At 39.4% G+C, this 142,333-nt stretch overlaps 11 protein-coding genes and 1 long non-coding RNA gene across 21 annotated transcripts; 5 read left to right on the top strand and 7 right to left on the bottom strand.

Annotated features, from left to right (window-relative positions):
* Positions 1-3,411: 3,411 nt before the first annotated feature.
* LOC103712160 lies at positions 3,412-5,144 on the bottom strand. Its single transcript, XM_008798606.4, has one exon. It carries the CDS (start codon positions 4,652-4,654, stop codon positions 3,812-3,814), a length of 843 nt encoding a protein of 280 aa, XP_008796828.2. The 5' UTR covers positions 4,655-5,144; the 3' UTR covers positions 3,412-3,811.
* Positions 5,145-11,060: 5,916 nt separating this feature from the next.
* On the top strand, positions 11,061-20,450 carry LOC103712159 (probable lipid phosphate phosphatase beta). 3 transcript variants are annotated; one of them, XM_039126571.1, is made up of 2 exons: positions 11,061-11,694; positions 20,113-20,450. In XM_039126571.1, the coding sequence occupies exons 1-2, from the start codon at positions 11,136-11,138 to the stop codon at positions 20,178-20,180; spliced, it is 627 nt and encodes a 208-aa protein (XP_038982499.1). In that variant the 5' UTR covers positions 11,061-11,135; the 3' UTR covers positions 20,181-20,450. The 3 variants fall into 3 exon arrangements, with proteins under 3 accessions (XP_038982499.1, XP_008796826.1, XP_026662409.1); XM_008798604.3 differs by lacking the exon at positions 20,113-20,450 and adding an exon at positions 17,807-18,212; XM_026806608.2 differs by lacking the exon at positions 20,113-20,450 and adding an exon at positions 17,764-18,212.
* A 4,982-nt stretch (positions 20,451-25,432) lies between these two features.
* On the top strand, positions 25,433-51,066 carry LOC103712157 (oxysterol-binding protein-related protein 2A-like). 4 transcript variants are annotated; one of them, XR_005511934.1, is made up of 12 exons: positions 25,435-25,948; positions 30,002-30,355; positions 35,520-35,616; positions 37,372-37,820; positions 44,097-44,252; positions 48,536-48,703; positions 48,887-49,027; positions 49,103-49,330; positions 49,435-49,548; positions 50,212-50,407; positions 50,499-50,530; positions 50,806-51,066. XR_005511934.1 is itself a non-coding variant. In XM_008798602.4 (11 exons), exons 1-10 carry the CDS (start codon positions 25,568-25,570, stop codon positions 50,386-50,388), a joined length of 2,265 nt encoding a protein of 754 aa, XP_008796824.2. In that variant the 5' UTR covers positions 25,436-25,567; the 3' UTR covers positions 50,389-50,407; positions 50,499-50,706. The 4 variants fall into 4 exon arrangements, 2 of the variants coding, with proteins under 2 accessions (XP_008796824.2, XP_038982498.1); XM_008798602.4 differs by lacking the exon at positions 50,806-51,066 and having other exon boundaries at positions 25,436-25,948; positions 50,499-50,706; XM_039126570.1 differs by lacking the exons at positions 25,435-25,948; positions 50,806-51,066 and adding an exon at positions 26,506-26,768 and having other exon boundaries at positions 50,499-50,706.
* Positions 51,067-54,566: 3,500 nt separating this feature from the next.
* LOC103712156 (protein NRT1/ PTR FAMILY 6.3-like) lies at positions 54,567-59,426 on the bottom strand. The gene is made up of 5 exons (XM_008798600.4): positions 59,198-59,426; positions 58,924-59,101; positions 58,769-58,808; positions 58,100-58,674; positions 54,567-55,734 (listed from the first exon to the last, which is right to left on the bottom strand). The coding sequence occupies exons 1-5, from the start codon at positions 59,316-59,318 to the stop codon at positions 54,846-54,848; spliced, it is 1,803 nt and encodes a 600-aa protein (XP_008796822.2). The 5' UTR covers positions 59,319-59,426; the 3' UTR covers positions 54,567-54,845.
* A 10,094-nt stretch (positions 59,427-69,520) lies between these two features.
* Positions 69,521-74,151, bottom strand: LOC103712155 (flavin-containing monooxygenase FMO GS-OX5-like). 2 transcript variants are annotated; one of them, XM_039126569.1, is made up of 7 exons: positions 73,463-74,151; positions 71,764-71,834; positions 71,000-71,149; positions 70,666-70,748; positions 70,380-70,515; positions 69,955-70,128; positions 69,521-69,861 (listed from the first exon to the last, which is right to left on the bottom strand). In XM_039126569.1, exons 1-7 carry the CDS (start codon positions 73,995-73,997, stop codon positions 69,715-69,717), a joined length of 1,296 nt encoding a protein of 431 aa, XP_038982497.1. In that variant the 5' UTR covers positions 73,998-74,151; the 3' UTR covers positions 69,521-69,714. The 2 variants fall into 2 exon arrangements, with proteins under 2 accessions (XP_038982497.1, XP_038982496.1); XM_039126568.1 differs by lacking the exon at positions 71,764-71,834 and having other exon boundaries at positions 73,473-74,151.
* Positions 74,152-77,326: 3,175 nt separating this feature from the next.
* Positions 77,327-78,080, top strand: LOC103712154 (14 kDa proline-rich protein DC2.15-like). The gene has a single exon (XM_008798598.3). The coding sequence runs from the start codon at positions 77,429-77,431 to the stop codon at positions 77,801-77,803; it is 375 nt and encodes a 124-aa protein (XP_008796820.1). The 5' UTR covers positions 77,327-77,428; the 3' UTR covers positions 77,804-78,080.
* A 4,825-nt stretch (positions 78,081-82,905) lies between these two features.
* On the top strand, positions 82,906-83,847 carry LOC103712153 (lipid transfer protein EARLI 1-like). Its single transcript, XM_008798597.4, has one exon. The coding sequence runs from the start codon at positions 83,010-83,012 to the stop codon at positions 83,385-83,387; it is 378 nt and encodes a 125-aa protein (XP_008796819.2). The 5' UTR covers positions 82,906-83,009; the 3' UTR covers positions 83,388-83,847.
* A 5,415-nt stretch (positions 83,848-89,262) lies between these two features.
* LOC103712152 (36.4 kDa proline-rich protein-like) lies at positions 89,263-90,177 on the bottom strand. Its single transcript, XM_008798596.3, has one exon. The coding sequence runs from the start codon at positions 89,961-89,963 to the stop codon at positions 89,505-89,507; it is 459 nt and encodes a 152-aa protein (XP_008796818.2). The 5' UTR covers positions 89,964-90,177; the 3' UTR covers positions 89,263-89,504.
* Positions 90,178-99,328: 9,151 nt separating this feature from the next.
* LOC103712151 (NADH dehydrogenase [ubiquinone] 1 beta subcomplex subunit 8, mitochondrial-like) lies at positions 99,329-104,100 on the bottom strand. 2 transcript variants are annotated; one of them, XM_008798595.4, is made up of 4 exons: positions 103,809-104,099; positions 103,589-103,675; positions 103,376-103,471; positions 99,329-99,720 (listed from the first exon to the last, which is right to left on the bottom strand). In XM_008798595.4, exons 1-4 carry the CDS (start codon positions 103,944-103,946, stop codon positions 99,664-99,666), a joined length of 378 nt encoding a protein of 125 aa, XP_008796817.2. In that variant the 5' UTR covers positions 103,947-104,099; the 3' UTR covers positions 99,329-99,663. The 2 variants fall into 2 exon arrangements, with proteins under 2 accessions (XP_008796817.2, XP_008796813.2); XM_008798591.4 differs by having other exon boundaries at positions 99,427-99,720; positions 103,368-103,471; positions 103,809-104,100.
* A 7,464-nt stretch (positions 104,101-111,564) lies between these two features.
* LOC120110738 lies at positions 111,565-112,270 on the bottom strand. The gene is made up of 2 exons (XM_039126294.1): positions 112,031-112,270; positions 111,565-111,945 (listed from the first exon to the last, which is right to left on the bottom strand). The coding sequence occupies exons 1-2, from the start codon at positions 112,223-112,225 to the stop codon at positions 111,679-111,681; spliced, it is 462 nt and encodes a 153-aa protein (XP_038982222.1). The 5' UTR covers positions 112,226-112,270; the 3' UTR covers positions 111,565-111,678.
* Positions 112,271-115,013: 2,743 nt separating this feature from the next.
* On the top strand, positions 115,014-116,094 carry LOC113463047. The gene is made up of 2 exons (XR_003386630.2): positions 115,014-115,690; positions 115,813-116,094. It is a non-coding gene; the product is annotated as an uncharacterized LOC113463047 (long non-coding RNA).
* Positions 116,095-119,009: 2,915 nt separating this feature from the next.
* On the bottom strand, positions 119,010-138,670 carry LOC103712148 (E3 ubiquitin protein ligase RIN2-like). Of its 3 annotated transcripts, none has more exons than XM_008798587.4 (13): positions 138,252-138,670; positions 137,831-138,173; positions 135,917-135,994; positions 133,912-133,998; positions 133,697-133,818; positions 131,446-131,542; positions 130,481-130,586; positions 128,887-129,044; positions 128,645-128,782; positions 128,487-128,554; positions 123,671-123,898; positions 119,419-119,788; positions 119,010-119,342 (listed from the first exon to the last, which is right to left on the bottom strand). In XM_008798587.4, exons 2-13 carry the CDS (start codon positions 138,068-138,070, stop codon positions 119,283-119,285), a joined length of 1,752 nt encoding a protein of 583 aa, XP_008796809.2. In that variant the 5' UTR covers positions 138,071-138,173; positions 138,252-138,670; the 3' UTR covers positions 119,010-119,282. The 3 variants fall into 3 exon arrangements, with proteins under 3 accessions (XP_008796809.2, XP_008796807.2, XP_008796808.2); XM_008798585.3 differs by having other exon boundaries at positions 138,335-138,495; XM_008798586.4 differs by having other exon boundaries at positions 138,266-138,477.
* Positions 138,671-142,333: the final 3,663 nt, after the last annotated feature.

The raw sequence follows: 142,333 nt of genomic DNA, 5'->3' as shown, positions 1-142,333 counted from the left end.
TCCCTAAACAAACAAATGTAGCTAAAAATTATATTCGGGTGACCGAGCATAAGATTTGCATCAAGCCGGGGCATTTATACTGTTTTTACAAGTGCAACGGATTGTACCCATATAGAGCTTGCATGGATTTGGACTGTCTACTGTCTACCTTCTGATACAACAATTAAACTCATCGAAATTGTGAATTTTTCTGATTTGAAGATTGCGGGGTGAGGTGTTGTCTGAGGAAGCAGAGGAGATTGTGTTGTGGACTCAAGTCCAGAGTTGTTCTGTACGCTAAGGGTGAAGAACCATCAGGCAATTACATCAGAGACTCATAATAGAGAACTAGCTGAATAATATTTAACTGGTATTAAATGTCTAATCACTCGGTACACGAGTTGGTCGTGCATTTCCTAGATAATGTTTTGGATGAAAGATCCTTCTGACTCTTTAGTCGACTTACTTCATGCTGATCTTGTTATATTGGATCTCTGCTAGCTTAATATTCAATTTATTGCCTCTTTGTTGTGAAAAAGAAAGGGTGTATCCAAAGTCTGAAAGATAAAGGAGTGAGATATTCGAAAAGGCCTTGAGATTAAAATGAGAAGTGCTCTGTCGAGAATAGCACTGGATCAAATAATCGGAAGAACCTTCGATTGGAGAAAAAGCATAGACTTTCTGGAAATCTCAGGATCAACTCTAGCCAATGTTCATTCTCACATTAAAATTTTGATGGCCTTATGACAATGACAAGTAGAAGGGCTTAACTTTGGTCCAAGGACTCTTTCAAACTATTTTGTCGCCATAAATAATCTGGAGGATGCAAATTTAACTGATGCTACTATGACAATGGCAAATGCTCGTCCTCTCATGAGCAGAGGGGCTTGACTTGGGTCTGAAGGGCTTAGCAAATGCTCAATCTCATATGAAACATTTGATGGTATTATGACAATGGAAAGCAGATTTTAGCCTTTTAGGAAATTTTGGCCAGTCTTTTTTGATGAGCAAAATGGTGGAAAATTTAAGCTAACCCTCGAGCGTAGCTTTAAATGGACGCAAAATAAATGGCGCAGGACTGCATTCAGGAATAAATGATATCAATCTTGGCAGTTCGATTAGTGAGCAAAATTGGGTTGGTGGGACCATATGCTTAGCCATTAAATAGCCTGAACAGGTCATTTAATTCGTAACATTATGTGTCAGAGACTAGCATTAAATAAAAAGAGTAAAGAGACCTTTCCAAGTCCGAACTCATCATTCCTATGGCAGAAATGGGAGACGGTAGAAAATTTGTCTGCGTATCTACCAATGTAGACATTGTGCTGAACATGTACTATAGATTCAACTGCCACCATGTCAAACCAACCAGAGAAAAAGGATGATGGTTAAACTTCTATTACGTGGTTGATGATCAGAATCTCTATGTAGATAAACGGTAGTAACTGCAGGTGTATGTCTGTAACTTAATTGGGTGCCCTGATTTCCTTCTGATTTATTAAATAAACCTTTGCATGGCCTGATCTATCTTCTCATGTTAGTGGCTAGGAGACTAGAAGAAGCAAGTAGTTTGTCCAGTGTGTAAGGATTGCAGATTCAGTCAAATGAAGTTATATAAAGACTTAGCTAGTTGGGCATGCAAGCTTTCAGTATATTTGTGTGGGAGACCATTGGGTTGACATGGACAACAGGTTAATTCTTTGTATTTCTGATCCATTGTTCAGAGAGACTGTCCATTTTTAATAGTACTCGAAGCTCTGGCCTTTCCTGGTGGCCTTAAAAATGTCCTGCCATCTGTGAAGTGGAAGCGAGGGCACATGGTGCCTGAGACGTCACCATGGGAAATTTTGGCTGCTAATTGAATTTTTGTGTGCTGTTAAGCTTGTCCGCGCCTTTAGAACTTTTCTTGGCAGCATTCGTTTTTGAATGTTGGAGACAAGGATATTAGGTTTATCATTTGTATCACATTCCCCAACCTGGATCCCTTCTTTCCTCGCTATCTCAAGGCACTGTCCTGGATGCAATTTGGAGAACACAAGACCCTGTTTCTTTCACAGCTCAGTTTGGTTGTAAGAGCTGGATTCAGGACAAGTTAGGCTGGATCATTGACCTCATATCAGGAAAAGTATCAAACTTCCTTCCTCAATTATAATAAAAATATAAATAATTAAAGAAGCTAAAATGTAGCTCAGCCCAGAATTCAATAGTTCTAAATCACTGAAAACTTTGCCCCCGCTTCTTTAAGAGGTGCTGAAATTGAAGTGTCTGTAAGCACAACTTCCGAGGTCCGTAAGATCAGAATATATATATAAATATATGTCTCTGCAATCTTCAGATGAATTTTAAGTTAAAATGACCTAGACTAGTATCTGCATGTGCAAAGCACATGAGATTATTTATGAATGGTGGGAGAGGGGGTTGGAGACTCTATTGAGGGTGGGAGAGGGGGATGGAGTGCTTGGCCGACTCACCAGAAGAGTCCGAGTCTTCTGCGCAAGTGAATTCAAATTTACAGTTGTTATAGCAGCTGCGAATTTTTGGGACTGGACTTTTTCTTCACTTGCGCAGAAGACTCGGACTCTTCTAGTGAGTCTATTCCAATAGGCCGGAATGTAGGAGAGAGGGGCAGAGCGCCCGGCAGAAGGTGGAAGAGGGGGCAAACCGGCTAGGGTTTCTTTCTCTACGGGAGAGAGGACGCTGGGCCAAAAGCTTTCATCATTTTTTTTCTTACACTAGGGCGACCAGCTAATTCATGTGGCAAAAAATAACTGGCCTGCACTGCTGTGTTGGTACACCAGACGTAGGGCGTAATTTCTCCTTCTAGCTAGAACGCAAAGTTAGTCCTCGGTCCTTATTCACCTATATAGGTTAACATGCTCCAAACACACCAGACAAATAGACCAAAAAGAACAATAGTTAGCAACAAAGAAATACCTGTCACACCACGTCACACAAACAACCAACCTAGAACAACAGGGGGCTCTTATACTGACAAGATTGACTCAAAAAAAGAAAAAGACCTAAACTAGATGTGTCAAGCACTTTAGTGAATAAGCTAAGTTTATACTTAGAGAATAATTCCATTGTTAGCAAACTAGACCTCAACACATATCATGCATGTGGTTCATTCAATAAGACTTGGATCCCATCAATCACAGATTAGAAGACCAGATATATATGAAAAAGATCAGAAAAGAATATAAGGAGCTTATTTATTAGAAGAAGATGGCATTTATAACCCTAGATACATTGCTCAGGGCAAACTCGTGGTTCATCGTATAAAGAACGTGTGGCCTGAATTTTCCTCGAGCTAAACGTATGCATTTGTGACCATATCGCTGCTTCATGTACCTCTATCACAACTCACAAAGCACGACACAAGATTCTAGTTGCTTATAAATGGAGCAAATCATACAAGTTAAAGTCCAATAGGAAAGAATCATGCAAGTTACAACAGTAACTTCTATAACCAGAGAACCTATGAATTACACCTCATCGATCATCCTAAAAAGACGACAAGATAGGCTAAAATGCTTTAGCCCATAACAGGAGAATACGAACCAAAACCAAACAATCGCTTGCACCAAACATCGTGAAACCACCGTCCTACCTCATTGCACAAACAAACAACTTCAAGCCATAATAATAACAGAAGGCAATTGGATTTCTGTATCCATAAAATTGAAAACTTTTTCACCATCATACCAAGTCAACCCCATAGCTTTCTACACCCCCCCCACCCACCACAACAAACCCAAACCAGGTCAGTAGATCGCAGCTAAGAAAGAGATTATTAATTCCGTTGTTAATTGAGGCCTAATCCTGGGTTAGATTAGACCCTGTAGATAATTAGGAAGCAAGGAAGCACCGCCCGAGAATCGAACACAACGAGCTCCCCTTTCCCAAGGGACACCGACTCGCCGGCCGACTCGGGGTCCGACGCAGCCCGGACCCGGCCCGCGATGACCCGGCAAACCAGCATTGCCCTCCGCCCGGCCCTGCCGCCGCCGCTCTCGTGGGCCTGGCCACTCCCGGCGAAGGTCCGGACTCCCTCCGCCTTCCCCCCCGGCGACCACACCTCGCAGCACGCCACCCCGCCGTCGAAGATCGCGTCGCCGGAGGCAGACGAGTTGGGGGCGCAGTGGAAGCGCATCATCTCGTTGCCGTCGGCGGCGCAGCGGGCGTCCTCGGAATGGGCGGCGGCGCAGCGGGCGCGCACCGCGGCCCGGTACTCCTCGAACCGGGCGACGGTCCGGGGCGGATTGTGGACCCGGAAGAGCATCTCGATCGTGCCCGGGAACGCCGTGCCCCGGGCGGACCAGCTCGAGCTGAAGATGATCTCCACCACCCGCCGGGACGAGTGGCCGGCCGGCAGCTCGGTCAGGGTCGGGAACTGGTGTGAGTGCGCCGGACCCGCCCCCCCCGGCGAGGGCGGGCCCGGCGGGGGCTTGGGTTTGGGTCTGGGTTTGGTTTGGGGTGGCGGTGTGGTCTTTGGAGAGGGCTTTTTAGGAACAGAGGAGGGGTGTTTAGGGAAGAGAAAGACGACGTCTTTGAGGGCGTGGGAGGAGCTGCCGCAGGAGAGCGGAAGGATGGGCTTCTTTGACGGCGTCAGGGAATAGACGTCTCTCCGGGCGTTGGATTTGCACTGGAGGGATTTAACCCAGCCCGTCGCCATTAACGGCGGCGAGGAACAAAGGGAACCAGAACAAGTAAGACAAAGAGTGAGCGAGAGAAAGGGATTAAGGCCTAAGGGAAGAAAGAGGCAATGTTTGGGCGTGCGGTTTTGAGGTTGGAGAAGGTGTGGGGTTTTGAGGAGGAGTCGGAGGAGGAGGAGGACGTGGTGGCGGTGGCGGTGGAGGTGGAGGTGGGTATTTGGCTGTTTGCTTTGGCGGTGCTTTTATGCGCTGGATCCGGGGATGATTTCTTTTTTCATTCATTGCTGCAATGTTTTACAGCTTCGGGTAGGTGTACAGTGCAATGGCAAAGCAAGTGGGCGCACTTTGGTGTAAATGTCCTCTTGCTTGCGCTTGGACCGAGCTAAGTCCTCTTGGCTGTGCTTGGCCCGAGCTAAGTCCTCTTGTCCGTGCTTGGACCGAGCTAACATTTGGCATGTTACCGGGTTCGGAAATGAGGCCCATTTAGTGGTCCAGGGTTCAGTTTGCGTTGGAGGCATATCTGTTGTTACCTGTATGGTTTTGACTTGGGTGATCATGCATGCATAACTTCTAAGGTCGAGTATGTTGTATATATTTACCTATATCATACTTGATTGCATCAATTATCATGGCACTGATTACAACATTCTTTGGTAGAGTAAATAGTACATGGTTAGCCGATGAGCACCTACTTATCCCATATGGTTTTGTTACACAACATGGCTGATTACTTTTTATATATCATATTTTTTATTTCATTATATACAAGTTATTCATAAAATTTTATTGGTATTAGTACTACTGCAGTAACTTGATTATTATTATTACTATTATTTTTTTTTGTTGTTGTTATAATGGGTGAAACACCCTTATAATCGAAGGAAGGATACCCTTATAGCAGCGGCTTGAAGAAGATGCACTAGATTTTGGTGGAAACCTTCGATCCAAAAGGACTCAACCTGACTCAAACAAGCATTGTTTGGTAGGTAATTTGCCACCTAGCTGGCTTCACCGAAGATATCGAGTCGCTCTCCAGAATTATATCATCCTCCTGTATAAGTGTACAACCATCACCCGAGTGATAGCAGAATTGATTCATGCCAGCTAAAGTCACAAGATATGCCAACATGATTACCATTTTTGGTGCATTTCACTGTATGAGTGCTATAACTATCTTCGGAGTGATAGTAGATTTGATTCATGCCAACTAAAATCACAAGATATGCCAATATGATTACCATTTCTGGTGCATTTCAAATTAAAATGCACCATAAATGGTAATCATGCCAGCATACCTCATGATTACGTGAATCAAGTCTGTTATTAATAGCTGATATTTGAAATTCAAATTCAAAATTGAAATGCACCGGAAATAGTAATTATATTGACATATCTTGTGATTGTAGCTGGCATGAATCAAACCTACAATCGTTGAGTCCAAGCCAAGCCGTCGTACCCTTCAAGCCAAGCCGTCGTACCCTTCACCTATGGCACCGAGTTCATGTAAACTGGAGTAAAAGCTGTGAGCACCGCCATCCCTCCTCGTTTCTAATCACAAAATCCAGCACCAGCATTGTTGGGCGAACCAATTCATCAAAATTAGCTTCAGTGTGACCTGGTTGTGGGGGGCTTCCAAGCAACGAGTATGTGTTGAGGAGGTGCCGCTGTGTTGCAGCTCCAGATTCCAGCACCCAACAACTTTGATTGATCCATGGATCGATACCACTCAGTGGCTAAAAAGACTAGCTTTAGAAATTACCTCTCGATGATCCATGACGCAGTTCTGTCCTCCTGTAATAAGATTTTCGTTGAATCCTCTATCATCCACTGTTCTAAGCGCCGGAGCCTTCCATTGCTAGATTCAAAAATGAGGTGGCGATGGAGGAGAGAACAATCCTGATTTCAGCCATAAGAGTTACTTCAACCTCTCAGATATTAGTATGACTCAAATGGCATTTCAAATTGCTCAAATGGCTTTCCTGCTGTCTTAAATCAACTTGATCTTGGAATTAACTTGTAAATTGCAGCTACCTACGCTCAAAGCAAATTGGACTGCATTGCCCAAACAAATTGCTAGGTTGCTTGCCCGAGCCAGTTTATTAGTTTAGGAGGGAACACATGATGTCAAAAAGATGACGGCTTAAAGCCCATCCCTCAGAATTTTTTTTTTTTTATAAGGTTCGATTGGACAAGGTAAAAACGAAGTACATGAAAAGTAGCCCATGGAAATGGCACGGGAATAGATTAATGTCATGGGGGGGTTGCTTTGAAGTCATTCTCTTTGTTTTATAGGAGCTCGAAATGGGCAAACTGTTTCTATATTCCCCACTCCTGATCTGCGACAACTTTCCAAAGAAGAAAATGCTTTCCATGTTCCCTCGCACTTGTACGTGGGTCAGAAGAGGACTTGAGACATAAGAAAGATGGCGTGGATTTGTGGAAGTTAAGAAGCTCCATCAGAGGCTTGCTCTCAATATGAGAACCCTTACCCTTTCAAGTTTCCATTGATAACATTATTGCATGGATAAGAAATGAACTTATTAATAAGGAGAGATACTTTTGGGTGCATGACAAGGGTGCAAATGGGCTAGCAATAGCTATTGTTCCAATCAGAGAGATGGAACGGAATTTGAGGTTAAGTCTGACAGAAAAAAGGGGAAAAAAAATCCAACCTCCACCCTTGCTGCAATCATAACCATTCAAGATGGGATTTTGTATTTGATTTGGTGTGCTTTACTGCTGCTATGAAAATGATGTACTTAAGGGAAATCTCTTTCTTTGAGTAGGGTACCTGAATGAAATTTTAAAAAGACTCAACCGGCATTGGGCACAACTTTTACGAAGTTAAGGAGTAAGGAAGCACTCTTGCCAAAATCAATTCGTTCAGCTGTCCACCAGGTACTCATAAGGCTATTGTTCTGTGCTTTTGCCTATAAACCAAGAAAGAACTTGATTTCTATTCTCCAATTGCTCCCACATGAATTGTCCCAGTCTAGGTCGTTGGGTCATGTGTAGGCTTTTTGGTCATTCCCTGAAGGAAGGGAAGTTTTATAGAGAAGAAAAAAACATAAAAGTGGAAGAGGAATGGAACGGTGAAGAAGTCACTGATCAGAAAGTTTGAGCCAGAAAGAAGGAAGAGAGTCTCTTTTTTTTCCCTCTCCCACTCCCTTCAAACTATTTGCGGAGTTCAGTGGCAGAAGCACCTGGGGGACAAGGCCACAAGAAAGACGACAGCTTTGAGATTTTTGGTATGATGAAAGGTTAGGCTGGAAGGATTTGAAAGGGGATGGGGAGGAATTCCGAAAAAGCTCGAAACGAGGTGGGAGACATGGGGTTAATACGGCCAGCCTTTGTTTGCTCACGCCTAACCGAGATCAGAATGGAATCCCCTTTGGGAGCCCTGGGAAACGCGCCGTTTGCGCCCGCGTGCGCCTCGGACGACTCGGTGGACCCGGTAGTGAGTCAATTATCGCGAGTCGGGACCAGTTTGCCGGCCGAAAGATGCCTTTTTTTTTTTAATTTTTCAATTTTATTCTATTATTATTATTATTATTATTATTATTATTATTATTATTGTGTTCGAGCATAGTCTCGCACGCAGTTTTGGTTTATTGTGCAATAGACCCATAAAAAGCATAGGCTAAGTTTAGTGTTGTTGCTGCTGAGGACCGACTTGACCCAGGTGCCAAACAGAAGAGATTGCTGAACGACTTGGCAGTGAGCTGCTTGGGTTACACGAAGCTGCAATTCGTCCGGAGCCGATTCAAGGAACAATAGTTGCATCCGGAATTTTAGTCCGTGATCGGACTCTCATATGAAACAACAAAAATAAAGAATTTCTCATCGAAGAATATCCAGCAGAGATCTATCGATGCCTAAATTGAGACGAGATTAAGAGAACAAAGGAGGTTTGTCGGAGTGACAGCGCAATAGTCTATCAGGTGCAAACAAGTTCTTAATGGGCCCATTCTTTCACGATTATCTATGATACATTAATCTCAAAGCCTAGTGTGACCCAAATCTCGCTCCATCGGAAACTCAAGCATTCATTGCATAGCGAATCTAAACTGCACATTTAGATAGTTTTTGTTAAAGAGATTGTAATTGTTATGGTGAACAGTTCAATGCCATTTCTATCATTGCTATGACGATGATGATGATGATGATGTGTGTAAGTTGTTTTGTATATTATAACATAACATGTGTCTTGAAATTGTTATAGTGAACACTTCAATGCCATTTCTCTGAAAAATAGGAGTTATAATACGATAGTGGTCTCTAATCCTTTTTTTCCCCTTCCGAATTGCATTTTTTTGAAGCTTGAAGGCTAGCTACTCAGTGAGCTTTGAAGTGCCACCACCTTCGATCAGTTGCCTGATGTTGTATTGATTCCTCTATTATTTGGGTCAGGTTTCAAGGTTGTTATTTAAGCAGGAGGAATACCATGGAGATGCTCTAAGGTTTAACATGAGACCCATGGGAGGATATTATTATCACATCGCTCTCTTGAGTGAACGAATGAATGCCAGTTTTGGTTCTCCTTAATAAAGAAGTGCAGTCAAACGAATCCTGGAAGGCAAAAGAAATAATGCATTCTTCCCCACTTCCATACTCTCCTCTAAAGCATCAAGAACATGATTGCTCGAAGCATGATTAACAAGAAAGAATGTGTCGTTGAGACCCCATTATGTTTAAAATCACATGATAGACTTCTTTAATTCTTGCATCTTTGAACCTTCCTGCTCTCCTTTCATGGTTTAACCCTGACTTTGGGAACTCTGCTCTAGCTATTGGGACTTCCAAGGCTCAAATTAGCTGGAGTATTGGTAGCCTTAAACTTGATGATTCCTAGGCATAGATGGCATATATGCAATTAAGTTCTGATTCTTCATGAAATCCGGGATGTGTAAGCCATCATGAGCTTTAGGGAAGGCATGCTTGGGGGAATAGTGAAAAAAAGGACTGTTTCTACTGCTAAAGTGGCTAAGGCTAAGGTATTAAGTAATTCGAGGGAACTGTAGGTAAAGCACACAAAATTCAAGCATTTGTTATTGGATCATTAGCAACATTCTGCTTGAGTTTGAGGCTTTGGCCATTTGTATGGTTTGAAAACATACGGTGAAGGATAGGATTCTCTTGGCAAATTAAAATTGTATTGTATGTTATCCAAGAGCTGAGTTTGAGTTTCAAGATAAATTTATCCCTAATAATTACTATACGGTCAATAATCGGCTATATCACCATGGCTTTGTGATCAATAATGTGGCATAAACTTGACGTAAGAGATTTCCGATGACATCAAAGTACCCTTTTGAGAGTTAACGAACAATAATCTAATATAAAACATCAAGTTATAAATTGCCTTCAAATCTCATATTAAAAAATTGAAAAAAAAAATAATTCAAAGATGTCTTCCCTTGCAAAGTTAGATAGATTTAGAGATTTGCAAGTGGTAACATATTTATTTGAAAATAAGGCAGCCCTCCTCATTGTTGTGGAGGAGGCGCGTTGTACTCCAAATATACGATCCCAATCACAGTAGACATGGTTAACGTTAATCGCATGATTAGATTTACTTTGACCACGATTCTCCACACTAATGCGATTGAAACGTAGTTTGGGACAAGACATACTTTATGTGAGTAGTCTATGGGCACAACATTTATAGCAGATCCAACACACCGTATCCAAAAAGAAAAAGAAAAAGAAAAAAAAAAGAAAAAAATTGGAAACAGGGAGGAAGAAAAGCACCATATCAACACATATTACTCCTACTCCCAACAATTATACAACAATTATCTCCTTCATGCTTGTTCAAGTGCCACATCCATTAGGCCAAGCCTATTTGACATAGAGTCTTTTTTCCAGAGGCCCATTCTCCTACATTTCATCAAACTCACGTAGGGCTGTTGATGGGTCGATACAGAGACAAGCATATAGCAATTTGGGCCCGCCGGAGCCAACACTGCCACTACGGTGGCAAATAGGCCCGGGCCGACTTCGGGTCGGGCTATTGGCTTGGCCCAAAAAATTTTGGACCTGATTTGGGTTTAAATAGCGTTTTTGGGCGGATTTGATATATCATTGGCCCAGTTTACCGCCCAAATGGCCAAAATTGGATCCGGCTCGATCGAACTGGGTTCGGGCTCGGGATGGGCTCGGATCGGGATTTTTCAAAAAGTGCGGCCTAAATCCGACAATATTTTGGGCCGAGATCGGGTCACGGCATAATCCAGCCCATCTACGCCCGTTGTCAGTTTAACCATGATGCAAAGTGAACCAGGCCAGGCTTTTGATGCCAAGTCCCGTATATGAAAATTTGGGGCTGCCTCAGCCAACACTATGAATCTATGGCCTGAAGTAAGCCAGGTCAGGCTTGGAGGCCCATGAACCTTAATTTTGTCCAAAAGAACAAAGAACCCAATGCTCCGGCATCTAATCTAATGTAATATAATCTAATAAAGTCGGGGCGCGACCCGGACGACGGAAGCCGCTACTCCCATGTCTCCCGCCGCCGCGGCCACCACCACAACGGCGGCGTCGCCGCCCGGCTCCTCCCTCCTCCACCGTCTTATCGCACTGGACACGGCCTTATCCCTCCGCATCCACTCGCTCTGCCGTCCCGTCCCCCGCTCCCTCCTCAAAGCCCTCGAGATCTCCGGCGACGGCCGTTTCTGGTTCCCCATCCCCCTCGCCCTCCTCCCCTTCTCCTCCTCCGCCTCCTCCGACGCTTTCCATCTCCTCCTCGCCCTCCTCCTCGGCTCCCTTCTCGACCTCCTCCTCGTCGGCCTCGCGAAGCACCTCGTGCGCCGCCCTCGCCCCGTCTACAACAAGGGCATGAGCCTCGCCTTTGCCGTCGACCACTGGTCCTTCCCCAGCGGTCACTCCTCCCGCGTCTTCTTCATTGCCTCCTTCCTCCGACTCTCCGACGCCTCCCTCCGCAGCCTCCTCGCCGGCCGCGGCTGGATCGGCGTCTACTACGGTGGCGACCCCGCCGAGCTCCTGGTGCGCCTCGTCTTGGTCTGGTCTGCCGCCACCTCCGGCTCTCGGGTCCTCCTCGGTAGGCATTTTCTTCTCGATGTCGTCGCCGGCTCTTGCTTGGGTGTCTTGGAAGCTTTCATTGTGTTCTATTTCTTCAACTTTTATAGGTTTTAATATTGTTTTCTTGGGGGATGGTTTGTTCGAATCTGCTTTCTTCGACCAATTGTGATCTTACTTTTACGAAATTATGCAATTTTTCTTGTCTTCATTGTTTATAGGCTTTTTGTTATTTGATCAGAATTATATAAAAGAATTTAAGATCATTATCGAATATGTTAGTGATCCAACGCCTAATTTTGGCTCTGAGGTCTATTCCATCAGTAAAATTACTTTTCCCCCTTTTTTGGGTGTGTAAACTTGTAATTTTGTTTCGTTCATCTGATTGAATCTAATTGTTCTAGTACAGTTTCCAAGTTCCTAGTTTAATGGGGGTAATTGATGGATTGTGGACATATCAACGAAAAGCTTTTTACTTTTTAATCAAAAAAATACATTTTTCTAAATTTCTTTTAACACAGCTCTAATGCCATATCATAATTTTCCTTTAGTACCTATCCCCATTTTAGTTATATAATTTTACAGGTGGTAGATGTGCACCCTCCTCTATCTGTTGTCTTCCTCCTTTGTTTTATAATTTTATTTTAAAAGATACGTATTCCTATAGTAAAGTCTTTGCTCGCTAATTTGTAAAATCAACAATTTCTTTCTCTAGATGTCTCCTTGGGTTGATTTTTGTCCTTAAAGATTTCGTTGAAAATCAAACCCTGTGAGAAAGTAGTTTGCAATTAGTAGTAGCTCGTGGCTCCATTTTTTGGACCGATTGCTGTCAAACTATTGCAACACTAGTAACAAAACCTTTGGAGGCAAAAGATAATAGGATTTAGGTACACTCTTAAACACTTATCTTTCATTACTACCTATTTTTCTGTCTTATGCTCCAGCATTCTTAGCTTCAGTCCCCTTCATCTGTTTGTCGAAGTAATGCTTCAGATGCGGTATTAACCTGTAAGAAGAAAAACTTTGGTCTATGATTATGATATACGATAACCAAAAGCAGGTACAGTTGGTTCAACTGGTAAACCAACAGCAGGTGTTTATGTCGATTAGAGACACCATCTATAGGTAACTCTAGGATATTGCATTATTATTTCAGTTTTTGGATATTGAATTGTTCAAGAATTCTGAATATCAGTTAGATTAAGGGCATTGCCATTTACAACAATACAAATAAACTCATAATGAACATCTGAGTGGTTTTATAAAGGTACTATACCTTCAAAGGTTTATTGTTCCCAAGAGGAAAAGTAATTAAGGGAGACGAAGGGACACTAAATTGAAGGAAGATTTTAAAACCTAAGGCTTATAGCGAGCAGCTGAATTGTAGCTAGAAGCTTGAGAAGGGGCAACACTGCTAAACATGAAAAGAATTATTGTAGCTCAGGGCATAATGTTCCAAGAAAGGGCATTGTCAGAAGGTTAATTTACAGTTGTACACTGTCCTTAGTTTTTCCTCTACGCATAGTCTAAAAGATGGTGACTTAGCACTACACTTGCTAGAGCATTAAAGTTAAGAAGTGATATGAGAGTACAGGCCTCTGGGAGTACCATAGGATAAGTCCATTCTCTTGGAAGAAGAATGGACTTACTGGAAACTTAATCATGGTTAGTGACTGAACTGCCAAACTTTTGTATAAAAGATATAAGAACAGTAAGGGCAGGGATGGATTGACAACCAAATATCCTAATGTATTAGTCTCTCCTCCCAAGTAAACGAAAATATTGAGTGGCAATGAGGATTATCCTCATTTGATATTCTAAACCAAATTTGGGAGAATTATGTTTTAAAATGAATATTCTTTGCTAAACCTTAGACTTCTGAAATTCTAGAAGATGAATTCTAGTTAGTAAAAAGTATGAATTAGTAGAGAGAGGGAAATTATTATTTATCTGTCAGATATATCTTTGCCCAATATTTTTTTTAAAGATCTGATATATTATGGGCATCTAGTGTCGTTCAAATTTTTTTGGGCTGAACGCTAGATACCATCAATTTAGAGATTTTAGAGAAGCTTTCGTGCTTGGTAGAGGTCAATCCTGTCATTTCAAAGGAAGATCTAGACTTCTTTGACTACCCTTTTTATCCTTTAATGATCTATAGGCATAATAATAACCATAATGATCAGGCCTTGTCCTTGCTATTTGGAGTAAGCTTTACGAATCCTCATTCACCAAGTATTCCCATTGAAAGTTGCCTTTGGTGTTAGGGAATTTGACAAGATGATCCTTTATTTTGCTTTGAGTACCAGAATAATACCTTTTTTCTGAATAATACAACTTAACCCTTGTTGTTCGTTGTAATGGACAGATAAGCCTAGTTCATTGTAATGGACAGACAAGCCTAGTTCATTGTAATGGACAGATAAGCCCAAAACCAACTTATAAGAGTGCAACTACAGCTTCATAAATACCGGTTATGCCCTTAATTTTTTAATGAATATGGTGCCTTTCCTCATCATATCGTAGATTCCCTCCTCACATTGCTGCACCCCTTTGATGAATGATATGGTAAATATTAAGAACTAGAGCTTGAATGAAAGACTCCTACCAGGGTATATTGTTTTCAAACCTACATAAAAAAAGTTGAAATTTCAAGGAGCACCAATCTATAGCAGACCTTCAAGATGGATGGAAGGGAGGATCAGAGGTGGTGGTACTTATTCATGTTAGGTGCCCTGATTGGATGGCTTGGGGGTGAGGACAGATGAGAGAGAGGTAAGATATGGGAAGAGACGAGAAAATTTTTAGAATTTGGAGAATTATTTTGGAGGAAGGCAAGTTCATTAGGGTTTATTAATTACAAGGATATGATAGTCATGTTGGAAGAAAAACAGTGGGGTTAAATGAATGGAAATCTTAAATTAAACAATATGCATTAATTTGTCCTGTTCGATAAACAATAGGAGTTTGTTGTCTTTATTTAAAAGAAGAGGACCATCTTGGATTTGGGCTACAAATAGGGACTAATTTGTCAAAATCCCTTTATGTTATTGCAAGCATTTCTATATCCTCTTTTATAGCTTTCATACATGTCACCATGGGTCTTCCTCTTTTTCTCCTACATCCTTCAACAAAGAATAAAATACCCTTCTTTTCTGGAACCCCCTCGGATACTCATTGTACATGCCTACACCATCTACACTGTAAGGCTGTAAGCCATTAGCTCAAAGAGAAAATATACAGCTCTCTACTACTGTTGATGGGAAAAGAATGGAAAGGATCTGGTGAGAACCAAAAAACAAAGATAACAAACTGAGATGATTTTCCTGTTTGAGAATGTGGATCTCATTGCCTTTTTATGTTAAACCTTCTTTTCTTCATTTGCTTCATGCCTGAGAGTGACCATGATAACTGCGCACTGATATAAAAGATTGCGCCTATTTGAAAGGATGCTTGCCTCGGGAGATATGGCTAACTGTGTGCATACTTATGTAACAGGAGATAATTCTGCATGTTTATTATTTGATTTAGTTCTGTAATTACAGAATACATGGAATCCATGATGTGATACCGTGATATAAGATTGGAGGATCCACTGGTTCTATCTGCCTGTATCTTTGAGCCTTAAGGTTCGATAATTGGTACAACTGATCTTTGAATATGAATACTACTGCAAAATATAGTGATAATAACATGATCAAACTATACTTTTGATGCATTCAGTCTGGGAAGGTCTTAACTGCAAGGAATTATTTAAGAACAATAGCTTAAGTGAGAATGAGATAAGAGAAACAGCTAGACTTGCAGATCTTTAGAAGTAAGAATTTGTTCAAAATATAGTGAGCATTGTAATATAACAAAGTGCTTGCAATAAGCTTGATACACTTTATTGATGTAGTTAGAGGGGACGCATACCTTAAGTGGAAGAAACATTTGAAAAGCAGGTTGAAGAAACAATAAGATGAATCAGAAACAAGCTCAGATGAGATTAAGCTAGCAAAAGGGCTTTATCATTATGAATATGAATTCTAAATGTTTTACCACCGCATTGGAAGGGCAATTCACCAAAAGGGTGGAGTGGGCAAAGATAGCAGATTTTTCACCTTTCCAAAACTGAGGAATGGAAAATCAAGGAAGTGCTTAGAAATGCCTATGTTGATTGAATGTCATGACATATAAATTCTGAAACCATGATATCAAATAATATAAAACAAGATCCTGAAAATAATAGAGGAAACTGATAGCTGAACTCACATTCATTGGTTTTAGTCCTTGCGCTTGAGAAATCCTGGATCTGCCAGAGAGTTTCAACATGTGTATGGAATGTAGAGAAACAAACAAACAAAAAAAAACCATGAAAACTATGATTCTTACTCCTTTGGGTAGTGACATACTTCATATTGGCCACATGTCTTGTATCCTATTAAACCTAGACTTTAGTTTCTGGGTTTAGCACTTATCTATCTTTTCATAATGGCTTAGGTAAAAATCTGTGACTCAAGAAAATAAGAAAAGATAAAACATGTGTGCCCCTGCTTTTGCAATAACTTTGAAAATAAGAAAAGCATGTTTGTTTCTCCCACATGTATGCAATATGCATTTAACCAAAAATCAAGTATCACACATGGACACTTGAATCTCAAGCTATACTCTTTAGAGCTGTGGGTTATGATTAAATATAAATGTTATTCAAGATTAAAAATGTAAAACTATAGTCACCTTTAATTCTAATTGCATCAAATTGCTTTTGGTACATGGATTTCATCCTAAAATCATCTTGAGAAAATCTTTTTTTCCTTTGCACTGTTAATTCTTTACAATTTGATGAAGGAGACCAAAACTAAGGGACCAGTAGGTTACTGTTTGAGCAATTCTTGATCACCGATCTTGAGACACCTGATTTATCATTCTATGAAGTTAAGCATGGGATTCTTTGCAATTTGCATCATGGTTAAGTGATTCATAGGAAATCTTCTACCAGGGTACAGAAGGTAGTCTTAATTATTGATGGGATATGATGATGGGTGCCTTTTTATTAAAGATCAGCAACAATCAGATACTCCATTGGTTTTTCAACCATAGGAGCATCTACTGTTGGATCTTCATCAGATCTTTGATGATCAGACTTTCAATCATCAGATTTCTTGAATTCAGTTTGTCAATTGGAATTTGGGCAAGAACTATCAATCCCTTCTCAAGCTCTCAGGATTGGCAGATCTTACTCATGCAACTTCCCAAGTTATGTATTAAATCAAAAGCTAAGATATTATCAGGCTAAGTCTAATACTTGTGTTACGTGAAAGAAAGTGTGAGAAGTGTCTAATGGAAGATAAATGTCTCTTCTTTTGGGAGAGATCGTCTTAAGAATAAGAAGAATCATCATGCCAACTTGAGCAATATATAGACCGCTCCCAAGAGTGGTGATATCCTATTATATTGTTGAGGCTTGTTGCTAGTTGGAATCATTGAGAAATCATCTTACAGTAGGTAGTAGTATAGGATGTAACTTGCAAGATGTAACGACGAATCTACTTAATTTCCTGGTGCCAAGCTTTCTTCTTTTATCATGGGAATTTCCAAAACTTAAATTATTTAAGGTGGTCATAATAACTTTAATGAGGAAATACGTGAAGAAAACAGGAGGCTTGAGGACATCATCTGAATGGTGACCAACAAAAGTTAGAAGAGAAAGACTAATCATTCATGATTAAAGTTCACTCTTCTTAGGAATCTGATTTAGATTCATGAGCTGACCTTTCAGCTTTAGGAAATCAAAACCAGATTCATGAGTTTGTTACTCCAGCTAGAAGATTATCTCTATTAGCATTATCTCCTAAGCTCAAGTTAGACTGAACAAGGTTGAAAGATAAAATAATGGACGATGTGCAAGTTTTGAAGTAAATCAGATAGCATATAAATTGGATCACTGTTATGGCCTTGTCGCATCGATGATATCATTTTTGCTTCTCACATGTGCTATGAAGTTTGCAGTCGGTACTGAAAGTTGATATAGAATACAGTGTTAGCTCTGAGCTTAGAAAACATCTTTTGTTACATCTGTCATGTAATGGCTACCGTCCAATTTGGTCAGAGGTTGCAGGAAGCTAACATGTCGCTGCTTAACCACGATGCAGCATACTGAACATGCACGTCAAATGGCTGATGTGGAGTGTCAGAAAATGATTGTTAGCCTACAGAGAGTTGCTTCCATTGATTGCTGAACTAGTTCGACTGGAAGCTGCCTGCCAGAGATTAACTCTCATATTGGCAAAACCTAAATATAGCAGAAACAAGCAGCAAGATTGTGTTGGCATCCAAGAGCACCTCACATTAATACATAATGCTGGGTGTTTGTTGGTGATCTAAAGCTGGTGTTTGCTGCAGGGTGCCCTTTCTTTGGGAGGCCCGACATGTGAAGTTCACATAGTTGAATGCTTTTGGGAATCCAATGCTGATATTTAGAAATTGGAATTTGAGGTTCCTGTGCCAGTGTACCCATTCTTGTGCTGCACTATTTTTGACAAACTATCATATTAAGGATATCGGTCTCTCTGAGCAGAAGCTTTCTATTACTGGTTAATTGCTGGCATTTTTCAGCTGTAGAACTTGTTCATGGCATCAATGGCAGAACGGTACGCAATCACTTTCAGAAACAAGACATTCACATCACATCATGCTTCCTTTAGTAGTCCCACAAGCCATGGTTTCAAACAGAGATTTGCTCTTCACTAGGACAATACCCATTTGAATTTCTTTTTGCATCCTCTGACACCAATGTGAATGCTCAGGCAAGGGAAGCTGCTTTGGTTCTTCTTTTTTTTTTTTTATCACTATTCTGGTCCTTGAACTGCATTATTTAATAACAAAGTCACCGAATGGTCCGGAATGCCTTTGTTGCGGCAACCACTGTTTGTAAAAGAGTACTCTAAAGGCTTCACAGGTCGGTAAAGCTCCTGAAACTACAACTGAGCAACGTGTGGAAGGCAAGAAGTTGGAATACGAGGGGCTAAAAATTTTCCAGGTTACATTGTATGATTGAGTTCTGAAGCCTGTTGCAAGCAATATATTTGGAATAAAACAGGACCTGTTTACAAGCTGCTGCGTTTGAACAAAACTTCAACACAAGCTGCTGACTGAAAAATGAAGTTAGATTTATTTGACACTTTATGCAATGTGTCCACTCCAAGATTCGCCATTTCAGTATCGGGCTCCACACCGGTGCCTTGCTAGCGTAGTATCGGTACGGTACAGTATGGTATAGATTTTTTTTGGCGTATCGAGCGTCGGTATATTATTCGTACTAGATATCGATACCGAATCGGTATAGAATGGTACATTCCGTACCATCAGGTTTGCGTTGATACGACATATTATGGTCCACTCATTTTGGAGGCTTTGACACCTTTGATAACACTGAATGGGTAACTGAGATCCTAGTATTCTAGAATTTAGAGTTCTCTTGAAATAATGTTGTTAGGCTGGGGCTATTCTGCCATTCTCTGGGCATGCGTCTGCTTTCTGAGAAAGCTCCTCTCATGTCTGAAACAAGTTGATAGGCACTGTGGAGGAATGCTACAGTTCTGTTTAGCCATAGACCTAATTATAAAAATTGTGATTTCCTCTGGATGCTATTAGACACTCATGGTGATTGCGACTGGTGCTATCCACTGTCCACCCATGATTGGGTGGTAAAAGGACACGAGGTAGCTAGATGGTCCACTTTGTTTGCACACAGTCCATAGACCTGGTGAAATGATATGAATAGGATACCGCACTACTTACAAGAAGAAAGACTTATAAAAGAAACAGGGATAATGTTGTAAAGACAAACACTAGTTGAGCATTTATAAACATCATCACCACCTGATTCTATTAGGGACATCTAAGTTACCTGTCATATCTGTTTAGCCTGTTATAACTATGAAGATTTCATTTCATTGTAATGGTTAGCTGTTGATTCAAATTTTTGTACTTGCCCTGACCAAGTTTTGTTGAATCACTTCAAATTGGCCAAGGATATGAAGGATGAGCTCATAAAAGAATGAAATTTAAACACTCCAGTTACTAGAAGTATGATATGATTTACTTTTCAGTTCCATCGTATTTTTTCCTTCTTATGGTATACTACTTAAATTTGCAACTATATGATGAATTCTATGAAGTAATTTGGATAATGACTGTGTCACTTACAATGGTAGCCTATACAACATCAATCTGAGGAGCACTAGGAAAATGACACATGAATAACCACTTCTAGAAAATGGCTCAGGATAATCTCTCTCACATACACAGCCACTCAACCTGATGTTCCAACAAAAGAGTAGGGTTATTAAGACAAAAGAATGATTAAGCCTTAATGCAATCCAATGTTGTGAGGTTTTGTTGTAGTCCTAGGGGTAAGCATCATAATTGGCTGGAGTATTTCTTTGCAGCTAGCCAGCTTGGGATGGACCGTCCAATGTTTGGTTGCGAAGTCAGAAGGAATTGAGCTCAGAGATCCAATATTGAAGTCTGAAAAACAAAGGAAATTGGAGGAGCCTCTCATGGACTGCATGATAAAATCAAACGGGATTCTCTGTCCGCTAGGATATCTTTTCATGCACAACTCCACTTTCACTAGGGATTTTTAGACTAAGCCATTCCACAATGAGCACAGAGCTTTGAATCCCTTTGAAGTGTTCCTTTTTTTTGATGCCTGCAAATGACTTACATAAAAAAAGCAGCTCCATGAGGCTCTCACCGATGCAGGGTCTAGAACAGGTTAAATGTACAAAGCTTTAGCCCCGTGCGTGAATAAGTATGTTTTAAATAATAGATTTCAATATTGTCATCAGTCCTTTTGGAACTAAATATTCTCTTATTTGGATTTATAATTCCTAGAAACATGACTAATTCTAGATAATTAATAACCTTATCTGCATTTATGATGCCTAGGACTGCATGATATTCTCTTTGATGTATTCGTTTTCTGTAAAGAAAACAGTGCTGTCCCGGGCTTGCCATGCAGGGGTTAGTATTTGTTTTGGATCAGATGTATAAGATCTGGACCCGATCAATCAACCATTAAGAATGGTATAAGCCCTGAATTGAGACCAAACAATCAGGTTGGTTTACTTATTAGATTTGGATTTTGCTCCCTAAAGTTCAAGCATACAAATTTAACTCCCTAAAGTTAGAGCTGACCTGAACTTGAAATAATCAACCCGAAAAGAAACTTGACGATTAATCTGAAAGTTGACAATCCAATCATCCAGGTGGATGTGTTAGCTTTCAATCTAAGTTTTAGACTTGAAGCCAGTCTGGGTCATTATGAACCTGGACCTAAAGTATTGCAGCTCCGACGAGGGTAAGTCTCCAGCTCATTTGGCTCGCACTCCATTACCTGTGTTCTTTTAGTATTCTTTTGTTCAATTTGAAACAATGATTCCATGGCTCAAGTCTTATACTCATTAGTTTGATTAGAACATGCAAGTAAGTCTTCCAGCATTCAAAACAGATCAAGTATCAATTATCTCTTATTATGGCCTTCATTTGAGTTTCTGCAAGACGGTAATCCCTTAAAAAGATATTTATGGGTATTCATATGGACGACGAGCATACTAATATAGGCTTTCTTTTTGAAAAAAAAAAAAGTAGTAGCGATCATATGACATATTTCTGAATGATTGGGTGAATCAAGTAACTATAAAGATTTTGATGTCTAAAAATGTCTTCAAGAAAAAAAAAAATCAGAAATTTTGATTGAAAAGCAAGTATCAGATTGGGCTAATGAGACTTCAACAGTAATTCTAGTAAAAAATAATTGAATACAAGGTGGGATTTCTATGGAGTGTTTTTCATAGCTCTCAGAGAATATCATTCTTGTCATCTCAAGTATAATCATATCACCAGTTGGCCGGTATATCCTCCAATAAGTAAGTGCAAACATTTAGCACCATTTATTCTTTGATTATTATTGCACCGAGAGGAATGAATGCAAGTGTATTGCTTGATATTGATATCTAATTGACCTTAAAAATTTAAGATGAGAGGAAAAGGATCGACAACGTATGCCGGGCCTAATACTCCACCTCAAATACGACCTAGACAAGATAATAACTAATAAATACAATAACTGGAATGCGTAAAAATAATAACCGATAAGTAAATAAATAATTAGAAACCATAATGAGTCAAAATAATAAACACAATAATTGGAATGAGTCGAGATAGATAAAAACTAGATTAATTAAAATAATAATTAGCAAGCACAATGAATCAAAATAATGAAAACAATAATTTGAATATGCCTAGATGGATAACAACCGGCTTAACTAAATAAATATTGGGCAACCATAATTAGTCGAAATAATAAACAAAATGACGAGAGCGAGCCAAGATAATAGCCAAATCAATTAAATACATAATTAGTATAAAGGGGGTTTGAAACTCATATTCTTATGCAAACCTAAGCTCCAATACCATATTAACTAACCAAATAAGCTCGAAAGCTTAAGCTAATAGAGAATGGGTTAACGATGAACATTAACTTGACAATAAGAGGAATATTTGATGGTAAATGTTGTCTCCATCGACGACCTTCTACCTCTACTTCTAGCTTTTTATTAACAATTAAAGTATCTTTCCAGTGCTTGTTAAAATTGAAGCTTGCAAGGAAGAGAAAGAAAAGAGAACCCAAACCGATAGGCATGTTCAAAACTCATGTGCGGTCCATCTCCTTACATTATTTCTCATCATTTGGGTAACCACCAGCTGGAAAATAAAACTAATCTTATATATTAAAGAGAGTGTTTTAGCCGAACAAGCATATAAAAGTCATATGCCCATAAGTTACGTGGTCCTTGGGAGATGGATTAGATGCTGTCTCTAATAATTTAAAGTTTTAGATAAAGAAACGGGCTTCCCTCACGTACTTTTGAGTTGGATTTTTGTCATTTTAAACCACAAAGTGCGACCAGTGGCTTCCAACAAAGTTCATGTGGGAGATCTGGGAGTAGGTGATCCTTTCCCTTTGTACCACGGCCTGTCACCCTCAGCTCTAACATATGGTCTCGTAATCTACCCTCGTTTCCACGTCCATGCCCCGTAACAGGGACAGGTCGGTGGTTCTCCGTAATGGTGGAACCAGGGAGGGTACAGGGGGTATGATCACAGCATTGCATTTACCTTGACCTCCTGAAGGGGAAGAATCCTAGCTACCTGCTCCCAAGTTCTCCATGGCCCCCTTTAGTGGTGGGGTGTGGAAATGGTCACAGCAAGGGAAGGCTTGCATGTGACATAGCATGGGGTTGGCGGGCCAATGCGGTTCACGGGAGTCGATCCAATGGTAGTTAAGCCACCCATCTTCGAGTTTTCTTAAGATTAATTTTGATGGATCCGTCTCCAATGAAGATATGAGGGGAGGCGTGGATTTTGTTATTAGAAACTCGGACGTTAGGATGGTGGCAGCAGGCGGCTGTCAGATATTCGACATTTCCGTGCTCGGTGCGGAATTGAGGGCTACCTAGTCAGGCCTTCGACATGCCCCATTTGAGTTATGAGCCAGCTCAATCATTCTAGAGGATGACTCGGCCACGGGCATCGATTGGATCTAGAAGGATCCGAGGAGTGTCGGCAGCTATTCATTGCCTCGAGACATCTGAGTATGTATTTCGTGAAACCAATGGAGCTACGGATTGGACGGCCGTCTATGTGGACAATCATGCGGGTAGCACTCTATGGGCTGGGGATAGGAAGTTGCCCCGAACACTCTGAGATATGTTATTTTTTATTTTTATTGGGTGCATTTGTACTCGTCAGGTTTCGTTCCAGCCAAAAAATAAAAATAAAAAAGTGGTTAAGCCAGTGACAAAATAAAAGACATGGGTGGGTGTGGTTGCTCCGGAGCAGGACGCTCGTGTCTTTGGTATTGTGGTTAGGGGACTTGAGTGGCTCAAGGTGGCAATCTGTTGCTTTGACATCTAATCATTGTTCCTGTCGCCATTGGGCATAAATCATGGATTAGATTCAGTTTGTTCACTAAAGGGTACGGGTGACACTCTCTGGACTCTCCTTTGATGTAGTGAACAAAAATTTTGTCGTCTGATGACAATATCATCTCATTGATTGGTCAGAATACCCAAAAATAAAAAAAAAATCTTTGCTCCTTGTAAACAATGTCCATGCGATCGACGCCGGAGGTGAATAGATTGGATGAGATCCATTTCGTCCAACTGCTAGTTTAGTTTCTTGTCGGTTTTCAGAAGAATATTCTTGGGACACTTAAGTAATATGGGATGCATGCTTCCAAGAATGTCTGCCTATTGGACATTGATTACAAGAGCACTTGCAGGCATATAGTATGTGAGCCTGGAGGACCCATTGTGCCAGTTAATGTAAACAGATGAGATGCCATTACCTTTCATATTAGATAACTTATCAGATGTATGAGCATGTGTCCTCTCTAATGATGGCATGCTAATGTAAGCAACTTGGATGTTTCTTCATTTTTGTACCTGTTGAACCACAATAACACTCTTTTGTTGCATTACTTCATGTTTGAGAAGAAGGGTCATGTTTCCGAAGACAAATGAACTCATAACCCTAAAGTTAAATGGCTCTAATGATATCACAATCATCAAATATATCATGGGGGATTATATAAGATGTCCCTTTTTTTCATTAAAACGATTATAGGATGCAACTTGCTGAAAACAATGAAATTAGATTTTTTGGGAACCGGCACAGTATTATGGTCAGGTAGCAAAATAAGGTGAGAAGTCAAAGAAAAGGATTCATATTCTCATGGAAAAATTAATAAAATCCATTGTTCATCGAAAATTGCCGGCCGCTTATTGAGAAGTTGGTGGCAAGGATCATCATCTTTGCTTAAATTGCTGATTGTGGATTATTGAGAAGAAAAAAACTCTGTAGTATTTCTAAACAGAGATCTATTAAAGTTCCTTAAAAGAAATCATAAAATAATTTAAACTATTTGTAAGTTCATGATTTGTTGCTTGCATACGAGGCCAAATGACTTGTTTGTACAAATACATTTCCTCGGTACCACCTTTCATGGTACCTCCCTCTCTCCAAGGATAGATGACTAATACATTAATCAAAGCTTAAGAAATGCCTACAAGTTACAGATATAATTTAAAAAATCCCAGACCATTTATTTACATTAAAAATACTAAATAACAATTTAAACTAAATATAATCAAACATTCTTTTCCTTTAAATCAATCACATGCATTGCACATTTCAGAAGGTACATATACAATTTATATATATATATGGTGATGCAAATGATGAAACCAAAATCCACAACGTACATTAATACACAATGTCAGAAGGTAACATGGCATTGCAATTTGCACCTATACACCAAAGTATAATCCTAGAATAATGGCACTAAATGAATAGAAACTTAGATACATATGTTATAACAGCTTGAATAATCTCAGCGCCTCTAGGAAAATTATCCTGCTCTGGCCTGATACAATTTGATGGTGATTTCAGATCATCAACTAATGAATCTTGCTTCAAACTCATGTCATTATTCTAAGGAGCATTTAATCAAGCAACACTAAATTAATGATCAAACTTAGAACATAAAACTGCTAAATATCCCATCCATCGCCATCTCCCAACCTCTAACTGTCCGACATCACATCACCAATGTATAAAAGCTGACTAAGCAGCGCGCAGAACCGCAGCTCCCGGTATCGGATCTTCCCCTCCTCCTCCCTTCAATATATTCTTAATTAATCTGGAAACCGCCTTCTCTCTCTCTCTCTCTCTCTCTCTCTCTTTTTCTCTTTCTCTCTCTCGGATTGACCAAGCCGTAATTAAATGAGTCTTCTTCTAATGGAGTCCTCGGACTTCGAATCCTCGTGAGATCGAGTGCTCACGCGATGCGAGCGAGGGAGATGCATCCGCTCTGCTGCATTTCGATCGACGGCCCCCGGGTCGGCGACCGCTCGCCGGAGCTGGCGGAACCGGAACCGGAGCCGGAGCTCTACGGCATCGTCGAGGGCGAGGCCTCGTCGTCAGCGGTCGCCGTTGCCGGGGTGCTCTACAAGTGGATCAACTTCGGGAAGGGGTGGCGATCCCGGTGGTTCTCTCTCCGGAACGGTGTCCTCTGCTACTCCAAGATCCCCCGAGGGGAGGAGGTCTCCTTCTCCGAGGGCGACCGCGTCCGCCTCATCGGCACCGCCGCCTCCCGGCTTTCCCGGGCCAACGCCAGTGGCGGCCGACGGAACCCTCCGAAGCCGGTCGGCGTCGTTTATCTCAAGGTGAGCGAATTCCGGAAAATGGTAAAGATCGAATTCTTTCGTTTCTTCTTGATGTGATTTAGTATCAAGAATTGGTTCGTTCTTGATTTCTCTCAAGATGTTTACCAAAATCGGAGACGATTAGATCCAAGAGATCCAAAAGCGCTTCCAATTTGGTCGCTTCTCTGATCGATTCTTGCGGCTTGCGAGACCAAGCTAAAACCCGTTTGGTTTTCGGGTCCCTTCTCTTTCTTTCTCTTCCATCTAAAGTAAAGCTGTTTACTATTTCCGAGCATTTCTTTTCTTTTCTTTTCTCTCTTTCGCTTAATTTTTCTTTTCTCTGGGTACGGACCCAAAAGAATCATCTGATCCTGCACCCTAAATACCTTTCTATAATAAAAATCGTAATTTTAAACCCTTCGCGCGTTGGCGAGTACGGGTGGGATTGGGAGCGAGGTGGGGACGGGAGGTTGCGGGTCACATCACTGCGTGTGGGGTTGGGGCCGGGGAAGCGGTACAAACAAAGCCATGGGGCGTTGCAGTGCATTACGCCGTTGTGAGATGCTTTGCGTCTTGGCCTCTCTCTCTCTCTCTCTCTCTTTTTGGTGCCATTTTCTTGTAGGGGAGAGGATGAACAGAGGGCGTCTTGTTTAGTTATGTTGATGCGGATGTGGGCTTCGTTTGCGTCTCGTGTTTCTGTGGACTTTGGGGGTGCCTTGGAGGGTTGTTTAAGGTGTTGTTTGGAAGGGCGGGGCGTCCCCACACCCACAGGGCTCGTGTCCTTGTTGTAGGGTCCTCTCGTGCTAAGATCTTTAGCGCTGCCATTGGTGAGAAAAAACAGGTACAGTTGAGGTATACATTTATGTTTCTTTCCCCAGTTCTTTTCTTTGCTTGTGCTTTCTGGATTGGAGTTCAAATGTGGTTCGTTAAACTTCTCCTTTTTTAGGTTTCTCTTTTGGCATCAAAGTAAGTTCAAGATTATGGCTGGTCAAAAATCGATCTTTATGCCTCCTGAATATTTGATTCTCTTTTTCTATTTTTTTAGCTTCTTTTCTTCCTTTTTTTATAATTGATATTTGGTCTAATCTTTTTTTTAAAAAAAATTTACAGACAATTTAATGAGAACTTAACTCTCCCTCATAAATTGTGTTCGTTGCTGTTTGTTTCGTAGTGTTGATTTTTTGGATATTGCCAGCAGCAGAGAAAGTATGGTGGCACCAGCTATCCAGGCCCACAGTTTGACGCCTACATTTTGAATGGATTGGATTCCTTCTCTGGGTGTCTGTAGAATGACGCTCTGCCTGGAAATGACAGGCTCCTGATGGTGTAGATGGGTAGTTCTAAATAAAAGGCAGTAATAGGAGGTCTACCAGCATGGTGGTTGTTATTGTTTGTCCATATGTAGCATATGACCTTACCTCTTATTAGTATTGACAAGAGTTAGGTATGTAGGCTGTTGACAAAAAGCAGTGGTTTTTATGAATTTATTTGCACCTCAACATGATTGAAATTATGCAGGTTTAATCTATGGTTGCATAGCTTTTAATATTTAAAATAATATTTCTCATTTTTCTTAACATATATTATACTGTTGTTTTTTACTAAATAAAAATTATAGTAGTATGGAAATGTGGGTGGGTGCAAGTGGGTTGGGTTAGACTTGGTTTAGCTTGCCCAGATTCAACCTGAATTTGCTTTAGATGTATAATTTAGACTCAGATTTCATTTATGGGTCGATTTGGATTTGGCCTTCTTTTGTGTCAGAGTTTCTATCATGCTAGGCCTTCATTTTTGAACAAATTTTTTGATGTGTTATTCTTAGTTCCCTGAATTTGAAGTAATATGAGTGCGGGGTAGCAGAGCCCTGAAACAACTATAGGATATGGAGCATCATAGGAAGTATTTTAGTTGAAAAATGTAAATATATTTAATTAATAATATTTTTCATATTTAGTTATAATTTTAAAAGGATGGATGATACAGTGATAACAGAATATGTTGATATTTATAAAGTTAGAAAGAAGAGGTACATAATTTAACATGAGGTGGACCCACATGCATCATTATTTTTGAGGAAAAAGGAATCCACTTGCATCCTTGTACAGAAGTGGAAAAAATTATATGGTCTTCACACACTAAATATAATTAAGTAGCAAAAAATTCAAGTGCTAGTACAAGATTTAAAATTTGAAAAAGCCAATCATGGTTGGTGTCTAGAGTTTGACATGTTTCAGGGAGAAACAACATAAAAATCTGGTTTCAATATGTACTTATCAGTAGCAAACTTAGCAATGTTACTGTGCTCGGTAGCAGTGAGGCTGCTAACCAGTGATTTCTTATCCAAAGTGTCTGTTAATGCATGGTTTGGTGATTTGAGCCTTAGTGCTATTTGTGGAGTCTTCATGTGTCCATCTTGATATTTCTACATTCTTGTTTCTGTAGTCTTAACACCACCATAATCTATCCATTGCACCATTATTTGTAGTCTATCTAGTGCTCTAATTATTTAGGTAGGCATTGGCTTTTAAAAATGCATTTTGAAACTTTTTTCCCATAACATAAAATATGAATTTTGAATATCCCGAGCTTGATATTTCCCTAAGCTCACAACTCGATGAAAGTTAGCCTATTAAGGTTTGGAAATTCTGAATAGCAAGCTTAAAACTTATGTTTTTTTTATGAGTTTTCCTAGATTATTTAGTATAAATATGGAGCAGAATATTAGGTTAAGAGTGAGTTGTATTTGGAAAATTTTATGTTGTTTAAGTATTTAAAATAGCTAGGGGTGAGACCATTCTTATCAACCGGGGTTGCGTATATATTAGTTAATTCTCATGTTTATTAAGAATTGACTCTTCTTTATTGCTGACTCATCTTGTATACTAGTCATCCTTGCAGCAAATATGGCTTCTTATTGCAGATTGTCTTTTCTTATGCTGCAGTATATAAAGATAACAGTGCTATTAACTGGAGAAAAAACACAAGATACAATACACATGCACATATTATATATGATCATAATGCTGGGCAATACATGTGCAAGTTTTGGTAGACATGTAACAATCCAGGACCTCATACAAAAAGGCTAACCAAAATATATTATTTGAATTCCTTAATCCTGTATAAGTTTCCAAGACTCGTGCGTGTGTGTGTTTAGTCTTATATCGATTATTTGACAGGGAGATCTTGGGTACTATATATGACTAAGGAATTCAAATAATATCTTATGACTAGTCTTTTTGGTTGAGGTCCTCAATTGCTACAAATGGTATCAGAACGGACCTGACCTATGGTCTATGTATATTGGGGGACACTGCAACACAGGTTTAGATTGGATACATAGTACTTATGATTGGATTTGGACCCTTAGTCTGGCGAGAATGTCGGGGCTTAAATGGAGCAAATATGTGAGGATCCGTGCGGGCATGTGTTTAGTCCCGCATCAGCTATATAGTGGGTAGATTCTGGATATTTATATAGGACCACAAAATCCAAATAACACCTTCTGGCCAGTCTTTTTGGATGAGGTCTCGGGTTGTTACAAAACGAGCATATTAAGACACGATTCTAGATATTTCATATGCATATCCATAAATCAATAAGATGTCTTATACATGTAGGGTTTGAAAACTTGGTCTCAATCAAGCTCATTGAGTTTCAATTTCTACAATTTCGGCAATTTTGATAGTTTCAGTCCAACTTCTAGAGTTTCAGTCAAAAGAATAAGAAAGTTTTTAAAAGAAAAATAATAAATGTATTTGATAGTTCAGCTAGTTTTGTTGGATATAAGTTCATATCTGCAGGTGTGAGTTTTCTTAACTTGGCAGCATCAAAATATAAATATTAAAAATATAACAGCTTTGATTGTTTATTCTCTGATCGACAAAATTTTGCATTGGATGATAGTATAATTGTAATAGCTTATGGATGATAAAGTCGGCAAAGTTAGTGACAGCCTATCATGCTATACCATTAAATAGCAAACTTTTTGTAGAAAAATTTCTCATCCATTTGCTTTATTCATTATACATTCCTTTAATTCAATGTTAATTAACTTTTCTGAATTTTTGCTAGGTCTCATCATTTCGTGTAAGTAAGACAGATCAAAGACGTTTCTATATATTTTCTCCTACGAAGACACTTCAATTGAGAACTGATTCAAAGAAAGATCGTGTTGCCTGGATTGAGGCTTTGATCTCAGCAAGAAATAAATTTTTTGTTGATAGAAGGATATCTTTTATCCAGAATGATATACCTATTTCAACCAAAAGGCTAAGAGATCGCATGCATGTGGAGGGATTAGATGAGGCACTTATCAAGGATTGTGAGCAGATCATGCTGTCAGAATTTTCAGAGTTTCAGAGACAGTTGAAGCTTCGTTATGAAGAACATTTAAGCTTTCTTTGCACATTTCAACAGCAGCTTGAGGTATTGAGGCAATTAGTAAATGTGCACATTGCTTTTTCACATTGGCAAATGGAGATGTCCTTTATGATTTCTTATATAGGACAAATGTACTCTGTATTTTTAATATTATATAATTTCTCTATTATGTTTGAAGAAATAAGTTTTATTTACTAAAATTTCCAATAAATAAGTAGCATGCATGGCAAGATTATTTTTTGAAGTTGTAGCTTTGCACCATGGCTTCTCTCTATTTTGATAGTCCTCCAAGATAATTTAGTATGGTGTATTTTCTATAACTACATTATACACTTGCCCTTTCTCCTTTTTGTTTTAATTAAGAAAACCTTGCATATTATTTACACTTACCAGGGTACTGAATTCTTGATTGGAACTTTTTAGGTTTTGGGAATTTTTTATAAACTCTAACTAGTTAATTTTGTTGCATGCCTATGTAAATTGCATAATAGTTGTTCGTGTAAAGTATTGAGGATTTGGATGAGCATGACTTGGTCATTGTTATAGATGGTCTAATTTGATGGCCAACTATTTATAAACAAGCTCTTGTAATCAAGATTATGGGTTTGTTAACACATCAATGTAAACTAGGACAAAAGAGTACAATCCTCTACAAAAAGTCTTTGGTATATATGATTGGAAATTCCTTTTCCTTTTGATCCTAAGTATTTGATAATGACATCTCGAGTCTCAACTTCCTTCTCTTATATCTCATTACTAGGAAGCATTGATACTTCAAATCCAAGGTCGGTGGTACATCCCCTATCCACCCGGTTTGGGGCATACCAAGCCATACCAGATGCCGAATGGGATGGTTTCGACCTTCAGATCGAGAAACAATGGAGGGAGAGAGGAAGAAGGAAAGAGAGGAAGAAGGAAAGAGAGGAAGAGAGAGAGAGAGAGAGAGAGAGAGAGAGGGTGAGGGAGGGAGACGAGAGCGACAGAGATGGGGAAAGGGGGGGTCAAAGCAGATCCGATTTTCTAGGAGAATAGATTCGCTCCTAGATCAAACTGAACCTTCTGCAACTATAACTTTAGTTATGGATGGATTTTGAGGGAATTGGATAACTAACCACTTCCTTGTGTGTTATATAAAAATAGTCTTCACTATACTACTATTTTGGAAGATGGATGTGCGTGGTGCATGAGCTGCCCATGGTGCGGGAAGATGCTCAAGGAGAAGATGAAGGTTGATGGTGCTTCAGTAGATTATGGAAGTTGGTGATGCTATAGGAGATATCAAAAATAATTATGGTGGGCTCTCTCTCTGTAGCGAACTCCATGGCTAAGTGGAATTTTAGATCTAAATCACTTCTTACATTTAGTTATCATAAATTTTGATATTTTATTTGCAATTAATTTATTGCAATGTTATATTTATAAATGAACAACTTTCGGAAAAGGTTAGATTTTTAAATTATTTTTGTACTTAATTCTAGGGCTATTTATGCAGTGAAGTTCTCAACCTAGTGACTTAGACCGACCTGCTGTGGTGGCCAAGTTACAGGTTCCTGGTTCGACTATAGGTTAATCGTGGTTGGATCAGACCACAGATATTTTAATATGTTTATGAGCATTCTCCTTCCCCTTTCCAAAGTCAAATAGCTTGTATATCCTTTGAACCTATCTTCCTCTCCCTCATTTCCTGGTACATCACCCAGCTTCCTATCCTAGGATGGTTGGATTTGGGTCCTCTCCTCCTCTCCCCTGCTTCTTGTGCCACCAATCTGGTCTTGTCCAAGAAGATGAAAAAGATTAGCAAAGGAAGATGAATAGTTTGGATCTAACATGTTTGAGACAAAGAAGAGAGGGGAGAATTAGATCTAGCCACTCCATGCAGATTTCCATTGCATTTCGCTGTGGCACCTCTATTTTTGCCAGATCTGGCCTCAATTGCTTCAATCCCACTGGATTTGGCTGGTGTTGCAATGGTGAACAACTTCCTTCTCCTCGATTGCAACAATGGTGATGTGCTCGAATAGGATAAAGAATTACCAGATTGTTCTATGAGAGGATCATTACCCTTTATTTTTATTTTTTATTAATTTATAAACTATTTTCCCTATATTCCACCTGAATGAGTCGACTCTGGATTGACTCAAATGTTTCGAGTGGTTGGGCTGTTTGTATTTCATGGTCAAACGAGTTTTTTTAGATACTTGGGTCTTTGTTCGATGTAACTCATGATGGGCGTTGGGTGATGGGTTGGGCAAGTCGACCCAGCCGACCTGCTCAAGCCTCTAAGCATTAATGTAGTGAGCTTTTGAGTCCTAATTTGAGTAAGATTTATGTATATAGGTTCTACATTAGGTCTGCATTAGGTTAGAAAAAGGTTTTTAGTCATTAGGATTGTGGTGGCTTGACTTTGATGTCTTTGTAGCTTGGGTTTATAGAGATTTAAAACTTGCTAATTTTAGAAAGCTTGTTTGGGAGTATCACATTTCGGACAAAGCCTAAAGGCATCCTAGTTAATTATGTAATCTTATTTAATAAATCTGTTATGCCTTTAGCTTTAAAAGAAAAGGAGACAATATCAAATTAGGTTTCGTGATGAATGAAAAAAAAATACATTTCCTTCTATCCTCTCCCCTCGTCTTCTTGTCCTCTTTCTTTGAGCTTGAGGATTCACCCATAAATTTTGGAAATGTTTGCTCCGTAGAGCATAGTTTATTCCCTGTGCAGGTTCTTTGTATAGAGATCTAAGCATAGTTCAATTTTATTTTTTTGTTTCAGGTTTCAAAACTATACTGCATATCCCCATCTATTGTGGGTTTGATCTTCTGGAGAAGATCTACATCACTAGGGCCAAAGTTACTTGTGGTTCCACGCCTCTCTTCCCACTGTAGCTTCTCTTCCATTCTTCAAAAGCCCCCGGCTTTACCTCTCAATACCACTCTTCCTTTTAATTAACACCTTTGCCAACTCTTGTCCTCCATTGCCTACCCTCCTTGTCCCTCCCACTTAATCCAGCTTTGTCCACCCCCCTCCTCTAGGATTAAAAAAAGAGAGAAAGGGGGGAAAAGCTCTCTTGCTGACTTTGGCATTTACTTTTTTTCCCTTGTTATCTAAATTTGCCCTTGATCTTTAGTGTCCATGTCCAGTTTCATAAAATGGTTGAAATGAGACTCCTTAGAGAGGAGGTCTATGGCAGCCCACTGGAATGAGGAGTGGGGTGTAAACCTAGGCAACAACTAAGAGAGGGGATAGAGAGAGAGAGCATAGAGGCCAGGGGAGTATAGAGAGGGAGAAGAGTGAAGCAAAGGCTAGTTGAGAACATATAGTTTGAAGAACTGAGTGGAGGCCAGGGGTGGTGTCATCAAATGGCAACTTGGAACAAAACTCGATGCTGGATTGGTAATTAATTTAGCTTTAGGCATGTTCTATCTTTTCAAATCAGAGATCTTGGAGTCAGATCCTCGAGTAGTGTTAGTGGTAGTTGTGCTGAAACAAATGAATAACTAGTCATGACTTGCCTACTCTGATGGTTGGATGAACACTGCATCTCTTTACATATTTTATAGAAATATAGTGTGGTGAAATAAAATAGGTATGTTTCCATCTTCACAAGTCAGACAAATATGAAATTTTGAGTAAGTCTCAGAAGGTCATCAGAAATAAAACCTGGCATGTAGAATGCTATAATATTTAAGGTAGAAGTGAAATTAAGTCTCCTATTAGCGGCTTAAAGCTAACTGGTTGTTATAGTTTTTGGCATCTTAAAAGTAATGGAGAAATAAATGAATGCATAATTTTAACTGAGCTGTATAAATAAAAAGAGCAGGTGTTCATTGGGCATTTTGTGAATGAAACATGCGTTCGAGGTTTAAAGGTTTTTACAAAACCATAACAAAGACTGGAACATTGTTGCTTCCAAATGGCAGTCCAAGCAAGCTTGCAAAAGTACAATGTAGACGAGAATGTTAAGTGGACATATGGAAAAATCATGATGATATTATAATAGTTAGTACCTGAGCAAGACTAGGAATTGCACTGGCATAGAACTAAGTGGCATAGAATCTATTGAGATGGTAGGATCATGTGTGATGAAGGTAAAGGATATCTTGGAGGGGCTTAGATTTGTGTTGAAGGATAAGGATGTAAGAGGGGGATACCAAAGCTAACATTGATGGAAGTTGTTAAAAACAGTACTGGAAAATAGATAGGGGACATAAGATGCAACCCCTATATAGGAAAAGCAAGAACGATTAAGAAAGCTTACCCTGTATGGTATGAAAATGGTTTCTTGCTCAATATTAATGGTTATAGTTCATTTGTCAGATAATTAACTCGTTATAAAATTTACTTATTCTAGGATTATTTGAACCCTGTTTGTACTTGTCTTTCTTAGTCTAACATACTGTAACGGGCATCTGATGTTATTCCCACAGATATGTCCTGTGGTGTATAGGTGCTATACTTATAAGTTTAATTTTTTTCTCTGTAATCTTACAAACACTGCTACCTATGATTTAGATGTTACACATGAAATCCTGATTTGGTGGTTGCAAGTGCCATTTTAAATAATATAGATGCTGTTGTGAGAAGGTAAATGCCTCGAAGTAATTAATTTTATTAGGTGTTTTGTGGAACTACTGCTTCGATTTCTGTTCTTGGAAAATGCCTTCTCACTTGATAACTTGTTGATAGTTTTGTGCATAAAATTACTTAAGGTATGAGCTTTCCTTTGTCTGGTATCCTAAAGCATTAACTGGAATTTATTAGCTTTGCTGGTATTAACAGCATGATTTGTGAATTAGTTATGTGATGCAAAATTTGCACACATGGATTATTCTAGCTTTAAAGAGAATGAACAAGTTTGTTGCAATTTCCTGTGTGTAGGGTAGTTGCAATTGCTGTACTTTAGATGACGTTGTTCATTGTGGGCTGTATTGATTTATGTATCTATATGGCTTTGAGGAACTGAAGGCTTTTGAATTTTTGGTGACGTTGGTCATTGTACTGAGCTAGCTTTTTTCCCAACACTTGCATATGCTTGTATAGAAGAAGGGTTTAGTTACTTTTGTCTTGAAAAGCAGAACACCCTGTGAAATTAATTATGGTCTCATAAATGATCAACAAGATTACTTTTCTTAATAGAGATAACATTCTTTAGGTCATATAGTTGATTTGTTTGTTGACTTTTTTGAGAGTGACATATCTGTTTGTTCAGGATATTAATGCTGACGAAGTGACCACAACAATCCATGAAGGTCAATTGCAGTTGCTGAAGCATGCATATGCTTGCTCTGGGCATGGAAAATACAGTGGTATTCCATATTTCTGCTTCAATTTAAATCTTGTTATAATGAATGATTTTATTTCTGGACTCCAACAGTTTAGTTATTTTAGTGCCTATTTTGTTGCATATTCTTTCAAAATCTTCACTGTGCTAGAAATCAATTTTTTGTCATGTAATAACTCCTCTCAGAATAGTTGATTTTTTATTTTTGAAGATTGATATTCAAAATTACCAAAAAATATTGACTGATTATGGTGAAATTTCGGATAGGTTTTTTTTGTGTGCATATCCTTCTAAATATTGAAATTTGCATGAATATCCTTTCAAAATTGATATTTGCATGTACATCCTTATAAAACACTTGTTTTGTGTATATACCTTTCTTTTTCTTTTTTCTTGCATATGTGCCCACACTATCTAACGCCGTTAACAAATTAGTGATTTAAAATTAAAAATGACTAAAATATCCTTAATGGGTAGATATACAAAAAGAAATATTTGTAAGAACATACAAGCAAATCACAACTTTGCGAGGGTATTCATGCAATTTCACGTATTTAGGAGGGTTTATATGCAAAAAATTTAAATTTTATTTTTGTCTATTTCAACTTGCTTTAACACTTGGATTAGTCTAATGTCTGCTCCTCAATATTTTTTGTAAAAATATTGCTAAAAAAAGATAGATTCAATAATTAGATAACAAAAAGGGTTATGGAAGTTCTTTCACTAATCATGAAATTATTCTACTTTATTCTTCTCCATTTATAACAATCATTATATCTTATTGCCTTGAAAACTAGCTTGTAATATTTATTGTTATAGATGCATATATGAGGGCATATATCAGAATATAGAAAGAGATTAGAATCTCTTAAAGGCACACAATAGATTGCAATAAACAACCTTTCTTGCTACTATTGTGCTTATGGCCTATCTTGTCACAACAATTTTAAATCTGCCACTAGTGTGCACAAAAAAATTTTCAGCTCTAAAAGATATTAGAAAGGGAATGATTTGATTCCGGACGGATATGTGAAAAAGAGGTATTGAGAGAAATCAAAAAATTTCTCAGAGGGGGTAAAGATATAAGAGGTAAAAAGATAATTTTATAATTTTAATTAATTTTTAATTTAAATAAATATGACTTTGGCTAATCATGTTAGTTGAATCGCTACGTCAAAAGTTTTCATACAAAAATAGTGTTTTGTGAGGGCATGCATACAAATATCAATTTGGCAGAATATTCATGCAAATCCTAATATTTAAGAAAGTATTTATGAAAAAATTGAAGTATTTTTTTTGCATACCCTCCTAAATATATGAAATTGCATTAATACCCTCGCAAAATTGTTATTTGCATATATACCCTTATAAATGTTTCTTTTTGCATGTTTATCCGTTAAGGATATTTCAATCATTTCAATCTTAAACCGCTAACTTCTTAATGGCATTAGATGGCATGAGTACAAATGCAAAAAAAAAAGAAAAAAGAAGAAAAGTATCACACAAAACAAGTGTTTTATGAGGGCATACATGCAAATATTAATTTTGGGAGGATATTCATACAAATTCCAATATTTAGAGGGCGTGTATGCAAAAAACCTTTTTAGATATACATTTTACATTTATTTGAGAAGCTGTATTCAATTCTGAAATTTTAACAATGGCATATAGAGCTTTTTGATATCTGTTGCACATATTATAAGCATAACTAATGTTGTTTTGCTGTTTTTAGTGATTAAAAGTTTTTTCTTCTCTTCACAAAATTGTTTGTTTTGGTCAGAATATAGTACCACAGAGTCATCCGATGATGTTGAAAAGCAAGAGCTAGATGAGTTGTCAGATGAAGGCGAGCCTTACTTCTTTGACACGAAGGAGAGTTTTTGTGATTCTACTGTTGTCTGTGCCTCTAAAATAAGAGACTTAGACCATGCCGATAAAAGTTGTGGCACTGGAAATTGCTCAGACACTGTGGAGATGATGGATCTTGAAACAGAGCCAAATGATCATAATACATTTCCATATATCAGGAGGCGTTCAAAATTGCCTGATCCTATTGAGAAGGAAAAAGGTGTTAGCCTTTGGTCAATGATCAAAGATAATGTTGGAAAGGATCTTACACGAGTTTGCCTTCCCGTTTACTTTAATGAACCACTATCAACACTTCAGAAGTGCTTTGAGGACTTGGAATACTCTTATTTGTTGGATCAAGCATATGAGTATGGGAAAATGGTAAGGATCAGTTTTTGGGATGGCCTTTATATTTGAAATTTAAAAAATCTTGTATCTTTATGTACTCATAGAAGAATACCTAACCTGTGCACAAATTTTTCTTTTTAACATTTTGCCTGCTATCAAAGATAAAAATTAGATATACTTTTCATTGTTTAATAATTCATAGCATATCTAAAATCTTTGGAAAGATCATGTTTCTTAAACTTCATAAAAGTTTTCCTTCCCATCCATAGATTATCTTAAAATAATGATTTCTGGAAAACCGATGAGTCATAAGCTGAAGTTAGGTACCTCTACATATTATTCCTTTACCAAAATTTTCACTAAGACCATCATCCATTGAGCTCATTGATATCAATTTTGGAACAACATAGTTGGGTATGAGAATATTTTCAACTCCAAGGTTATCGATTTAGCCCTGCTTAATCCTCTAAAGAAACCAATTCTTTGTATTTGTGGCACATGGAATTTTCCTCCTTTCTTATGACCTTAATAATAGCCACAATTCATTGGTTGAGGTTTCGTGACTGTAAAATCCTAGTTTCAAGAAAATGATCATTTGTAGGATTGTGGGGAGCATGATATAAAGGGTACTTTGCTTGTCAAAAACCCCAAAGAGCTAGATGGCATGCCTTTAGGAAAGTAGTACAACTTGATTGTTAAATGGATGTTTCGGAAATAAGGAAAACAAGATTTAAAAGCTAATTACTTGGCTTTCCTTTCAAGGTAATGGTGGATTTACTAATAAGACAATTATATAAACTAGGTTAATGGTCAAAACTCTTTTAGCAAAAAAAGCAAAATAATCAAGACTTAAAAGCCCAATAATCTGTCTTTAAATCCAAGGTAATGATTTATAAATAGACAAAACTGGATTGCAAGTTGGAATTATACAATATGAAGAAAGAAACATTATTGTATTTTAAGTAAGAAAGAGACATTGTTTAAAACCAAGAATGCCTAATGAAAACAAAAGAAGGATCAAGTCCATGATTACATAACTTATTTTGGTCTCTTTAATTTGTTGAAGTTTTGGCCATATAGTTCGATCGCATTTTTTCCATGGTTGATGGTAATTTGTACTCATATTGTTGTATTGCCTACAGTTCTCGAGTGCCTGTACTAATTATTTTTGTAAAGAACAAATATATCTCCAATTCTCCATTATTGCTTTATTAACTGTTTTTTATCAATAGTGATGAGGTATTCACTGGAAGGATATAATCATCAAGGAGGCAGGCTAACTCTACAACTTGTATAAGTCCTCTCAATTTTACAAGGTTCATGAGATAAGCAAGTTGAAGTAAATGAGCATAAGCAACAAGTTGACTTATAGACAAAAAGATAGGGACACAGAATACATATATAAAACATATTAAAAAGTTAAGTGACTACTAAAGTTGGATATTAGAGAAACAACTTAGATAATTAAGACTTATTTGTAGTGTGAATTTGGGCAATGGAACACACAAAATCATGATGAGTAAGTATAGCCCTAAAGTCCAAAATTTGTTAAGACTGAGTAATACTAGACGTAACAAAGATGGAAGTTAAGCTTAAAGCTTTTAATAAGTCACTAAAAAGTTTGATAGAGCTATAATTACTAAACCTACATCTACTAATGTTGGTGAACTAGTGATTGGGCTGAAATCGGATTGGATATTAGTATATCCATATCTATATTTGTTTTATTTGACGAATACAGATACGGATACGAATATTAGTTGGATGTAAAAATTTATATCCATATTTGTTTAAACGGATACTAATAAAAACCAGATACCGAAAGTATGGATATAAATACGGATATAAATTGGATAATTAAACTTTATAACTATAAAATCAAAAATATTACTAAGTGGATGATAAATCAAGTTAATAGCATGTTAATGCGGTCATTTATTTTTTTTAAAGTTCATGAGTGCTATATAAAATTAAATAGGGTTACAAATGGAATCATATATTCGGATATGGATCGGATAGTTGTCTATCCATATCCATATCCATTTTTCTTTGACGGATATGGATATAGATTTGGATATTAGTCAGATTCTCAAATTTCTATTCATATCCAAATAGTTTCGGATACCAAAATGGTTTTAGATGGATATTATCCAATCCACTTTCACCCCTAACTGGTGATTGAAAGATAAGCATTGTGAAGTTGGAAGAAATCTTCTTTAAGATTAGGCATGGCAATTTAAGGCTTTAAAGTACGAGTAAGTGATGATGTGGGAGTCTTTAGTCTTGCTTCTTCAAGATCATGCTTGTTTTAGACGACTTGTGCATTTATAGTAAATGCACCATTAAGAACTAGGGCAATCGAATAGTAGAAGTTGTTGAGATGCAATAGCTAGCAAAATTTTGAACCTTGAGTTAGGTGGAGTTTGATAATAATCATAAGATGTAGTTTTGGGTACCAACCTAGTCTGGTCGGCTTTAGGCTGTGCAAAAGTACTGTATCAAGAGATGTGCTTTCATAATTTAGGCCTAGCCTAGCCTGAAGCCTAATTATTTTAGCTCAAGCCCCACCTATTAGATAAATCCTAGGCTCACGACCAACTTGGCCCAAGCTTAGTGAACCTAGGGCTTGGTCATGTGTTGATCACTTCGACAACTATTGCTATGTAGAGACGAGGGGGAGTGGGAGGGATGGAGTGGTCTTGCATGCTAGTGGTAAGGAGCCAACGACTATTATCATGGTTGAGAGAGGGATGGAAGGGAGTGGTCTTAGGTGGTGATAGTAGCAGATCTAATGATAGTGGGTAGTACAAGGTATGTATGGTGAAGATCCTTGGCAACAAGGAAGAGTAGGGGGTGGGGTGGGTTGCGCCTTACCTTTCAGAAATGTCAGTTGTGGTGGTAGGCCAGCTTTTTATTGATGTTTAGGAGGGAAGGGGGAGAGAGGCAAATGGAAATAAGTGGAGGTGATGCAAGTGATGGAGAAGAGGAGAATGGGCAAAAAAGAAGGGATTGGGTAAATAGTTTTATTCATATACAATTTTTAATTTTTTGGGGTAATGTCATGGTAGGCATGTTATATTTAGTCTGCTTGAGTGTAGACCAAAAATTGATTGGGTAATATTATATGCACCTAGCTGAGTCAAGGATTGAAAATGCATATTCAGGCCCGCTATATTTCAAGCATGATCAGTCAAGCTAGTTTTGCCCAAACCTGACAAGATGTTAGAATACATGCTTAGCAATGGTTAAGGGATGGTGAAGAATAACCACATGTAGCGCATGTCAATGATGAGGCTCAAACTCGGGGCAAAGGTGCATTTGAAAGATAAATTGCAATTTGGAAAATTTGCAAGTACGTCTTGGAATAGAGGAAGAAATGATTGATTCCATTACTCGTAGCTCACATCAATATCTGGATATAAAACAGAGAATGTCCAGGATCATTTGTCAATGTTCTATGCAGGTTGTCTGCCAAAGAATACCAACTATTATTCAGAATTAATCATTTATACAAATATCTCAATCTTCCAAGCTCTGCAAATCTTAGCAATCTGACGATAGAGAAACAATTCAACCGACATCATCAAATGGGAGTAAATCTTCTGATCAATTTAATGCAACCAAGCTGAAGATGCTAAAGTGAGTCGAGATCTATTGATGTCATGCCTTAAGTTGCAGAGTTTAAAGCCACCAATAGCCTACAACTCATGAACTATGGATATTGGCACATAAAATGAAGGAAAACCATAGGAACATCCCTCCTTTTTCTAGATCTCAGAGGCAAAGTTAGAAAAGAGAAGGAGATACAATTGATTGGATCAAGCTGTCTCGAGAATGTCCAATTAGATCATTCCCTGCTGAAGAAGAATTAGGCTCCTAGGTTGATTGAAAGTGAGGAAGATCCATTGGAAACCTGCCCATAATGCTTAAGCATGAAGTGGAGATCACATCAGCAGAAAGGATTGCTAACAAGATGCACTCATATTATTCTTTGGTTAAAAGATGTGTTTTAAATCTCCTAGGATGCTAAACCAACATGTTCAACATCACCAGAAGAATGACCATGATTATTCCAACCCATATTCTCAGGAGTAAGAGCAAGTGGAGACTTGAGATTGTTGGTGATTATTGATTGGATGGTACAGCTAAGATTCCAGTGATTGGTGTTGGTGGAAAAGAAAGAAGGGTATTTATTATTTGATGCAATGGATCAATCAATTATGCAGATTGCTTTGAAGGTAGTCTCCCTCAAAATGGGCTCAAAGAAAAGATGTAAGTTTTTATCTTCGTTAATTCTAAGGAGTGAAGGTTGGATACAAGGTTTAAAATAAGGTCCGCCGTACCGGTATCGGTCGGCGTACCGGTGGCGGCCCGGACCGGTACGAATCGGTCCCATACTGGTCCCGTACCGGTCCGAACCGGTCCCGTACCGGTCCGAACCGGTCACGTACCGGTCCGAACCGGTCACGTACCGGTCCGTACCAGTCCGAACCGGTCCCGTACCGGTTCTCCAACAATAAACCACCGGTACCGGATTCCACGCTGGTCCGGTACCGGTCCCAGGCCGGACCGGTACGTACCGGCTGGTACGGACTGGTACGGCAGACCATGGTTTAAAATGTTTGTACCTTGTGCTAGTTGTCTTAGATCAGGCAAACCTTCTTATCCTAAATGAGTATTTGACTGAAAATTGATATGTTTTTGAGCCAATGATGGGTGTATTTTGTCAATACTGATACCGGATGGTTTCCGGCATCGAAGAGGCCGGATTGTTGTGAGGGCAGGCTAGATCTGCTCTCCTTCCCTCCTTTCTCTTCTTCCTCTCCCTCATCCTCTCTCTTCCTCTTTGTTCCTTGATCTCCCTTCGATGCCAGATTGTTGCGAGGGCAAGCTAGATCTGCTTTCCTTCCCTCCTTTCTCCTCTTCTTTCCTTTCCTCACCATCTCTCTTCCTCTTTGTTCCTCGATCTCTACTCACATTTCCCCTTGTGATTAAGCCAAAGAGAGAGTATTGCCTCCTATTGCTGTTTTTCTCTTATGGTCAGATTGGACCTAGTAATGGATGAACAAACCAGTGTCTTGCTGGTGTCTCAGTCTCAATTTTCTATCGGAACGGTACAATACCAACGGTATCATCCCATTCCAGCAAGACATAAATCCTTGGTTTGGCAGTTTGCATGGTACTGGAATTAATTGAGACTGGAAAATCCACTATACATTGAGTCATACACTTGCAATGCCTTCATATATCTATTACGTGAAGGTAATAAAAGGGAAACTTTGGATAGTCTATCCTTATATCTTGAAAAGTATCACCAACATAAACTTTCTATCTGGAAAATTATTTTAATTATAAACCTTTAACATTCTTTATTTGAATCTTGAGGTTTTGAATAATAGCAAGCCTCTCTACATGTTGTGTAAATTGTCCTAAAGGTCACTCTCACCATTAGGTTTCATGCTTCCTTTTGCACATTTTTAGCATCCTACATGCTCAATATGAGGTTGTTATTTAGACTAGGTTGTTTCCCTTGCCTTTCTCCTTTCCTTGTATTAAGGTATTCTCATGGCTCTTTTTGATGAGGCAATGTGTGGCATTAATTGGAAGTTCTAATAGACCTCCTGTCATGTGTGGCTTGCCCAATTATGCTGTTCATCTCTAGTGAAAAATCAGTTTAAAATCTGATGCACTAAGATGCTGCCACAGTGCCACTGTGACATGCCAACCAGCAAAACACCCACATAATGTGATTTTTGGTCCTGTGTCAGCAAGCATTACCCTCTCGCACTATATCTTGGTCTGTGTCTAGATGATTTTATGGTTGTTCTGCTGCAATATATTTCTTCTGATATGATGATTTATTTATTGGTGTTACAGTCTGTTGACTTTTGTTGAAACAAATTGGATATTTTGAAGCCTGTAAGATTATATAGCTATGGTGTCTATTTTTATCCTTTGGCTTCTCAAATTTATTGAAGGTGGTACCTATCTGTGTTAATTGGCTCATGGTACAGTAGCTGATGTGCATTATATAAATGACTAAATTGAACTTTGTTAAGCTTGTTTTTCTCGTTCTTAATTGAGTTCAAGATTTGAATTAATATTTATTCTGACAATTGAAGTTCTCCCTGCTAGGTCTAGTAGATAAGGCTTTTATCAGCATTCCTAATTCAAATCCCAACATGTTATGTGATTACTATACTTCAGCCGTTGCTGTTATGTAAAAGAATATCACCTGGATCATATAGTCTGTGTGTTGACCTCTAGCATTTTTTTGCTTACATTGAAGTTTTATGTGCTTGTATCTAGGGGAACAGTCTCATGAGAATTCTGCATGTAGCTGCCTTTGCAGTCTCTGGATATGCTTCTTCTGATGGGCGCCACTGCAAACCATTCAATCCTTTGCTAGGGGAGACTTATGAAGCTGACTTCCCTGAAAAAGGAATTCGCTTCTTCTCTGAAAAGGTATGGTTTTGAATGCTCATGTATTTATAACATAGAATATGTATCTCAGAGTATTATTTTCTTCCTCACTCCATTAACTGAAGATTTATGTCAAACTACAAGAGTCACGGTTGGAAAACAAGGTATTTGGTACTATATTTTTGGCCATAAGAATTTAGCCTTTTTTCCAGCCTAAAGTTCTCAATTGATCTGATCTGTATAATGAGATGCATGAAGATCACTAGTGGATTTGCAGTGATCATCTGAGTCTCCCCATGAAGGAAACATCCTTAAAAGAAAAAAATAATCAACTTTTACCTCTAATCCTTTGTTACTCAGCAAGACTTTATGCTGTTATATTCTGGGTATTGACTCAAGTGGAATGAGTGGTATTGTAAAGATGCTTGATTGCCTTGACATTACATTCGTTAATTATTAATTGTCTCCCTGCTATAAATATGAAAAATATTCCTTTCTTGTTTTCATTTGTGCACCTCAGGGTTCATATGAGATAGATGAAAATGTATCTCTAAACTGCCTCTGTTAAATTAGTGACTCAATTTCACCAGACATGAGAATAGCAACTTCAGATTTATGGGCACTGAATTTTATGAATGCCACTTTTAAAGTGAACAATTCACTCGAAGAAATTAAAGATAGCCTGATTATATTTTGGTGTACTGGAAGCTAGCACAAGACCCAAAGGATTAACCTTCGTAGGGATTTTCTTGATTTTGTAATCATTATCGGATAAGCCACCGTTCAGACTCAAGTTAAAAATTAACCTTTTCCATCCATTGTGAAGGGTAAGTTTGGTTAAATCCCAAAACCTGTAGATTCAGCAAATATAGTCGGGCACCGCAATCTAGGAGTTTCAGAAGTTTGATTATTGCTGGCAGTCATCACATCTCACTGGAGCACATGAGAATAGCTGTTTCAGATTTATGGGGCTCTGTATTTTATAAAGGCCACCAAGTGATTGATTCACTCAAACATATGAACTTGTACCAGAAATTAGTGTCCGCCCTTTTGCTTGAGTATTGACATAGGGATTATCTTGAGCTTATAACTGGAATCAGATGAGTCATGGTCCAGACTCAATGTTAAACTTCTAATCTTTTCCCCCTCCATTTCAAAGGTTAAGTTGGGTTCATTCCCACAACCTCTAGAGTTATCAAAAATATAGTTGGGTGCCTCTGTGCAGGAATCTCGGAAATTTGATGGTAGCTGGCAGTCATTACCTCTCCCTGCAGAGATGCATGCATATTACTATTTTTCACTCAGCTATAGGAATATAATATTTCATTCCTTTGCTTACAGTTTGGTTTATCTTAATACATACTTAAATTTAGCTTATCTTTAGAAAGTCTGGTTATCATGATAAAGACTACTTTGAGACATTAAGCTACATACTTTTTAAGTTTTTATTGTTGGTTTTTTACCATATGCAAGCTGTGGAATGGGCTTCCAAAACCTTAAAAAAGCTAAAAAGGATTAAAGAAGCGTTTTAAATCATCTTGAATGGAAGAAAAGTTGTTCAGGGTTATAAGGCATGGGTTTGAAATGTAAAAACAACGTACAAGTTTGTATAACTATTTACTGGTCGGTCTCAACATGTATCATGCATCGGTGCTAGCTGATTCATATAGATAAAACTGGTAAGGATGGAGTAGATGTTTGCTATCCTTTATCATTCTGATAGCCTGCTAGTATGATATATATTGTAGATAAGCATTTTAATAATTGCCCTGAAATTGTTAGCTTTCAAACTTTGATTCAAGCTTGGAAGGTTCAATATTTAAGCACCAGCTTACAGGAAGTGTTGAAGAACCATATTTGTTTAAAATGACACATTTGTAGGTTGTTGTTGATAGGTTTTATATTTTTGGGCGCTAACTATTGAAGGGTATTCTGGTCTTTCAGCTACCTAGATAGTTTTAAAAGAGAATGAGAGGAAATGAGGATACTGGTCAAGTACCTTCTTCTTGTCCTCGTTTCATCGGTCTCTTATTCTTGTTATATTCTTCTTTCTTGCTCTCTTTATTTTCTTTTTTATTTAATCTCTCTCTGTCTCTATATATATATATGTATATAATATGTGGGCGCCCCCACAACATCCCAAATAAAGTTAGTCCTAGGTAGATGATTGGGGCCCAACACTAAAGATCCAAGCTGTTGGATGCAATATACTATCTCTAAAATGCTTATTGTAAAAAAATTATGTGGAATCCCTAGCATATGCATCACTAAAGCATCTAATGGTCAAAAATGGATAGTTTTGACCACTGAATGCATAGGCTAGGGATGTTCAAATCATATGATTTTTTGATAATAAGCAATTTAGAGATAATAGATTACATCCAATGGCTTGAATCATCAGCGCCACACCCTTGGTCATTCGGTTTGGACCGACGTTATTTGGCTATTGTGTGGGCACCTACATATTAGCTCTATTCTCTCTCTCTCTCTATATATATTTATATATGTGATTGTGCTCTATTATTTGATCAATTAAGAGGGAATATTTTGGATTGATTAGCTTTAAAACTTCTCTAATCTAAGATGTTCACAAAAGGAGGCGATAAGATCATTGTGTTGATAATCTGACCCAAAATGTTTAGGGTAGGCTTGTTGGTTATGGTTGTCATTTCTTTAATGTGAAAGTTGTAACAAGTTTTGCATAAAACTGTCATACCAAGGAGCATCTGATTTTCTAAATGGTTAGCCATGAATTTTTGATATTAGGATTTAAGCAAGTGGCCAACTTGTCAAACATAATAATTTTTGGTGCCAAAATTAGCTCATAGATTTGCAAATAAGATCACTTTCAGATTTTCTGTGACTTGGAATCAACAAGTAATCACCATCTACCATTTCTCCCATGTTCACCAAACCTCATGTTTGCAGCATTATTATGAACTGCAACAACTCCCTTTTTAAGAGACAAAAATATTTTCTTTCAAAAAGTTATTACTTTGATTATGAATATAAGGAGTATATACACACAAATGAATGGATATATGTAAGTTCATGTGTTTGTGTATATTTATATATGTATATATAATGGTCTTATGTATTTGTGTACATTTCTGTTTTTGCAATGCATTTCTATTTTTGCAAATGTATTTTATCTATAAGACATGTTTCTTTTATGAACCACAATAGTTTATTTTGGTGTAATCAGCAATAGGTGCTGATTGGGTTTTATGTCATATGTTTTGACTAGAATTTTCTTGCAACAAGCTTTTTGACACTAACTTTACTTCCAATATGAATTCAAAGTGTGCACGTGTGCTTGTGTGTATAAACAAACATGTCTACATAGATGTATATATGTTGTCTAGAAGCTAGAAATACTAAAAATGCCTAGAGACCAAGAATCATATGGTGTGCAGGTTCCTAACCTATTCCTCAAGTGGCTGCATGAGGATTTTTTTAATCAATGCCCTACATTGTATTTTAGAAACACTAGAGTTTGCTGCATTCCATTTTTCACTCACTTGATGCTGCATAAGTAGGACATAGAAGACCTTGATATATGGTTTTTGGTCTCTGGGTATTTTAACTGTCATAGGCCATGATTATCAGTGCAGATCTTCAATTTGGATTGTGCATCATTGATTTTTGAACCATTAATGTGTTACTAAAGATTTAGATCATTTGATGTACAATTTGTGGTCTAGCTCCGCATGCACACATGTCAAATTCAAAGTTAGGTAGCTAAATTGTTTAATCCTTTATCTGGGTATTTGGTAAACCTATCACTCAGTAATAATGTTGCATAACGGCACCAAGACATGTATCCAAGCAAAATAGCTTGATTATAATAACATCCATAGCTCAAATAAAGGAGATAAAGAAGTTACATTGTTTTCTATATTGATTGAACTCTTGGGACGCATTATTTTTGTAATCTTGAAAAATCTTTTTGTTAATTGTAACCTCTCCAGCATGATTTGCTTCTCTTATTATCCTGGTGAAAGTAGTTTGATTGCCACAATCGATGTACTGGAATCATTACATTGCAGCAGTTTTTATATTATCCTATGATAGTATCCTCTTTGACCATTTAATAAATGGGTTCCCGTAATAGTGTTTATTTGTCCATTTATGTAAACCATCTGAAATGGCTGATATGCATTCACCTTTTAAAGTTTTGACTTGTGCATTCTTTTGCCTTTCTTCAAAACACCAGTCAGCATGCATCTTGCTTTTTTTTAAACTCTGCATATGAATCTTGCAAAATTTTGTTGCATGAGAGGTCTCCTTCCTGGATATGAGCCTTTCACTGTTTCACATAATAGGTTAGCCACCACCCGACACTCATTGCCTGCCACTCTGAAGGTAAAGGTTGGAAATTCTGGGGTGACAGCAATCTCAAAAGTAAATTTTGGGGGCAAACTATTCAAATAGACCCTGTTGGTGTATTGACACTGGAATTTGATGATGGTGAAATTTTTCAATGGAGGAAGGTATGCAGTGTTAATATATGCATACATAAACTAATCTGCATTTATCTCCAATAAAATCTATCTTTCTGCCATGTCGCCACGAACATGGACACACACGGGAGGGGGGGTGGTGTTGAGATATCTATCTTTCTGCATCAACAATCTTTGCTCGTGCCAAATTGATCATTTTGTTTCCTATCTTAGGTCACAACAACTATTTATAACCTCATATTTGGTAAAGTATACTGTAACCACCATGGAACAATGAGTATACTGGGCAACCAGCAATATTCATGCAAACTGAAGTTCAAAGAGCAGTCTCTTCTCGAACGCAACCCTCGCCAGGTAAGGAATAGATACTCACCACTTTGTCTGATTTTGACTTGTTTACGAAGTCTGAGGCCTAGTTGTTCCATACAGGTGCAAGGTTTTATTGTGGATGTCAATGGAACTAAAGTTGCTACTTTGATGGGAAAATGGGATGACAGCATGTACTACACCATAGATGATATCTCCAAGACCAAGGGTTGTATTTCAACACAAGATGCTACCTTATTGTGGAAAAGGAGTAAGCCTCCTGCTAATCCCACTCGGTACAACTTGTCATCATTTGCAATTACACTGAATGAGCTAGCACCAGAATTACAGGTATATAGACATGAAATCAACTTATTACCTTCTACTTCTTTTACTCTTATTCATTTTTATTTTCTGTTATAGTTCTGATTCCAAATATTTGATCACGGATTAAGGAGAAACTTCCACCTACGGATTCAAGACTTCGACCAGATCAAAGATATTTAGAGAATGGGGAATATGAGAAGGCAAATGCAGAGAAGCAGCGATTGGAGAGAAGGCAGCGAATGGTATTACTGCAATCTCTCTTTGCATGATTTGTTGGGGTGTAGAACCCAAGTTTCCATGCACATGTATGCGCACTGGATTTTTCCTGTTCTAAATCATTGAAGAGAGATGGTCCTCAAATCTTTGCAGAAAAGGATGAATAGTTTTAATAATATTTTGTTCTATAGTTTAATGTAGTAGTTTCTGAGAGCTAAGCTCAAATATCTGGTGCAAGGCTTAATGGTTATGATATTGTAATTTCTGAGATCGAAGTTCTATTAATTGAAGAGTTGAAATTCTGTTGCCTTTTTTTTTCATTAAGGGAAATCTGTAGCATTTTGCCTTGCCTTTGGGCAGTTCTTTCACTATAAGGTTTCCATGGATTAATGCTGACCTGACCAGACCATAACTGTACCCAAATTATCACATCCTGTGACTTCAATATTGGTTGAGTCATTGTGGAGAACATTCATTGTTGTATACAAGGTGACCATTAAGCCATGTACGAAGTAAGTAATATTGGTAGAGCTATATCGCTCAAACTATGTTGAAGTTGGGTAACAATCAGTTCTGAGAATCTGCAGTACCTTTATGTCCATGTTTCTTTCTTTTTTTTTAAATGGTTAACTAATTCATATCTGTGCCTTGCATCTCAATGCTGGCACTTGGTTCTGTTTTCTGTGCAGTCAAGAAAATTGCAGGAGAATGGCTGGAAGCCAAGATGGTTTTGGAAGGATAGTGATGATGGCACATTTCGCTATATAGGTGGCTACTGGGAAGCAAGAGAACAGAGGAAATGGGATAATTGCCCAGATATATTTGGTGAATTTTCTGAAGATCAGAATGTTCCTCCCAGTAATTAAAGAGAAACCAAGTGATCAGGTTTGTATTTCAAAGTATTTAATTGGATTACCATAGCTAAAATACATCTTTGTGGTAAAGCTATTTGCTTACACATGCAATGAAATTGCAGATACCTTGTAGTCCAATGAAATTGCTGATCGTGTGAGTATATATAATTCGCCAGTTATTCTTTTATTATTTTTCCTTGTTATTCATCAAACGGACATGGTATTTTGCTGGTAATTTTATAGCTTGTGCCAGCAATCAATGACAATCATGATAAAATAGTTGTTTCAGTTTTTCCTGTAATTGATTACAATTTTTTGCCATTGCTTGTATTCAGTGTTTTGTTGTCATAGATATGTGAATGACTTATTACAGTGTTTCCCACCGAGTTAGATGGTCCATTAAAAACTTGTCGATTTGAATCTCAACAGAATCGGATATAATGTGGTTCGGTCTTGAGTGGCTCCAGTCCTGCCCAAGGCTCCCTTTCTCTTGATGAAATCAATGTCTCCCTAAAGAGTTGTACATCAGTTTCATATTTCCCCTTTATGTTTCTTCTTACTGTCTTTGGGATCAGATCAAACTAATTGTCAAGAGTACAAAGCATTAGTACTGTGGATTCTGATTTTTCTTTTTTTGAAGAAACATTCTATAGACTATGATCAAAGCTGTAGATTATTTGTGGACAGGCATTTACCGTTATCAACAATAAAAGCTTAAGAGCCAATTGTGCGTGGTATCAAAGCATCACTTGGATTAGATGATTACACGCGTGACATCATAGTCCATCTAAAGCATGTGATGAATGGCTAATGACCTCTTGCTTCTTACATGGGAGCATGATCGAAAAATTATTTTGGTTAATAAAATGCTACTTGGAGACTCAATTGGATGTTTTCTATCTGCTGTTATGCTGGATCTGGGATTGTAAGCGGCATAGGCCTCTCAAAATCCAACCCTCGGATTCAAAATTCCCATGTAAGTTCATGCCTTCACCGATTCATGATTCTCCTCCCTTGCGAGATTGGAACGACTTCGTGATTACTAGTAATCGGTGCTCCAATTCGATCTTCCTCCCAAAGAACCCAGCTTTTTCTGTTGATCTTGTTGTAGTTGCGGTTTTAGGTTGTGGAATTGGGAAATTGGCAATCACTAAGTATGAACTAAGACAAATTACACCAGCAGTCTGGTATGGGGTAGGTGCCCCATCTGTGTCTATCTGCTTCCCAGCATGGAGTGCCTCAAGGGGAAAAAGAGGGACAACGGAGAGGTTTATGTGTGGGTCGATTCATGGCATCAAAGAAGAGGAAACGGCCTTCTCATTACTGAACTTTGTGATTAAATTCATTTGTTGTATTTTGACTTTAAATCTCAGTCATGATTCTAAATTCCAAACATATCATGTATGGAAACATGAACCACAATCTCTGTTCAAAACAATTGCCTTAAAAGAGATTTGAATATTTGATCAAACTATTTTCAGATACATTTTTTTTTCGTGTATTTGAAATTTAGCGATCCCTGTGTTAGAAGAAATATTCCTTTTCCCGAATGATATTAATTGATTTAAAGATGATTTCCCAAATGATATTAATTCATTTAAAAATGATACTAGATAATAAAAATCTAACAAAAATGCCAAAAATCTGTCTTTGAACTCCAAGGCAATGAATCTTTATCAGTTCCCTCCATCTGCACCCCACCCTTCCCATTCGAGAAAAAGGAAACAAAATCAGAAAGGCAAAAAAGATTGAGCACGAAGTCTTTCATCAGGTTGCCACAAGAAAAACTCTCTTCTCCGCCATATTAAATTTAGTTGCCAACCCTATCACCATTACAACAACTTATTCCGCTGTTGCATCTATAACCATCGAGGAAGACAGTGAGGGGTTCCCTCGGAGGGGAACGCTTATTGATTCTATGGAGGGTCGGGTCATGGATTATAACTGCAATCTTTGGTCCGAAAGGCGCGGCGTTTGAGTTGATATAAACCTCGTGCGCGGTCTTTCGACTTAAAATCACTGTAGGAATGGGAAAAGTAGACGACCTTGCGATGTATCCATCTTTGTACTTTTCGATTTCTACATGGTAATCATGTCTTATCCGATTCCTTTATATTTGGGAGGGGAGAGGGAAAATGACAGACCCCTCGTTCTTGTCTTAAGCAAAAAAATAATAATAATAATTATATTATTATTTAAAAATAATTACCATCTTAAGCAAAAAAATAATAATAATAATTACCATTATTTATCTTGTTATTGACAGATTTTTAACACTAATTTTGCATAATTACATGCTCTAAATTTTTAAACCATGAGATGATGCACTCAGAATCTAAAAAATACATGATTTACAGGCTTCCTAATTTCGAGCAAATCAAAAACAATCAACAAGATAACGCGCATAACTCAAACTTCAGATTGGAGGCAAGGAAGGTGAAAACACCTCAAACCATCAAGATCCTGGCTGCATCACCTGTCGACAGCCTTTTTATTGATGGGAATGAAGAGAGAACACCAAACAGGAGAGAAAAACTCATACATCGAGAGAAAAGGGGCCTCTCCCTATTTATAGGTGTCCATGGCAGTGGAGTGGGAGAATAGATATCCTTATCCCCCATGGAAGGTGGCGGTAGAGGATAGGTGGTGGAGGAGCAGCGGGTGCTCCTCCGCCGGTCGGGAAGGAGAGCAAGGGAAAGAGTCGAGCTCTTGAAGTAATGGAGCCACTGTAGGCATGTTGTTTTAGCTGGTTCGAGGATCTTTGAAGCTAATTCAGTTCGAGTTACGTGCAAGCTCACCATTACTTCCAACACCTTACGGTACCAAAAAAATTCTACTCGAAGGAGATTCGGCTATAGTGATCACTTGGATCAATGATCTCCCTCGTACAGTATTTTCTATGCCATTGCTTTATATTATCGAGTTCGCTATCTCATCCCTCGGTTATTTCTAGGCTGATCGTGTTTAGAGGGATTCAAATTCTGTGGCGGATTGGTTAGCCGGCAGAGGTTGCAATTGTGATTACAATATGGATTTGGCTCTTCCTCCTGAACTTGCTGCTGCTGCAGAATGATGCTTTGGGCTTCAGCTATCTCATTTCTCGTTACTCGGTTGTTTATGTTTCATTTTGCTACTGTTTCTTTATCTTGTGTCCAAGTTTACAAAAAAAAAAAAAGGGAAGCATGCAACGGCGACCGACTCTTTTCCTCTTCCTATTAGTTGAGCTCGAGGCTGAACATAATTTCAGTGGTTCTCCCGAGTAATACCAAATAATGGCATATTAACATATATGCATTATTTTACATAAAAATAATGTGTTTTTAAAATAGCAGTGAAAGCCCTCTTGTTATTTCTTTGAGAGCTGCTTGCCATGCCTCTAACTTCATGAAGGCTAGATCATCAAAGAAGCCGGTCAGAAAAATTTAGGGTTCCATCTGCTGACATGGCATCCCATGTAATTTACTTTACTTGGAAATCCTTACCTCTTAATTATTTGAAGATCAACTTTGATGGTAGCATAAAGAATAGGGGACAAGTTGGTGGAATTGGTTTTGTGATTTGGGATTCTACGTATTGTTGTAAGTGCCGGGGATTCGGTATTGTTTGATACCGCAGCCCTTTGGCTGAAACAAGGGCCATATGGGAAGGTCTAGTTTATGCTATTACTGTGTTAATTCCCAAGATTAGAGATTTAATCATCCACTTATGATGGATATTCGGAGGCTCATATCGAGTATTACCTCGTATCTTCCGGGAGGCGATCAAAGGCGAAGCATATGATGCTAATAGTTGTATTTACTCAAAAGCTATGTCAAGCAACGGATTTAACAAGAAAATAAAGATTGCTAATGTGTGGGTCCCCAAAATAACTCACAAAATCGTGATGCTCCATCCATCGTTAAGCAAATGCATCGTAGTAATCCATACAAAATAAAAATTAATTGCTCCATCTATGGCATCATCGACAACTCCAACTACTATTTCATAATAGTCAAATCTAGTAAATTTATAAATAAAAAAAGTTCATGTTTGAATAACAAAAAAGTATAATAATTAATATATGTGCTATGCCCATGACAAACCTCTTTCCTATGGATCCGGGTTACACTTGTTCCTAACTCGACTTGATTGATCTATTAGCTAATGGGTTGGGTCAGAATCCAAATTTATAATCCGAATATGAAATCGGATTAAGTCGAAAGTGCTAAATCCATAATTTTTAGTCATTAAACAGGAAGATATAATTGCCGGGGAAAAGCCACAATTTATTTATACTTCTCCCTTTTCACCTGGGTAATAACCGGTAGATCAATGACAGGAGATCATTTGTACACAGCTGTGATGCATTAACGGAAGGAGCTACTCGATCAACCGCCAGCCAATGCATCAGGCCTCCGCTCAAAAACGCTTACTTCGGATTTAGAAACCAAAAGAAAAGGGAAAAAAAAGAGAGAAAAGGTCAGGGAAGCTCAAGCGTTGCAAAAAGCCTCCTCCGCCAGCTCAACCGCGCCCACGCTCCCGTCCTCCGCTTCCATCCTCCTCTTCTCCTTGTAAACATAGCCTTTCGCTGACACCAAAAACAACACCAAATTCGCCACGCTCAGCACCGCAAGAAGCCAGTAGAAGTTGTAGAGCCTCCCGTCGTTCAGGTTGTCGGCCAGCCACGGCCCCTTCCCGCTCTCCCCGGTCACCTTGTGGACAATGCTCACCAGCGCCGAGCTAAGGAAGAAGCCCAGCGACAGAGTGCTAAGAAAGAGCCCAGTGCTCATCGTCTTCATCCCCTTGGGACACTCCCTCAGGAAAAAATCCAGCTGGCCGATGTACGTGAACGCCTCTCCGGCCCCCACCAAGAAGAACTGCGGCACCAGCCAGAACACGCCCAGCGGCACCGTCGACCCCTGGCTAACGGAGGAGGACGAGTTCGCCGCCCACGCCGCGTGGAGGCGCTTGTGCTCGGTGAGCGCCGCGGCGACCATGGCGAAGATGGATAAGACAAGGCCGACGGCGATGCGCTGGAGGGGGGTGAGGCCCTGGGGGTTGCCGGTGAGACGGCCGGCGGCGGGGACGACGAGGCGGTCGTAGACGGGGACGGTGAGGAGGATGGAGCCGACGAAGAAGACGGTGAGGGAACCGGCGGGGATCTGGAAGGAGGAGCCGATGCGGCGGTCCATGGTTGTAGCCTGGGAGACGGAGAAGGTGGTCATCTGGGCGTAGACCGTCCAGAACATGATGGTGGTGGCCCAGATGGGCAGCATCCGGATCACCTGCTTCACCTCCTCCACGTCGGTCAGCGTCGACAGCTGCCACTTGCTCTGCTCGATGGCCGGGTCCTCCATGATCGCCGCCCGGTCCAAGAAACTGAAACGGAAAGCAAGGAGATGGCAGAAGAGAGCATTAGTTGCTGGGGTCCAAGGACCTTAGAGGTGGAAGGAAGACGAGTCTAGATAAACTTTCTTGTTTAGGAAAGTACTTATGAATTCAAAAGAAAGTGGCGGCTTGAGGTAGGTAGCAAAAAGATTAGCGTAAGGTTTGGACTGCACTGTGGAAATCATAAGAGGATGTGGACATAAGCGTGGCTCGGTTGCATGCGTCCCGGGATGCCTTTCATTCTGGTTTTGCTTTTTACTGCAGTCCGACTCTACTGTCACTTTCGCTCTTTTTTCAGAGTGCAGAAAGAGGGAGTAAATGAGTGAAGGAGGTGCAACCAAAAAAGAAAAAAAAAAAATGCTATGATATCTCCTAGTCATCCCCAGGTTAAATATATTTGTAATGATCTAAGCTTTTTTTAGTTTATAATTGATGCAGAACTAAATATATGCATGCTTGGATGGACTCTCACATACCGTCTATTTAGTCCTATATATGCACCAGCTAAATTTGAGTACACATACAAAATCAAGAAACATAAATGGTCTTTCCCTAATTTCTAGATGGTTGTTTGATTATGGGTCTAAATGGCACAGATCAAGTAACCAAGCTCCATAGCTGTATGGTTCACGAGTTGCAATCTGTGTCAGCTGTAACAGTAGACACATGTTGCTTATAATTCAGAATAACACTGAATTATTCTTCGGAATTAATACAGAAGACGAGAGGGAACACATAAATTGCAGGCATACCTACGCTCGATTTTATATGAAAGAAAATGCCGAGATAACACGCATGGCAACCAAAGCCGTGCAGTTCACTAAGTGTTTGATTTGCAGAAAAATGAGAAGAGAATATATGGTTAACAAAAAAATAAAGAAATAACTCATATTTAGATAAAGTTTTTAAAAGAGAGAGATGACCCATGAAAATATTTCTCATATGTTATGAAAAAAATTATGCAAAATATGAAAAAAAGCTATTTTTCTACTAGTTAGGTTGGAAGGTATTTTTTTTTCAAAACTATTTTTAAGCTATCAAAATCGATAGATACAAATTTTTTTATCGAAAATATAATAGATATTTCAAAACTTTTTAAAAAAAGTAGATACCTAACCAAATTAAGTCACTCTGGAATGGTCATAGAAAAGTTTTCTATGGCCGGCCAAATATACCAATTTTTTAAAAATATTATATTGTAAAAATTAAGCTCTAAAAAAAATATTTTGATGAAGAAAAATATTTTCTTGAATCAAACAAGTTTTGAGTGGTGGGTGCAGCAGTCACATGTACGTTGTGAGCTTGGTCCCGCCCAAATCATGCTCTGTATCCGGATAAGGGGAAGGAGATGAAATTATTAAGGTACGTCGCAGCATTATTGGTGCATTTAATTGCAAAACCAGTCACTGAGGAAACTATGGGGGGCATAGCTTCGTCGTCTAGTATGGAAAAAGGACCGGCCGGGTGGAGGCTGCTACAGGGGATGGACTTATCCCTTCCTCCCCCGCCTTCTTCTTTTTTTTAAGCAAAAAAAAAAAAGGACCAGCACATCGGCCAATTGGTCCATCACATGTAATTAGAGCCACTACAGGCTCAATTATTAAGGTTCATATTAGATTTTATCAAGACAGAATTTAGAAGCATATGGTCATTTAATTACATTCATGCACGTCCTATATTTTCTATCTAGCTGTCCACTGTCCGAGTATCTGCATCAAGCATGTGAATGAGTTGGACCTCTAATTGAGCCACAAATACAGTTGTAAGAATACAAGTGTACAGACGCCCACTTGCCATTCACGTACGAGTGCACTAAAATTTTAGCATCATAACTTATCTTGGTGCATCAGCAAAGTTTATGTATATATATAAAAACTTATCTTTGGTGTATACACAAACAAACAAGTGACTAATTAGCAAGAAAAGTTATGCAATTTATTAAAAGCACTAGCTTCTAGGAATAAAAAGATTGTTGCAGATGTGAATCCTCTATAACCCAAGTAGTAGAAAATTTTCGAAAACAAGACACCTAGCAAATTTATTTATATTGGATGGCCAAACATTGTTGGAAAAAAAAAAGTGCTTGAAGACCTTCCTTTTTAAAAGAAAATTCCGGGTGGGGGTTATCCGTTTCCTGCAACCTGGGAATTGGGTGCATCAGTTTACGATCTGATCTGGGGATTATGCATTTACAAGTTGCCTTTAAATTCGTGCTACTTTCATGACTTAAAAGGCAAACGACGAGCCGTCAGCGTCAAAATTAAGGAGCCCAAGCTAATTAGTAGCAAGCTATGAATTACTTCCAGCTAAGGAGGCAAAAGCGAGAAATTAACGAGTAGATTAATTAATTAATTACCGGAATTGCTTGCTGTGGGGCAGCCTTTGCTTCCCCCTGCTCTTCTTCTCTCCGTCCACGGCGGCATCCTCGTCATGGAGAAAGGAAGGATCCGAGGGCAAGTCGAGATCCCTCTTCTTCCACGCCGCCGCCACCACGGCGGCGATCTGCGTCAAGGGGCTCCCCACCAGCTTCTTGAACCGGTACCTGGGGGTGCCGGAGAGGAACACCGCCAGCCCCGCCACGATGGCGGCGGCGCAGATGCCGTAGCCCCACCGGCGGCCGAGGTTGTCCTGGATGTACACCAGGACCGTCACGGCCTGCAGCGAGCCGAGGCTGATGAAGAAGAAGAACCAGCTGAAGAAGCGCATCATCTGCCGCTTCTCCCCCCGGTCCGACTCGTCGAACTGGTCCGACCCGAACCCGGACACGCTCGACTTGAGCCCTCCCGTCCCCAACGCCGTCAGGTACAGAGCCAGGTAGAGCACCCCGAGCTGGGCCCCGCTCGCCCGCGCGCACCCGCCGGCCGGCGGGTCCGCGCAGGCAGGCGGCCTCAGGCCTGGTGCCGCCGTCGATACGGTCAGGATGGTTGTCCCCTTCAATTAATTCAGACTTGTTTTTAATATAAAACATACCATGATATAAAATGGAAGAACATATGAATATGCCAGCAAAAGAGAGAGCGCTTACTGTGGCTTGCACGGCGGTGAAGATGGCGATGGTGAGGTACCTGGTTATTGAATTGAGTTAACGAAAGAGAAAAGGAGGAGGAGGAGGAGCCAGGGAAGGGAGCAACACAGAGTGGTGAGGAGGAGGTATATATAGATTGGAAGGGGGATGTTTACCGGCCGAGGAAGGAGTCGGCGAGGAAGCCGCCGAGGAGGCAGAGCATGAAGGAGGTGCCGAGAAAGTTGGTGACGGTGTTGGCGGAGGCGGCATTGCCGAGGTGCATGGTGCCCGTCAAGTAGGTCACCAGGTTCACGGCGATCCCAAGCGTTGTCAGCCTCTCGCACAGCTCCACCCCTTTTTTTTTTATATCGTTCGATTTTTAACCAGGAAAAGAAACAGAGAGAGAAAAACGGAGAAGATAACTAAGAGGGAGAGGGCGACCGAAAGGACCTAGGATCATGGCGGCGCTGGTCCAACGGCCGGTCTGGGATCGGACGGCGGGGCGGCCCTTGAAATCCCAAGCGTCGGAGAGGGTTTTGCCCTCGGCGTCTGTCTCCGGCAAGCCGGCCATCCGGTCGATCTCTTTAGCACAGCTACTATTGAAGGAATTAGCAGCAGGAAGCGCAGGGAAAGTCGGTGGGAGATAAAGATGAGCAACGAGGGGAATGCGGGGGCGAAGGAGGCGGCGAGGGAGGCGTTTTCTAGCAGGCGGGAAGGATAATTTGGTCTTTTGCGCTCGTCAACAGTTTGCAGGAGGGTTTATCCATTCGACGTCGCCAAAGTTCCGATTGTTTGGATGATTCCAATTTGATTATGGCTCAACACCTGAGTCAGGCTCTTTTTTTTTTCCAAAAAATTTGGGCTTTGAAATGAAAATAAAATTTATTCGGAGTTTCATTTCCATTCTAATTTTTTAAAAAATAAAAATATTCTAATTCTTCAAAATTTAATTCCGACTCTTCTTCGATATTTAAATTTTATTCCGATTCCAATTTTGATTCCAATCACAAATCAAATGAGTTGAGGTATTTGGTTATTCCGATTTCGATTTTAACTTTTATTATGAACAAAACGCATTCTAAAATTTTTATCTTTTACCAATTTGTATGTAGATATGAAGTTGCTATCTAATTATGCTCTTCGGAAGCCATCTTATATGCTTCTATACAAACATGCGAGGAACCCAATATTAGAAGGGGGACTCTGGAAGATCTAAAGAACTTAAAAAACCTTAAAAAAAAAAGGGGGACAAGAGACAAGGTAGATTATTAAAAGTTAGCTATGGACTCTAGGCCCCTTCAACTCACCAATAATTGAATATAACAGCTATACAAACTGCATCTCAAAGTATTATATTGAGCATGTTTCTTTACATGTTTAGAGATTTACGTCAAACTTAAGCCAAATACATCCAGCACATTTAAGGATACCACTCCTGCCATTAACTCACAAGCAGCTCTAATCTCCTCACAGATGAGATTGAAAGTGAGTTGGTCCTTGATGCTAAGGATTTGCCAATTATTGGCTACTACTTTGAGAATCTCGATATGAACTTTTGGAAAGTAATAATTTTATTAAACATATGGTTGACAGTCATTGTTCCAAAGAGAGTATTCTACATCTTAGAATAGTACACTTCATTGAAAGGACTTTTTTAAAAATCTGTAAGTCTGCTAGATTTGTTTCCTTTTTTTTTTATAACTACTAATATTTATATACTAGAGGCTGGAGCTAATGCCCATGGTCCGGCTACACCCCACCAAAAAGAAAGAACTTTTATATATTATTTAAAAGTATAAGCATTTATATATTTTGAAAAATGATGTAAGATATATTCTTAATTTATACAGGCAAAACAAAAATTTCTAATATGCAAGGATTATCTCCTGTAGATGCCCTTTATGCCAAGATTATAGGTATCTTTTGCAAAATTGAGAAGTTATTTGTGCAGGGCATGGGAGTGGAATATACGCGCCTAGTTTTTCACTATCACACAAAAGGAACATTTATTGCCTCAACAATTTCTGTGCAAGGGAAATTAACAACAATCTATGGCATGATTTGAACTAACGTACAAAAGGAAGCATAAAAGAAAGAGAAAGGCAAAAGAATGCAATTCACGTATAAATGCTAATTATACAAATATAGGACAGTATGAATTTTCTAGCCTGATAGAAATTGTAGGTTTAATTTAGTGGTATTGAGTAGGTAACGAGTCTATCTAACAACCAAGCTAGTATTGGTTTGTTGCAATCATGAGCATGGAAAAACTGAAGGAAACATTGCAAAATATATTTTTTTAAAAAAAAACAACAATCTTCAACGCCTTAGGATGTCTAAGTCCTCATAAAACAAGGTGCATATATTGGTCATAATTCATTTAAAAAGTAAAATGCGCACACCAAATACTGTGTTCAATAAAGTTTTTATTTATTATTGCTAAAAGTAAAAGAAAATTAAGTTAAGATTATATTACATCTAGTGCAAGAAAATCAATCATAAGGGTCCTAATATTTTCAATCTCGTTTTTTCTTAAATATCATAAATTATTTGGCTTGTACGATACGAAGTTTTAACAATAACCTAATGTTTGATCAAATTGGAAACGTAAATTCCAATTTAGAAAGTAAATTATCCAAAGAAAAAGATATGAAGTTACTGCACCAACTCAAAGGTGTGCTTTCTATGACGCAGCGACACTAAATAGTGAAACTATAATTAGAGTAGCATGTAAAAGAGATTTATAGATATGCTATATATTTTTGTATTAAAAACAAGTTGAAAACCACGCCATAAACGTGGAAGTCGCGTGAATGGGGCCCTAAAAGTAGACTTAGTGTTTATGCACTGAGATTTTATCCACACATTCTCTCCACTAGAAAATGACATGCCGAAACATTGAACCATTGCCCATGAGAGACATGCACTCATTCGCAAAATCAACGCAATCATTGGTTGGTATGTGTATATATAGAGCTACATGGATTCTTTTGCCATGTTTTTCAGCTCAATCAGAATACTCTGTGATGTAGCCTGCGCACATAAGAATGCTGTATATTTTTAGATGACTGCTATCAAGAGATGGACAACCATCAAATAATATGCATGTGTATGATACGACATGTGTTGGTGAGCTATCTAATTTGATAGGTGGTGATCATCCATATACGGCTGCACAGCTTTTTGAGATAACATGCGGGTGACATGAAGGGTTTGTGCTCTTTGGAGCTATATTTTTTATTTTTGAAGGACATGCAAGTAAAAGGCACTTTAAGCTTTCATGGTGCAAGTGACAAGCCCTAGTTTGATCCAATTGGCGAGAACTATACCGACAGTCATATGACTGCGTAAGAGATGCATAAATCGAGGCTTTGTTGATATGGCCTTTTCTAGATTTTACTATCTGCTGGCGAGTTTTACGTGACTTTTTTGAGGATGCTGCATGACTTTGCCAACCTTTCAGTGGGCAATTGTTCACATGTTCGATGTGCAGGTTCGTGGTTCACGCATTTCGAAAGCTAGTGGCTTGATAGAATATGATTTTTTTTTTTTTTTTTTTTGGATGCGTAACTGTGGCTCAGCCCAGAAGGAAAGCGAACCCCGCTGAAAATCTCCTCTGGGGCGTGGAACTAGGTCCCTCGGCCGCTTGGTTCTCCTCGCGGAAAACATGGGTTGCCTCAAACACAGCCATATCCCTCTTCCATTGCAAGATGTCTTCCAAGGATGGATTACTTGCAAGGAGGAAGGAGAGTTAATTCATGCTATAGCATTAGTAGTGTGAAAATCCGTATGAGCCTATATTTAAAAAAAATATCTTTTGGTTAATTTTTTTGATAAGATTCTAAATTATTATAAATGATATTAGAGTAAATTCGGTATATTGACTATGTAGGTTAGAAGATATTGCAGCATAGATTTATAGAGGCTGATTATAAATCGATTATAATGCTTGTGATTAAATTTTAATAAATTTAAATTTTTAATCTGATAAAAATATTATGGTTAAAAAAAAAAAAAGAGTATATAATGAATTATTCGCTAGGAATATTTTAGGTGCCTGTGAGCCCTACTCAAGCACCCACCAGCTTTGAATGAGACCGCATGAGAAGTGAGCTGCAGCTCATCTGCTTGCAGCTTTTTGAAGGCTATTGATGGGACCTTCGCATAGCCAAAATTAAACTTATTGGAAATGCCTTAGGGAATAAAATCGTACTTTTAATATGCTGCGATTGGGATGTTGCACAGCTAAAGTGAAAAACTTCATGGAAATGTCTTGGGGAATAAATACCCGCTTTTTACTTTGATGTGGTGCTTCAGCTCCCTGAATCAAAAGAAAGCAAGACGGATGCAGCAAGATAACAACATCGGGTTCCACAAGCTCAGGACAACTAGTCTACGGTATCACCAAGAGAATACATATGGGCACACGGGTAGGGCTTGTATTTTATGTCTTGGGGATCATAAAAACCTGCTTTTTAGTTTGATGTGGTTCTTCAGCTCCCTGAATCAAAAGATAACAACAAGACGGATGCAACAAACAACATCGGGTTCCACAAGCTCAGGACAACTAGTCTACGGTATCACCAAGAGAATATATATGCGCACACGGGAAGGGCTTGTATTTTTGACGCAAAGGATTCACGTTTTTTTCCATGCAAATCCTCCGATGGACCGTGTAATTATCGCTTGGAGATCCATACAGCGTGATGAATGAAAAAATTTAAAGTGCTTTGAGATCTATATGAAATACGATCCCATGGATGATGTTGTGATAGAAGAACAAATCATTCTTTAGCGTGGAAGATACAACCAAACACATATTTACACTACCGGGGAAACAATTGCAAAGACACGGAGATACTGGTTATGTAACAAAATTGTAGTATATGGGTTTTGTTTAATTCCTTTTCTTTTAGAGGTATATATATATGATTGGAGGTCAGAAAGACCGCATAAAAAAATTATTTTTTCAAAAACATTAATTTAATTTATTTATTTCATTAGAAAATTAACAAATTTGGAAAACTTACTAATGACTAACTTTCTAGAAAATTTTTTATTTTCATGGAAAAGTTTTAGTTTTTCTTTTGCTTTTCCATAAACATATCCTAATATTCTTATTTCCCATGCTAACCCTATTAGTCAATGGTTAATGGTCCAAATCAATCTCCTTTATCTTACTTCATCCTTTATATAAGCAGAGCCGGCCCACATATATATAAATTAACAATCGATGTAAAATGGCTTATATTTTATCTTCATCCTTTAGAGAAGCAAAACTGAGCCAGATATAAGTTAATGAACAATGGCTTACATTTTGGTCTTTCGCTGCCCCTCGTGAACAAGATATGCATGCGTCCCAGCTCCGAAGCCAGTGAGCCATCTCATGCAGCAGTTCATTCTCGGGAAATAGGAAGCGTTCGCGAGGACACCTCATTGTCAAGGTGTCTCGGAAAAAAAAAATGAAGCATCTTCATCCAGAGGAGACCCAAAGCTAAATGGATGCCGGAGTGTACGGTATCTACCTTAACAAAGCTGATTACCGGAAACTGTTTGAGCTTTTTGAGGCCGAGGTTCCCGTAATATTGCAGCAGGAGCTTAGGGCTCTGAATGAAAAGACCAAGTGCAATTTGGAACGAGCGAGCAGTGGGAGAATTAAAAATATATAAAAGAATCTGCCACATATCCAATCCATGATCAGCTTTAGATTTTGTAACCAGATGTAGATGAAACGACAGGCCTAAGCGACAGTTCACTGAAGCCCTCTCGCGAGCACTGGCCTCTGCTTCCAGGCTGTCCCTAGGCTCCAAGTTTCAGGCCTCAGGATGATAGCTCGGCCTGGTTGTGCTAATGAGAGAACGACAAGCTCACGTTCGCGCCCACTGTTTAGATACATCCCAAAATACTGTGCGATGGATGACACCGGTGGAATCGTATCTAATTATTTAGCTGCAGGAGCCTGCAGCATTTAACCAGCATGATAGCATGGCAGCCTTGCAGCTGGAGTTTTTTGGTTGGCAATGGGGCACAACGATGATGCTGGAAGATGTGAAATTTATGAGAGACGAGTTATTGAAGATCTGGGATTGACGATGGAACGGATGAAACTATGCAGGGAACCGAACTGGAAAATACTGTCATGTCACAGTTCCAAGTGGTTTGTCAGTTTTGATGATGGTAGTAGAACCGGCAGTCTCTTCGGTGCATGCATGTCACAGTTCATGATATTTTGGAGATTAAGAAAAGCAATTGGCTTCAGAGCTGTACAGCTCACTAAACTCATGGTCCTAATTATCGCAAGGTATGGGGACCAATTTGTCATATGTCCTGCCTAAGCCTTATTTCAATGGGATTTCATGAGTAAGGATTGGTATTTTATGAAACTCAATTGAGTTGGCCATCAACCGCCCAAGAGGTAGGCTGAGTTTCTTGGGCTGATCTGTTAAGCAACTGCAGTAGAATGTTTGCCGGGAAAACCTCTTGATAATTACAGCTAAAACTTGGTTGGCACCTTTTAACGCATGTCCTCGGGTGAGGTTCTGAGTATGAACCTAAGGGTGGCATTGCCATTTTATTTCTCAAAGAAAAGGAAGCTAATTAGGGATAAAGACCTGCTGTCTTATCAGTCTTGACAGCAAGAATGCATCTCTTTCTTCACAAAAGGAGACCTAATTATTTCCCATCCTTATTTGTTCGCATGTAATAGATTTTTTTTTGACTGAAAAGATTAAAATACCGTAGCACCATTGTACCAGAAAGTTACGATCGAATGATTTGACTTCTTCGCTTTCAACAATTTTCACATACCAAATATATGTTTAGAAATAAAAGATTTGAAATTCATCAAGAATTCAAATAATTTTTGTTAGATACAATTTAGAAAAGCTAAGATCGGTAAGAGTTAACTATTTAACTATTTAAGAAGTTATTAAGCAATTGAATGTTGCTTTTTAGTAATTACAAAAATATATATTATTAAAATACTTTTTGAATAACTTTTTTTTGCTTAAAAACTAACTAACTATAATTAAACTCATGAGATAAATTCACTTTTTGTAATATAAAATAGATATAGTAAAGGAAGTTATCAGCGCGACAACGATATCGATTCAACTTGTATCGGATAGCGAGCTACAAGAAGTTAAATGAGTAATTTTGTGTCATATGTATTAATTACACAGACTAATTAATAATTGGCTAACTATTTTAACAAAGAAAAACAAGTTTATTATAATATAAATAAAATATTTATATGCTGCCAAGGAGAATTACCCTCTTCAGTTTGAGATTTGAATGGTTTACGCTTGTAAAATACCGCAAATTTCCTTACATATTTCCTTTAAAAACACCAATTTACCTTTCTATATTATAACCCATTTTGCCAGAACTCTAGTTCATGCAATCTTTTCTTTTTGCTTTTTTTTCTTCTTCAGCAATGTAGCAATGTTCATGGCTCTATCAAACCATCATATTTATAAATATTTTTGTTGGCAATATATATTTTTTAATCAAACTTTGATCACTTTTAATGAGAAAAATAAAAAGGATCCACTAGTCGAAAGCAAGGACTAAAAAATAATGACCATTATAATGCATGGTTTCAAAAAGAATTGTTTATGTCATATTGTATTTATATAATGGCTATCTATTTGATCATTGTCCCTTTATAATAGCTATTTTTTATATGTATAAGAATTATCATTTGATATTTGTACCATTTTTCTAAATAAGATAAAATTTCTATGAAAATTGAATTTTTTGTACTAATTTCTCTCCAATGAAGTTAGCTCCACCTGAAAAGTAAAATGGATTATGGCATCAGTATTCTACTGCTATATTTGTTGTTATTTTCATCATAACCACTCTTTATAAATTATAGTTGTTGTAGTTTATGAAGGGTGATAATTTCTTTGGCATCAATCTAGTTCATATAATAATATTATTGTTGAAACCTGGTCTAGTATTAGAGGTAGCAATCGAATTGGATCAGACCGGATGCTACATGATAGATTTTAAAAATTTACCAATCTAAATCCAACTTATTTATTAAGTGTATCAAAAATATGTTATTATACAAGCAATCTAATATGATCGACACCAAGTTGAAATAAGCCAAATCAATTTAAATGATTAAGCATCGCTACCTAATATTTATAGTTATCAAATTTATATGAATCATAAAAATATAATTAAATCTAATGAGAAATCTCATAATTCAGATTTTGTCCTGGCGCACGCAGCACTGTATCATAAATAGTATATATACTAGTCAATAAATGGTCATCGGGATATGATAGGCCATCTATCACCTACAACGTGTTTCTCGGGTGTTCGAGAAGGATTCCAAAGTGGACCCTTATATCGAGACAAAGACTTCCAATGACGGCCAGTAGAGAGAATCACGACTCCTATACTCCCTTTCTCGCATTATTTCACGTTTCTTGCATCAATGTTTGCTGTCTATTTGGTTCGTGACCTGCCAAGTTGAGCTCTTCACCCGCAGCAAACGCGCCGCCCCCAGTCATCACAGTCAATAAATAATTGAGACGGAGCCCCGTTCCACTGGATTTCCCCACCTTTCGGTATCTCACTTTAACCAAACAACACTTGACAAGTGGCTAGATGTCGGCTGGCCTCCTCAAATCATTTGAGCATGCATGTCAATGTTCACGTGACAGAGGCCTCGTTCACTTTTTAATTAATACGCTATATCATAGAAGAGAGAGAGAGAGAGAGAGAGAGAGACTGCGTCAGATTTCTTGTTCGGTGACGCTGGGAGCGACAGTCCAGCCAAGCAATATTGTTACAGTGGATGAGTCTACTGGTGGTAGGGGTGGCAAAATATGATCTGATCCGCCAATCCGATTCGTATTCGACCTACCATAAATAGATTTGGGTTTGGCCTAAACATGTTCGGATCGTAAATAGATCGACTCGTTTAACCTGTTTATTAATTGGGTCGGATACGGATTTTAAATGTCTGACCCGTTTAAACCGTTTAATCCGTTTAACTGTTGGGCAGGTTAAATAGGTCTAAACAGGTTAAACGGGTTAAACAGGTCTAAACGGGTTAAACAGGTCTAAACAGGTCGGGTTGGGCAGGTTAAATAGATTGGGTTGGGCAGGTTAAACAAGTTTAAACAGGTTAAACGGATCAGGTTGGGCAAACAGGTTAAACAGGTCGGGTCGGGTTGGGTAAACATGTTACCTGTTTATTAAACAAGTTAAACGGGACGGGTTGGGTTATTTGTTTAATAAACAAGTCAGATTCAGATTGTAATTTCTGACCTGTTTAATAAACAGGTCGAGTTCAGGTTTATGATTTTCTGACCCGACCTGCATGTGACCCGACTTGACCCGATTGCCACCCTTAACTGGCGGGGATTCTGTACATGATGATCTTGCCAGAGATGATCGCCGGGCTGTCGCCGAAGAAAATATTCAGTCCTTGGTCAGCGGGGACGAAATTAAAAAAAAAAAATCTAACCCTTGTTCGCTTCGCTAGGGAGGAGGAGATGAGGTGAACAATGATCTAACCATCAATCGGTAACTTTGTCGACTTGGTTCAATGGACTCACTGGCCTCAACTTGATTAAGCTCAGCAGACTGGTTCACCGGGTCATATGCTTTCAGTTGATGGCCAGAAGAAACCTATTAAAGTGGCGCTTCCCTGCTCGCCTAAGAGGGTTCAGCATTCTTATAAGCAATTAGAAAAAAATATTTTTGGGCCATTAGCGAATGTGGATGAGCCTCAACTGATTAATGAGATTCAGACAATTAAGGCCGAACCTTTCTCTATTGGCTCAAACCAAGCCCCATGGTAAAAAGTCAAGGTCACCCAATATTGATCTGGCCGGCCCAACCCATTTGCACCCCTAATAAGGCTCTTACCTTTTTCACTCTTTAGCTGTGCCCCACCCCCTTCTTTACTCTCTCTCTCTCTCTCTCTCTATCATCCTTATTTTGTCCCTCTGTTCCTCACTCCATCTCTTCTGACTTTTTTTTATAGATTTGTCTTAAGTTTTAATGTTGATTGGAATTGTATAGCGTAATAGCTTATGGAACAAGAGAAAACGCTATTCTACTTGGCTTCTATTGAGGTAGACCCTAGCCCCAATTCACGGAAGAATCAGAGAAAGCCTAGGGCTAGGGTTTGTCCCGGGAGTTCAGATTTAGGATTAGGAAACCCCGGTGCTATAAGTAAGATGCTTAATTAATATATATAATTGTGCTAACTGAGGTGGTTTTTTGTATCAGTTTAGGCAATTATGTAGTTCCTTCATTCTCATGAAATCATTTACTTTTTCATAGTCTTGCAAAATATTAATGCTAGTTCAATTTGATAGATTTGGTGTATTATTGGACTGGTTTATGTTAAAAAAGAGGCCAGAAACCCCACGCTTCATTGAGATAATGAAAGAAAGGGGTACAGAACGGTTGATACAAGATCAACCAAGGATTCATTTTGAGAGGGGAAAAAAAGATCCAAGGAAGAAACTAAAGGAGAAGCAAAAGTACAAGCCTCATCTAACTTTTTAAAAAAACACACATCGTGGAGTTCCATTTTAGAAGAATTCAAAAATTTCTTTGATACCAAATTTGCCAACAAAGTACAAACATTTGCTGATCCCAAGCTCTTTTGAATGATATTCTTGCATCTCCAGGAGGTCCAAAAGTTTTGCAAACTCAAAATTATGAAATCAATAAAGTTTTTACCCACTATTAAGTATTTTTCTTTCAATTTCAGCTTAAAATCCAGAGAGAATAAATATCTTATTTAATAGTCTCAAGGCATGAAGTATGAATTATTGAATTTCATCTACTTTCTTTGCTTTTCCTCGCTCTTCTTGATAGTTGAACGTGGTAGGTAACTTATGTCACCTTACTTCAACAAGTAATTTGAACAGATATTCAACGTCATAAAATTAGCACAACCTCTGAAAGGTAACTGCCGTTGCTGGATTTGTCTAATGGTCAACATCCCATTCGTCTCGATACCCACCATCGTCATGATGAGAATAAATTCTCTCGAGCAATGTATCATACATCTGGAATCTCCACTCCTCTATGGGTGGTTCACCAACCTCAGCAGCAAGGTAATTCATGTACTCAGCCTGCTCCATAAGAATATATGAATCATCAGGCACGAGGTCAGATGTAGCAAGAGCTAAACTTTAAAAAAAAAAAAATGAATGTGCCATTGAAACCTTATCTGCACCAAGTGAATGCGTATGGTGTTTCGGCTTCCCTGTCTCTTCCATTTGGAGATATAAATTGTTAACAGATGTAATCATGTCCTCTTCAGGTGGTAGTGCAATCTTATTTGACAGAACTTGCGCTATCCATTTGGACTGTAACTCTAACATTCGAAAAATGATGGTCTGGAAATAGCATAGAAAAGTTAATGTACTTCTTTAATTGTGTTATTTGATTGGCATTTTTGCGTTGCCTCCGCAGATGATATAACAAAATTTATGCAACCCAAGACATTACAATTCATCAATATAATTCTGTAACGTCCAACTGAAAAATTTTAAACTGACCCTAAGCTGCATGAGTTTAGTGAAATCTCTCTCCCCTAAACAGCATGGAAACTCACCGAAGGTGAAAATTTCATAATACAAATACCAACCTTATAAGGTAATCCCACAAAAGAGAGCCATGGGGCTACCCTTGGAGGGAAAACATGCTTATACAGAGGTCCGACACGGTTGTCGTCGATGTTTACAGTATCATCCATTTCTAGAAAGGGGAAGTTGTACTTGTAACTGTAAACGGAACATCGGTTTCAGAAGGAAAAAAGTAATTAGAGAAAGCCAGATATTTAATTAATAATGCTGCCTTGCAAGTTTTCTATGGTAACAGAATTAGAACATGAAGGTATCAATTGACAGGAAAAAAATAAGAAAGCAACATACCCTGTGCAGTAAATGATCGCATCTGCAATTAGTGATGAACCATCAACAAAGTCCACCTTACCATCTTCGTGAACGGAGTCTACCTGCTTGAAATAATTTAGAATAACTTTCATCAAGTAAATAAAGGGTATCCATCTACCTAATATCTTTATACTTGTCATAGCTTTTCCAACATCATCTTTATTCCACTGATTTTTTTGTATTTTTTGGTAAAGATTCCTCTGATCAAATATTTTGTGCTTATGCTTCTAGTATAAAGGTCTCTTGTGACATGCATCTAGTGCAAGTGGCTACATAGAAAAACAAAACTACATCAAATTTAAGGTCAAAATACCATTGAGTGCTGCCAAATATTAATATGACCATCTAGTTTTCCAGCTTCAATATCTGTTGATCTTGATGCTAGGTGAACTTCTTTGGCCACTTTTGATATTTCTTTAGATATATCACAGGCACTGGCTCCCATTCCAATTATAACCACAATCTGCACAATGATGGGATAAATATGTAATTTTTGTATTCTGATGTACCAAATTAAATGAAACAAAATGACATTGATCTGATTCTATCAAGACATAGGTTAACATTGAAGCACATATTATCAATGTAAAATGGCCATGGTATAGAAGGCACTTGCAGACCCTTTCAATTTTTAACATGATGAAAATGGAAGTCATTTAGTTCTTATTGTAATACCTTGAGCACTACCTTACTTTACATCGTCCAGCAACTCTCAGGCAATCCCTCCTCTAATTTTATCCTTTCATGCAACTCTTAAGTCATCCAGTTAGCTTGTTAAATTTCAAAGAATGAGACAGTTCATTATCATCCATCAACAGATCAGTTCATAATGCCATTTTGGAATATTTATATCATTATTATCATTACTCATAATACAACTCAGATCAGCTAAAACTATTATCTTATCTTTCTCTGTAAAATAGCTGAGGAAAGGTAAAATCACAAAACCATGATTCCGAAGACGGATGCCCACATAACATGGATACAGTTATCCTCAAATTACTCTTAAACGTAAAATTCTTAAATTTAGCACCAATCAATTATAGTCTACTGAAGTAAAGCAAGGAAGCTAAGAACCTGGTCTCGAAATGGTTCTGGAACACGATAGTTGTGGCTATGTACTTGCTTTCCAGGCCATCTATCAATACCTATCACATATTTTCAACTTTAACTTTCAACATATTTAATCAGAAAATAAGAAAAATGTCTCAGTAGCATTTAACCTAAAAAAGAAAAAGCAAAATGTAACATTAAGGTTGCGAGTGGGGCTACGAGCCTCTCTCCTTCCCTCCCTCTCCTTTTCGAAATAGAGGAAGGCCCTCGACAGTGCTCATGGTCTGCAACCCTAGCGGTCAACTACCCACGGTATTGCCGGCGGCGTGCCATGCCCGACGACGACCATCAAAACCGAAAAAAAGAAGTATCAAAACAGAGGAGAGCCTATTATCAACAATCCGACGACTTGCCGACCAGATTCAAAGCAAAAATGGTGGCTGCGGTAGTGCTTGGGGTCAAGGAACCCACGGCCAGCAGTGACTTCGGCCGATAGCACCAAACCTACTTAAAACAGGAATTTTCGATTCCTTTAATCATGGAAACCAAGCATCCCAATAGTCAAAGCTCTGGCCATGGTCTCCTGCCACTGCGAGGGATCGGAGGAAGACCCCGGTGGCGAGCACCGGCGGCATAAACAGTTGGAATCGAGAAAAACATGGGTTCAGCTAGTCAAAACAGGGGAAACAGAGCTTTTCCCTTCTCGGCCAAAATTCGGCGATCGTTGGCTGGTCATCAGCGCTCCAAAGAGTCTAGAGAAAGGGAGAGGGTAGTTCGAGGGGGAAGTCGGGTCCTTACCTAGTTTTCTGACGAGGATTGGCTGCAACAACGAGGAGAAGGTGATCGACGTTCGGAGAGGAAAACAAGGAGATCGCCAACGGTGAGCTCAAATCAAGGCCGATTTTCAATTGATGGTGGAAGAGGACCGGGGAGGAACTCTAAATAGAGCTCGGCCATGACCGAAATCCATCCCGGAGTCGAATTCCGTCCGGCCTTCTCGGCGGCATGTGCATCACTTTCTTTCTTTCTTTTTGTTTGGGCCAAAACAACCAGGCCGGTCAAGTAGACTGGGCCTAGTTTAGTGGGCCGCACACTTCCATTCCAATTGTTTGGTTAAGTAGAGTCCTATTCCCATTCCAATTCTAGGAAGGAATAAGAATACCCTGTGGACATGGGGAAGGAAGCTGAAAATTTCTTTAAACACTTGCTCTCCACTGAAGGTTCAATCTTTTTTGAAAGTATCCTCAATATCATCCCCAACTCCCAAAGTAGGGGCAGCTAACTGTGTAGATAGATGCTCTTTTCTCTTGCGGGAAAGCTAATTCTCTAGAATTCAATCCGAACTCCCATCTAATATTGAAATCTTATTGCAATTTCGATTCCCGTCACAAACCAAGCACGTCGAGGAATATGACCATTCCAATTAATATCCCAATTCATTTCGATTTTGATTCCCGTCACAATCGAAAAGCACGGAGATTGGGGGCAAATTCCCATCCCGGTCACAAACCAAAAGCACGTTTAGTCGAGGAATGGGACTTCTTCCGGCTAAACAGCGGTAGTGGAAGTCATCTGTTTCCAACCAAACATGCCCTAAGTTCCAAATTCTACTTCTCCTGGTATCATCTTGGAATCGACTGTAAGGCTGACTACCAAATGTTACCGGCCATGGTTCACATTTGCCGGGAGGGCGATAGATTTTAACGAAAGAATCCAAAATCACCTACACTCACCTGCAATCGTCGGAACTCGGTGTGGTGCCCATTACACACCACCACGGCCTCGAACTCCTCCTTCTTCTTCTCCGCCTCCGCCTCCGTCTGCCACTCCACCATCCACTCGTCATTCCTCCGACCCATCGCCACCCGCACCACCTCCGCCCGGAACCGCACCACCTCGAGCACCCCGGAGTCCCGCGCGAAGGCCTCGATAAATCTGAGCACCTCCTCGGGGCCCGGAAACGCCCGCCGGTCGCCAGGGGTCTTCGACGGGTCCGGGAATGGGTAGTCCCGGAATCCCATCAGCGGGCGGGGGAGGTTGGTGCGGAGCGACGCGTAGAGGCTCCCATGGACCACCCGCCGGAACGGGTCCAGGCCGACCGGATCGGAGTCGGTCCGGGGGTCGTACACCCAGGTCCCGCCCACCCGGTCCGCCTTCTCGAACACCACCACTTGGTGGCCCTCCCGGAGAAGCTCCCGGCCCGCCACCAGACCCGATACTCCGGCTCCGATCACCGCCACCTTGCACGCCCGGGACATTTTTCCTTCTTTTGTGCTGCCTAATTCTCTCGGCAGCCATTACTTATATTTTCCTGACGGCTGGTCATACCTCCCTTCCAGTCAAACAAGGTTTCAGATTGTTGCGATGTCATCCTCATGAACAAAATTCATCCACCTAATCCCATCTCGCCCCTCTCCCCTCGCCGCCACCACCGCCCCCCCACCAATCCTCTTCTCCTCTCTCCTCATCTTCTTATCTCTCTCTCTCTCTCTCTCTCTCCCCTTCTCTAGTCCCTTTCCTTCTCTCTCAAAGATGAGGGAGAGGGGGAACAAAGGATTTGCCATCCAAAAAGGAAGAGGGAGAGATATTTGCTATCTATATATTGTTATAATTCGATTGACTAAATTTCATTTTTTAGAGTGCCATTGTTTGTTGGGAGCCATTTAAGTGCTATCAGATTTTGCAAAGATGGTCCGCTAATTGTGGTTATTTGGTGCTACAGTAATAGTAAAATTTTTAAAACTAGATAAAGCTACAAATTCAGCATAAATCTCATGAAATTTTTCACATGGATACATATGGGGTGGTCTAATTTATAGATGTTGTTTTCTTGATTAGCTGTTATCATGGAACTACCATTGAAAGTTTATAGCTATCTAATCTTTTGGAGGGTCTTCTTCATCTAGTGGGGAATTGAGAGATGGATAAGTGTCTGCTACTCCCCCAAACCATGAAAGACTATCATTTTGTCTGCCTTTATCCCATTCATAAAAGAAACATGTATACAAAATCTCACTTTATGGTTATATCATCCCTTAACTAATCAAAAGCTAGTTACTTAATGGAAGGTCTACCCTTTGATGGCAAATTCTTTGTTGATGTCATATTTGAGTTTATTAAAAGTCTAATCTTAAGTCTCTATATTTCATTATGTTCCCTCTCAAAAATGAGGAACAAAGAATTAAATTAAGATGCCTAAATATCACAAAAAATGAGGTGGAATTTGGCATCACAAAAAATGTAGAATAAAGAATTTGCCATAAAAAAAAAAAAAAGGAGAGAGAGGGAGAAAAGGAGAAAAGAGGAAGGAGGAGGGGAGGATAGAGGTGGCGGCAGCCTTGTGGCTGTCTTAGGAAGAAGGATTGGGAGAGGGGATGAGATGAGGGTTAGTGCTTGAGGATGAGTTTTGTTCATGGAGGTAATGGTGATTATAGACCCAATCATGACATAATTATCTCCATGCCGGCTGTACTTCCAGCGAACTATGTCCACTCAGGTGATAAGTATTTCTAGAGACCTATGTCCATTCAGGTGATAAGTAAGCACCATCAACGAGCTCTAATCCCAATAAGAAAAAAGATGGGCAATATCGCAACAATCCAAAAAATAAGAAATTGATATTACAACAATTGGACATGCATAGAGGTATTTATAGATTCATGCAAATGCAGAATTTTTTTTTTTTTTTACATAAAGATAATGGTGGAAAGCGACTGGATGACGATAATCTGGCTCGGAGCCCAGAAGCTTCCTTCTATTGCATAGTTTTTGGATAGATGATGAAATCAGGTTTTTATTTACAACTTGGGCGACCAGAAAATACCATATTACTATGAAAAACGCTTTGGGGCACCGGTTATATGCACAGAAAAAGTTGCCTTGGTCCACAAATGTTGAACTGGCAACTCTATAATAACCATCCCTTTGTATGGCACGGTACTTACACTTGCAACACCCTCCCCTGTATTGTTGCTGAATGAAATTTTGGAGTACAAAATACTGGCTCCCCGAGGCATTACTCTGTTATTATTAAAAGCAGGTAAACCTGATCAAATCCAAACCTAACCTCTATTTCTTATGGGGCTCTTCTCTGAGCAAACTAAGCCGCAACGTATTTTTATATCATTGGGCTCCTAACTGATCCTGGCTTTGTTTGAACAAGCCTAAAGTCGGGGTGGGCTGGACAGAATGCAGGCCCAAAATGGCCCACTGGAAGGGGCATCAAGTTGAATCCAAAACCTCCATTGGGTTCTGAAATCTCTGTTTGTTTTTGTTCTTGTTTTGCTTTTTTTTTTTTTTTTTTTTGGTGTAACGAATCCTTGATTTATTTTGCTCTTCCTGCCACTAAGAATACTCGCGTCTGCTTTCTGATATGGGGAGAGCAGTCGAGCCACGGGCAAATCACGTCCCAATCTGCTTGGACTTGTTCAGGCCCAAGATCAGCTCTTTCAGGCTTGCTTTAGTTCAAAAAATGAGCCGCGCTCAAGTAGTTGCTCCAGTAGTTTTGAGAACGAGATGATTCATAAACTATTTACACCAAACTAACAAAGTACATAAATAATGACACTTGATGCATCGATGAAGGTCTACTGAATCATTGTTTATGTATGATACGTGGAGGGAAAACGAATTGGCCCATTTATCACTCATGCAAGCGATCATATTTGGATAGTTTATTACTGGAATTAATTAACTACCAAAGAGGAGTTAATCTAATCACGAGAGAGGTAATTCTTGTAGGTTACTGCCGGTAACCACCATCTAAACCTGTTGCTAGAAACAACTTCCAATGATAAAATGAAGGAACAAAGACCCATTTGCTCTCTCTCGCATCCTCTCATAGAATTATAGTTTACCGCAATGTCTACAATGAATGGGGCTGTATCAGTCTCTTATCTTAGAATCAACTTATCTAAAGTGAAGGTTTGACCCACTCCAAGGTGCATCTTAATATTAGTGCATCAAGGTTGAAATCAGATTGATGAAGGTTGAGTCTTTTCTTTCTAATCTGATCTCCTCCTTTGGTGCCCATCTTATTTTATCTTGCGCTTCTCATTATTAGATGCATCGATATTGTATGTACTCAGATGAAATAAAAATTGGTTCGATCCCTTTCCTTCTATCGTGTTCATGCTTTCGGTGCATCTCCTATTCTTCTTATATTAACTCACCTCACCTTGTATTGTGATTCTGTGAACGAAGGATTCATCCTCGGTTTCTTCCTCTGCATTGCTGCTGCATGATGCCTCTTCACGAGCTAAAATAGTGCCCGTCCGTGATAAATCAGAATTTTCCTTGGATTTATATACATAGATTAATGATCTAAACCGTGTAGATGCTGTTCCCTTGAGTATAATATCATGAGATGCATTAAACTCTAGATTAAAACATTAAACTGTATTGCCCACCGATCTAGAAAGACTCCAAAACCAGCTGCCTGACCCTCGTCACCTCATTGCCAGCTAAAATCTCATCACCCCGAGGATCCGCTGTTTGTCATCTGGTAAAGCTTTTTTGTCCCCAATACAGCATTTCAGACTCAAGGCACCAACTCTCCCCCCTCCCTCCTCCCTACAAATACCGACCCCAATTACCAACTCATCCATCACAAACACCAGGCCCGTTCCACAGTTCCATACCAGTGCTGCAGCACTACGTACACTCAGGTGTTTGTGGGCATTTTGTAGCCATGGCATCCAAGCCCTCAGCCTCAGCTGCGCTCTTCCTTGCCCTCAATCTCCTCTTCTTCACCCTCACCAGTGCCTGCGGCACCTGCCCAAGCCCAAGTCCTCCCTCCGGCGGCGGCAAGTGCCCCATGGATGCCCTCAAGCTTGGCGTCTGCGCCAACGTGCTGAAAGGCTTGATCAACCTTAACCTCGGCAAGCCACCAAAGAAGCCCTGCTGCTCTTTGCTTGAAGGCCTCGTCGACCTCGAGGCTGCCGTTTGCCTCTGCACTGCATTAAGAGCCAACATTCTGGGGATCAAGCTCAACCTTCCAATCCACCTTAGCCTGCTTCTGAACTACTGTGGGAAGAAGACACCCAAAGGCTTCCAGTGCCCTTGAACACTCCAACTCTCTCTCTCTCTCTTCCTTTGTTCCATTTGTTCTGGGTGAATTTTTTATTGAGAATTGCATTGTTCCTGTTTTTATTTATTTATTTTTTCCATTTCTCGTATTTGGGATTTCTTGTTATTGCGTCGCTACTCGTGATCAACTTTCAGTTTATTGGCAAGGGAGGAGATGAGACAGCGGTCTGGAATGGCTGTTTGGTTGTTTAATTAAATTATGTTTTGAATACGCAATTCTCATCTTTAATGAAATGCGTATCTTTCTTCTTCTATAGTTTTATCATCTGGGATTTCTGTCTAGATATACCAATGATACCCAGAATGTTATTTATTTCTCTGGAGTAAGGTGGATGTTAGTCTCAGAGCCTGCGGGAAGTATGCCTACGCATTGTCAGAAAGACTTTTCTCCCTTCATCTGAAAAAAAAATGACTATGATTTATGCACATGAATATGAAGAGGAAGAAACCAATTGAGTTTCTGCTTGGAAAAAGGAATAAATTAAGTAGAATCGAATGCTCGGATAGAATCGAAAACCGAGCTTTGCATTGCAAAATAGATTAGATATAATTCCGTGAATTCATTCTAGCAACAAGAATACACGACAAATATCGCATTTCCATGGATATAATCTACTAATTTTTACCGGTTTGGTTCGCAACCTGCCATGCGCCCGATTTGTAGAGGATCTCCGTTAATGGCTTGTCAAGCAATATTAAGTCGCCAAATCAATCACTAATCTCTGCATTTGAAAAGAAATTTTAGGATTTCACAAGTTCGGACTTCCAACAACTAAGCATTATTCTGAATGCATGGGAATTGATCGATGAAACTGCACAAAGGTGGATGGAATTGTAAAACATGCGTTGTTATAGAAATAAGATCCAAACAATTTCAATGATCCAAGTTGGAATGGACTAGGTCATGAAACAAGTTTATTTGATTGTATTTTAGGGATCAAATGTTGAAAAATAGATCTGACCCAATTTACTCTTCCTTTCCCTCTAGAAAGCTACCCAAAGGAGCAAGGGTAGCTTGTTACAGGTTTTACTTTGTCTTTTGGGGAAAAATTGCCTTTTGACCTCTCAATGCTGACCTTATTTTACTTATGCACCCTTCATTTTAAAAATTTTCAATTAGATCTTTGAAGTTACATGCCATTCCAATATGAGTCTTCCGGCCATCTCTATTAACTAGGCATTAAGGGCTCGTTTGTTCGCGGAAAGTATGTTCCCTTCTAGAAATATGATTTCTGAAAAGTAGATTCTTAGGAAGAGAATGCCTGGAAAAGTACTTTTGACATGTTTGGTTGACAATGGATAAGTAACAGATTTTTAGAGTGCTTATGTTTGGTTGACCATCCACTTTTTTGGAAAAATTATGTGTAATTCCTATTATAACCTTAACAAAAATTAGGTCTTTAATGCCTCTTTAATGCTGAAGGCTTTTTTGAAAAAAAAATAAAAATAGAGTGATTTCCGGCTCACGGAAAAGTAATTTTTTCATGTTTCTTATAGGAAAGACTTTTCCATGAAACATAGGAATCATATTTCCATGGAAATACAATTTTTCTATCTCTCTCCTTTGAAAACTCCAACTAAACAAGAGGCATCTCATTACTTTCCTGTTGACCATACTTTCCTCCTTTCTTTTCCCGCGAACCAAACAAGCCTTAAGGGATTCTCTCATATGACTATTAAGTGATAGCTTAAACTACCTTTATGACTATACCCTTGTCTTTTAGGCCTTAGGGTGCTTCAAGGTTTGTACTCTATCCCTGGCCCTATCTTTCTCTCCCTCTTTGTTTCTCCACTACTCCAAGACTGCTACTCTCCATTGCTACCCCCTTCCTTATTTACAACCCAGCCCACGATTGTACCCCAGACCTCACTTGACACCAACTCCAAGTGCAAGCATTGTGTTCCTCATTTGCCACCAGTGGTAGAAGAACTCAGAATTTCATCCAAAAAGCCTAACTAGAAGGTATTATTTACATCTTTTTGACCTGATATAAATGATAAAGGTTTGAACTCTAACTAATTCTTCTGTCAATTGACTTATTTGAGTCTTGTCGGGAGTGCCTATTGTCGTAGTCACACATCAGGTGACAAAGGAGTGCTAAAGTTTATAAGCTTGGGCCACTCCATCTGGTAGCATAATTTTTGGGGCATCAAATCCATGATGGATGGTATTAGGCTAGATCCAATGTACGTTACAGCTTTAACAATCATATCGAATCTTCGTTGGGGATATAAGGATCGAGTGACAAACTTGTCATGAGGTTGGGTTGCAAGATTGTCATGGTCTCGTATCGTCTGATATAGGAGTGCCATATGGGTTTATAAGCCTGGACTAATCAAACATCTAATAGCTTAGCCTCTTGGGCTGTATGTCTTCTAGCATATATTTAGTCATTCATTGTGCACTGGAGAGATCTTAGATACTTATATAAGGCCAAAGAATTCAAATACTACATTCTAACTAGTTTTTTTGGATGGATATTATAGCACAGGTTTGTTTGAGGTTGATCACCGGTCAATCGTCATGTTTATGATTGGATACTTGGACCTTCAATTTGATAAGGATACCAAATCAAGACTTAAATGAGCAGAATATGCAAGAGATCGTATTGGCGTGTATTTAGCCCTGCATCGGTCATATGCCAAGAAAATCTTAGATACTTATTTAGAGCCAAGAAACTCAATAATACTTTTCGATTAGTCCAAACAATAACTTTCAGCTAGAGCTAATTTGATGGCAAGAATTAAACAGGAGTATGTGAGAGCTCCTAGCATGTGTTTACTCACCATATTAGTTGTATGTTGCTTCATTACACTTGTGACATCCACCCATCATGCAACCTTGGTTCCAGGCAAAGCATATTCTTTTCCGCACATGCAGCTTATCTTTTCCTAAATAATGTTGCTACGAAATACATTGATCTCATCCCACAACAGTGAGTTGCTTGGAAATCCCACATTATAACTTTTCCACTCCATATCTCCATGGAGTGGAAAAGTCTTTGAACATCCTTTCATATATAAATGGGATTGTAGCTAGACTGTCATAGAGGAACTTTTTAGAATCAAAATGGAGCCAAGCTAAGAATGACAACAGGTTTACCAAATAGTTGCATTTAAAACAAGCCAGAGCAATGCTGTTACAAAGCATTTTTTTTTTTAATGTAAAGAGTAGTTAGCCAACGTAAGATGCGCGTGAGTTCATTCAGCACGAAAATAAATTTAATAGGCGACTGTGATGTCGGTTATAATTGCAAGCATGAGTTAGCAGTCTCTGATGTTTGTTTCCTTTCTGGGGCCTCGCTTCCGTGTAAAGGCTTGGACATGTTTGCTCTGTGGCCCCCTCCCCCTCCTCCACAAACTCTGAAAATTGGATTATTTAAAACAAATTCAGTAGATCTAATCATAGAGCTCCAGCTCCATCATTTATTTTTAATCATGTATTTTAGAAGTGAGATACGGGGACTCACTTGCCAAAGTCCTTCTATTTTAAACATTATATATAGCAAAGATATCTAAAATAATTACTAAAAAAACTAATTTTTTCTGACGCCTTTTAGAGCATGTACCGATGCTTATAAGCGTCGGTAATTTTAGCGTCAACGCTTTTAAAGCGCCGCAAAATGTCGGACAGGTGAGAATGGAATTTTTTTTACCAACGCTTTTATAAGTATCGGTAATTTTGGCGTCAATACTTTCAAAAACATTGGATAAGTGAGGTAAAAAATTTTTTTATTGATATTTTGTGAAAGCGTTGGCAAAAATATCAGACCTAGTTAACAGCCGAGGAGAGAGACTGGCCGGCTGGCCGACCGACCCACGACGGGAGAGCTGAGAGCGATTAGAGAGGGATTCCACTTCAAGACGCAGCGGCAGTGGAAGGGGGGTTGGGATCGGAGAGGAGAGGGGTTGGGATCGGAGAGGAAGAGGATTGGGATGATGGCGGCCAAGTGGGGTACAATTGGCCGCTGACGATGCTTTCTAAAACATTGTCTTAGCTTGCAATTAGAGGAGAGATTAAATCGGAGAGGATTAGGCTTCTGACGATGCTTATAAGCGTCGTCTTTAGTCTTAGCTTACTTTGGATTCCGATGGCGTTTTTAAGCAACATTTAAGTCCTTCCTTCCTTCTTCATTTGGCCTCCATCGACACTAATAAGCGTCGTATGAGTTTCATATCGATTTAGAAGCGCCAATAAATTTTGACGCTAGAGCCAAAATTACCAACGCTTTTGCATGGCGTTGGCATAAGACTGCTTTTGTTGCAGTGATACAAACATATTAACGTGTGCTCTGTCGGCACGGTTCTTATTACCAGCATATTACTCATGAAAGAAAGAATGGGCATGCAATGATTACAAATAAAATTTGAACTCTCAAAATTTAGTCTAATCATGCCAACCTTGATTGGAAAAGGCCAACCCTGATTTCAACTTATCATGTCAATGTTGAGTCTAATCAAAATACAACTCAGCTCCAGCTGTCTAATTCTTCTAGTGTTCTCCAATATATCAAACATGAGAGTAGCAAATATGAGATACATCTAAATCTTTTGATCGTCCTAATTAGCAACAGTGGCTTCGCATTCTGTTTATAATTTAGATACGTATGCAAGAATTTAAGATTTTTGGTTCTTCAGAAAAAAAATCGTCTAGCAGAATTGCCCAGGTCTACGTATAAATGGTGAAACAACTTGGTTTCAAACTTCAAGCGCTCTACTTAATTTAGAGGAGGGTTGGCATTATTGCGTTCTTGCTCAAATGCAACTAAAGAGTCATCTGATTAGATGGATGCTTCGATGCGATGCTGATGTTTAACCAGGGCCAGGGCACGGGCATTTGTCCAAATACCCCGCCCCACCCACATAACCCTCCAAACCATTCCCTTGTCCTTCCCTCCTCCTGCCAGCTAAAACACACATTGCCACTACGCAGCCCACATGGCTTAGCTTCCATTTTCACTTGCTTTCTTATTTCTCTTTCCATCAATAAACAAATCGCCACAAAATCTACTGGCCCTCCATGCTCCATTAGGAGAGTAAAAAATATCTACCACCTTTCTATAAATTCCCGGCCGTCACCTCCATACCGATCCATTCCATCACAAACACCGGTATCCGGAACTGTTCCCACTCTCCCACTGCTTAAACCATCCCACCTAGGTGCTCGTGCTTTATACCTAGCTATGGCATCCAAGACCTCAGCATCAGTTGCTCTCTTCCTTGCTCTCAACCTGCTCTTCTTTGCTCTGGTTGGCGGCTGTGGCTGTGCGTGTGGTTTTTGCCCAAGCCCCCCGACCGCTGGCTACTGCCCCATGAACGCCCTGAAGCTAGGCGTGTGCGCCAACGTGCTCAACGGCCTCATCAACCTGAACCTCGGCAATCCATCGAAGAAGCCGTGCTGCACTCTCCTCCAAGGCCTCGCCGACCTCGACGTCGCACTCTGCCTCTGCACGGCACTCAAGGCCAACATCCTCGGCATTAACCTCAACATTCCTATCGACCTCAGCTTGCTCATCAACTACTGCGGAAAGAATGTCCCCACTGGCTTCCACTGCGCGTAAAGTGCTAGCTCACCACCTATACATCCTCTGGTCTCTCTGTCCGTGGTCTCCTTGCTTGCGTTGTTGCAGGTATAGATTGTTTGGGTCCTCTGAAAGTTTTTTCTTTTCTTTTTTCGTTTTATCCGGTTTGGTTTTGTTGATGTCAGGGTTGTAGCTGTAGTTGTTACTGTTGTTGAGTTAGGAGCAGGGACTCTGAATAAGCCTGGTTCAACAACAAAAAGTTCATGTTATGTGTGGGAAATGGATCGAAGATTCTTAATTTGGAGCCAACAAGTGTAATCTGTGTTGGTGTTGCTTGTGGGGAGGATTTCGTGTTATGTTTAGGTGCTATGGGGTTAAACTTGGTTGTCTTTATTGTGTAATGCTTTCCGCATTTGGATAGTATGTGTATGTGAAGGCCTGCTTTGGTTTGGCACTTGTCATTGAGCTTTCCTCCTTGGAGAAGGTTGCAGATTGTCCGCGAACTTGCACTCCTGGTGGTAACATTTCAATTTAGTATTTAATTTTTACTCTTTTTTTCCCGGTATTAAGATTTGATTCTAATCACTATTTTCTTTTTAGTTGCTTCTTTTTTTTTTGAGAAAACCGTTAATCGTTATATTATTATTTTGGTCGCCGCTCCAATGGTTTTTATTCTGCAGCAATTTCTTCTTATGCGTCACCACCAGTAAAATATGGTTTTGGAAAGATAAGGTAGAGTTTTGGAGCATACGTGTACATTCCAAGGCCACACTCTCTGCTCAATCCTGAACACTCTTTTGAACTCGCTTCTGTGTCTGATGCATATTCACCTTACGTAGGCCATATACATACGCACATGCACACACACACACACATATATATATATATATATATATATATATATATATATATATATATATATATATGCATGTGTGTATGTATATGACCTACGTACATACGGTACAGTTTGGGAACATGCGTGCTTCATGACTCGCGTGTACGTTCCAAGGCCACTCTCTGCTCAATCCTGGGGACGCTTGTGAACTCGCTTCTCCGTCGAGGGCATATCCACCTTAAGTAGGTTATATACATATACATACATACATATATATATATATATATATATATATATATATATATATATATATATATGTATGTATGTATATTTGTATTATGTTTATACACACATATATATATATATATGTGTGTGTATATATATAAATATATATATGTATATATATATGTATGTATGTATGTATGTATGAAAAGAGAAAAAAAAAAAAAAAAAGCAAAAGAGCTTTCATTTGCGCATGGAGTTAAAAATAATAATAATAATAAAGCTGGGTCACATCCCTCAACCTCCAAGAATCGGAATCGAACGCGAGTTAATTCCATTTAGAAGAGTTTCGTCCATAAACCAGAGCTCACATTAACGTAAGGACAAGAAATATCATTTGATGATGCGATTTGGTACCCACTCATTTATATGAGTCAGCTTTCCTCGGTCCCGGGGATCCCTGACACTATATTTACTTGGCCTTAGGAATATCTAAGGGTGTTCACGTGATCTAGGGCTCACATGTCCTTCGTTGGGACGTGACATTGGAACTACATGGTCTAAAATCATCGCGAACATCATTATTGCCACCAGTCTTTTATACACCATCAAAAGAAGGTGACCATTCCCCTATTCGAAACGCTTGCAGATTGGGTTAGAAGATGGACGATTTTAGACAGGACATATGTTCTAAAAGATAAATAGGACAGCAAACTAGATCGCCTCCTTTGTTGTTCGGCACTTCGGAGAGGTTCTTTGAACGTCTGCAGTAGACATATCTTCTTCATTGTACTTTTTACTTTCTCGTGATTTGACAGGATACGCTCATATTAGAGCTATATAAAATTTACCGTTTTAACCAAATAAAAAAAAAAAGATGGGTTCAAGACGAATCCTTCCCTAATTGTGGGAAGGTTAATTTAATTTGTGAAGATGTTAACCATCCTAACCAAAGCCAACCCAAAAAAACTTGATCATGCAATTATGGTTAGACACTAGCTGGATTTTTTAAGTATGACCATTTTATCATGGCATATGTAATTAGCCCGTGCGTCTTATGCACCGAAGATGAATGTCCACCTCACCCTTTTCTTAGATAGGACTCTTAGAATAAGGTATATGTGCATTATATGCCATAATTATGCAATCAAGTAAACTTGTTTTTGTATGCTTGATGTGCCTCCACTTCATTGTGGTGTATTTATTGGCATAAAAATAACTTTAATAATTATTTTAAAACCATTATTTTAGCCATGACAAGTATCATAAATATCTATTTAGTCTATAATATAGGAGAAATTTTAGAGTCCACTTGGATTGATATATCATTCTGTATTTAGTCTTTCATTAAAAATTTTATTCTCATTCCTTGACATTGATGTCATTTTGTATTTTAGTTTGCATTATATCTCTGTGTGTGTGTCCCTGTGTCTGTCTTGTAGCTGTTCCATGCATCCTTTTCTTTTTTCTTGTTTCACAATCTTTTATCCATAAAATTTCAATATGCATGTAAGAATGGTTATATAACAAGCATATCATCTATGTGTAGTTTAACTTGGTAGTATTGCACTATAACGATTTTTACATTGACATTTTTTTTAAAAAAAAATATGATTATAATTGATTTTTGATATATGTTGTTTCTACCTAAACATAATTAGAGTTTAGAATTTGGGAATAGAGCAAGTCTAAGGTGTTACATTTGCATCCACCCCAAATCAAGATCTTGGTGGCTGATTCAAGCTACTTCCTAGTGGTTCAATAATTAGAACCAGCGGAAGTCTGATGGGCCAGGAGCAGAACATGGGCGGTTGGCGTAAGGCCGGTTGGTGGCCGTGTGGACTCCACTGCGAGCGTTCGCAAACCCGTGACGAACCGGTCCCGGTGGATCCTAACGCTTCTCGGTCTTGTCAGTGCTTGGCTCGTCAGGAGGGTAAAGCTGCCAGGGACGCACAGCTAAAATTAGGAGTGGTACGGTTCAGTCCGTGACCGTCTCGCATAACTTGTTTTTTATAGGGATCTAAAGAGGGAAAAAAATAATTTTGATGTGACAGCCACTTTTTTTGACAAGCGTTTTTCAGCAAGTATAGCTTTTGCGATAAGTATTCTACGTTATCGCCCACGTTGGAGCTCCGCTAGGCACCAACACCATGCATGGCATGCCAATTATTACCTTGGAACCTCACAACCTCCCACCAAATAACGTAAACTATTAAAGATAATTAGGTGAAAACTGCTAAGATGGTAGAAACTTTTAGTGGTAAAAATTATCACTAAAAGTAATAAATTATTATTAAAATAGACTAGTGGCATAATAATAATAATAATAATAATAATAATAATAATAATAATAATAATAACAATAATAATAATAATAATTTTTAAAATACTAAAATGATTCGATCGGAAAGAAGAAAGAATTTTCTCAATTCGTTCAATTCAAATCTATCAAAATAAATTAAAAAAAGAAAAAATATAAAAGTGAGATTATTTTTTTTATTGACGGTGATAAAATGGAGGCACATTGCCACTATTTATAATAGTAAGGTTCGTTCTTGCATAATTAATATTGGATTCCACTTCTAGTTCCAATGAGACTCACTTTCCTAAAATAAGCATTACTAGTAGAAATAAATTTAATAAAACTAAAATTCTATAAGAGATAGATCTCGACTTCTGCATTAACTTGGCCTTCTACCTGATTCTTCTTGTATTAAAAGATACACTAGGTTAAAATCTTTCCTAAAAAGGTAATTTTTGGTTTGACCGGCCTGTTTTAGAGCTTAAACGATGAAATTTAAGCATAATTGCTAGAGTCGCAATCCCCTTTAGGAGTGGCACTACGTTGTAAAGATTAAAAAGTTATCCGATTTCGAAATAAAGATCATATCAATTGAACATTGTATGGCCAAATTATGGCATTCGAAAAATTGGCTTGTAATTTAGCTTTTCAATATGGTGGATCTTGTTTTTGGATCCTATCCAATACTACTTGTAGTGGCCAAAATAATCCATATCTAATCTAGTAATTCTTTTAGATCATTAAAGACATCATTTATTTTTCGACTAAAAAATAGTTGTCATGAAGATGAATATCTCTATTAAAATAGAAAATTTACCAGTCATATTAGGTCTATATATCTTTAAAAGCTATTATTCTACCGCTACGTACATGTAGACTACTCTTAGCAGACAAATATCATTTTGCTGCTATAAAAGTTGTCAATAAAACCCTCTTATCTTGTGGTAAAATTTGGGACTATTTTGGTATTGAATAGTTTGATAAATATTTGCTATTATGGTCACGAGTTGAAAGGCCTATTCAAAGGTTCAGTAAAATGTACTTATTAAGTAGCATTTTGTCAATTGGTTGTCATTTCTTTTCTTACTTTTTAACAATGTAGGCATCTCTTCGAACCTCGTGGTATTTTCATTGTGCTTCTCTTTTTGGAGAAAACAGAGGGGAAATGCTAAGTTCCCCCAACCAAATTACTTTTATTGTATTTCTAAAAATACAACAATGATGATGACAATAATATTAATATAACATGATGATGATCATGTTAATGATGACAATGATAACTTTTTTGTTTCCAAAATGTAGTTGTTGTTGGCCAACCCCCAGGTCTGAACTTACGATCTCTCGCTCGGAGAGGGAGGAATCAACTAGCAAAGTTGGCAACCATTGGTGCCAACGATGGTAATTAGCTTTGGATAAAATGTAGACAAGATTATGATATAGATACCTACGATGAATTCATTTATAATGAAAAAAAATGATTCATGAAGGAATACGATATGGAATCTACAAATTAACCGCCTAAACTATCATCGTGCATTGGATTGCAAAGAATAAAGAAATGCCTTAACTAGCACTGCGACCTTTTTTTTTTTTTTTTTTGCATTTTCACCAACAAAGGAAAAAAAAATATCGAAAAAATCATGGCATTTTGATTTTCCTAATAATACCTACCATCTATATCAAGTGTTGAAAATTGATAAAAATTCAAAAGGTCCTAAATGTAAGTCTGTCTATTTGGACCATATAGTATACCATGATAAATGATTTAAGTTATATGTTCATTCATAATTGAATGTTTGTAATAAAAATCTTATTACACATCATTTTTCAGAAATATAATGAAAAATATTGTTCACAAACATTATGAAATTTAAAACATACATATAGAGAGAGGTTTGCTACTTTGCACTCTAATAAGAGAAGGATGATTGTCCATGATTGTATCACATCTATAGGATATTCAAGATACAAATGGATGGATTTGATCGCCCTGCATTGTCTGAATTGATCTTCAGGTGGAATGTGCAACCGAAGCCGCATAAAATAATCTAAAACTTGTCAAGCCTTCCCCACATCCGCATACGTATCCTCTATCAAGTCAATCGAAACTTCAATATTTGAAATTAAACTCCTCACTTTCTAATCATGCAAACAGCCCTAATTTCGGGCTGTTTGTAAAGAAAGACTCCTTACATTTTTGCAGCCAGCAGTCGCTTGATTGGTGTCCTCACTTCCGTCCGACCGAAGAGAAACCTATCTTTTACTATTTTAAGGTTAAAATTACCATAATGTCCTATTCACCTTAGAATAGCTAGAAAGAGATAATAAAAACATTGGTAGGTACGGAAAAGTATGAATATTTCGGCGATTAACTTACAAGTAGTAGTAATAGGAGAGAAATATTCACGAAACATTTCATTTTTTTGGGTAGAATATTGAATGATATCTATAAGGATTTATATACAATCCCAACTTCAGCTAGTCTTTTTGTATGAAGTTTTGGATTATTGCAAATGGTGTCAAAATGAATCCGGCTCATAATTTTGAGACAAATAAAACCAAACTGAATTCAAATAAAAATCATTGCAAGTCAGTACGCAAGCTAACAACCTTACAAATGATTTTGAGGCAAGAAATCATTGACACCATTGAAGCCAGCTCTCAGTCAAAGACACCCTAACCCTAAACCACCACATTATCACCAAATGCCGATCGAACCCTAACACAAGAAGCCACGCCACCCATTCCAACGTATCAAACTTGCTAGTTTTGTTTGTTTTTGTTTTCTTGATGCTAGCTAGCTGAGAGGGCAGACGTGACCCTGAGGAGGGTCCTTCCCGCAAGTGATGAGGACCTGGAGGGCCAGTGGGATATAAATGTCGAGGTTGAGCACCCTCAGCTTGATGGCGGTACAGAGGCACACTGCGGCCTCCAGCTCCAGCAAGCCCTGCAGCACCGGGCAGCACACGTTCTCCACCGGCTTGCCCAAACCAACGTGCACCAGACCGCCCAAGACGTCGAGACACAGCCCCAGTTTGAGAATGTCGAACGAGCACTTGGCCGGAGGTGTACCCATCCACGGAAGGCCGCTGCCGCCCTCGGATGGAGGTGGAAGCAGCATTCTAGGTGGCTTCTTTGTGGATGGAGACCATGGGAACGTCGGGCGGGAGCACGAGTTGCAGGCGAATGCCGCCGGCAATGCAATGGACGTGAGGGCCATGGATAGGAGCAGTGCTGCCTTGGTTCTGGAAGCCATGAAGATAGCGTCTTAAGGATGGGAGGAATTAATGCATCACTGTAGGTGGATTTATAATGAGTTCGGAGCCCAACCCGTGAACTACTCTTTCCAGTCATCAAGCTCTTTCCGCCTTTCTTTTTAATTTGATCTTGTCTCGAAAAAGAAGTGTTTCAGTGGAGGGTATGCTAATGGCATTGGGCATGTGGATCTCCATGGCACCCAGTTCCCCTCCTCACGGATGTCTATCCTCTCTCTCTCTCTCTCTCTCTCTCTCTCTCTCTCTCTCTTTCTCTCTCTGTGTGTGTGTGTGTGTGTGTGCCTGATTCTGATCGACTGCACGTGTACGTTTGTGTCACGGTTTTCCTACTATGAGGCTTAATTTGGATTTTCTGTTGTTGGGTTGAGATTTCTTAGTTTCATTGCCTCAACATGCATTTAGGCTTGAGAAATTCTGGTGAGACCGAGTCCAACTTGACCCCAAGATGTTCTGAATCTAGCTAGTTTCGAAGTGCAAGATTTAGACCTAGTATTCAATATATCAGATATTATCATTCTAATGCCGAGCCTCATTGCAGGTCAAGTGTACGTGGCACAATTCTAATAGTCAGGGACTGACTTTAGTGCAGTGTTTTGTTGATCAAGGTTGTTCGAGTTTGGAAGGATGAGGTCCGATACTGGGAGATCCACACCCAATCCACCTGGCGTAATGTTCTATATAAAGAACCATTGCATGCACCCATGGCTCTAACTTCAGTTATGGGTTGTCGGTCTGAATCGGATCCGTGTGGTTCAAATTGTAGTCTATCCAATCCAGTTGCACCACTTTTTGAGAGAATATTGGTGATTGGTATTTTATTAAAAAAAAGTTTTAAATTTCTTGAGAATAGATTACCGGGGGAAGAAAAGTCACTACCAGAAAACACGCGTATAGTGACGGAAAATTAGTGACGGACCGTTATCAGTTACTATTTGTGACGGATTAGTGACCGACAGAAATTTGGTCACCGTGGTGTAAACTTAGTGACCGTTTAGTGACAGACCGGTCACAGAATGCGCGGGTAGGATGGGCGCCAAACCTTAGTGACCATCATAGTGACGGGGTATCTGTCAGCAATATGATAACCAAAATTGCAACCAGACAGTGACAAATGCAGCCGTCACAAATATAGTAACCCTAGTATTTATAAATTTTTAAAAGATTATTTTTGGCAGTAACAGATTATTAACAAAAATTTCTGTCACCAAATTTAATTTTTAATTCCAAAAATATTAAAAATATTATTTTTGAGTAAACCTAAATTAAAAGAAAAAATAAAAGGAGGAATATCCAAAATGAAACTAAGTGTGCCCGCCGTTCCGCCCAAATTTCTTCGATAATCCAAATTCCAATTGCTCTCTATAAAACTCAAATTTCTTCTTCTCATTTTAAAATCTCATGGTGTCGGCCATGACCCATTTGCACCCCTATTGCAAGTTTCCTGCTTTATAGAATTTTTTTACCATACTTTATAGTTCAAAAATATTTTTGCCTTGCAAGTCCCATCCAATCAGCCTTATAAATAAAAAAAAAATTTGATATGAAATTTGGCTTGCAAACCGATTTAGCCCAAATCACGATTTAGCCCAAATCAGCCTATATACAATTTGGCTTGCAAACCGACTTAAATACCAAAACCCTAACCTTTCCCTTCCCTTCCCTTCCCGTCCCTCGCTGAGAGCAGCCGCCGCCCCCCCTCCCTCGCTGAGAGCCGTCGCCGCCCTCCCTCGCTGAGAGCCGTCGCCGCACCCCCTCGCTGAGAGCCGCCGCCGCACCCCCCTCCCTCGCTGAGAGCCGCCGCTGCCTCCCCTCCCTCGCTGAGAGCCGCCGCCGCCGGCCCCCCTCCCTCGCTGAGAGCCGTCGCCGCCCTCCCTCGCTGAGAGCCGCCGCCGCACCCCCTCGCTGAGAGCCGCCGCCGCACCCCCCCTCCCTCGCTGAGAGCCGCCGCTGCCTCCCCTCCCTCGCTGAGAGCCGCCGCCGCCGGCCCCCCTCCCTCGCTGAGAGCCGCCGCCGCCGCCGCCCCCGCCCCCCCTTTTCCCTCGCTGAGAGCCTGATAGCCGCCTCCTCTCGGTGTCGTCGCCTCTTCAACGACCGGCCGGCGGCTCTTCGCGTCCTTCTCCCCCGGACGGCAACCTCCGCGGCTCCGGTCACCGACTCACAGTCACCGGTAAGAGTTTTCTCCTCCTCCTCCTCCTCTTCAAGCTCGATCCCGGTAGATTTTGCCCAAGCCCGGAGAGAGAAAGAGAGAGAGAGAGAGAGGTGGTGGGGCAGCGAGACAGCTCGGAACAGTGGGAGAGTGGGGAGTGGGGACAGTGGTTTTGTTTTGGGTGGAGACGGGAGACAGAGAAAGAGAGGAGGGATTTTTTTTTTTTTGCTAAAATAGACGAAAGAAACTTTGATATATCTGAGTAGCTGCTTTTATTATGATACTTGGACACATCACTTGGTTGGGTAAATCATGATACGGGCACTGTGTCGAATTTATTGTTGCTAAAATAGACAAAAATAATGTTGTACTTGAGGAGCTCCTTAATATTATGCATTTTTATTCTGACACATTTGTTAGTCCTACCAATGGTTTGCATATATTTAGACTGCTTCACTGATTATTGTTGTAATTTTGAGGGTTGATGGGTTGGGATTATGTAAAGTTCATGGATTTTAATTTTTTCGTCATGTTATTCATTTTTACAATCATTGTTCATCTGCAAGGAATAATGGAAAGTGGTGGAAAGTGGTGTTGCTTCATGGTTGTGAGTTATTTCCAGTGTGCAATCAAGAAGCTGGTCAAAAAGCTTGCTAAGAAGTACCATGCTTTCCTAGCATCAGAGGCGATCATGTATATTCACATTTGTTCTATGTGAAGCAGATAGTATTCCATATGTAAATTTGGATGATTTGACTTGTATTCCTTGTCTTTGTAAAGATTAAATGCTTTTTGAATATTGCTGGTATTAGATGAATGAACAGATAACTTGTAAAGGTTAATTCCTTATGTTCAGCTTTTTGTAAAGATTGAATGCCTTCTTAATGTCAATGATGCTGGGACAAGATTGAATGACTTATTTTTGTCATGCTTATGATAACTTCTCATCTTCATAAATATCATACCAGTTTTTATTTCTTTTACATTTTTTACGATCTTGCCTTTCGTGTTTTTAATGGTTCGGTTTTTCTTATGTTGTTTTCTTTTTTTATCATCTCTCTAATATTTTCTAGGCTTTCTTATGTTGTTTTATTTTTTTGATTTTTAGAGGAACTATGTCAGTTGATCGTAATTGGATGTACCACCGACTTAGTGAAAATGGTTATATAAGAGCTGAGTTCTGTGATGGAGTTAAAGGGTTCCTTGAGTTTGCATTTACTCAGTTAGAGTATTGTAGTGGTGATAAGATTAGATGCCCTTGTATAAGATGTGACAACCAGAAATTTCTTAACCGTGATACGGTCAATGTTCATCTGTTGAGAAAGGGGTTTACACCGAGATATTCAACATGGTTTGCACATGGGGAGTTACTTGGTGCAGTTGCTCCTGTAAGTACATGCTAAAGTTGGAATGTGGAACAAATTTGAGGTGATGTAATTAATTTATATTTCTTATCATTAACTTTTGCCCTTAACAAATAGTAAGTCTGATTACTTGCGATCTATATATTGTTAGGAGATACACACAATTCTTCCAGGACAATTGCATCATGTGCATGAAGTTTGGAACAAGCATTGTCAGCGACGATTGACAACCTCATTAGGGAAGGTCAGAAGCCAAAAGCTTCTGGAAGCAAAAGGAGATTTAAACAAAGCCCGTGATAAACCCCCTAATTGGATCTCTAGAGAAAATTGGAATAAGCTAATTGATATTTGGATCTCCCCAAAATGGAAGAAGAAATCAGAAGCCAACAAAAATAATAGAAACACCATGAAGAACGGTAGCATCTCTAAACACTGTGGAGGATCAATCACATTTGTCAATCATGACGAACGATTGGTACATATCTTTATTCAATTAGATTTCTATAATAATTTTTATATTATTGTTCAGTCATCTTAAATTAGCCCATTATATTTTAATGAATTTTTTCTTTTCTCTTTTGTAGAAATTAAAGTTAGGCAGGGAGCCAACAATAGTTGAATCTTTTAATCGGACGCATAAGACAAAACAAGGCATGGGAGGATATGTAGATAAGAGAAGTGAAGCTGTCATGGTAAGTATAATTTTTTTATAATTCATAAATATTATTGAGCTTGTTCATGTTTATCTCTTGTTTGATCCACCATAATGTTTTTCTCTTCTTTTAAATCAACTGGCAGGCAAAGTATTCAGCTGAATACTCCAAAAAATATGGTGATGCCTCCACCTCAGATGCTCCTCCACGTGATTATGACTTGTGGTTTGAGGCAACTGGTGTCCCAACTCATGGCCATGTCTATGGCTTTAGTCCCCTAGAGGATCTCACTGGAATTATTGGGCAATCATCATCTGCTTCCACCTCTACAAGTCAAGCTCCAGAGCTGTACACTCATGAAGACCTTCTACGTATTCTTGAGCAGGAAAAGAAAAAATGGCAAGAGGAGGTTCTTCAAAAGATGAGAGAAGAGATTGGCTTTGGACCAAGGCATGCAGATCGGGGGAGTAATGGTGATTCTGGTTCTGCTGATCATGCTTCATTATAATTGTTTTTGCCTTAGATGATAGGTCTTTGCATTCCTAGGAGGAATGAAATCTCTGTTGATCTTTATGACATATTTTTAGACTTTGATTTTGATGGATTCAGGACATGTTGATGCCAATTTTGAATGACATTTAAAATGACTTTTGCGTAATGTTGAATGCCTTTGCTATTAATGATATTATTGTTATTATTATTATGTGCCAATCAATGTACCAAATGTACCAGGTTATTAGATTGTGATCGGTGACCAAATTTTGGTTACTAAATTGTTTACCAACTATTGTGACGAGCAGTCATAAACTTAGTGACAGGATTTTGGTCAATAAAAATTGATTTTGCTCAGCGCGTTTGTAACCAATTAGTGACCGTAAACTTATCACTAGGTCAGTGACGGGATTAATGACAAATGTAGTGACAAAATGTGTGACCATGTCTGTGACGACTAAATCTGTCACTAAAGGTCGTGACAGATTAGTGACCAAACTTGTGACCGCATTCTGTGACAAAATCAGTGACCAAGTTGCCTTCGTCACTAACTCCGCAACTGGATAGTGACGGAAAATACATAATTTCTTAAATATTTAATTCTTGAATTTGTAACGGCTTAGTGACGGCGGTTCTGTCACGGAGGTTAGTGACGGGAATCGCCGCCGTCACGGAGAATTTAGCGACGCGTGTTTTTGTAACGAAGTCAGTGACGGGAGCTCCGGTCACAAATTTCATATTAGTAACCGGAAATACGGTATAGTGACGGAAATCTCCGTCACTATACGCGTGTTTTCTGGTTGTGAGTAGACATCAGGGCACTTCAGCTCTACCCTTCCGGCAAGTTGGTAAATCCTCTCGTATTTTGTCGCGGCGAAAGACAGAGAAAAAGACAGTGTCCGGCTGTCAGTGGGTAGAAGTATGGGTCCGCAGTTTTAAATTCGGGGTCAGTGTTATAAGATATGGTTCAGTACCCGAAGGAAACACGTGAATCCCTTTCGTTTTGTAAGCGGCGGTGGTGTGTACTCACCAAAAGAATAATTGGGAAGTACTAAACCTGAGAATTCTGTAGCTTTTTATTTATCAGAGAGACAACATCCTGTGGGGATCTTTTTATATGTAGTCTTGGCATCTTAATGGCGTTTGACTGGATTTGTTTGTACTCAGCCCGTAACGCATCACGGTGTGACAAATCCATGGGAGGGAACCCGGTTTGCCCGAAGGAGGTTTTGGTAGCTAGGAGCTAAGGTACAAAGGAATCAGCATCCGATGCATTGGAACATGAATCAGGTGGAGCTTCCAGTTTGTCAGGTATCATACGTATTTCGAGCATGGAGCAACTTGCACTGCTCACTATAATCTATTGAAGCACGATACAAATTTGGGAGTTGGGACCTTCAATTAATTCAGAGAATAGCACAACAAATTGCTGGTTGGGTATCCCAGGTTCATGTGCCAGCCCGCAGCATCACTGGAGGATGCTGCGCATCTATGGAGGATGGCCATCATGAAAAAAACCATCATCATAAACAACATGCAATATGTATGATACAGTATGTGCTCATGAACTAACTTATTTATCGCCATCTATTTTCAGATGGTGGTCATCCAAAACTGCATGATACTTTAAGATGTCATACATGCATGGCAGAGGATCCGTGCTCCTCTTTTAGAGCTCGTTTGGTTCGCGGAAAGAAAAGGGAGAAAAGTGTGGTCAACGAAAAAGTAAAAAGATGTCTCTTATTTGGTTGGAGTTTTCAGAAAAGAGAGACAGAAAAGTTGTATTCCCGTAGGAATATGATTTCTACGTTTAATGGAAAAGTCTTTCCCATGAAAAATATTGGAAAGTTACTTTTCTGTGAGCCGGAAATCGAAACATTTTTATTTTTTTTCCAAAAAGTCCCTTCAGCTATCACCGAGTATTAAAGACCTAATTTTTATTAAGGATATAATAGAAATTATACATAACTTTTTCAGAAAAGTGAATGGTCAACCAAACATAAATACTTGTCACTTTTTCATGGTCAACCAAACATGCCAAAAGTACTTTTCCATATATTCTCTTTTCAGGAATCTGCTTTTCAGAAATCATATTCCTGTGAGAAAAAATACTTTCCGCGAATCAAACGATCGAGCGAAGAAAAATATTGTTAGATAAGGAATTGCAAACTCTCGTATTAAGCATGATTCATATCTCCATGCTTCAAGAATTGCAAACAAGTTCATCCATGTCTTTGCCTATGTTTCACATCTAGTGTTCTACGTGAGACTGGTGGTCTTATGAATCTGCATCTTTGCTGATTTCTATTATAAGTCTTCTATAACTCTTTCTGAAAGTGATTGTTAACAAAAAGTTGCCTTTGGAATCAACTGACGTTTTCTGATTTTATGAAAACGTTCTGCCATCAAATTTATATTTGAAATTAATTTACCTTGATCCATTATGAAAGTCTATCAGCTTTCTTGATCAAACCTTGAAATTTTAACTCTTGGATATAAAATCAAAACATCAGTTGGGTTAAGAATAATAGTTAAAAACAAAATGTTGCAAGAAATATAAAAAAAAAGCATTAACATGAGAAAACATTGTTGTTTGCCAGCGCAAATTTCAACCTCTTTTTGTCATCACCATCCTTAGTCGGATCTAGGCCAAACATGCATGCTTTCTTTTCCATCATAATCATTCACCATATGCCAAGTCCACGGTTCCCTGGCAGCTCACTAAAACTAGCACGACTGCACGAGGGACAACCACAATGATCCAATACATCCATTTTACGGGATCTTTTTTGATGACACGATTGGACAAAGATTTAATTGCTGAAAAGAAAAGCCAAATTTAAAAATAAAAAATGATCTATCTTGGTTTACTATGCCCATGTATTCACTGGTTATGTGGTACCTCTCATTGCGTTTGTTTTACTAGGCGCTACTTTTTGACAAATTTCATAAGATGCTGAGTAAAAATATCCTCTTCTTGTTTCCTCTTTTGTACATGGGCACATTAATCTCCATTACACAATAAGCCATGCAGTTATATTTGACATCACCAGATTTGCCACATTCTTCAGGCCAAATGGCATTCCTCTCTCGTTTACCCTGACCAATGTCAGAAGTCTATCCAGGGCAATGCATAGATATCCATAATAAATATTTTATCAATTTATTGAAAGTAGATGTATAGCATGTGGATATTGGCATAGCAGTGTCATGGATTCAAAATATAGAAACAACTCTCTACATGCACAATCAATCATTTAAAAAAATAACAATTGAATCATTTACATCAAAAACTTGGAAAAAACAGCAACTTGAAAGGTTCGAATATAAAATGTTCTCTAAACGGAGGGTTGCAATCTTTACACTGTGGGCCGATTTGTAGGTTAAAACGATGAAACAGAAGAATGGTAGGTCGATAAGGATTAAGGCATGTCCCCGAAAATCAAAACTTAATTTTAATAACAGAGTACTTTACAAATGAATCCCACCAATTCCAGCATGCGGGGTGTTAAGACTGAGCAGTATTTAGGGGAGGGCCATCTCCTATTGTATGGCCCATCGCCTACATGCCTTGGTCGTTCTAAAGTAGCTCCACACTAAACTGAAACTAATACCATTGGCCCTCACAACTCAAACAAAATTTAATCACACATCACAATCTAATGCCTCTTTCTTTCTTTTTTTCTTTCTTTTATTTATTTATTTATTGAAACAACGGCGGCTAACCCTCGATGGTTGTAAATACGGCCAACAAGATCAGAAAATAGAAAACTAAATAAAGGCATAGGCACTGAGCCGTGGCCCGTCCAAATGAAATTTTAGAATGATGGGCTGCATAATAAACAACTAACCAGCATGAATAATCGTGGAGAATGGGCTGATTCCCTCCCACATCACAATCCAATTACCATATTACCCTCAACGTTTTCCATCCACTCTTATTTCTCGAGTACATAATAAAATAGGAGAGCTATTTTGTCTCTGATAAAAGACAAATCATCACAAAATCTAAAACATATTAAATGATATTCTCTCCACTTATTCTTCCAACAAAACACTGGAACACGCTTATCTTCTGGAATAAAATCCATCACGTTTACAGTACTCGATAACTTTTTCTTATTCCCCCAAATTTATTCCACAAAAGCTGGTGAAGAGTTGTGCACCCTTTCCTTTGCTTCATTATGAGGCCCGCATCACAATGAGAGCAAAACAGACCAGCTTCTTAAGTGACATTCTTCTGAACTACAATAGCATTAATCAAAGTAGTAAGTAACAGAATAATGGACTCCAACAAGTACAATTAAAAAGCCGGTCAGTCCAGGAAGCAGCACAGGGGTATATAAGTTATTAAATTGTACATGCGCAGAAAAGCATAAAACCTGATTTTGTGTAGAATGGATTTTGTGAGAAACTAGAGAATTCGTGTTTCCTTTCAAAACCATTTTTTAGGTTTCATAACGTATTAGTTTTTCCAAACAAGGTTCCCCAATCAAATCATAAGAACAAATGTTTTCACTAAACTCATTTATTATGGATCATATGAGGCCTGCTTTCAAAAAATTTGCATCAAAAACAGCCCCTAATCATCGTGGTGAATGTTCAATCCACCCTCTTGGGAATAAAACGCAGTCTCACCAATTGCTAGGAAGCATCCTCTTGATGAGCAGAGGATGTAGGGAATGCAATTCTTATAATCCAAAAATGTAATAAATTGATATCATGGAAAAACGTAGCCAAAAAGAATAATCAGATCCAAAGTGCCAGTTGCAATCTGAGATCACTTCCATGCTGCTGGAATGTATGAGAGATTTTATAGAAATGAGAAACCTTTTTGACAAATTTCATAACCAGAAAAAAGAAATGCACAAGATCATCTCATCAAGACAAGGAGAAACCAGAGCATAACAAACCAAGCATCGCACATAATCCATTATTTCTTCTCTTTCAGTTCATAGCGAGCACTTGTAAACAGGCAGTATCAGCACAGCATCAGGTACTGAACCGAACCGTTCATGGACTGCTCCTATAGCTCTTCGCCAAGTTCCACCCGCAGGTTGTCATATGGATGGACTTTTGGTGTCTGGAAGCACAAAGAGAACATCAGAACATAACTTCAGCAAAATTTCACCAAGTGTCTCCATGGCAGGCTAGGAAACTCCCCAACCAGAACTCAATATCCTCTTGCCAAATGAGTAGCATGCAATGTAATCAGAAATTTCCTCTCGTCATAACTTAGACCATGAGAAGTCTATATAAATCAAAAATTAATATTTCTGAAAACTTCTCACCCATTAAGTGTGCCCATATTTTTTCAGTAGCATGAATGAAATCCAGGATTTAAAAGCATCTAAATCAGTTGAATTTTTCTTGAAATGGACTTCAGCAAACCTTCTTGTAATTTGAAATGGAATATCATGCATCCAAGCTCGATAAATTGAGTTATACCCTACGAAATCATGGTTTCAGAGTTCAAAACATGTATTCTGCTCACAAATACCAATTTTACAGCCTTGAATCAGGATAAGAATTTTATTCAGCTAACCATATGTTTAACTTGGAGGTACAAACATAATAAAAGAAGAAAATATAAAACCAAAAACCAGCAGATCAGAAGATAAAAACAATTTGACAAAATTATCTATAGGATGAGGACATAGCAGATGCTTGGATCTTTTCATTGTTCTTGCAGCTCCAGCAATAAGCAAGTGTAATTATAAATTTATCATGATTGGTACAACAGAATTTTTTGTTACATATTAGTGATATTCCCAGAGATGGTATAATGCTTCTATTTGTTGTTAAAGTTCTTGTAACCAATTTAGCAACTGCTCCTGCATATAAAGATGGATTCATTATAGCCTTCCAAAATTACAAGCGGGATTCGACTAGTGCATAAGATAGCTGTGAGATATCTGTCCTACTTGACATGTGATGTTCAAACATCCCACCAAGCAGGAAGCTTGATTGGAGGTCAGCAATCATTGAATTGATATGTGAGATGGCCAATAATAGATGGTGAAGGTTATGTAAAAGATGAAGCACCTCAATAAGTCCTTAGCCCCAAGACACGATATAAGATGTGCTAAGATGCAACTGCATAGTGGGGGCACGGGGTCAGGTCAGATCTGGTACAGGTCAGCTTGGCCTCCGCTATCAAGTATCGAGCACTAAACAACTGACTCAAACCTGATTCAACCAACCAACAAGCATAACTTCCTTGGGCTGAACATGCTGGTGGGTTAAAGAGGCCAAGCCAAACCCAACCTAGAAGAGAGAAGGAAATAGAAGAGGAAAAAAGAAAATTGGAAAAGTAGAAGCAGAGGAAGACAACGTTAATGGCTGGCAAAATTGGAAAAGCAGAAGCAGAGGAAGACAATGTTAATAGCTGGCAGCAATACAGCAACTGGCAAGGAAATGCAAAGGCCGAGTGTCGGTGCAGTGATGAGTGGCCAGAATAATGATTGCTGGTGGGGTCATATCATGGGGATGACTAATGATGAAACCAAATGATAGTCAAGCACGGTGACAGGAGTAAGCATCATGCAGGACAACGGGGCAGCAGCCAGAGATAAGGAGAGGGTGAAGGGAAATTTGGGGGTGGAAGGAATTAGAATAGGATGTGAGGAGGAGATTAAGGAGAAAGGGGAGAGGGCGGTATGAGAGGAGATTGCTGGGGGGGAAGGGGGTGGGAATGATAGGCTCAAAGCAACATCAGAGGAGATGGGCTTGATAATTAGAGTTGGGATATATATAGTTTATATAGTTTTCAATATATTATGCAATATATTATAAAATCAAAAGTTTTAAAAGGTTATGACCTGTCGAGGTCCAGATCCTTGGGTGAAAATACAGCCTAACCAACTAGCAGTTAAGATTTGCAGGAATCATACCCAACCTGTGAACTCAATCAATTTAGTTAGACAGCTCAGGTTGGGCAAATAGGTTCTAGCCATGTTTGTCACACTTCAATTTCAAAAGCCAGGTGCAGAAGACAATTTGGCATGGTGATTTGTCAAGCATAGATTGTTACATCTGAAAATTCTAATCAATCTTTTAGTGGTACGAAAAGTGTGTGCCAATGGAAAGAGAAAGTTTGCTTGAAAGAATACAAGGCATATACAGACCCAGAAAGAGAAAAAGCTGTTCTTGTAGACCCATATAGAACAGACAACCCACATATTTATAAACATGGAAATTAAATTACCTGATGAAATATCCCCCTAGTAATATATGCTGGTGAAATTAACATACCATATTTTCTTCTAGGTGTCAGATAGCCTACTTAGTGTAGCAACAACTTGCAGAGCAAGGTTTGTTTTAGGTAATCTCTAAGTCATAGATATACGGGACTTGGATGGGACAGATCTTCTTCAAGTATCTCTCAATGAATTTATGCTTCAATGCCATGGAAAGATCCAAAGTATTTATCACTAAGTCCATTGTTACAATACTGATAAATACAAAATTATCTAGTAGGCATTGCCAGAGAATAATGAAGTTGGAATGCAAAGGTTGATAATAGAGAAATAAGTTTTATTCTAGAACTTCAGATCGAATATGATGGGCATGGTTTGTATCGGTACAAGCATACATAACCATGATCCAAAGTGGCAATGGATGAGTATAGGAGCATTTGTTTTAGATTTTAATCAAACTATAACAAGATATAAATGCTCAGATAAACCAATGGAGTTGTAGGTCTTTTTAAATGCAATGTGATGAGCGAAGCAACAAGGATCACAATACAATAGGTTAAATCTGATCCATTATTCACAACAGAAACATTGAGCAGATTTTGTTTTTTTACAATTTCTTAACATCAAATCTATTTTTCAGAAAACACAATATTATGCATGTTCTACAAGAGTTGAATGTGACAACAGACCATTAGACAGTAATAGACCACATGCTTTATACAAACAGAGTGTGGGCAAAGAATTTCCATAGAAGCAACTCTCCCTTGACCAGAGAGATTGCTCACTGTGGTGTTCTATCAACCATCAAAAGTGTCAAGCGTTGAACACTAGAAAGAAAATTGCTCACCGTGCTTTTTGAAGGATGTTGTTCAGTGTATTTGACGAATACATAGGGACCATTAGAATGAATATCTCCACTAGGTTGTTGAACTGGTCTCCTCCTCTATCAAGATGTTTTAAGTTGAACTCTAATGCATCTTCAAAGGGTGAGGACTTGGAAAATTGCATCGCTTCTTAAAGATGCAAATTAAAACCCAAAAGAACATGGCAAGGACACTTTGGGGGCTAAAAATAGAGTTGTCTAGGGATCCATTAGATTCTAATATAGCAGTATTATATATTCAGGGAGGTTCATGTTCCCTATTTGCGTTCAAAACATGCCGGAAGGAATTTGTTGATGATGCACTCATTCAAGGAGGTTAAGAAAACTTGCTGATGGTGCAGTTCGAGAAAGTTAAGGTTACAAACATTCTAAGCGAAGGTAACCATTCGGAGATTGGTTATAACATGGGACCAGTAAAGATGTTAATCTTTCTTTCCTTTTCTCTTTTTTTTTTTTTTTTTGAGGTAATCCTTTTGATTTCAGCCGATGGAACTCGTTGTTAGAAATATGTTCTGTATGTACCGTCACTGAATCTAGATATGATTTGAATGAATAATATGGAATGGTCTAAAAGGGGGAAAATATGACAACAAAATGGAATTGATACTGTCAAACTTCAAAAGAAAGAAAGAAAGAAAGGGTACTCACATTAGCACATAGGGAACCTTTGATGCTTTGTCATTCCACACGGCTAGCAAACCGATCGTAGCGAAAATGCCCAGCCCTCCGCACAGCCAACCCAATGCCTCATACTGTGCGCGACAGAAGAGAATTCAACAAAAAATTCGATGATCCATTCAAACATGTCAACGAAAAACCCAAAAGGGCAACAGGAATCAAAACCCTAACATTCAGATAACGAGCATTACCTTCCCGATAGTGGGGGCGAGGCGATCTATGCAGGGCTCCGGGTATGGGGTGCCATTATCCCAAACAAGCTCGTCGTGAACTGGGAGCTGAATCCAGAAGATAGGCAAACAAGCACAAGAAGAAGAAGAATAAAGCGGGGGTCATATAGGGTTCACAGTTATTCCCTTCCATCCAATCTGAGAGAAAGAAGAGCGAGGAATCAGAAGAGGGATCGATTACGGGCTTGTCGGGGACGATGTGCTTGCCGACGGGGAGGCCCATGCCGGAGCGGTTGCGGAGGGAGGAGCCCAGGGATCGCCCCACCACGCCGTGGCCTCCCATAATCCGAGATCCTACGCTGCTTAATCTCCCGGCCATTGCTCCTTCTTCTTCTTTTTTTTAAAAAAATCCTTCTCTCTTCTATCTCGCTGCTTCTGCTTATCCGGGAGGAAAGGGAACGGGAATCGTCCTCGTCTCGGTGGTTTGCCGTCGCTACGAGTGAGAGAGTCGGATGGATGACTCATGATGGGCGTCATCGCGAACGCCCTTTATCCCGTTCGTTTCCGTTTCATCGGACGGTGCGCGTTGGTGCAACACAAGCATTGTGTCTCCACGTACTCATGCATGGGGCACGCCTCCCTTCCGCCGTACCTTTTCATCGAAGCAGTCTCCATTGCCACCCACTTAAGAAATATCATATGGATAGAGCAGCTAAGAACCCAAAAATCTTCTTTGTGAGTAGGCTTCATGGTTGTTCGTCTTGATAACAAAGATGATGGCCATGCTAAACTTTATTCCTAACTATTTAATGAGTCTATTTTATAGCCAGTTATTGGGGTTTATTTGGCACTTGAGAGCTTGAAAAGCCAGATAACAAGATCTCTTCTTGTTAAGCTATGGACTTACTTGACATCTTTTGAAGCAATGCATACTTCAAAAATCTGTGAACTCGATATCCTCGCTCTCTAATTAAGCTAAAAGATCTCATGGCATGCGTTTTGTGGAAAAGGGTGTTTAAACTTTATTCTACCTGTTTGTTGACAGTCTCCCATGTTAGTGACTTAAAGCAACAGTCAGCTTTGCTAGGAAAGAACCTTTTTGATCGCCTGATTAATGATTTGGGGTTATATTTCAGGTAATTTGAAGGGAGCAATGGCAATATATTTCAGGTAGTATTGGATGAAGCAATGGCAAAATTGGACCCAGATTTCTTCGGGTGGGGGGACGGTGAAACTTTTTGGTCTCCAGCTTGGGATTAGACCTTTCCAAAGGCCGGGTCGGGTCAAACCCGGACCGGGCTTTGCCCAAAGGTAGAAAACTTCAGTTACGCCACGGCTAGGCTCGACTGGCCTTTGAGCCTATGTTCTACAACTGAGCTCGCCTCTGCACGGGCTTCAAGCTTCAAATTTCATGACCATTTTTTAATTTTTTAAGATACAAAAATACTAAAAATACTTTAAAATATTTTTTAAAAAAATACTGAATGTGTATAGTTAATTATTGCCACCAATTTTAGAATATATTTATTATCCCATCAAGTTTCCATATTAACAACAATTATCAGTTAAATCTACAAATATAAAAAAGGGCTGGGCTGGGCTTGGGCCTGGCTTCAATCCGAAGTCCAAGCCTGGCACAGTTATTAAACGGATCTATATTCCAGACCTAGCCATGCCCGCTGGGCCTAACATTTTTCGCTCCAGCCGTCCAAAAGCTTTGGGCTTAGTGGGCCCGGTGGACTACCCGGCCGTGAACAGGTTCACGATCAATCCCTTTGTGGTGACCTAGTTCACGATGCCGTCTAACATAGAACAGTCATGAAACGGACATCCACACCATGTGCCGCCATGTGATCTTGACCGTCGGATTCAGCAGGAAACACCGTTGTCGGTTTTGCTTCTGGATTCGGAGTGGGGATGTTTGTCTTTTCTGAAGCACGCATTTCTTTTATCACGTTCATATACTCCTCATGCATTTGTTCGTGGTTTCAGTTCGAGGAATCGATTGCTATTAATTTAATGTAACTTTAGAGGGGGCAGTCTTGGGAAGCATGAGATCGCTGTCCCCGGATGGACTTGGGATATGGAGGTTTAATGGAACACCTCTAATTTGTCCCCCAACTGCAGATGGGTTTCCTGGGTTTTTAAAGAGAAAAGCCCATGGTCATGTATAAAATTAGGTATTTAGTTACGTGGTTTTTAACGAAAAAATCAACTCCGGCAGCAGGGACATGATGGGGACATGATGGCGGATAGTTGCAACCTTTTTTTCCAATCTTTCCACCATATGAGTATGAATGCTATTTTTATCTTATCAAGCGTGCCAGAAAAGGATACCTCTGCTCAGAATTAATAAAATTCAACCATGGTTATAACCAGGATGGAAAAAAAACAAGATTGGCTGGAGTAACATCCTTTGTTATGAGTCAGGCATCTCAATAACCTTGATGGCGCTTGAGATTTCTATTTCTATAAAATAAATTAATACGGTGTTTGGTTCGCGACCAGATTTAGAATTGAATTGAAAGTCATAATGGCCGGTTCGTGGCTGAAATTGGAATCAAAATGTAATTTGCATACTAAAAAAGAATAGTAATTAAATTTTGAAGATTACAAAATTTTTTATTTTTTTAAAAAATCAAAATGATAATAATTTTTTTTTGACCAACTAGCTAGAATAAGAATCACTCGTTCATATTCCTCTCTCTCCAAATCAAATAGGCCATAAAATTTTGAGGTAAATAAAAAAAATTAAAATAATAATTAGCTCCGGCATGGTCCAACATTGAGTGCAATATGGCTGAAACTTTGAGATTCATGTTGGCCGGTGATTTGACGGTTCCTAATCGCACACGGACATGTCCCTTCCGAAAAATATATCACATGTGAGCATATTCGTTGATGATTAGATGAAGGAAGAAATTTCTCGAGCAGCTTTGGATGCAAAATAATTAGAGGATACCCCTCGCCATCACTTATTCTACGAGATCTTTTTTTTACACCTCCGAAATAGAGTAATGCCACGGGCGCGGGGATATTCCCTCCCCTCATAAATCTATTCCACCTGATGGTCGGATAGATTTATGATTGTAGATGGGGGGGGGGGGGGGGGGGGGGGGCGGGGGGGGCTTTGAATTTAATCCCACATCGGCTAGTAGCGGAAAGGTTCCGTGCCTTAAATGGGGGGTGGAAATCCTTTCCTCTCGAGGGCCCTTTTGTGGGACAAAACCGTGAGGAGGGCTCCGGGTGCGCTCGACCCCCAAAGCGGACAATACCTCGGGAGGAACGCGGTCCTCTTTCTCTGCTAGCTTAATGTGGGCTAGGCTGTTGTGTGAGGCTCCGGCAGAATGTCGTCCCCGCAACAGATGGCGCGCCAGGAAGGGGCGCCTTCTCTCTCCATTGACTACCCTCCAGGACTGTGGGGGCCCGTTGGGGTAAAACCTGGCCGGAACCTTCCCGCTGGGGGGGCTATGTTGTGGGGGGGAGGGGGCCTTGAATTTAGTCCCACATCGGCTAGTAGCGGAAAGGTTCCATGCCTTAAATGGGGGGTGGAAATCCTTTTCTCTCGAGGGCCTTTTTGTGGGACAAAACCGTGAGGAGGGCTCCGGGTGCGCTCGACTCTCAAAGCGGACAATACCTCGGAAGGAACGCGGTCCTCTTTCTCTGCTAGCTTAATGTGGGCTAGGCTGTTGTATGAGGCTCCAGCAGAATGCCGTCCCCGCAACAGTAGACTTGGGGGGAATCCTATTATTGCCGAGGTAAAAAAAGGGGAACAAAGGCCTTTGCCATGCCCGGTGTATGTTTACAGGCCAGATCTATCATCCTGGAGGGTGATTCTGCTACCGTTATCAGTTAGATTCAGGGGGATCCTAGGGGTGACGGTAGCGACCATCACTTGCTCCGGGACATTTAGGCTATGGTGATGGATGGATGGGCCTTTCAGGTCAAGCATATTTACCGTGAAGCCAATGGTGCGGCGGATTGGGTGGCTGCGTATATAACTAATCATTCCGAAGGCACCTTGTGGACTGGAGATGGGGAGCTGCCTTTGGCACTCCGAGGTATCCTATTTTTTGACTTTATTAGGTGTATCCGTACCCATCAGGTATGATCCACCCACATTAGCAAAAAAAAAAAAGGAACAAATTTCTACCTTAAATATTTAATGACAATATTTTTCTAGAAAAAGATCCATTTGTGCAGGGCGAGTAGGGTGGAAGTGATTCTTCTAATTGTCATAAAATAATAACTCCATACTTAGCCAGTCTTTTTGGGTGGGTCTCCGGAAATAAAAACCCAACTATGCACAACCTCCTTCTATTGAAGAGCGAAGAGGAAACAACGCCATTGAAGTTGATATTTGGAGATGAGGAGTTCTTCATTGTATTGTGTGAGGCCAATAGAGTGGCGGACTGAGCGGCTGCATATGTAGCGAGTAGGGCTGTCAACGAGCCGAGCCGAGCCCGAGCCACAGCAGGCTCGGCTCGGCTCGTTCCATAAAAATCTAGGCTCGGGCTCGGGCTCGGGCTCGGTACCGAGCCCTGTACTGGGCTCGGTACCGAGCCCTGTACTGGGCTCGGGCTCGGGCTCGCCTAGCACAGCCCCGGCTCGGGCTCGAGCTCGTGAGGCTCGTTTGCCCGAGCCCGAGCCTGCCCCGGCGGCCGGCGCCCCATCTCTCATTCATCGGAGGACGGGAGGAGAGAAGAACGAAGGAAATAAATAAAAAAGAAAGAAGAGAAGAAAGAAGGGGGCGGCCGCGAGCACCACCGGCACAGGCGTCGGCCGCGGGTCGACCGCAGGCGCTGTCAGAAACTAAAGTCCATCTGAGCGCCCTCAGAGAGAAATCGAAGCGCCAGAAAATACAAGAAAGAGCAGATCCAGAGGGATTCTTTAAAGAAGGGGGTGGGTTCAAGAACTGACCGCATCGGAAGAGTTATCAGAGTCCATATCGGGGCGGAGGCGCTGGTACAGCTGGGGGCTCCGGTAGATGGAGCCAGGAGCGGGGCGGGAGATGATGCGGGGAACGCCCTCGAGGGAGACGGTGCCCATATAGAAGAGCATCCCGGCGACGTACAGGAGCGGCGCGAAGAGGAAGATGGCCTGCCGCCGGAGGAGGAGCGATAGTACCATCCACGCCAACCGCTGCAGAAGGGTCCGCGGCGCCTGGAGGGCCCGTCCGGAGGCGGACTTGGAGGGACCTCGATGCAGAAACGGCCGGATGGGGCGGCGGCGCTTCACGCTTGTTGCCTTCCCCGCCGGGGGCGACGGCATCGGGGGCGGAGAAGGGAAAGGAGGTTGCGACGAAGCTTCTCGGAGAGCTGGATCGGGTGTACGGCGTCGTCATCGTCGTCGGAGGGGAGGGGGCATCGGCTTCGAGCTTGGGGGCGAGCCGGCGAGGAGAACGGAGAAGAAAGGAGGGCTAGGGCTAGGGAATGTTCTGGAGAAACCAAGAAGAAAGAAATTAAAGAAATTAAAAATGGGTTAACGGGTTGGGTTCGGTTAATGGGTTGAGTCCGAATCCGAATCAATTCAATTCGATTTAAGGATTTGGGTTAGCTCGGGTTGGGTCTGATCTAAATCCAACTGGGTTCAATTAGATTAGGATTGAAATTGATTGAGCCAAATAAAATTTAATTGGGTTGAGTCCAAATTTAATTGGGACCCAATTAAATTGTTAATTGGGCTGAGCCCTCATTTGGGCTCGTTTGGGCTCGTGAGCTGCTCGGGCTCGAGCTCGGGCTCGGGCTCGGATTTAAACGGGCCTCATTTTAGGCTCGAGCTCGGGCTCGTTTGACTAACGAGCCGAGCCCGAGCCGGGCTTTTACCGAGCCGGGCCCGAGCCAAGCCCGAGTAGCTCGGCCCGTTGACAGCCCTAGTAGCGAGCCATTCAGAATGCATCCTGGGGGCTGGAAAGGGAGAGTTGTCTAAAGTACTTTAGGACCAGTTATTTGCCAATTTTATTGGATGTATTTGTACTTATGATGTATGAAATACCCATTTTTGGAGAGAGAGAGAGAGAGAGAGAGAGAGAGAGAGAGAGAGAGAGTACTCCGTTGGACCCTAGGGATTCAAGTCAACGGGAAATATATTAGGAGCAGGCAAAAGCTTTTCTCATGCCTTTTCTGTTGGGCCCACCAATACTTCACAAAGGCTACCACCATATGATTCACACCTCCATTAATGCCATCCTTATTTCTCGTATCTTAGCATGTGCTCTTATGGTCCATGCTAGGGTTCAAACCGAGGCCGCCGGTATTCAGAATTTTATCAATTGGACCAGTTAGTAAACTCGGATCGTTGCAACAAGTTCAGAAAGGTGATGAAAAATCTCTGCTTGCTAGGAAGTTGTATCAAAAACCTAGGGTTAAATTTCAACTTAATTTATTGTAAGTTATGCAAGAGTGTTACTCTATTGTGTAGCTCAGAATTACCTGTTTGCCTTGTACCGTTCCTTATTTTATTTTATTTTTGTTGGAAATCGAGTCCTAAGATTCTCAATTAATAAAAACAGAAAACAGGAAGTTCTTTTATATATGCACAACGGGAGGGTAAATAAACAGGCGAAGTCCACATCGGAGGCAACAAGTCGAGTGCTCCGTGGCTGCTGGCTTTATTGTTGGCATTCAATTTGACTATGGCCCACACAACTGAGTTCATGCCATGGTTGGTGGCCGAAAAATACATAATTTTTTAAATATTTAATTTTTTAATTTATAATAATTTAGTGACGACCATTCTATTATAGAATTTAATGATGAAAACCATCAGAAAATTTAGTTACACATATTTTTGTAATTAAATCAGTAACAAAAGTTTCGGTCATAAATTTTATATTAATAAGTGAAAATACCGAAATTTTCGATACCATACACCGTGTTTTCTGGTTGTGGAAGTTAAGAAGCGGAACATTCCTGCTACCAAAAGTCCTGTAATCCCATGTGGGAAGGGACCCAGTGGAACAAGGACCGAACCGAAAGTGCCAAGAGCTAACAGATAACTGCCTGCTTCATTTATGAGCAATCCAACTGCCAAATTCTACAACCATATCTATAGACCCGCGCGCACCTTCTATGCTTCTTCCAATACTTAATCTGATGTTTACTACGATCATCTAACAACTAAACACTATTGTCTTATGTAAGAACCTCATTCATCAAATGTTGGCAACTTTCTCCTGCGACACGTTCTATACTTCTTCCCATACTTAATCTGATGTTTATTAATATCATCTAACAACTAAAGACTATTGTCTTATGAAGGAACCTCATTCGTCAAAAGTTGGCAACTTAATTTCTCCTGCAACCTGATTTCTAATTAGCTGTATAAGTGGTGGTAGAACGACCGCCTGGGTTTCTATTTGTTGTGAATCGATAGTCCTCGTTGGGGCTTTGGGTAGTCCATGGTTAGCAGGTCCGAGACGGCTCTCATTTCGCTAGCTGAGCTCTACGGTTACTTTATAATTAGACTCGTATTCTAGCAATAAGCGCACTCCCGATCTCACCTACACAACAAAGAGATCATAGCATGTCACGATCTCTCTCTTGAATCTCCAATCTAAATTACCTATAATGTTTTTAAAATTAAAAAAAAATTAATGACCAAATTTCTGCTACAGTAGATGAACTTCGCATGCACGAAGTGCATGCACGCACTGACCATTTGCATGCCCTTTCCACCTTCAATAGGAGGACATGGTGCAGGAAGTGGGCAATGAGTCCCGAGTTTCTCACCACTAACTATCAACACTGCTCCCCACACCCATCTAAAACTACAAGAAAAATTATGTGCAACTTACCACTGGTCGAGTTCGTGGCAATCCAGCATGAGAGGAAGGCATTAGAACCTCACTTCCTGCACATCCCATCACTATCAATAATCCTGAACTAAGCATCATGTTATGAAGAGAAGGGTGTAGAGCAAAAAAATATGCAAGATAATATTGAGAAAATGAAGCAATAGAGGGAAGATCTTTTTACCCAAGCAATATATATCTGTAGTACACTGATAAGAGAACCAGGTCATAGCAACGAGCAAAATGCATATAGCCTGTGATACCTAACTAATTTTAAACATCTAAAGAGAAGGTAGGAAGAGGACAGCGAGAGAGGGCTTCAGTTGTGAGATGGGGGATGTGTTCTAGGGCCCATATAATCCAAATTGAACCCTGGATTTTCGCGAGGCACACGCCATGAAACCTTAGCCAGCGATGGGATTCGAACAGCATCTGATACTGCATCTCTCTTTGGCTCGACAACCTTCATAGGAGCCTCCAAGCCTTTCGGCCTTTCCATGGTTGCACTGCTCCGAATCTCTTCCTCTGATGATGCTGGCTTCAGTGGGGCTGAAGTCTTGTCGTCGAGCTTCGCGACTGCAGCATCCTGAAAAGGAATGAAAGGTTAGAAAGAGATCAGGACAAGGCCATGTAGTCTTTCCACACAAAGGTGGCAAAGGTGTTGCACCAACCTTGCTTGAGTGATGGAAAGCTCTGGTGAAATCTTTGTCATGAACACTTGGATGACGGCCATCGCATGCACTGATAGAAACAGATAGTAGGAGAATGAAGAGAAGAAGAGAAGGCATGGTGGCTTTCGTCGCAAAGCTGATGTTTGGGTGGGAGTTTGATGAGAGTAGGAGAAGAGTATATGTAGATAGTGGCATTAAATGCAGGTGTGTATGAGATTGAAAGGAAGCGTGGTAGTGTTTTTCTCTAAGGGGACATGCAGAGGGATGGGTGATAGGGAGAGGAGAGCAGAGAGCAAGAAGAGAAAGGAGATAAGAAAGGGCGGACTCCTCTGTCTACCCCTTCGACTAGTCTTTCAACGGAGGGAGATGAGGGAAAAGGGACCTGAGAGGTTCCCTTGTGAATTTATAACTTATAAGCGTGGTAGGTTTTGAGTGAAAGTGTGAAACCGAGGTTTTTCTAAGAAACCTTTTTGTCTCTGTATGGAGACTCTGATTTAGGGAATTGGGATCAGTGTCGGCTGGAAGAAGATGCAGCTTAGGAAATGTTGTTATAAAATAACCATTCTTGTACCTGCTTTTAGCTTCCGTGCATTTGGGGGGTTAGAGAGAGAGCAGGATAAACAAAATATAATAAGAAATTTGTTTGGATCATGGGCCCCCATAAAAAAAGTTTTGCTTTGTCACATCTTTTATTTTCCTGTTCATGAAATATCGTATGGACGTAGTAAATGCCATTGCTCGAGAGAGGATTGGGGTCAATATCTATTTGAGGGCACCCGCAACTAGAATATGATATTCACTTTTTTTTCAAAAATGGCACTCAACACCTATTACTATATCATCTTTTATCTACAATTAGGGCGCGAGTGTGATTAGAAGGTTACTTGCATGTGAACTGAGATTTTTTTTGTTGTTTTGAAAAAAGATGATGCATTTATAATCCCACATGTGCTTATACGAAATTATTCAAAAATTGAAATATGATTTTTATCTAATATAGGATATATAATTAATCAATTTTGGCATATATATTTCATTAACTCCTAACTAGAAGCTAGAGCCCTAAAGTTTTTTTGAGAAACTTGCAAAGCATTACTTTGTATTATTTTAGAGGAGACTGGAGTCCTCTTAAGAAGAGGAGACTGCTACATACAAAACTTTTCAAAGTAAAATCTTTAAAATATAGTATCCCATCTAGCACCAAGTTTCTAATATTAATAAGATAGAGCGGCAAGCTAATATTTGTTGAAATTTATTGCCAAGTCCTAATTTTATTAATATTTTATTAGTTACTCATTAGTTCTAATAACTTTAGGATTCATATCCATATTAAGTTGGGTTGAGCTTTAAGCTCAATATAACCAAGTTTATGTTTTAATGGAAGATAGTGATGTTTTATATTTCAACATAATTGGGATAATGAATTTTTTTTAGTAGGAGAGAGCTTATAGTTTTATTAAGAAGGGAAGAGAGTGACTTGAGAGAGAGAGAGAGAGAGAGGAGCGTCTTGTAAGGGCGTGAGACTTCTTTATGAGAGTTATTATTTCGGTATTTATTTCTTTTAAATTAATTTATTTTTCTCTCTCTAGCTTTTTTTTCTTCCACTATTGTTAATTGATTTAAGTGGTACTTGTTCTGGATTCGGAGCACATTTGATTTCTCTTGGATATATAGCATGCCATTTTACAGAGTTAAGCCCTTACCAAATAGCTAAGAAAATAAATATAACATTCTTTATAACTATTAAGTACGAATTGTTGAGTACACCATCCAGGAAAATACTCAAGAATGAGACTACCATAATGTAGAAGTATATATATCCCACTTAACTGTTTCTGTAATACACCAATTAGAACTTTTTAAATGTGAAGGCATATAGTTTTACTAAAAATTTCTTAAATACGAAAGCCTATGGTCCACAAAACTCTTTTCTCAATCTGAGTTTGTAGACATTAATTGTTCAGATATTATGTATATGACGAAGTTGACACATTGTCGTTATAGTGCATGCATATATGATCAGCACAAGTGTGGTATATGCCCACTTGTTAGATATGAAATAAATTTATAATCAAGAAGTAGATGGTCACCAGCATAGTTGAGATTGAGCTAGTTATGGAATAAGCTTCAACAAATTAACGAGGCTTGTGTTTAGAATGACTTGCACAGATAACCGTTGGTGTGTACGTAATAAATAAACAAAGCAGGCCCCATGCAGGCGGCAGCTCTCTTGGCAACCACGCACGAACGTCCGAGCCCACCAAGCGCATGATAGCCCGTACGTGGGCCCCAGCATTTTAACAAGGCCGGGGAAGAGAGTGGGAGAGGGTGCCGCCTCGTTCCGCGGGCGCGAGCCCACCACATGTGCGGCCCTTGCGGGAGGGAAAGGGGCTCGCCCGCTCCGCGTGGATTCTGAGGCCATGGGGCCCAAAGAAAGAGAGCAGATGTGTGGGTGAAGTTGGTGGGTCCGCTGGATGCCTCGCCGCGGCGAAATGGCCGACGGGTTCAGGGACGGCGGCGCGGTGGGGGACCGGACCGGACCGGATGCTGTTGCGGTCTTACGGAGAAGCGGGGTGGGGAATGGGGATTCGTGAGGCGTCGGATTTGACACGGGCCGTGCCGGGTAAAGCGCTTGCACGGAAGCGCGTGTCTCGGCGCGCAGGTCGCCTCCCTCGGCTCCGTTGTCTGGACGGAGCCATGCTTCTTTCTTTCACGTACGGTCGCGGAGTCCTTGGCTCTCGCTTGGGCCATGTGATCGGTAGCGGATATTTCTTTTCCTCTTCGTCCCTTAAATCACGTTGAATGCGTGGGAGAGGGATCTTAGGTTAGATGTGACATCTTTTATAAGGGAAATTTAAATGTACCGGTGATTAATTTCCCCAAATTTAAAAGGGTTTAGCTGCGGCACTCCGAAGCCCTTTTTAGTTCTTTTACTGCCGGATTTTTTCTGGACGTCGGATTTATGATGGGCGGCATTGATTTACCCACCGGCAACCGGTTTTAACTGGTCATGTGCGTGGCTGGTGCGGTAAATAATTCAAATTGCCTGGGCGATTTGGAAACGAAAGGGATGGCTGGTGCTGTAAATAATTCGAAGGGAGGGGGCTTTTTGGGTTGCTTCTCCCCCATCAGCCCCGATGCCGGAGCAAGCTGCCGACGAGGTCGGCGCCGGAAAGGTCGTCATCACGGAGGGTTTCTATGTCGCCGGATGTTTATGGGGCAGCCCTTGAGAGTTCTACCTCATCCCTTCGTTCTTGCTTCCAACATTCATGAGTTCATGACTGCTGCTTGGTGAATTAAAAAAATCCTACCAGTAGACAATCATATGGATCGGCGACTTCGGGCTCGCCAACCTCTACGAGTACAGGGCCAACCCGAGCGCCATCCGCATGGTGGGCACTCTGGGTACCTCGCCGTCGAGCTCACCCAGACAAGCAAGGCCACCACCAGCTTCGGCAACCTCGCCCTTGAGGTGGTCTGCGGCCACTGCCCCCCAAGGCACCTGGTCTGCCTGCCTGTGGCCCGGCGATGCTGCAACATGTCCTGCCACTGTTTGATGAGATTTCCTAGAATCTGTTGGATGTTCGATTCTCATCTGGAGATTAATGGGGATGGTGGACATCTAGAGGAACGCCTGCATTACAATCCCTAGTGGAGAGAGTACGTAGGTTCGGCTTGCCTGTATAGTATTTTCTGCTAGATGCCATGCCACTGTTTGATGAAATGCCTTTTGGAATCTGTTGGATGATGGTTTTCGCTAACTCTATTTTTTTCCTGAGCAGTCATATCTACATCAATTCTGGACATGGGTTGAAGTGAAGTAGATTTGGCATGGTCGAGCAACAGCTCTGCCCACAAATCTGATGTGGATTTGGCCATGTTTATCTGTTACTTATTCTATATTCTGTTTCTACTTTGACCGGGGGAAGTGCAAGAGAGAGCTTCAGAGCTCTTGAACGTGTATCCATGCAGCTTCAAACAGCAGTGTACTCGAACAAACTTGGAAATGGGTCTTCCTTCTAACATTTGTTCGACCCAGTCAAGGCTGCTTAATATTTTTGACATTGTGACTCGGTGGTGTTTGTGGTATCCTTGTGGCTGCTTTTTGAATTCCATGCCATGCGAACTTGATCGTGCATCAGATATCTTATCTGAAGTATGGCAAGTGTGATTATGTGAATGCCCATATGATAAAGTTTAAGCAGATAAATACTTATTATGCATCTCTTGGAGTGATGTTACATTGAAAATGATCCTGGTGTTGTTCCTCTCATGTGAAATGGCATTTTCCCAAAGGATGGAAATCTTGTGTTGCTAATGGAGAGCTGGTCGACATAGTCCCACATCGGCTGATTATAGAGAGCTGGTTCCAACTTGACCGCCAGGAACACTGGTTCGAACTAAGCAAGATAAATCCATAACATAAATTTTGAAAAATCATTTGGTTTTTCAGTTGTTAGCGATGGCCAACATAAGTACCGCCAAGTAGAGATAGAGTTTAAGATTTGTGTTGGGTTTTATTTCGTCCTTGCATAACTCTAATTAGCTAAATAAAGTTTTTTCTCCAGTTACTTATTTCTTGTTAATCTTGATAAAGGGGAATCAGGCAGTGGACATCCTCGAGGATAGGTGGCTGATAGCATTGCCACCGAGTGGGTGGCCCATGTTTCTCGATCCGGTGCGACTGGCAGGGCGCAAGGTCGGTGATCTTCTTGTCCCAAAGGAGCGAAGGTGGAATGCAGACCTTGTTCGGAAGGTTTTGGGGGAGGCACTGGCTGAGCAGTTTCTGGCTATGCTGCTTATCTCGAAGGAGAGGGCCGACAGGAAGGTTTGGACCAGGTCTGATAAGCCGAGGGCGAGCGCCCGGGACCTCCGAGGGCTGAGGGCGAGTGCTCGGGACCTTCGAGGGCTGATGGCGAGGGCCTCGACGCGGCAGTTAGAGGGAGCTAGGATTTAGCAGCTGCGCATCTACCCTCGGGTTGCCTTGTCCATTTGGAAGGTGGTCTGGGGATGCCTATCGATCGCAGGTGTGTTGGCGAACAGAGGGATGAGGATTCCCCCCGCCTGTGAGGTATGTCGCTAATGAAGGAGACCATTGGCCATGCCCTTTTCTGCTATCCGCGTGCGGCTCAGAATGCGCGGGGCTTATCCTTGACGTCGGGCGGGGCAGGTCCTCGACATCGGGCTTTCTCTTGTGGCTGCAGGTGTCTACAAGAAGGCCTGACACGGTGGAGTGGGAGGTTCGGTGCGCCTATTTGGCCTACCATATTTGGCTAGATATGAATGTCTGAATCTTCGAGGATCAACAGTTACATCTGAGGTTGGTGGTGGCCAGAGTGCTGCTTCATGCTTCGGAGTTCATTAGCAGTGCACTATTCTATTCTCCTGAGACGGCTAGGGACATCTAGGTCTCTCATCCAGCCGAGTCAGCAACCAGATTTGTTTATGTTTTCTAGGAGCCTCCACCCCCTTGCTTTCTTAAGGTGAATTTTGCTGGCAGCGCTATCGAGCAAGGCGAGAGGGGGGTGTGGGGTTTATCATTAGAGATCACCACTCCAAGTTTGTGGCGGCTGGCGGATATTTAACACTTCCATCATGGGTGTGAAGTTGCGGGCAGCATGGGAGGGGCTCTCCTTCGCGAGGTGCAGTTTGGGTGCAGAGTATATCCATATGGAGGGTGACTCGATGGCAGTAATCGAAGGGATCTGCGGGCGACTCTCCGAGTCCGAGCAGTCCTTGCTTTGTGACATACAGCGGACGGCAGGGGACTGTGGCTCCTTTAGGGCTATGCATGTGTATCGGGAGACTAACACAACTGCTGACTGGGTGGCCTCTTACACGGCGCATCACTCGAGGGATTTTCTTTGGATGACTCAGGAGGATGTTCCCCAACCACTAAGCTAGCTTCTCTTTTCTGAATTTTTTGGCTGCACTCATCTACATATGGTGTAAGGAGCCGGTGTACCAAAAAAAAGAAAAAAAAAAGGAAAAAAAGGGAATATAGGTATTTCCTAGTCATCCTAAAAATTCAAAAGCATCCCTCTTTATAGTTCCTCTGTTCAGATGCCAAAAAATTATTTGCTTGAATTAAGCGAGCATGCTCTGATGTTAGAAAGGAAAATTGAATCTAGCAAGCCCGTTCAGGGCAGCCACTAGATCTTCTATTTTCCTTGCATAAAAGATTTACTTAAATTTGTTTTATGAACCCAAGAGAGCTTTTGTTTCCACTTGTGCTTCATAGTAAGCCTAAACTGCACCCACGAATCACCACGATACATGCGAAATCGTTTGGCAAATACCAAGTACTTAGAGGAGCAGGTTGCGGAGACATCAGTTCAATTGTACAAGACGAGCACTCAATGAGTCCGCAAATTGGCGCACAAATGCAGCTTCAAAGAAAAACTGGAGCTGTATATGATATGCATAAGACCATATTCTGGATGGTCTCGATTCTCTTTTATGGAAGCCTATCTTGTAAAATTTATCATATTGTACTATTTATTCTTGGAACCTTTTGCAATCCAAGGGAGGAAAAAACAATATATCAATAGAATAACATAAGTCCACCCGATGAAGCCTCTAGAAATCACTAATTACAGAACCAGAGCTTTTAAAGTTCACCAGGCTTCCTGAGCAAGCGTGGTGACGTTTTGAGTTTTACATTTTAAAAATTTCCTCAAACAGTTGACTCAAGGATAGCAACTGTTCAAATTGCCCGACCTCGATACTCGGTAGTCGTCCGACCCATGTCATCCTATTTTAGCTGCTCCTGCTAAACAGCATCTCCTGTTCCTTGAAATGGTAGACCCAGCCAGAGGACAAGCTCTTCGTTTGCAATTCGTTTACCGTAAGCCCTTCTTTTGAGTTCCTTTCTCAACATAAATCAAAACAGCTTTTAGGGTGATGGTCGCGTCGTGACCTAGCCAGAGACCACACGTTTCTCCATTCTTTTCTCATCAATTATATCATGTACAAGTCATGGCAAACACTGATTTTGCACAGCTTATTAACATCAGGTGCAAGTTTTCATAAACTGTGTTTGTTGCCATAGAATTTCTACACATTAGATCGATGGGATAAGAGCGATAGGCCGGAAACATGATCGATTAGGCAGGCGTTAGCAGGAGTGGGCGGTTATAGAATTAATTCGACACCATAACCCTCACCTATCTCAGTTGCTTCTAGTATACAATACTTGCAGACAATTTGATGTGTTAATAAGCATATACACGTACTGGGGATGTTCCGGTTATTATTGAGCTAGAAGAAGATTATTCACAGTAATGTTGATGTTGTTGGTCCGCAACAAGTCCTGCAAGAAGAGCGAAGGATTTGACGATGTCAGGCTTCGATTGGCTAATCACAAGTAGCATCAAATTGGAGCATACCTGAATAATTAGTTCATCAGGCATGTGGGGCAAAACTTCTCGCACTCTATCTACCATGGCAAGTATATCCGGCATGTTTCCATTTACAGTGGGTGCAGTGTCTCTAAACTGCAGGCCAGCTGTATTTCTGGTGTATCTGAGGGAGGAGGATGGAGGAACAGAGGAACCTGAAGCTTGCTGATTAGGCCACAAGATCCAAGGAGAATCATCTAATGAACCATGAGCATAGTTATCACTGACAGATGTCAGCTGCCTCATCATCATCTGGACTCCATTAAGCCCACCTGACCTGATTCCACTGGATGAACCAGCAACATCCATTCCTTGATTTAGCCACGGAGGTGCCCAACTGGAATCAAAACCAACTTCCCTGCACAGGCCAAGAGAGGGAGATTTAACATACCATGCCACCATAAAGATAATCCATTGGTGCATATCAAATTTTATGGCTTTATTTCTGTGCAGCTACACAGGAGAAAACAGGGAAAATAATTTATTCTAATAGTGCTTTAACTTCACAATAAGATACCAGCCCTTTGTTTGACTCTGCATTTACCAACCCTCGGTAACATTATGATGTTACTCAACACTTAAAAAAAATATATACAGAAATCAAGACGTCCTCACCATTACATGCCCACTTTCAGCACTCCTACATAAAATCTTTTCAAGTCGAACATAACATGTTATCAGAGTTTTTCTCAGTTTTATACAATACAGAGCAACTGTTCCGACTATATACTCATCATATACATACTCCGGCTAGGGTTTCGAGGAAAGGAGGGCGGCATTGGTGAGAGAGAGGTAGCAGAAGAGGGTATGGTTGATGGGGAAGGCGACAGCCCTCGGTTGCTTCTTGGTGGTCTGAGCCTGGATCTAGACGTTGTCTATCAGCAGCTGGTCTCAGGACCGTGCTGCATGCACCACCCCATCATTTCAAAGTGGCCGATCAGGTCTCTGTGCTTCATCACCGCCAGGTTCTGCACCATGGAGGGAGTCATCGGAGGGGGCAAAGAGGACGAGGGAACCGGACAAGATTTGGAAATTTTTGGATGTTAGGGAGGATGTTAGGGATTTCAGAGAGGCATTATAGACGTGTGTATGTACGCATGCATGCATGATATATATATATATATGTGTGTGTGTGTGTGTGTACATATATATATATATATATATATATATATATATATATATATATATATATATATAGAGAGAGAGAGAGAGAGAGAGAGAGAGAGAGAGAGAGAGAGAGAGAGAGAGAGGTATGTATATACGTAAGTATGTGTGCGCGCGCGTGTGCTTATATAACACAAACATGCGCGCACGCATATAACCCAAACACTTAAGAACTAGTGCATCTATTGGAAAATTGGATCTAATCATAAACAAATAGGCTAGGAAATGAGTCTGATAAATCCAACCGTATCCATTTCCATAAATGGTTTGGATTGGATTTGGGTACAAATCTTTGCATTTGATTGGGTTTGGATATGAATTCAGATTTATAATTGCAAATCCTGCCTTTAGAATTTTCTCAGATTCAGATCCGGACATCCACATTAATATGAAAAGAAAAAGAGCCCTCGTAACCCTGTTAGCCTGTTAACCATGTAACTTGCAATGTTCCGAATCCTATTCCCGTCCAAGACTTCGACACCCTCTTTCGCATCTCCTTACCCTGTCCTAGGTTCGGCTTGCTCGCCCCCACCGTTGCCTTGCTCCTCTCCAACCGACGATGAGTCCTAGCCCACTAGCGAGTGACCTCAAGGATCTTCTGGTTTGCTCCCCTCCCTAACATACTCCGTGGCTGTGTCTTACACCCATCTGCCCCTAACATGCCTCCATCAACAGCTCCTCTCTGATCAGTGACGAGCAGCCAGAAGCATCGGCTACATCAACCATCGACAAAACCCCTGCTAGTCAAGTCCCCAACATACTACGTGGCCGTGCCCTATACCCAGCTGCCCCTACCATACCTCCATCAACTACTCTCTGATTGGCGAGTGGCCGGCAGCATCAGCTACTCGGACGAAACCTTTGTTAGTCAGCTTCCCGACATACTCTATGGCCATGCCCTAGATCCCATATTTCCCTCACCTCCATCACCTGCTCCTCCCAGACCAGCAATGAGCAATGACCTCCCAACCTGTGATAAGTGCTCTCAAGCCCAGTCCTGCTCCTTCCTGATTGAAAATCAACACATCTGGGCAAACAAGCCTTATAGGCCTAGTCCTCTTCCCTTACATCATGGGTCTTAGCTGCCCCTCGTTGTTGACAAACACCACCACAGCATTGACGACTGTGATTGGGTTTTCTCTCACACACCTCACATCTCAGCTACCTTTTTGTTTGACGACCGACAAAATCTTTGGGCTGTCCCCAAAGATTCCCCTAATCTTTGCATAGGTATCATTGTTTTCTTCCCGTTCTCCTCTCTCATGCCTTCTCTTTGATAACTGATACTCTAATAGCCATCCCATTGCCCTTGTAGATTGCTTCTTGTTGAGAGTGTTCAAAATTTGGATAGGAACTAGGAAGACTATTACATTAATATCAATCCGAATTCATTATAAGTTACTTTGATTATGTTTAGAAATATATTGCATGCCTTTAAATTATATCATGAGATTTATGCAAAGTGTAAGCAATTATTAATTAAAAAGGAAATAAAGTAAGAATTAACGATATCAATTAAAAATTAGTTAAGAGTATTTACTAATTTGATGTTTTATTGAATGCATGTTTATCTATTCAGACAGTTAATAAGTAACAATTTAGCATGGACCAACTCGAATTTTGAAATAAAAATATATTTCTTTAATAAATTAGTTTATAATTATGTCAATTTATGATGTCAATTTATAATTAGTTAAGAGTATTTGTTAATTTCATGTTTGGTTCCATGTATGTGTATCTATTTATATAATTAATAAGTAGCAATGTAGCACGAACCAACTCGAATTTTTGAAATAAAAAATACTGCTTCTTTAATAAGTTGGCTCATGATTATGTATTTGTCGCTGTGTGGTATAAATCATAGATAAAGTTGATAACAGGGATTATTAGTTTTCAATTTAATTAAGTGATGAATTTCCATATATTTGCAACATAATGCTCATTGGTATATATTTGTGCATCATTATACTATTTTGTACCTTTCTACATGTGTTTCTGGTTACCACATATTCCATTTCCTGTAAATTGTATGCAGTTGTTATACATTATATCTACTAGTGGGACTGTTGAAGATATAGGATACTTATTATTTGCTTTTCCTAAATATATTTTTATATTTAGATTTTTATGATCTACTTCTTGCTTTCAGTAAATGTTTGCTGAATTATTTTCAAATGTTAAAATGCAATTCTTTCATTGTTTCTGTTCTTTATAATTATGTCATTAATGTCAGTTCTCATTATTAAATTCCGCTCAAAATTTGATTTTATATCCAAAAAGAATATGTGACTTATATTTGTATCTGGATAGAAAAATATAGCTATGCTTATATCTGATTAGTATTCATATCACTTTAGAACAAATATGGATATGCTTAATATCCAATTCATATCCATATCCGATTTTAAAAATATGGATACTAGTTTTGGTATCATTTAATATGTATCTGTTGAAACATATGGATATAGATATGAATATTGCCAATATCCGATCCACATCTGATAAATTTTCAGCCCTATAAACAAAAGGACCTGATAACCATGTTAGTTTTAAGTTTAACTCATAGAACTGACCAGATGCAGTGTCCATTTATGATTGCTTGCCGTCAGACATAATTTTTGGACCCAGATTTAAAGAAGTTCTGTTGTGGCTCAACCTAACTCATTAGTAGCCCTAGGTGCGCTACCCTAGTTTAGATAATTCCAGCCTCTAAACAGAGGAAGATATATAGAATGATCAATTAGAATTATCAATCATGCATTTAACTATTCTACTAAACAACATAAAATTGAGGACATACTGGTAAATTTGGTAAAAAAACAGCTTTCCAGAATAATATGCGGACCTTCATGGGTATGAAGTATAAAACTGAATAAAGGGAGACATGCCATGTAGTATAGTGCATGAAAGACATATGATGAAAATGCATCTAAAAGGAGGTCACCAGCAAGGCCAACAATTGCCATACCACAATGATATAATGCATGCTGCAACTGGAAAATAGCTGTACTAAGATATATGCAAAGCATTTTTATTTTGAGTTTCATAACAAATAGAAAAATAAAATTAAGATAACCTCCACATTGTATCAGAAGGATTGTGTTGCAGGTTAGGAAATGCCCCAAAAGGTGGTGTATGTCCAGATATTCTCCGCAGGTTCAATCCCAAATTTAACTGCTCAGCAAGTTGCCCAACATTGGAAAGTTCTCCTGTCGCAGAGCTTGTGCCATCTTGAGTATTAGACAGAAAAAGAGGCCTTCGACATGTAGGACAAGAATACACTTCAGTTAAGCCCTGATCTAACCTGGAAACAATTACAAAGAAAATTAAGATACAATAGCAAAGAGCAAGAATAGCATTCCATCACAATCCATAATCAACTATGAATAGAAAACCATCTTGTATATTATAGAGAATGATGCATCTAAATCACAATATAAAGTAAATGAACAGGACAAGATCTTTAGGACAGTCACTAGTTATGGTCCTGCTTACGAAGAGGATTAAGAATCAACATAACTATTGCAAAAAAGTACTTTGGGCAGACCCACCCCCCATCCCCACCACAAAAGCACATGAAAACACACACACCAATTGCCCAACCATGTGCCCATTGAAAACAAGTAGCTATATTCCATATAGCTATATACCGAAGCAAATCAAAGTCAAAAACAACTCTTCAATTCTTTTTTTAAAAAAAATTGCATATAGGATAAGTTAAAGCTAATGAAGAACCACAGAGATGGTTACTGATATGACCCTGTCATATCTTAACAACAAATATATAGAATATGGAGAAGAGTGAGAAGAAGATGGTTCACTTGGACAGGATCCAGATCTCCTAATAACCACTTCAAGGTTGTTAACCTTAATTAAACCATGTTTTCTCTTCTTTGCTCCCTCAAGCAAGCTACATATGATATAGAACTTCTTGATCCAAAATTTAAGAAAAGTAGAGATGTAACACCCTAATGACCTATCCAAATCCCATGATTGTTGAAAATTCACAAATATATTAAAAAAGAAAATAGAGATATGTACCAGTTACTTATAAGCTCCCTTCACGCAACTAATGAAAACAAGCAAAATTATCCATTACAGTTTTTTTTTTACCTCAAACATGTTTCAAGCATCCTTGGTTTGAAATATTTAATTGTTTCTGTCAAGATGAAAAATTTAACAAAACCAATTCAGTCTCCAGTCTCCATTTTTGCAGCCATAAGAAAAGGTTTAGCTATCTTTCAATTATGCCACTACAAATTAATAGAGGCAGATCTTAAAATTGCAAGTTGCATTATGGGAATACCATAATGAACTTCAAGAGGAAGATGAACCTATAAAGAAAGGAAATGATAACATTAAGTCTTGGATATTTGAGGTTTTAATGTGGATGTTCAATTGCTATGAAATTCTGAAACCTGGATTTGGTATCAGTACTGGCCCAAATCTGGAATGGAACCTTTTGTAACTACAATAATTTTGGTTTTTCTGGTGTTGATCCTCGCCTTAAAAAAAAAGAAACTACAGGGTAAAAAAAAGGGAAAGAAAATAGCAAAAAAGTAAACATTCTAAACTTTACATCAAAGTATAATATGCAAGGGCATGATGTCTTTACGAACCTGAACCTTCTAAAAATCATAAAAAGTATTTATATATTAAATAACCCAAAAAAGGGAAAAAAGAAAGAAAAAGTTTTGAATGTTTGTGCAAGTTTAAGAAAATATATTACCCATTATTCATTGTAGAGTACATTGTTAGCTAGCAATATAACAACAATACAGCGAGACTTTAAGATCTGTCTAGTGACCAAGGCATCTCATAACTAAGTAAATTATCCAAATGAATCAACTCAAGCAATAGTTATAGCAGTAGCAAAAGAATAATTATGAAAAGCATTCATGTACAATAGTTATTAAAAGACAGATAATGAAGGCAACATACCAATAGCAACAAATATTATCATAAATACATAAAGGAACTAAAAAAACAATATGAATGAACAAAATTACTGCATCATGAGTAGAACCTGTACACCAAGCAAGTATACTCACTTTGAAATATATGATATTCCAAATTCTCTGTTTTCTTAAAAAAAAAAAACCCTTTTGGATTCCCCTCTCAGTAAAAGGATTAGAGGTTCAAAAATAAAGCTAATGGGCCTCATATATATTGATTTAAGGAAAAATCAACAAAATTGGTTGGTTTCAATCAAATTGTTTAAATTTATGCTAAAATTGACTGAAACCCCAAAACTTAAGTTGCTTTTAGATCAATTTCAGCTCAAAATACACATTTTTTTTGCAGAAAAAAAATTTGGTCTTATTCACATGTTTAGGTTAGCTAAAAGTTTAAATCATGTTATTGGCATTCTTTAGTTAAGGAGAGGAGAACTGGATGAAAACAAATCATTGTAGAAGGTGTTGATTCAGAAGCAGGTATGTGTAGGAGAAGGGAAGCAGATATTGTAAAACCACATAAAGCAACTAGGAAGCAGGTGCAGGTTTGAGTTCCCATGGGTTTCCAGAGCAATCTGATTAACTTAGGTAGAAGTTACATGATGATAAGTTGCTACTCCCATGTCCATGCGAACTAGCACAAATGAACATATGATACAATGTTGTAGATCCCTCTGTACCATTCCCAACTCTAACCAATAGAATCCATATCATAGATTTCAAATTGCTACATACCTAACACCTAAATCCTTGCTGCTTATCACTTTAATATGGAGGGCTTTTCTTCTGAGCTTTTATACTCATTCTTCTCATCAATTTTTCATTTCTAAGGCCCCAGATCTCAATAATTTTTATCACTTGACTCTATGATTTTAATTTTCTTTAACTTCATAATAGAATAATGCATCTCATACAATTTAATGGAAACATAAGGGCTGAACAAGCTACATGAAAAAAAAGGGAAAATACAGACAGGTATCATGCAACCACAATCAATTGATTAGAAATTACTCAATCATAAAAGAATCACTTCCATGCACCACCAACCCCCCCCCCCCCCCCCCCCCCCCCCCCCCCCCCAACCCAACAAAAAAAGAAAGAAAAGAAACAGGAAAAACAGATGTACAAAGCCCTCTGACCTTGCATAAAACAGACCAAACAACTCAATCTGAACATCCAGAAAATGTCTCTTTTCATCTCACAATAAAATGGATAACTATCATATTATTTTCTTAAAAGTCGATTCAAAGCAAATAGTATGAAAACAATCAGACAACCCTGAGTTAGAAGATGACTGCTCACTAAATTGGGATGCATAGCATAAACTACCTATAATATATCAGAACATGCTAAGAAATGAACAGGTATCTGAAATGATTGCATTTTATTTTAACACATCATAGTCACATGGAGGACCACGTGAACCCTGTTTACATCTCAGCAATGATGTACTAAAAGTATATATTTTACATAACTACCAGCGAGTTGCAGAGCTTGGTATATCCAACACGTTTCTTTGGACGCACAGGCTTTTGACTAGAGGACATGTTGAATTGTTATCCGATGAAAAATTAATCTAAACTTCTTCCAAGCCTGGCTTAGAAACTGCAGAAAGAAAAGTTGCCAATATGCTACAGCCACCTAATTAATAATGAGGAAAATCTATACTTTCTGTTTTACACACCCAATAATACTTCTTCCACATTGTAACACCCATTATTATGTCCATAAAATAATTGATTTTAATTTTGAACTATTGACGCAGTCAAATATTAAGTGCCTTGTTGTGATGTGGCATTAAACTTGCACTAAAGTGCAGTACTTTAGATTATAAAAATTGCAAAAATGTTTAATATCACAAATCATTAGTTTTTTTCTTAGAGCTGTCCTTACAGATTAAAGACAACATAATTTGATCAATATCAGTAAGCACATGACACAACAATTGCTTTGAGATGAAAAAGCAGTAAAAGTGTCTTCAGAGGTTTTGATTTTTCTTTTCGTTTTTTTTAAACATGGGAATCAAAATGGATTAAATGATGCAAACTCATTGAAAAATGGCCTAAACTTACGTATAAAAACCCTAGGATCTTGCAAAACTAGATTTTGTAGAATCTTATAGTACCAATAGTTGTAGACAGTCAAAAATAACACATCACAGCAAAACCCTACTTCAGACTTTAAAAATAGTGTCCTACTTAAATAGTTACATCAGCCAAGCACTTTGACATGTGAGGTTGTATTCTGGAGTCTCCCTTTGAAGGCATTGTAACAATGCTCTCCAAAAGATTCTAAAGTTCTCAAATTATTCATGGTGTTTTCCTTGGCCACTATTCAAAAAGCACTAACAGGTTACAAGCTGGCGACGTGTGTGCACAACCAAAACTATTTTACTTCTAATAATTAATTTTTAGGGCCTGTTTGGTATTGTTGATGTTTTTTGTGTTTCTGTTTCCCTACAAATTAGTGAGACACCCCATGGAAATGAATGTTGCAGATAGCATTTGCACAGTAGTTCTGCCATTCCTTGTTTTCATTTTCACTTTTTCTGAAGCAACAAATTTTGCTGCCAAAAGCTGTAAAGGTTTTACAAACAAGTCGAAAATCAAAATGGTTTTATCATGCATACACATACCCTCTTACTAAAAATTATATGGGAGTGTCCTATCAGGTTTATTGGAGGCTAAGCGCTGAACACTTCAGGAATTTTGAAAATTAGCACCTGTACCAATGGCTGCGTAAGACAAGATAAAACCTTTTATAAGACATTTTATGAGCAATAGTGGTTTATCATTTCATGTATATAATGCCTTCAAATCAGCTATATCCTAGAATGCAAAATATCACCATATGGTTGAATTGCTGAATTATCTAGTTCCAGTGTATAGAGAGAGAAATGGGGGGATGCCAACTATAAGAGAGGCATATAGATCATACCAAGACCTCAAGCACGCAAGATGAAAAAGGTGATTGCATGATAGCTTTTTTGCCCTAGCCATTGGTTCCTGTAGTTTACACAAGCAATTATGTTCCCACAAAATAGATACGGAACAACAGTTTTGACTTTTGAAGCATAACTTAAGAGAATTACTTACTCTGCAGATAGCACATTCATCATCGAATGCACAAAGCTCTTCATATGTAGCATCAGGAAGAGCTCCATTTAGAGAACTTAATGCCTTTCTTAACTTGATATATGCCCTGACCCGCTTCACAATTGCACTTACAAGAGCCTGCTTATCATGATAGCGACAAGGAAAAACATCGAAATCATAATTTTCCCATTGATAAGATATTAATGCTCAAAAAGAATGACCGACAAATAATAACACTTAACACGCAAGTTTAGGAAAAGGACTGCATCCACTAGATGAAATGCCATGCCATGAAGCCACCAGATGATCAAGTAATGACCAACTGCCATTAAAAAAGCCATCATCTCTAGGAGAAAACCACAATTTCGAATGAGAATTCCCTTCCATTCAGATAAAGAACCTGCAAGAACAATCATAATTAAGTCATGATTCCAGAACACTCTTTTGTACAAACAACTTAGAAGTGGCAGCACATCAAAATCCAAGCCAAAGACAGCAGAAACATCCCTACATTGAACAAACTAAGATAAATATAAGGAATGTCACACAAACTTAAGATTATTGTGTCACTAAAAATTAGAAAAATATTTAAAATCAAATCATCATAAAAGAAGATCAACCCATGATGAGAGTGAGGGAATGTTGTGACAAAAGATCGGGAAATTTCAGTTCCACTAGTTCACTGACTAGGTAAGACTTGGCAAATTTCCATTTCTCTTCCTCGATTTCAAGAATCATACCTATTAGATATAACACTGGAGCCTAGTGACTGGGTAAGGTTGCCACAAATCCGAGGCATTCTTTAAAGAAACTCCCTTTTCTAGTTGCTACAGTCCTCTCTCACACACACTCTCTCTCTTTCAGCTAATGTTCTATGGTTTGCTAACTACCCAGACCATGCACACACAACATACATGCATACATTCACCCATATATATGTACATGCATGTCTAGACAAAACATTTACATCCCAAACAGTTATTGTTCAAGGGGATCAGAGATATCTATCAAATATGTGTTCCTCCTAAATTTTTGGTCATGTGCAGTGCATCAAACATGTTTCATCACATAAATGAAGGGGAAAGAAACATTAATTAATTGGTTAATGAGATCACAGCTATCCATCAGATATTCCTTCCATTTATTAATCAAGAAAAAAAAGAAGCATTCCTTCTATCTGAATCAATGGAGCAATATCACAAGTGATGAGATCACTATCATCCAACAAATACAGAATTACTCTTGACTTTATTGCAAGCATCATCTGTGTTGAAAACTTAAATGTATGACCAAAATTTATAAATACTACTTATAAATTGGCTATCCAATTTAGACTATCCAATTTTTTAATGTTATTTAGACAGCTTTAATGATATTTAGAGAGCTTTAATTCTATTGAGACTATCTAATTTTTTCTGACTACTTGATGCATAGGTTAGGAATTTCCAAATCAAGGTTTGTCGTACCGTTCGTTACCTAACTTTATCGGCCTTACCGTATCGTATCAGTATTGAACCAGTACGCAATCTCGTACCATACCGATACTTAGTATGCCTCGCCATCTCATACCGTACCACATACCAACATTATAATAAAATGGTATCGATACGGGGTCCGGTACCGAGACGGCGAACCTTACTCTAAATCATATAATTTTTAGTGTATAAGTAGTTCAGAGATAGTATATCACATCCAAAGGCTTGGATCATCAATGTGGGACTTCCATTGTCCAATACAAACCAGACCAAATCTGAGTGGAGATCCACGCGAGTGTAGCCGAGTCTGACTCTATATATAAATATAGATTAATAAATAGATAGTAAAACTTATAAATACCTGCCACTATTTTGTAAGAAGTATTGGAGCCCAAGAAATCACCACCACTATCAATGGAATGCCGTTGCCAAATCTCAAGCAACTGAAACCCATGTACTATGATAGCCTATGAGAAAACAATTGCACATTAGAAAGATTCTGACATTGTTTACATACATGCAAGGACATTCAATTGTAATGTTAACTACGTCTTCTATTCTAAACATGAGTAGAGCAAATTGCAAAAGATGTCACAAGGATGCTTCACTGATAAATTTCACCTAGTATAATTAGTCGTTAAGGAGATTGTGTAGCTATATATGACCTTTAATGCATTTCTTATGTTCAGTTTAACATCTCTGTACGAAAACCATGGTAAAGATTTTCAGACCAGAACTACAAAACTGAAGCCAGAGTGTTCTGTTTTTAGTCAGACCTGATCTGAAATCATGGCCAGATAAGAGCTTGAGCCAAAACTGACTTTCTGGGCAAAATTTATTGCAAGTGGTGCAGCATTTTATCTAGCTCTTCATTTATTCAATCCCACAAGGATCTTGTCAAATTTATTTTGAACATTGAAGTTCTTCACATGAACTAGAAGTGTGTCGATATTAGATCTAAAAGAAAGGTAGAAAACAAAAATTGCTGAAAATTTGGCTATCACAGAGCCTAAATTTCATAAAACTTACACGGTCATGTGTTGGATTATAATAGACGATAATTATACACTCTAAAATGACATGAAATATAAGCTCTATATTTTTACTAAAAGGAAAGATTGTAGTATTTGAAATTAAAACCATATTTCTTAAGCTTGGTAAAATCATGTATATCTCTTTATCAACGAACCCTACAAGAAATACAGCTTATTTTGATAAATATGTGCAATACCTTGTGGTCACACATCAGGCAACGAGATGTGACCATTTTATAACATGGAGAAACAATTAAATTTTTGACGTTGCAGAATCCTTAGGTGCAAGTACCTGTGATGTCTCAAAAACAATACTGAGAGGCTCGAAGAACAAGAGAACAAATAAACTAGAACCGGATGATTTGTAGATCATCATACACAGCTTTATCCTGAAAACTCAAACTGTTAGTGGGAGATGCCTCATTAAAGGAAATTTCGGTTCCTCATAAGAGGCAAAAACAGAACTGCATTCAAAGTTTGATAATCAAGTAAAGAAGAAAAAACTTGCAAACATGTAAACGGAGGAACTTGTAAGATAAACAAACTGACACCATGATGTATCATGGGCAACAAAAGATAAGTAATGGAAAAATTGAGCTCATATCTACTGTTAGTTTATTAAGCTAGAATTCCATAGTTTACTATGCAGCTTCAATAACAGAACAATAAGCAATACAATTTTCCATGCTACTGTAAAATGTGAAAACATACAAGCTAAAGGTCTAGCATTGATTATGGCAGCAGATACCCAATTCAAAAGTCTAGACACACAATCAATTCAGAAGAAGATAAAGGGCTAGAAATAAGACTTCCAAAATGGTTAAAGGAAAACAGGTGGCGAGCAAAATGAATACATCTATGTTTTAAGTTAAACTCGATGAACCAAAATAACAGCTTACCATAAAATATGGAATATAGTATTGAACATAAATGTCAAGGATGATATAAAAGGCAAAGGGAAAAGTAAATTAATATGAATACAGCAATAAAAGGGCAAACTGCGGGTAAATAAAAAACATAGATACTAGTTAACCCCCCACCCTCCACCCCCCTTTTATTTATTAATAACTTGAATCTATTTGACTCAATTTGTGACTTTGTAGAGTGGATAAAAAACAAATGATCACTATTCACTTTTTACTAGAATTATAGGTGAACCATAAAAAAGGCTGCACTTCTGTACAACTAACCCACAATACAATCTACTTCTATCGGTATACAAGCAAGAAGCATTAAAGAATGAGATCAGAGGATAGCCAGGTTATAAATTATAAAAGCATAAAATGAACCATCCACCAGAGACAACTAGTTGCAAGTGGGAATATGTTAAAGAAATTCACCGAAGTATGTGACCTTTGATATCTGATGGGGCAGAGCCTTATGAGTTTCGGAATTATTATAGAAGATATGATCATGAATCATTGAAAGTAAATTGTTTGTTAAGATATGTTTTTCATGTCCCAGTTTCATAGTACCTTCAACAGGATTCAACAAATAGTCATAGAATGAAACTATTTCAGACATGAAATAATATTAAAAACAATAAAAGTGATTCTCAACTGGACTCCAAATCAAGGTTTCAAATCTCAAGAATACCAGCCTATACCGGCTATTATAGACACAACTGGCACTCGGCACTCCTGGATATGATTTCTTAACCCCACTCAGCCCATATTGGCCCCAATCGACCCCTGTACTGCTTGCCATCGAGCTTGTTTTCTTGTTTTCTTTTCTTTTTGTGTGTGGGTGTGGGAAAGGTACCTTGTGCTAATCAGTACATACCAACCAATATGGGGGCATTCTATTTGAAACCTAGCCCAAATAATGACTGGTTTCAGCATCGTAGCTGAGTGATCCAAGAAATTTCCCAACCTTATAATGCTACATAGGAATCCTTGCTTGCTTGTCACGAAAACATGGTACAATTGCTGTGCATCACTTTTAGGGGGCATTACACTCAAGACACAATTACTGATTACAATTTGCTAAAACAGAACTGCAGCTGCTAATTAAAAGCGAATAGACACTAATATATAAACAATAAACTTTTGTGTTTTTGTTCAAGTTTGCATTCATAATAAATGTTCTTGATATTTCAAGAATAAGCTCATTAGAAAATTTGCTGTGCTTCTAGCCTTCTGGTTTCAAAAGACCAACTAACTATATGCTCTTTCAGAATATAACAAACCTTGTTAACTTAAGTTGAAGAAATCTAAAGAAAGTGTATAGATTACTCAGAGCTTCAGAAATGGTGAGTGTCAGTCATATCGACCAGAAGCAATTGTTCTTTTACTCCTTTAATTATAGTTTTCCTAGGTGCTAGTTGCAAAGAGACCAAAAGTTACAGAATAATTCAATAGAAAAATACCATGGATGAAAATTTCCATATATCTATTATCCATGTAGGTCATAATGTCATACATGAAGATAAGAGAATAAGATGCATCAAGGTCAGATTTGACATTTAATTGATAGCTAGAAAAGATAGTAGGCTTCAAAGAGATATTCCAAAGTATAATTGCTTACGCATCAGGAAACATTACCATAGAAGGTCTGCAAATAGAACAAGCAAAAAGGTCGAAAAAACACGAAAGTATTTCGAAGGTGTTGCAGCGGGGGATGCATTTAACTGCTCAAGCCGATCTCTGGCCAATGATTGGAACATCTATAAACATGAACAGAATATGTTACACCTATAAAAAGACAGTCTCAAGCTACCATATAACGTAAATAAGCTGGCATGCTTTGTTTACATTACCTTCAGGCAACAAAGAAAGACCAGCCAGCCTGACCACAGGACCACTTGAAACATATTAGGTGGTACGACCAGTGGAAGAAAAGTTCCCTGCTCAAACATGTGAAACAGAAAATGCAACAATAATGTCGGAAGTGAAGGAACTAATAACATGCCCATTTACTAACAATTTTGATAATACGAAATAGGTAAACACCTATGAAACTTTGTAGTGTAATTTGGGTTCAGATTGATATTTGCAATCATGGGATCAAAAGATCAAGCTGATCTTACCCATTTTAGATCATGGAGCTGGTAAGGATATGTAATTAAACCAATGGAAGCAACAAGTCATTGATATGAATTTGTAATTAAACAGTAACATAGAGATGAAGGCAGTAAGCACATTAATATTTTGTACACTATTCTACTTAAATGCCCACTAATTCTTGCAAGACCAATCATAGGCTCTCTCCAAGTTGACTAAACCACAAGTAGATGCTTTCTTTTCATTTGCACTCATTACCTTAAAACAATTTTAAAAAAAAAATAAAAAAGTTGCCTTTACGATTGACCATCCTACCACAAAATGAAAATGAATACTTGATGCACATTTAATGAGATTCATTTTTGAGATTAATGAATATTAAATTCCCATGCTAATCCACCTTTATATCCTCGTAACTGCAACTACAACTCCAAAACAAGAGTTACGCTGTCCTTCTGGTGTGTAAACCTTTTGGTTCAAGAACATGTCTACATTTTAACAAATAACATTTATACACTTGGCGAAAAAAGGAAAAATATTACACTAAATAAAACACCCAGGTCTGTGATAACATGAAGCGATGGGCACAAGTCAGCCAAAGACTATCATCTTTTTGACTTTTCTGTAAATTCTGCTTAAGGAAGTCTATAGGAAAAAACGACCAGTTCTATTGTCACTTACACATACAGCATTACAGCCTACAAGTGTTGACAAGTCCCTTTTCCCTTGACCAAATTTCCCGCCATGAACTAAAGCACCCACTGCGATCATGTCTTCCCACAAAGGCCCAATAAATAAGTGTGATTTATGTTTGCCAAAGGCCTTTTGAACCATCTTGCGATCACTTTGGATGCAGTTTTATGATAAATCAACAGAAGAAATGGCAAAGATTACTACAGATTTCCTTTAACATGTCAACCAGATGTTGTCTGTTTCACAATATGCATTGAAAAACACAAAGCTATTACCTTATGGTCCTACAACTTTTTCCTTTCCAAGTTTAAAGATCACTTTCTTCATCATCTTCTTTTAGATCACCTTTCTGATCCTATTAAAAATTCAGGAGATACAGAGTCAGAGTGGTCTCTCCAATATCTGTTTTAGATACCTTATTTCCATGGTATGAGATTCACATCCCTGGTTTCCTTTGCTCACTACCCACATTCAGTCACCTCAGAGAATGGAATTTCATTCTTGCACTAAGCATAACATGGAAAGACTTTTAATTACCTTACTCCCCCCTAATGTTCATGACCACACAATTGTTTCTCTAGTGCATTTCCACCCTAAGCATTAAACATTTATAATCTCATGCTAACAAACTTCTTAGATCTAGTGAACCTAAGAAAATGTTCAAGAGATTCTACATACAAGAAACTAAAACAATGTTGGTAAAAGAAAAATAATGAATAATAACCTGTTTATTGTAAGCTGGGAGTTGTGGAACTTATGCATACAGCTTAAGGTGAATACATAATATTATAGCTGCACACAATCAGAAGCAGTCAAAATATTATTGTTGCTCTAGCATAATCTTTCAAATGCCTGATTAATGGAATGAATTAACATCTTTGTTAAGCAAATTACACTACCTATGAGACAAAAATTAATTATAAAAGAGAGCATATTAATTACTCATATCCAGCATATGTAATACTTATGAGAGATTCATGAGACAAACAAGTACAACTAGGTTGCCATCTTGAATGCGAGAACATATATAGTGAAAATAGTGGGTGACAGAAGAAGGAAGATCATCACCTTGTAAATTAGATAATGAATAAGGCGTTCCAATACTTTTCGAGTCTCTGAAGGATATAACTGCACAAAGAATATGGTCTGCACATAAAAAAAAAAATATGATCAAAAAATATTATAAGTGCAAAGTAAATACATTTCTTTAGCTAGATGTTAAGCATGCATTGTTCAATGGGCGCAGCACTTAGTATTATCCTTTCTCAAGATCATACTCAGAAAATATAACAGCACTTTTACCAAACATCCTGGTGAACCTAGTTAATAGGGTCGGCAATGCGTTTCTTTGGGTCAAGCTCGGGTTGGGTCAATATCCTGTATCTTTTTTTTTTTATTCCTTTTTTTGAGATCAGAAGGGGATAATCCCCACCTTTTTCTCCCCTATACCTATACCCTTTGAGGGCCAACTCCAACATGAATCAAACACCTGCCCCCTTGCCCAAGTAGCAAAGGATGATACCATCCGAGCAAGCGTTTGATAGTGGGTCAATATCCTATATCAAGACTATATCAGCCTGATTCAAACCTAACCTAACCCATCAATAGTAGTGGCAATGGGTTGGTTGAATTGGGCTCAGATTGGGTCGATGTCCTTAAGTTCACCTGAACCAAACCCAACTCGACCCACAAACATAACATGGTGTCGGTGCAACTGACCCAGACCTGACCTGATTACCCATGTAAGGCCCAGACTCATGCAAGTTTTGAGGTTTTTATGTATAGGCTGCATTATCTTGCGTTGTTAGTCATGGGCTGTCTTGGCCTGCATCTTCAGCATTAAATCTAAAGCAGTTATTTCCCGCTACAAGCGAAAACAAACTAATACCAAGGCCTCAACCAACAGCAAGATAAAAAAGGTCACTTTCCTCTCTACCCATTGGTTCTGACCCGAGCTAAAGCCATCACATATAGATTCAATGACTAATATTCCCCTTAACTTGTAATATATTAACTAATTTAGGTAGCTTGACCTGATGGTTGAAAGTAATATTCAAAAACTATGATTGAACATGTTGAACTGTAAAACAAGTAGTTTCTAATCCAATCATAACCCCCTAAACCATTCTAGCTTTTCCAAAAAATTGTTTGACCCACTAGTTGAATCAACATTTCATCTGAACCCTTCTGAATTCACATGAACAAGAGCCTTTTGGTTGACAATATGAGGCATTTGTGGTTTAGAGTCCCATTGTTTTCCTCCACACTCCATGACACGGCCCTTAATGAAGCTCCAGAGGCGTCAGTGGCCTCCAAGCACCTACTTAAGCTTTCTTTAAGGGATGTTGCGACCCAAGTGGCCCATTGTTCTCTGTCTACCATCAACCACAGTTACTCAGCCTCAAGTTCCAGCAGGCAGGTTCTTGATATCCCTCTATGGATTCATTGAGGAGCTTTGAGAGTTTACAAGCCGCCATTCACAACCAATCCTCAATATTGACAGCCTAACCTCAAGCATGGCAGCAAAGATGGAAGGCATACAATAGGGGAAGGTGATGTTAAAATATGAGATTTTTGCCATGTTTTAGGGTTGTTTCATGAACACATGAGATGGGGTTTTCCTTGTTGCAGATTGTTAGTCAAGGTGGAGGGGAAGAATGAAGGGAAGGCAAGAGTCGGGGTTTTCAAGAACAAGGATTGAGATATCTCATCTTGTCATGTAAAGTGGCTTATCTCAACTAATGGCTTTTTTTTCGCAATTTTTTTCCATGACTTAATCGGCCCAAGTTGATACCTTCCCTATCCAAAGTCTGTAATTATCTTATTTTTCAAAGATGTTGGAGTTCTCATATGAAGAATTAGACATTGATCATTATCATGCAATTACGAGGCTATTCTCGTCACATATAACCTGAGTGATAATAATCAATCAGCAGAGCACATCAACTCAAAAGTCAATTTTGTCGAGATAAACGTAAATACCTTGAGGCACACGATGACAAGAACGAGCACATTAAGCACAGAACTCGCCAACAAAGCGATGGTAACACGCGAGCCCAAGAGCAGTGCCATCTCCCGCTCGACGCTCCTCGAGCCAACCTCATTCTCATCAACCAAACCATCAGATTTCATCCAATCAAGAAGCGACACCGTCCACCATTGCAGACCAACAAGGCTGATCACCGTGCTGATGGCAGAGGCGTACAAGTAATTCACGGCCATGCCGACGAACTCCAGCTACTCCCCCTCGACCAAACAACCAAGAACACCAAAATCGAAAGCAACCCCTCATTCCCCGTACTCAAAATAATACATCGCGATCCACCTGAAAACAAGTTCAAACAAAAATCATCACAAATTATGAATTTATGAACGAAAGAACACGAAAAGAATTCAAGATTACATCAAATCAAGCACCGAAAACCCTAGAATCGGAGACGATGAAGAGCGGTTCTCGTTCTTGATTTGAAGAAGAAGAGAACGTACGAAGGCGATCAGGGGGAAGCTTCGATGGCGTCGGAGGAGGGTTCCGGACTCTTCTTTCTTGAGCTCCTCCCGACGCTTTTCGAGGATTCTATCGGATCGCTGATAGGTCTTTTTTGTTCTGAATACTTGTTTCGTCTCTTAAATGGAAAACGCGCTGGAGAACGGGGTTTCTCGGAGAAAATAAATAGTTCGGGGCCCTCAAACCAATCGGCTTCGCAGCCACGCGTCGCGAAGAGATTGGTCCGTCTCGCAAGACCACGTGAATCCTACTGATCTTGTCATAGGGCATGAAATATGGTACGAGGATCGGTCGGCGTAGAATTCTTGGATTAGTGCAGCGGGGAATAAATCGCTTCAAAAAAACGGAGGTTAGAATGCCGCTGTCGCGCCTTCCGCGATCCGTCCCCACGCCGACCAGCTAAGAGCAATTATATCCTATGCACCAGAGGCGTTCGTTTGTTGGACTCATCACGTAATCGTTATTCATCAAAACGCGCATCTTGACGGTTGATCCATAAAAGCAAATGCTTGTGATTAGCATGGTGCACATGAAATGATGCAAGATACAATTTCTCTAAGTTGATATGCTGCATCATAAGAAAGCATATCTGTTGTCGCTAAATTCTGCACCGAGGTCTCGGTGTGCTCTAATGTCGATGTGAATGAAGAGAAGTAAGGTTGGATGTGGCTGAGGTGAGGATCAACCAAATGCCCTCGTGGCTAACCTGCAGGAAGTTCGCCTGTCAAAAGATTTCCGGCAGAGATCTTCCGATACTTAAGTCAAAATAGTAGAGCAATAGTATGGAAGAGAGAAAATTTATCGAGTAAAATCTCTAAAAATCAACCTACCTGAGGATCCCTGAGCCACCCCTTTATTTAAGGTAGAATACTGATCTGTTACCTAATTTGGCGCGATATGCTTTAACTATATGGTAACGATTGGCTATGCGTTAACAATATGATTTTTTTACCATCCCGCGTTAGCAGCACGCAACGGTAATTTCGCAGATCATGCATTGACTGTAGTGTCACTATAATTGCTGGTCTTATTAGCACGAGCAGAGTGGCACTTCGGTTTTCACCAAAGTTGTTCACATTGGTTAATACCGAGGTCAAGGAGATCGGTCTAAGCTGAGGTCAAGATGTCCAATGTTTTCTCCATCACTTGCCTTTCAATTTCGAGGTCAAACTGAATCTTAGTTCAGGTGACAGACATTATATCGTCATCTGGATTGAGGTTCTGGAGTTTTTTTAAGGCACTATTAATGTGGTGATCCAGATGAATCACTCACGTCATATCCCGAGCTAACACGTGGTTGAATCAACTCGGGAAGTTGGACCGTTGCTTTAATTAGAGCCGTTCATACCCCTATATAAGGATAACCCCTTCCTTTATTTCGCACTTCTTGCTTCTTTTGCAAATCTCCCCAATAGCTCGAGCTTTCTCCTAGGTGCTTCTTCGGTGAAATTCTTCTCCTCTGGTTCTGGCGTTCTCTCTGGTTTCTTCCAAGGATCATTGGTGGGTGTCCGCTTTTGGTTGCTCAAATTTTTCTTTCTCGCCCATTTTCCTTTGGTCTTTTCTATTTTCTACGTCATGATCGAGGCTGAGATCGAGGTCTTAGTGGGGAGTTGGTCGTCCGACCAATCTCCTCGAGCTTGACATTCCTTACGTCCTTATGAGGTTGAGCCCGAAGCCACTCCACCCCAAAATACGAAGTGTCAGTCCTCACTCAAGAGGAGATATACCTGCTTCGAGCTTAACACTTCACTTACCAGGAAAAAGGAGGTTCCGTGGAGAAGTTGAGGTCATTATTTGACCTCGAAGTCTGCCCCTTAAGTGCTTGAATCTGGCGACCCATCTCCTCGATCTTTCGATCGAGGTCGGCTTCTTGTTGGGGCTAGAACTCCGTCTGATGGGAAGATGAATGACCTAGAGTGGAATCTTTGTCAGAATGGAGGCTTGGAGCATACCGCTTCCCATCCCGAACAGGACTCCTATGACGGGTGTGCCGACTCTATTAGGTCTGCTCAGGGCTTTGGGGCCGCAGATGGTGGATAATTTGGCGCGTATGGCACATTGGTTGTTGGAAATGATGACCGGGCTGAACAGGTTCTAGCCAGGTTGATGCTGGTCGTGCTATTATTTGCTGTAAGCCTAAACGGCCGTAGTCAAGGCCTACACCTATTGTACGAGCAGATTAAACTGCTCAGTGTTCCTAGGTGCAACGGGTTGTGTCAACATGGCATGTTCCAGGCTCTGCAGTGAATCTCATAAGGCTGGAGCTCGACGTTGCAAGGCATTGGATGCTTCGTGGCTGCTTCGCAACCTCATGATAATAATTTCTCCCCTCTTTAGATGTCGGTGCAAGACCCTTCCTCTAGCACCAATTTGTTGGCACTAAATTTTGCACTGAGGTCGACAGCTGCTCGGCGTGCTCTAAGGTCGGTGTGAACCAAAGAGAAGTAAAGCCGAATATGGCCAAGGTGAAGATACACTGAATGCCACCGAGGCCAACCTACAGAAAGTCTACTTGCCAGAAGGTTTCCGATGGGGACCTTCTTATGCTTAAGTCAGAAAAGTAGAGCAACAATGTAGAAGGAAAAAAATTTATCGAGTGAAATTTCCAAAAATCAACCTACCTGAGATCTTCGGGCCACCTTTTATATAAGGTAGAATACTGATCTGTTTTCTGATTTGGCGCGACGTGCCTTAACTGTATAGTAACGCTCGGTTGTACATTAATAACGTGGTACCGTCCCGCACGAGTAACACACGGTCGGCAATTTTGCCAATCATGCATTGACTGCAGTGTCGCTATAATTGTTGGTCTTTATTAGCATGAGCCATGTGGCACCTCGATTTCCACCGAAGTTATTCACATCAGTCAATACTGATGTCTAAGCTTAGGTCAAGATGTCTAATATTTTCTCCATTAATGTTCTAGAATCATATCGTGGTGTACCATATTAATCACAGATATTCGTTCATTCACTTGATTAATTAGATTTAAAAAAGGAGCACTTTTTGATTGGCATGATGAGGCGCGCATCCGTTTCCCCTTTCTAGAATATTTATGACCGTTGGTTTGATATTTCAATATGTTTTTGATGGTTGTTGATGGGGGAAAGAGTAGAGGGTAGGGCGGTGCGGGGGGATCGAACAATGGGGTCCACTTAATCTTTGAATGGCGACGGATCAACAATCAAACTGAGTGTTGCTTTTAAGTTGGACAAAGGAAGAGGAAGTAAACGATCGTTTAATTTCATGTCCGGGATCCACGCTGTAAGCCTATAACCAGACAAAAATATCATTTGGGCAGCACTTCTAATAGATAGTTATGTACAGCGCTCGGATATTTTTAAAAATATCCTTCTATAACTTCAAATTTGTATGAATATTCTTTATAAATTTATATTTATTTATATATCCTCATAAAACATCAGTTTTGTGCAAATACTCCTAATATAACAGTTCTTCTAATACCATTACTAAAAAATATATTTATTTTAATTAAAAATAAAATAAAATTTTAAAATTAGTGTTTTGTTTTTTTATCGTGATCACCTCATAAACTTTTTTTTTTGAACATCTACCCATTAAGAATATTTTAGTTATTTTAATTTGAAATTGTTAAATTTTTAACAGTATTAGATGGCGTAAGCACATATGCAAAAACATAGATAAAGTTGAGAATAATAGCAAAATAAGTGTTTTACGAGGGTATAAATTCAAAAATCAATTTTAGAAAGATATTCATGCAAAATTCCATATTCAAAAAGGTATTTATGTAAAAAAATAAAAAAATAAAATATCAAAATTTTGATAAAGATGAGGTTTAGGCAAGTGACTACGATGGAACGGCACACTAATGCGATTTAGCCGTTATGGCCCCGTTGGGATGCCTAAATGTCTTTTTCACTGAAAATTGAAAAAATTAAACGAAAGTTCCAGTATTAGAAATTAGATGACTAATTTTGATTAATAGATAATTTATTTTG

Source organism: Phoenix dactylifera, chromosome 5 (assembly GCF_009389715.1).
Source record: "Phoenix dactylifera cultivar Barhee BC4 chromosome 5, palm_55x_up_171113_PBpolish2nd_filt_p, whole genome shotgun sequence".
NCBI lineage: Eukaryota > Viridiplantae > Streptophyta > Magnoliopsida > Arecales > Arecaceae > Phoenix > Phoenix dactylifera.
The sequence above is the reverse complement of the archived record's forward strand: the minus strand, read 5'-3'. Positions and strand labels throughout refer to the sequence as shown.

Excerpts from the sequence above, each read along its gene's own strand:
- LOC103712148 (XM_008798587.4), bottom strand. The coding sequence starts at position 138,070 with ATGGCCGTGAATTACTTGTACGCCTCTGCCATCAGCACGGTGATCAGC. Across the intron at positions 129,045-130,480 it reads TTCTTACAAAATAGTGGCAG|GTTCTTTATCTGAATGGAAG; the intron begins GTATTTATAAGT and ends TTGTTCTTGCAG. Across the intron at positions 128,783-128,886 it reads TCCTTTTCCTAAACTTGCGT|GCTCTTGTAAGTGCAATTGT; the intron begins GTTAAGTGTTAT and ends CATGATAAGCAG.
- LOC103712160 (XM_008798606.4), bottom strand. The coding sequence starts at position 4,654 with ATGGCGACGGGCTGGGTTAAATCCCTCCAGTGCAAATCCAACGCCCGG.
- LOC103712159 (XM_039126571.1), top strand. The coding sequence starts at position 11,136 with ATGTCTCCCGCCGCCGCGGCCACCACCACAACGGCGGCGTCGCCGCCC. Across the intron at positions 11,695-20,112 it reads CGGCTCTCGGGTCCTCCTCG|CTTGGGATGGACCGTCCAAT; the intron begins GTAGGCATTTTC and ends GCAGCTAGCCAG.
- LOC120110738 (XM_039126294.1), bottom strand. The coding sequence starts at position 112,225 with ATGCCACTATCTACATATACTCTTCTCCTACTCTCATCAAACTCCCAC. Across the intron at positions 111,946-112,030 it reads CTTTCCATCACTCAAGCAAG|GATGCTGCAGTCGCGAAGCT; the intron begins GTTGGTGCAACA and ends ATTCCTTTTCAG.
- LOC103712155 (XM_039126569.1), bottom strand. The coding sequence starts at position 73,997 with ATGTCCCGGGCGTGCAAGGTGGCGGTGATCGGAGCCGGAGTATCGGGT. Across the intron at positions 71,835-73,462 it reads ACGATTGCAGGTGAGTGTAG|GTATTGATAGATGGCCTGGA; the intron begins GTGATTTTGGAT and ends AATATGTGATAG. Across the intron at positions 70,749-70,999 it reads ATATTTGGCAGCACTCAATG|GTAGACTCCGTTCACGAAGA; the intron begins GTATTTTGACCT and ends TATTTCAAGCAG.
- LOC103712156 (XM_008798600.4), bottom strand. The coding sequence starts at position 59,318 with ATGGCCGGCTTGCCGGAGACAGACGCCGAGGGCAAAACCCTCTCCGAC. Across the intron at positions 58,809-58,923 it reads GCCGACTCCTTCCTCGGCCG|GTACCTCACCATCGCCATCT; the intron begins GTAAACATCCCC and ends TTCAATAACCAG. Across the intron at positions 58,675-58,768 it reads TCACCGCCGTGCAAGCCACA|GGGACAACCATCCTGACCGT; the intron begins GTAAGCGCTCTC and ends AATTAATTGAAG.
- LOC103712157 (XM_008798602.4), top strand. The coding sequence starts at position 25,568 with ATGCGAGCGAGGGAGATGCATCCGCTCTGCTGCATTTCGATCGACGGC. Across the intron at positions 44,253-48,535 it reads TTCGCTTCTTCTCTGAAAAG|GTTAGCCACCACCCGACACT; the intron begins GTATGGTTTTGA and ends TTCACATAATAG. Across the intron at positions 48,704-48,886 it reads AAATTTTTCAATGGAGGAAG|GTCACAACAACTATTTATAA; the intron begins GTATGCAGTGTT and ends TTCCTATCTTAG.
- LOC103712154 (XM_008798598.3), top strand. The coding sequence starts at position 77,429 with ATGGCATCCAAGCCCTCAGCCTCAGCTGCGCTCTTCCTTGCCCTCAAT.
- LOC103712153 (XM_008798597.4), top strand. The coding sequence starts at position 83,010 with ATGGCATCCAAGACCTCAGCATCAGTTGCTCTCTTCCTTGCTCTCAAC.
- LOC103712152 (XM_008798596.3), bottom strand. The coding sequence starts at position 89,963 with ATGGCTTCCAGAACCAAGGCAGCACTGCTCCTATCCATGGCCCTCACG.
- LOC103712151 (XM_008798591.4), bottom strand. The coding sequence starts at position 103,946 with ATGGCCGGGAGATTAAGCAGCGTAGGATCTCGGATTATGGGAGGCCAC. Across the intron at positions 103,676-103,808 it reads ACATCGTCCCCGACAAGCCC|CTCCCAGTTCACGACGAGCT; the intron begins GTAATCGATCCC and ends TTCTGGATTCAG. Across the intron at positions 99,721-103,367 it reads AAGGTTCCCTATGTGCTAAT|ACACCAAAAGTCCATCCATA; the intron begins GTGAGTACCCTT and ends TTGTGCTTCCAG.